Source organism: Anabrus simplex, chromosome 1 (genome assembly GCF_040414725.1).
Source record: "Anabrus simplex isolate iqAnaSimp1 chromosome 1, ASM4041472v1, whole genome shotgun sequence".
Taxonomy (NCBI): domain Eukaryota; kingdom Metazoa; phylum Arthropoda; class Insecta; order Orthoptera; family Tettigoniidae; genus Anabrus; species Anabrus simplex.
Genome location: NC_090265.1, coordinates 52,453,342 through 52,597,520, shown reverse-complemented (window position 1 = coordinate 52,597,520; position 144,179 = coordinate 52,453,342). Strand labels below are relative to the sequence as shown.

The 144,179-nt window shown below is 39.9% G+C and overlaps 1 protein-coding gene across 3 annotated transcripts; it reads left to right on the top strand.

The window, feature by feature from the left end:
- The first annotated feature begins 45,929 nt into the window (after positions 1 to 45,929).
- On the top strand, positions 45,930 to 126,148 carry bigmax (helix-loop-helix-leucine zipper transcription factor bigmax). 3 transcript variants are annotated; one of them, XM_067156046.2, is made up of 6 exons: positions 45,930 to 46,053; positions 50,325 to 50,462; positions 80,468 to 80,679; positions 90,799 to 90,966; positions 111,111 to 111,224; positions 119,098 to 126,148. In XM_067156046.2, the coding sequence occupies exons 2-6, from the start codon at positions 50,342 to 50,344 to the stop codon at positions 119,170 to 119,172; spliced, it is 690 nt and encodes a 229-aa protein (XP_067012147.1). In that variant the 5' UTR covers positions 45,930 to 46,053; positions 50,325 to 50,341; the 3' UTR covers positions 119,173 to 126,148. The 3 variants fall into 3 exon arrangements, with proteins under 3 accessions (XP_067012147.1, XP_067012142.1, XP_067012156.1); XM_067156041.2 differs by having other exon boundaries at positions 50,325 to 50,507; XM_067156055.2 differs by lacking the exon at positions 111,111 to 111,224 and having other exon boundaries at positions 50,325 to 50,507.
- Positions 126,149 to 144,179: the final 18,031 nt, after the last annotated feature.

Below are 144,179 nucleotides of genomic sequence, written 5' to 3'. Positions count from 1 at the left end.
GGAACTAAGGAAAGTTTTAACTGTGATTTTATTAAATTAAACGTGGGGTCATCTTCCTCAGTGATCAATTCACCCACTAGGCCTAGAATTGACTTATTCTTTGTATCTTTCTGCACACTGTTACACTCATTCCCTGTAATGTAGCCATGGAATTTTGTAACTAAAGAATGTACTTCATTTGTGTTGGTAATTTTGTCTACATTAGAAAATTTACACTGCAATAAAACCCCTTTAGAATACACTTTTGAGGTCATATCCTCTTCAATTATTATATATGCTATGTAATGTGGTTCCTTTAATGTATCCATGTACAGAAAAATTACTTGCATTTCCTTCACAACAGTACACCAACCATCAGGTAAAATCAACATGTTTATTTTAATTTTCAGTTGTGTTAGATTGTGGACTGAAATTCTGTCCGTGTATGAGGCATAACTGTTGATACTATCTTCAATTGCTCTGTTTATTGATTCCCTCTCTATTCTACTTCTCTTTTTGTCCAGTTCTTCTCTTGAACTGGCAGAATGTGAAGATAAATATGATGGACAGTTGGGAAAGATACAGGGGACTGCATTCTCTGACAGTCGTGGACTTGGAAGAGGAGCAAAGTTTCTCCTGTCTTTGAATCAGTAGCAGTTACTTCCCACGAAACATCACTGGCTTTGAAATGTCTGTGGCATAACTATAAAATAAGATACCACTGTGAGCCAACTTCATGCATTTACAGAATGAATAGGCCTACATATGTAGGCATGTAGTTTAATGTGTATAATAAATCTAATTCGGGTAGTAATAATAATAATGTATCCCTTGATTGTAAGCTAACATAACCTCATATCTTACGAGAGTAAACATACCTACATATCACCAGTTGCTGCGTGTAGTTTAATACCTAATAGGCCTATGTGCATTATGATTACATGAGAATGTAAAAGTAACAGTTACTCACCACCGAGTAATTAGTAACTCTGTAATCTTGTCTTGGAATTGCACGTAACCACCTCTGCTGCATAACATATTTCGGGAACTTAAACACATGGACTTTGTTATCATTATCGTAATTTCCCTTGCAGTTGGGCACACAACACTTTAGCACCATTGTACACAACGATTCGCAACTGGTACAATTAAAATAATTAAAACACTTCTACATAATTGCACCGACACGTGGCCACACTCATTGCTTTCTTAACACTGAGAAGGTTCAAGCTTGCCTCCCGGTAGTGACGTCACGGTAACAGTTGTGAGGCCTTATTATCTAGGAAGTGTTGGGCTGTACCTAAATTAAGGCCACGGCCGATTCCTTCCAATTCCCAGGCCTTTTGTATCCCATCTTCGCCATAAGACCTATCTCTGTCAGTGCGACGTAAAGCAAATAGAAAAAAAAATACACATTTCAAAAGCTGTTATTCTCTTTCTTTCTTTCAGAGGTTATTCCATTGAAGCTCAACTTGTAAGATTCCATCAACATATAGCAAACATCTTTGATGCAGGAGATCAAATAGACTGTATCGCGATTGACCTATCTAAGGCATTTGATAGGGTAGATCATGGGGGACTAGTGGCAAACATGAGGGCGATTGGACTAGACAAAAGTGCAAAAGTGTGACTGAATGGGTGGCTACATTTTTGGAAAACCGAACTCAGAGAATTAGAGTAGGTGAAGCTGTATTTGATACTGTAACCATTTAGAGGGGATTTTTAAGGCAGTATTATTGGACCTCTTTGTTTGTTATATATAATTATGAGTAAAGAAGTGAAATCAAAGATAAGGCTTTTTGTGGATGATATTATTAGGTATTACACCCTACCGGGCTTCGAATGGATGACCCACGCATAAGAATGCCTCCACGTAACGGGGTAAACACCCACGGATGAGATTGGATCGAAGAGCGGGTCGAATTGCTTAACGAGCTTCGGACCGCTCCCCTTCCTACTTTCTGTGCCGGCCCGGCAGCCTGAGCACTTGGGGAAGTGGTACGTTCAAATAAAAACAAAAACAACAAATACTTAAGATGGAGTCTTATGTCTATAATATGAAAGTAGGATCTCTGGGTTCAAATGCCTATTGGATACTGCTTAACACTGCTACAAATGACAAGAATCATAAATAGGGGTTACGAATATGAATTTATTCAAAACATGACAATTTAAAGAAGTTGATACAGCTCTCTATACAATGACTCTCCGCATATGGGAGGAAAAGAAAATAATGATCACTTTAAAAATACGAATCGCCCATGGGCGTCGCCTGCATAACGGCATGATTGAGGTTTTGCGACTTGCTACCGTTCATTTGTCCTCATTAATTCATACCGTTCATGAAATTTGTACATTATTCTGTCGACCACACCGTGAGATGATCTGATGGCCCTATACACAAATATTACTAGCTGTTCTAAGCACGAACATAACCGGGGCCTACACTACATAATATCATATTAAAAGACACATTTGCATAATGCACAAACAAACACAAATACCATTTTTGCTAAACCCCGGACTACTCATCTATCACCAAGACCACACAACGTGCACATAGGTTCTGTTTGAACTCAAAAATATGTGCACATAATTACGAAACATACACAGATATATGGATATATACACTTCATGCACACAGGAGGGCCAGTCCTAGAAAAGAGACAGCATGGTTATCACTGTCTCCGGCCCACAGCGCAAGCTTGGAGCAGCTCGCCCAAGGGCGCCACCATAATCCGGAGTCGAACTGGCAGACTCCCGACCGAGAGGTACTGTGGGTTTCTGTAGATCCCGAGAATAGCTACAATCTCATCTCGCCGGATATCTGGGGGGATCCCTACTCATTTATTAAATACCTTCCAAAGAAATCTCCGTGATATTATCATTATACAAGTATTCTTAGCTAGGCCATTTAAACCAACCGAGGGGAGCGCGAGGTTGACCCAGGGCTCCAAGTTAGTCTTAACACAATGATTTAAAGGGATCCCTCTGTCACGAGGGCGAGAGCCTGACATTCACAACAAGAAAAAAAACAAGGAAGGGAGGGCGGTCATTCACTTCGCACGGCCATTCAGATTCTTCTCTCCCTCAAACGTTCACCCTCTCGTCTCGGGGACACATCCTTGGCCCATTTCATTTGCTTATTTATATTATCATGGAATTCCCATAAAATACTCTTTTTATTCACTCCCTTCTCATTATTATCACTGAGACTGGGGCACGATCACTTCTCAATCATCTCATCGTAAATTCATATTCGGCCTTCTCACTACGTCTCATATCGCGTATCTTCTTCCCTTGGGCCTATGGCTCTCATGGCTCCTCGTTCATACCATATCAATACACTTATATCTGAACCTTCTGACCAAAGATTAAGGGACTCCTGCCCTGGGTCTCGCCCCGGCTATAGATAACAAAAAAAACACTCAAACCATTATGGCCAATTAATCAAAAATCACGGGAGACTTGCACATGGTTCCTCACACTTATCTAAATCACACAATATGTACCTCTCCCGGTCGGGATCTTCTTCTTTCTTGCAGTCCATGCACTGATTATATCTGTAAGCTAGGCATGCATTGTCTGACTGACCCATGAGTTTCCCTGGCATATTTGACAACCTCGTGGGACAGTGACTACCAATATTTCGACATGTTTCCCTGCTTGCCAGCACTATTTTTCCAACCGCCCCTACGGGAAACTCAAATATTCTCCTAACCTTGTTCCCATATTTGCTAGGACATTCTACATGTTACTAAAAATATAACCCTCACGATAAGCTAATCATTAAGAAAGAAATATGAGTCGTCCGGGAATTTAGCCCCCTTGAATTTACTTCAACATTATAAAAACCAATAAAATTTCCATATAGGACATGCATTAACTTACAACATTTTAATATTTACAAAAGAACGCTAATCCTATCCCCGGGTTATGTCATGCTTAGAAATTAAATTTGGACATCACTCATCTGTTTGGTGGCCGTTGTTTCTCCCCCACGGGAGACCCATGGTGAAGTTCTTAGTACTCCATGACCACTCGGTAGGTGGCGGGCGTGCAGTCCTTCATCCCTGGTCCATACAAGTCCGACATCCTGGGGAACTCGTCACAGCTGAAATCTTACAGTAATCCAAGTGGGTAACACTTTTACACTCGTCACACGTCCTCTATTTCAGAGTTTACACCCACGAATAAGACGGCCTTTCAAACCACGGCGAGCGCGTTCACAGTAAGAATCGGGTGGCTCACGAGACTCGAGCCCCTGATTCAAAGTAACACTTTGGTTGATACCTAATTATGAATTTCACTGACTCATTAAACCGGCAGTTTCTCAGCCGAATTCTAATACTTGTTCGAAAATTATGCTCGCGGTTTTTACTAGTTTGACACGCAGCACAGAAACAATACCTAGGCTCGTTTGGCCTCCCGTTCACTACCCAAAGGCTTTTGGACACAATAACACTTCTTTGTACGCGGTCAGGGGTTTCTGACTGTAAATGGAGCACCGCGGGACATAGTGTCCTTCTCAACGACCGTAAAAGAACAACTGTCTCTCCAATGGCCTGCTCGGCCTATATCATCTTGCCCGCCGGAAGCTTGGGGGCGTCAACGTTCACAGTTCATTAAGAACAAGAGCTCCTTTCGTACCAAGAATTGACGATATCTAAATATTGCATCTTGTAGCCCTCTGTCTCCTCTTTCATTTGAGCCAGGCGTGCTGGACCTACGATCAGCAGTTTTTATGTAATTTGCTTCCCGCCTTTGATTAATTCATTAGCGTCCCTCAGGAGGCGGAGTCAATTTTGAGCGCGACTCTTGGCTTGGGTGACGCCGCTGTATCCACATGTGTTAGCGATATGTTACATCTTGACAGCTGGTGGCCTCATTTCTTCCCCTGCATAAGTTATTACATATTTTTAGTCTGGGGAACGCAGAAAATTCCGCTCTATTCAATGGTGGGTCTCGCATAATTTTCCTATGTCTGGATTAAAATATCATTCCATTGTTTACGCGCCAAAGTCCGATGTTGGCACCCGTGACACGTGCATAAAAAACCGGAAGTTCCTTATGTTCGTTTGGAACTCTGGGAAGCTAAGCTCCACCTCGGGGCGTATCTGACTACTCCAGCATCGCGTCCCCTTCTATCTCTCTCTGCGAGTTGAGAGCGTATTTCCGCGGGGGCTTGGCTGTTGCTTTGTCTTTCCATTGTCTGGCAAGTGCTCTTTTCGCGGGTTCCATTCTGGCAGGACGCCGCTCGATCCCCTTCGCCCATACCGCTACCAATGACGCGACCTTTAGGGGTAATTTTAATGGAGTATAAAAGCCCATATCATTCCCATGAGCTGTACAGGACACTGTACGGTTTCATTCTCCTCCTACTTCATCAAAGAAAAATCACGAACTCGGGATTTTTCTTTCCCTTTTAACTGTCTCGGAAAGTAGTCATTGGTGATGGTCGCGTAACTGGTGAACCTTCTCGGTCAACTCTGTGTTCTCCAGTTCTATCTGGTAGCATAGATTAATTAAAGCGTTCCTAAGACTGGTCCTCTCAGAGCATTCTGGACAATCTTCACAGGCTGATGCCTCGGACTCGCTCCCTTCTTCCAAAACAATGTGATTCACGGCATCATCTTCTTCATCGGCTTCCATTTCTTCCATTGGATCCGGGTTGTCCTCGTCATCCTCGGCTTCTCCTGGTTCTTCTTCCTCCGGACCTTCTTCAGGGTGTTGTCCTGGTGCGTGGTACAGTTTGAGATTTGCAGCATTGTAAGTGGCCTCTGTTCTCCCATCCATTGACTGTACTTTGTAGGCATTATTCTCTAAGTTCTGGATTATCCTATACGGCCCGATGTAAAGTTCTGCAAACTTGTGGTAGCACTTCCTCGGAGGGTCGGACATGGCTGGTCGTTTGACTAAAACTAGTTCTCCCACACGAAGTGGCCGATGAAATCTCCGGTTTCGATGACGTCTGAGCCTCTTCTCTGCCTGGGCTTTGAGATGGTCCAAAGCTATCCTCACACGAAGTTCAGCCGAAGGCCTGGGATCTTCTGGGCACTGTAGCACGCGGTGCCACGGTCTCTCCGGTTTCCGATCAAAATGTACCGCTATCGGGATCTGCCCCGTAGATTCATGAATCGTCCCGTTGATGCACTCCATGATGATTGGAAGAACATCAACCCATCGCCAATGCTGTCTGGCGCAATAAACTCTGCAAAATTTTGCTATTTCGCGCATGATCCTTTCTGATGGATTGGACTCGGGATGCCTAATAGAACTGAAGACATGCTGGATTTGGAGTTGCTCGATCTCGCGTTTGAACATGGCGGACGTGAACTGAGACCCATGGTCACTCAATATCTTATCTGGCTTCCCCATAGATGGAATGATCTTATTTCGGATCTGTGTCAGTACCGACCTGGAGTTTGCCTTCTGTACTGGGCACAGCATCACATACTTCGAGAAAACATCTACGCAGACCAAAATGAATTGTAACCCTCTAATTGCCTTGGGTAAGGGCCCGTAAAAGTCTATCGCAAATAGCTCTCGTGGCTTCTCTGGCAACAGCGGCTTAGGTGGTTGCCGCAGGAGATAGGTATTTGGTTTGATTCGTTGACAAGTATCGCATGTTGTCAACACGGTCCTAATCATCCGCCTCATTCTCGACCAGACAAAGGTCTCCTGTAGTGTCGAGGTAACTTTATCGATTCCCGCATGACCGATGGAATGATGTGCGAGCCAAATCAGTTCCACTTGTAGCACGGGTGGAACAACAATACGGTACTTCGTATGATCTTCATCTATGAACTGGTGAAGGATCCCGTTGAAATAGTTATATTTTGTTGCCTGCCTCTCACTCTCCTGGTATTCAGGCGTTCCTGCTGGTATCCTCTTTCGGAAGAAATCGATCAATCGTCTGGTTGCGGGCCAATTCTCTTGCTCTTCTCCGATGCGTTGTAGCCTGTCCAACGTCTCACGGTCACCCCCGCTCAACTCTATGTGATGAAGAACTTGGGCTTCCGGTTCGGGGTTTCGGCTTAATGCGTCGGCAATCACGTTGTCCTTTCCTGCACAATGTTCGATCTCTAAGTCGAATTGTTGGATGAATAACGTCCAGCGGTTTACTCTCTCAGATGCCATCGTCGACTTCAAAGCGAAGGTCAAAGCTTTATGGTCTGTCCGCAGCACGACCGGGAATCCGTATATATACTTCCTCCAGTGACTGAGGGCTGTAACAATTGCCAACATCTCTAATTCCGTGACGGTATATTGGCACTCATGAGCCCGAAGTCTACGACTCATGAACGCGATGTAGTTTCTGCGTTTTTCCTGATCCGGCGTCTCCTGGTACAATACCGCCCCTACACCTATCATGGATGCATCGGTTTGGACTACGAATTTGCTCGAAAAGTCGGGATACCCAAGCTTGATGCTGTTGGCAAGTAATTCTTTTGTCCTTTGGAAAGCTTCGTCACAGTTTGAATCCCATTTCCATCTATTATTCTTCTTCAGGAGGTCCTGAAGAGGAGCTACCGCCTCCGTGTAACTAGGGCAATGATCGGCGAAAAACCCGCAGATTCCCAAAAACTGCCTGATGTGTTTGACTCGTGTTGGTTTGGGGAAATTTTGAATAGCTTGAATCTTAACGGGGTTCGGAGTAACACCCTCCGAATCTATGACGTGTCCCAGGAACAAAATGCTTTTCTGGCAAAAGTTCGACTTATCCAAATTAATTTTGAAGTTGTTTTTATTCAATTCTGCTAATAACAGGTTCAAGTGTTCGTCACGTCGATCCTATTGGTCACCCTAATCTCTACTTGCTTTAATTGTTGGATGACGTCCTCCAACTTCCCCTCTAACGCCTCGGTCATCTTTGCCTCCAATCTCGCGGCGTTTTCGTCGCTACGTTCACGACCTAGTCTCATATCCTCTGCGAGCTCGTCTAACGAAGCCTTATTCGTAGCCGCCTGAGCCTGGCAAAGCTCTGCCTGTGTGTCAAACTGCGCTTTAACATCCGCTGCCTGCTTGCCTAATTGTTCTTCGAAATGTTCTTTTAAAATTTCTCCCTGCTTCTCGAACTGCGCCTTAAAGTCTGCCGCCTGCTGATTTGCACGTTCCGTCATTCTGTCTAGCCGTTCTTTAACGCCTGTTGCCTGCTTGCCTAATTGTTCTGCCAATAACTGGCACATCATTTCCCTCATGACCTCCATGTCCATACTAAATTCAATCTTGGAGAAAGCGGATCTCCCGTGGGCAGGAAATTGACCACCGGTGATCGACAGAAAGCATAGATACATTCAAAAAAAATTTTTAAAAAAAAAAAATAGAAATTTCAGCGTGACCTAACTTTACTCGAAATTCCGACAAATCACTCCAAACTGGGCCTACAAACGGCCTGTGTCACGCCTCCTACCATATTAATGTCATAATTCATTGTATAGGAAATTCCGTCATATCATTTGACAATAATAATAACAATAAGAATGCTGATTCTACGTTAGCCCTTAACCTGGAATAAGTTTTCCAATCTCGCGCGCGGCCTACCGTGGGCTCGATTTTACGTATGCCGGAAACATGGCATACCCCAGTCACTAATGGATGTTATCACCTTGAGATTGGTAAGATGACGTTAGCAGACAATTACCCGTCTCAAACTGGCAACATCGCATCTGTCACTGCGCAAAAATTAAAGCCTGGGTTGAGGTACCCTGCTCTATCCGCGGCGTCTAAAGCCCTCTTGAAAAAATATTTATATCTGCCAAATGTTGTTACCTCAGCGCACAATCTTTGGCCGATACCCGTAACTGGCGAAATTTGAAGAATTTTGCCGGCCGTTTTAACCTCACACTGAGAGAACCATAACGTTGTCTCCCAAAGAAATGACAGCTTCATAGTCTGTCCCGGGTATCCATTTTAATTTTATGAGCGACACTCATGCGGATTTCCACTTAAACTGGACACATGATTTTTCTGTTCTTGTCATTTTCCTATCCTATTTATTATTCACGTCGCTCCCTTTCATGGCTGATCTTGTGTGAGTTATCATCACGAGTTGTGACTTACGCACACCCGTACGATGACCATGACAGTCCTGCTGAGTATCACACAATCTGAACAACCCTTGCAGTATCCAATCTATAATTATGAATCTTAGCACTTCGGACATGTGCTTAACGTCTCCATCCGTTCGGTTACGTGGCGGGTACTCCATTCCAAATAATTGCCAACCCGTTCGATACCAAATGTAATCAGATTGTGGCACGAACCTGGCAGTTTGACTCCATCATAGCACACTATCCTCCCTGTGGGCGGCCTATCTCTTACTCAAAATGCTCCAGCGTACACTATAAACAATGCCCGGCCACGAAGGGCGCCAAGTATACACCCTACCGGGCTTCGAATGGATGACCCACGCATAAGAATGCCTCCACGTAACGGGGTAAACACCCACGGATGAGATTGGATCGAAGAGCGGGTCGAATTGCTTAACGAGCTTCGGACCGCTCCCCTTCCTACTTTCTGTGCCGGCCCGGCAGCCTGAGCACTTGGGGAAGTGGTACGTTCAAATAAAAACAAAAACAACAAATACTTAAGATGGAGTCTTATGTCTATAATATGAAAGTAGGATCTCTGGGTTCAAATGCCTATTGGATACTGCTTAACACTGCTACAAATGACAAGAATCATAAATAGGGGTTACGAATATGAATTTATTCAAAACATGACAATTTAAAGAAGTTGATACAGCTCTCTATACAATGACTCTCCGCATATGGGAGGAAAAGAAAATAATGATCACTTTAAAAATACGAATCGCCCATGGGCGTCGCCTGCATAACGGCATGATTGAGGTTTTGCGACTTGCTACCGTTCATTTGTCCTCATTAATTCATACCGTTCATGAAATTTGTACATTATTCTGTCGACCACACCGTGAGATGATCTGATGTCCCTATACACAAATATTACTAGCTGTTCTAAGCACGAACATAACCGGGGCCTACACTACATAATATCATATTAAAAGACACATTTGCATAATGCACAAAAAAACACAAATACCATTTTTGCTAAACCCCGGACTACTCATCTATCACCAAGACCACACAACGTGCACATAGGTTCTGTTTGAACTCAAAAATATGTGCACATAATTACGAAACATACACAGATATATGGATATATACACTTCATGCACACAGGAGGGCCAGTCCTAGAAAAGAGACAGCATGGTTATCACTGTCTCCGGCCCACAGCGCAAGCTTGGAGCAGCTCGCCCAAGGGCGCCACCATAATCCGGAGTCGAACTGGCAGACTCCCGACCGAGAGGTACTGTGGGTTTCTGTAGATCCCGAGAATAGCTACAATCTCATCTCGCCGGATATCTGGGGGGATCCCTACTCATTTATTAAATACCTTCCAAAGAAATCTCCGTGATATTATCATTATACAAGTATTCTTAGCTAGGCCATTTAAACCAACCGAGGGGAGCGCGAGGTTGACCCAGGGCTCCAAGTTAGTCTTAACACAATGATTTAAAGGGATCCCTCTGTCACGAGGGCGAGAGCCTGACATTCACAACAAGAAAAAAAACAAGGAAGGGAGGGCGGTCATTCACTTCGCACGGCCATTCAGATTCTTCTCTCCCTCAAACGTTCACCCTCTCGTCTCGGGGACACATCCTTGGCCCATTTCATTTGCTTATTTATATTATCATGGAATTCCCATAAAATACTCTTTTTATTCACTCCCTTCTCATTATTATCACTGAGACTGGGGCACGATCACTTCTCAATCATCTCATCGTAAATTCATATTCGGCCTTCTCACTACGTCTCATATCGCGTATCTTCTTCCCTTGGGCCTATGGCTCTCATGGCTCCTCGTTCATACCATATCAATACACTTATATCTGAACCTTCTGACCAAAGATTAAGGGACTCCTGCCCTGGGTCTCGCCCCGGCTATAGATAACAAAAAAAACACTCAAACCATTATGGCCAATTAATCAAAAATCACGGGAGACTTGCACATGGTTCCTCACACTTATCTAAATCACACAATATGTACCTCTCCCGGTCGGGATCTTCTTCTTTCTTGCAGTCCATGCACTGATTATATCTGTAAGCTAGGCATGCATTGTCTGACTGACCCATGAGTTTCCCTGGCATATTTGACAACCTCGTGGGACAGTGACTACCAATATTTCGACATGTTTCCCTGCTTGCCAGCACTATTTTTCCAACCGCCCCTACGGGAAACTCAAATATTCTCCTAACCTTGTTCCCATATTTGCTAGGACATTCTACATGTTACTAAAAATATAACCCTCACGATAAGCTAATCATTAAGAAAGAAATATGAGTCGTCCGGGAATTTAGCCCCCTTGAATTTACTTCAACATTATAAAAACCAATAAAATTTCCATATAGGACATGCATTAACTTACAACATTTTAATATTTACAAAAGAACGCTAATCCTATCCCCGGGTTATGTCATGCTTAGAAATTAAATTTGGACATCACTCATCTGTTTGGTGGCCGTTGTTTCTCCCCCCACGGGAGACCCATGGTGAAGTTCTTAGTACTCCATGACCACTCGGTAGGTGGCGGGCGTGCAGTCCTTCATCCCTGGTCCATACAAGTCCGACATCCTGGGGAACTCGTCACAGCTGAAATCTTACAGTAATCCAAGTGGGTAACACTTTTACACTCGTCACACGTCCTCTATTTCAGAGTTTACACCCACGAATAAGACGGCCTTTCAAACCACGGCGAGCGCGTTCACAGTAAGAATCGGGTGGCTCACGAGACTCGAGCCCCTGATTCAAAGTAACACTTTGGTTGATACCTAATTATGAATTTCACTGACTCATTAAACCGGCAGTTTCTCAGCCGAATTCTAATACTTGTTCGAAAATTATGCTCGCGGTTTTTACTAGTTTGACACGCAGCACAGAAACAATACCTAGGCTCGTTTGGCCTCCCGTTCACTACCCAAAGGCTTTTGGACACAATAACACTTCTTTGTACGCGGTCAGGGGTTTCTGACTGTAAATGGAGCACCGCGGGACATAGTGTCCTTCTCAACGACCGTAAAAGAACAACTGTCTCTCCAATGGCCTGCTCGGCCTATATCATCTTGCCCGCCGGAAGCTTGGGGGCGTCAACGTTCACAGTTCATTAAGAACAAGAGCTCCTTTCGTACCAAGAATTGACGATATCTAAATATTGCATCTTGTAGCCCTCTGTCTCCTCTTTCATTTGAGCCAGGCGTGCTGGACCTACGATCAGCAGTTTTTATGTAATTTGCTTCCCGCCTTTGATTAATTCATTAGCGTCCCTCGGGAGGCGGAGTCAATTTTGAGCGCGACTCTTGGCTTGGGTGACGCCGCTGTATCCACATGTGTTAGCGATATGTTACATCTTGACAGCTGGTGGCCTCATTTCTTCCCCTGCATAAGTTATTACATATTTTTAGTCTGGGGAACGCAGAAAATTCCGCTCTATTCAATGGTGGGTCTCGCATAATTTTCCTATGTCTGGATTAAAATATCATTCCATTGTTTACGCGCCAAAGTCCGATGTTGGCACCCGTGACACGTGCATAAAAAACCGGAAGTTCCTTATGTTCGTTTGGAACTCTGGGAAGCTAAGCTCCACCTCGGGGCGTATCTGACTACTCCAGCATCGCGTCCCCTTCTATCTCTCTCTGCGAGTTGAGAGCGTATTTCCGCGGGGGCTTGGCTGTTGCTTTGTCTTTCCATTGTCTGGCAAGTGCTCTTTTCGCGGGTTCCATTCTGGCAGGACGCCGCTCGATCCCCTTCGCCCATACCGCTACCAATGACGCGACCTTTAGGGGTAATTTTAATGGAGTATAAAAGCCCATATCATTCCCATGAGCTGTACAGGACACTGTACGGTTTCATTCTCCTCCTACTTCATCAAAGAAAAATCACGAACTCGGGATTTTTCTTTCCCTTTTAACTGTCTCGGAAAGTAGTCATTGGTGATGGTCGCGTAACTGGTGAACCTTCTCGGTCAACTCTGTGTTCTCCAGTTCTATCTGGTAGCATAGATTAATTAAAGCGTTCCTAAGACTGGTCCTCTCAGAGCATTCTGGACAATCTTCACAGGCTGATGCCTCGGACTCGCTCCCTTCTTCCAAAACAATGTGATTCACGGCATCATCTTCTTCATCGGCTTCCATTTCTTCCATTGGATCCGGGTTGTCCTCGTCATCCTCGGCTTCTCCTGGTTCTTCTTCCTCCGGACCTTCTTCAGGGTGTTGTCCTGGTGCGTGGTACAGTTTGAGATTTGCAGCATTGTAAGTGGCCTCTGTTCTCCCATCCATTGACTGTACTTTGTAGGCATTATTCTCTAAGTTCTGGATTATCCTATACGGCCCGATGTAAAGTTCTGCAAACTTGTGGTAGCACTTCCTCGGAGGGTCGGACATGGCTGGTCGTTTGACTAAAACTAGTTCTCCCACACGAAGTGGCCGATGAAATCTCCGGTTTCGATGACGTCTGAGCCTCTTCTCTGCCTGGGCTTTGAGATGGTCCAAAGCTATCCTCACACGAAGTTCAGCCGAAGGCCTGGGATCTTCTGGGCACTGTAGCACGCGGTGCCACGGTCTCTCCGGTTTCCGATCAAAATGTACCGCTATCGGGATCTGCCCCGTAGATTCATGAATCGTCCCGTTGATGCACTCCATGATGATTGGAAGAACATCAACCCATCGCCAATGCTGTCTGGCGCAATAAACTCTGCAAAATTTTGCTATTTCGCGCATGATCCTTTCTGATGGATTGGACTCGGGATGCCTAATAGAACTGAAGACATGCTGGATTTGGAGTTGCTCGATCTCGCGTTTGAACATGGCGGACGTGAACTGAGACCCATGGTCACTCAATATCTTATCTGGCTTCCCCATAGATGGAATGATCTTATTTCGGATCTGTGTCAGTACCGACCTGGAGTTTGCCTTCTGTACTGGGCACAGCATCACATACTTCGAGAAAACATCTACGCAGACCAAAATGAATTGTAACCCTCTAATTGCCTTGGGTAAGGGCCCGTAAAAGTCTATCGCAAATAGCTCTCGTGGCTTCTCTGGCAACAGCGGCTTAGGTGGTTGCCGCAGGAGATAGGTATTTGGTTTGATTCGTTGACAAGTATCGCATGTTGTCAACACGGTCCTAATCATCCGCCTCATTCTCGACCAGACAAAGGTCTCCTGTAGTGTCGAGGTAACTTTATCGATTCCCGCATGACCGATGGAATGATGTGCGAGCCAAATCAGTTCCACTTGTAGCACGGGTGGAACAACAATACGGTACTTCGTATGATCTTCATCTATGAACTGGTGAAGGATCCCGTTGAAATAGTTATATTTTGTTGCCTGCCTCTCACTCTCCTGGTATTCAGGCGTTCCTGCTGGTATCCTCTTTCGGAAGAAATCGATCAATCGTCTGGTTGCGGGCCAATTCTCTTGCTCTTCTCCGATGCGTTGTAGCCTGTCCAACGTCTCACGGTCACCCCCGCTCAACTCTATGTGATGAAGAACTTGGGCTTCCGGTTCGGGGTTTCGGCTTAATGCGTCGGCAATCACGTTGTCCTTTCCTGCACAATGTTCGATCTCTAAGTCGAATTGTTGGATGAATAACGTCCAGCGGTTTACTCTCTCAGATGCCATCGTCGACTTCAAAGCGAAGGTCAAAGCTTTATGGTCTGTCCGCAGCACGACCGGGAATCCGTATATATACTTCCTCCAGTGACTGAGGGCTGTAACAATTGCCAACATCTCTAATTCCGTGACGGTATATTGGCACTCATGAGCCCGAAGTCTACGACTCATGAACGCGATGTAGTTTCTGCGTTTTTCCTGATCCGGCGTCTCCTGGTACAATACCGCCCCTACACCTATCATGGATGCATCGGTTTGGACTACGAATTTGCTCGAAAAGTCGGGATACCCAAGCTTGATGCTGTTGGCAAGTAATTCTTTTGTCCTTTGGAAAGCTTCGTCACAGTTTGAATCCCATTTCCATCTATTATTCTTCTTCAGGAGGTCCTGAAGAGGAGCTACCGCCTCCGTGTAACTAGGGCAATGATCGGCGAAAAACCCGCAGATTCCCAAAAACTGCCTGATGTGTTTGACTCGTGTTGGTTTGGGGAAATTTTGAATAGCTTGAATCTTAACGGGGTTCGGAGTAACACCCTCCGAATCTATGACGTGTCCCAGGAACAAAATGCTTTTCTGGCAAAAGTTCGACTTATCCAAATTAATTTTGAAGTTGTTTTTATTCAATTCTGCTAATAACAGGTTCAAGTGTTCGTCACGTCGATCCTATTGGTCACCCTAATCTCTACTTGCTTTAATTGTTGGATGACGTCCTCCAACTTCCCCTCTAACGCCTCGGTCATCTTTGCCTCCAATCTCGCGGCGTTTTCGTCGCTACGTTCACGACCTAGTCTCATATCCTCTGCGAGCTCGTCTAACGAAGCCTTATTCGTAGCCGCCTGAGCCTGGCAAAGCTCTGCCTGTGTGTCAAACTGCGCTTTAACATCCGCTGCCTGCTTGCCTAATTGTTCTTCGAAATGTTCTTTTAAAATTTCTCCCTGCTTCTCGAACTGCGCCTTAAAGTCTGCCGCCTGCTGATTTGCACGTTCCGTCATTCTGTCTAGCCGTTCTTTAACGTCTGTTGCCTGCTTGCCTAATTGTTCTGCCAATAACTGGCACATCATTTCCCTCATGACCTCCATGTCCATACTAAATTCAATCTTGGAGAAAGCGGATCTCCCGTGGGCAGGAAATTGACCACCGGTGATCGACAGAAAGCATAGATACATTCAAAAAAAAAATTTTTTTAAAAAAAATAGAAATTTCAGCGTGACCTAACTTTACTCGAAATTCCGACAAATCACTCCAAACTGGGCCTACAAACGGCCTGTGTCACGCCTCCTACCATATTAATGTCATAATTCATTGTATAGGAAATTCCGTCATATCATTTGACAATAATAATAACAATAAGAATGCTGATTCTACGTTAGCCCTTAACCTGGAATAAGTTTTCCAATCTCGCGCGCGGCCTACCGTGGGCTCGATTTTACGTATGCCGGAAACATGGCATACCCCAGTCACTAATGGATGTTATCACCTTGAGATTGGTAAGATGACGTTAGCAGACAATTACCCGTCTCAAACTGGCAACATCGCATCTGTCACTGCGCAAAAATTAAAGCCTGGGTTGAGGTACCCTGCTCTATCCGCGGCGTCTAAAGCCCTCTTGAAAAAATATTTATATCTGCCAAATGTTGTTACCTCAGCGCACAATCTTTGGCCGATACCCGTAACTGGCGAAATTTGAAGAATTTTGCCGGCCGTTTTAACCTCACACTGAGAGAACCATAACGTTGTCTCCCAAAGAAATGACAGCTTCATAGTCTGTCCCGGGTATCCATTTTAATTTTATGAGCGACACTCATGCGGATTTCCACTTAAACTGGACACATGATTTTTCTGTTCTTGTCATTTTCCTATCCTATTTATTATTCACGTCGCTCCCTTTCATGGCTGATCTTGTGTGAGTTATCATCACGAGTTGTGACTTACGCACACCCGTACGATGACCATGACAGTCCTGCTGAGTATCACACAATCTGAACAACCCTTGCAGTATCCAATCTATAATTATGAATCTTAGCACTTCGGACATGTGCTTAACGTCTCCATCCGTTCGGTTACGTGGCGGGTACTCCATTCCAAATAATTGCCAACCCGTTCGATACCAAATGTAATCAGATTGTGGCACGAACCTGGCAGTTTGACTCCATCATAGCACACTATCCTCCCTGTGGGCGGCCTATCTCTTACTCAAAATGCTCCAGCGTACACTATAAACAATGCCCGGCCACGAAGGGCGCCAAGTATACACCCTACCGGGCTTCGAATGGATGACCCACGCATAAGAATGCCTCCACGTAACGGGGTAAACACCCACGGATGAGATTGGATCGAAGAGCGGGTCGAATTGCTTAACGAGCTTCGGACCGCTCCCCTTCCTACTTTCTGTGCCGGCCCGGCAGCCTGAGCACTTGGGGAAGTGGTACGTTCAAATAAAAACAAAAACAACAAATACTTAAGATGGAGTCTTATGTCTATAATATGAAAGTAGGATCTCTGGGTTCAAATGCCTATTGGATACTGCTTAACACTGCTACAAATGACAAGAATCATAAATAGGGGTTACGAATATGAATTTATTCAAAACATGACAATTTAAAGAAGTTGATACAGCTCTCTATACAATGACTCTCCGCATATGGGAGGAAAAGAAAATAATGATCACTTTAAAAATACGAATCGCCATGGGCGTCGCCTGCATAACGGCATGATTGAGGTTTTGCGACTTGCTACCGTTCATTTGTCCTCATTAATTCATACCGTTCATGAAATTTGTACATTATTCTGTCGACCACACCGTGAGATGATCTGATGTCCCTATACACAAATATTACTAGCTGTTCTAAGCACGAACATAACCGGGGCCTACACTACATAATATCATATTAAAAGACACATTTGCATAATGCACAAACAAACACAAATACCATTTTTGCTAAACCCCAGACTACTCATCTATCACCAAGACCACACAACGTGCACATAGGTTCTGTTTGAACTCAAAAATATGTGCACATAATTACGAAACATACACAGATATATGGATATATACACTTCATGCACACAGGAGGGCCAGTCCTAGAAAAGAGACAGCATGGTTATCACTGTCTCCGGCCCACAGCGCAAGCTTGGAGCAGCTCGCCCAAGGGCGCCACCATAATCCGGAGTCGAACTGGCAGACTCCCGACCGAGAGGTACTGTGGGTTTCTGTAGATCCCGAGAATAGCTACAATCTCATCTCGCCGTATATCTGGGGGGATCCCTACTCATTTATTAAATACCTTCCAAAGAAATCTCCGTGATATTATCATTATACAAGTATTCTTAGCTAGGCCATTTAAACCAACCGAGGGGAGCGCGAGGTTGACCCAGGGCTCCAAGTTAGTCTTAACACAATGATTTAAAGGGATCCCTCTGTCACGAGGGCGAGAGCCTGACATTCACAACAAGAAAAAAAACAAGGAAGGGAGGGCGGTCATTCACTTCGCACGGCCATTCAGATTCTTCTCTCCCTCAAACGTTCACCCTCTCGTCTCGGGGACACATCCTTGGCCCATTTCATTTGCTTATTTATATTATCATGGAATTCCCATAAAATACTCTTTTTATTCACTCCCTTCTCATTATTATCACTGAGACTGGGGCACGATCACTTCTCAATCATCTCATCGTAAATTCATATTCGGCCTTCTCACTACGTCTCATATCGCGTATCTTCTTCCCTTGGGCCTATGGCTCTCATGGCTCCTCGTTCATACCATATCAATACACTTATATCTGAACCTTCTGACCAAAGATTAAGGGACTCCTGCCCTGGGTCTCGCCCCGGCTATAGATAACAAAAAAAACACTCAAACCATTATGGCCAATTAATCAAAAATCACGGGAGACTTGCACATGGTTCCTCACACTTATCTAAATCACACAATATGTACCTCTCCCGGTCGGGATCTTCTTCTTTCTTGCAGTCCATGCACTGATTATATCTGTAAGCTAGGCATGCATTGTCTGACTGACCCATGAGTTTCCCTGGCATATTTGACAACCTCGTGGGACAGTGACTACCAATATTTCGACATGTTTCCCTGCTTGCCAGCACTATTTTTCCAACCGCCCCTACGGGAAACTCAAATATTCTCCTAACCTTGTTCCCATATTTGCTAGGACATTCTACATGTTACTAAAAATATAACCCTCACGATAAGCTAATCATTAAGAAAGAAATATGAGTCGTCCGGGAATTTAGCCCCCTTGAATTTACTTCAACATTATAAAAACCAATAAAATTTCCATATAGGACATGCATTAACTTACAACATTTTAATATTTACAAAAGAACGCTAATCCTATCCCCGGGTTATGTCATGCTTAGAAATTAAATTTGGACATCACTCATCTGTTTGGTGGCCGTTGTTTCTCCCCCCACGGGAGACCCATGGTGAAGTTCTTAGTACTCCATGACCACTCGGTAGGTGGCGGGCGTGCAGTCCTTCATCCCTGGTCCATACAAGTCCGACATCCTGGGGAACTCGTCACAGCTGAAATCTTACAGTAATCCAAGTGGGTAACACTTTTACACTCGTCACACGTCCTCTATTTCAGAGTTTACACCCACGAATAAGACGGCCTTTCAAACCACGGCGAGCGCGTTCACAGTAAGAATCGGGTGGCTCACGAGACTCGAGCCCCTGATTCAAAGTAACACTTTGGTTGATACCTAATTATGAATTTCACTGACTCATTAAACCGGCAGTTTCTCAGCCGAATTCTAATACTTGTTCGAAAATTATGCTCGCGGTTTTTACTAGTTTGACACGCAGCACAGAAACAATACCTAGGCTCGTTTGGCCTCCCGTTCACTACCCAAAGGCTTTTGGACACAATAACACTTCTTTGTACGCGGTCAGGGGTTTCTGACTGTAAATGGAGCACCGCGGGACATAGTGTCCTTCTCAACGACCGTAAAAGAACAACTGTCTCTCCAATGGCCTGCTCGGCCTATATCATCTTGCCCGCCGGAAGCTTGGGGGCGTCAACGTTCACAGTTCATTAAGAACAAGAGCTCCTTTCGTACCAAGAATTGACGATATCTAAATATTGCATCTTGTAGCCCTCTGTCTCCTCTTTCATTTGAGCCAGGCGTGCTGGACCTACGATCAGCAGTTTTTATGTAATTTGCTTCCCGCCTTTGATTAATTCATTAGCGTCCCTCGGGAGGCGGAGTCAATTTTGAGCGCGACTCTTGGCTTGGGTGACGCCGCTGTATCCACATGTGTTAGCGATATGTTACATCTTGACAGCTGGTGACCTCATTTCTTCCCCTGCATAAGTTATTACATATTTTTAGTCTGGGGAACGCAGAAAATTCCGCTCTATTCAATGGTGGGTCTCGCATAATTTTCCTATGTCTGGATTAAAATATCATTCCATTGTTTACGCGCCAAAGTCCGATGTTGGCACCCGTGACACGTGCATAAAAAACCGGAAGTTCCTTATGTTCGTTTGGAACTCTGGGAAGCTAAGCTCCACCTCGGGGCGTATCTGACTACTCCAGCATCGCGTCCCCTTCTATCTCTCTCTGCGAGTTGAGAGCGTATTTCCGCGGGGGCTTGGCTGTTGCTTTGTCTTTCCATTGTCTGGCAAGTGCTCTTTTCGCGGGTTCCATTCTGGCAGGACGCCGCTCGATCCCCTTCGCCCATACCGCTACCAATGACGCGACCTTTAGGGGTAATTTTAATGGAGTATAAAAGCCCATATCATTCCCATGAGCTGTACAGGACACTGTACGGTTTCAGTATAGAGTAATAAATAAGTTACAATATTATGAGCAACTGCAAAAAGAACTCGATAATATCGTGAGATAGACAGCAGGCAACGGTGTTCACTGTAAGTACAGGTACCTAGGTGTTATCATAAGGAAAGATCTTCATTGGTGTAATTACATAAATAGGATTGTAAATAAAGGGCACATATCTCTGCACATGATTATGAGGGTATTTGGGAGTTGTAGTAAGAATGTAAAGGAAAGGGCATATCAGCCTCTGGTAAGGCCCCAACTAGAGTATGGTTCCAGTGTATGGGACCCTCACCAGGATTACTTGATTCTAGAACTGAAAAAATCCAAAGAGAAGCAGCTCGACTTGTTCTGGGTGATTTCCGACAAAAGAGTAGCTTTAAGAAACGCTTGCAAAGTTTGAGCTGGGAAGACTTGGGAGAAATGAGACGAGCTGCTCGACTAAGTGGCATGTTCCCGGCTTTCAGTGGAGAGATGGCGTGGAATGGCGTGGTAAGGAATGTTGACGAATAAGTTTGAGTGGCGTTTTCCAAAGTAGGTAATATCCTAATATGAAGATAAAGTTGGAATTCAAAGGAACACATTTGGGACAACATTCGTTTATAGGTAGGGAAATTAGGGATTTGGAATATATTACAGTGGTGGCGTTCACGAATTTTTCAAGTTCTTGGCAATCATTTACGAACAGGCTAAGAAGAAAACAGACAAGGAATCTGCCCAGTGGCGGTGGGCTCTCAGGAGCACATGAGCACCCAGTTGTAACCCATATTCATGCATTCATGGATACCGGTAGTTCAAAATTGTTTCCTTTTTCGACCTGATTTCGTCAATCGATCGAAAGCGTTCGGCTTATATCGGAGCTCCGTTACACTGACAACTGTTCGTTTCGACTGACAATGCCAGGGAGCACACTGGAGATTTTGATATGAACCTTAAGACTATACGCATGCGCATGGAGATGACGTCATGGTCTATGCACAGATATATCCATAAGCGAAGAGCACGGTAAGGAATGTGCCTTTTCGTCTACAACCACCCTCAAACCAGAGATAGTGTTACAGTTGACCACAAGGGTCCGCAACCTCCCCTGTTACTGTTGGCCACAGCTTTCAGAACTTAGCCTACTATTGCATTATATCGCCAGAAGATTTCGCTAGTAGCTAATTCTGAACAGGTTTTCGCAATCATGGGAACAGAAAGCCAGAGCATCAGCCAAAGCCTGAGCGACTCAGCCCGGCAGTCGTAATTATACTTTTCTTGTACACTCACAGATTGGTCTCGGTAAAATGCATCCTCGGTTATAAGGGTTCTACCATGTTATATGTAGAGAAGCAATCATACAAGGACCTTTTAGTGAAATTATTTAAGTAAGTGATTTTGTACTTATTTGCATTCTACTTTGGTATATTTCAGACGTGAACACAAGTATTGTTGTGAACCCCCTGAAAATTTGATCAGGAGCCGCCGCTGAATCTGCCACCGGCGCGACTGCCCTAAATGCAGATCAATATTGACTGATTGTTGACTGATTGATTGAGCTAGTTACCATTCACTTCCATACAGTGTCACGTTCCAGACGAAAGTCTTCAACAACATCTTTCTAATTCCTATATCAATGTACGTAGTGAGTAAATTTCTTTTCTTAAGAAAGTTCTTCCTTGCTTGTGCTAGTCTGCATTTGATGTACTCCTTACTTCTGCCATCGTTAGTTATGTTACTGCGCAAGTAATAGTATTCATCTACTTCATTTAAGACATTCTTTCCTAATATAATATTTTATGCATTACCTGACTTCGTTCCACTGCACTCTATTACTTTTGGTTTGGACATATTTATTTTCATCTTGTACTCCTTCCCCAAGAATCTGTTCATACTTGTACCGGGCGGTACACCTCCACGCCGTGAATTCAAATATTGCGCCAGTTGAAACTTCTCTACAGGAGAAAGCCTGAACTTTAACAAACACTATTAACTCAACGGTTTCTCGGAAGATGTCACTACTGTAAATTTGGTAATTTTGAAGTGTTCTGAACTGTGTCTATTTTGATTTGTGTTTGTTTGCTCCGTATCAAGAAGTTTGGACATTCTCTAACAGATGTCTCTACCAAAACTTTGATAACGTACTCTGGTGTAAAGGAATGAACTTTCTTGAAGAAATTTAGCATTCATAAGTTTTGTTTTTACTAAATTTTGTTCTGTGGTTTGGGGGTTGGCAACAGTTATGCTTTCTTTCCGCCTGTTTTGAATTTAACCAATAACTAATTTTTGTAATTAATTTCTGACCAGTAGTGTCTTTCTGTCTCGATGTTGATGTGTAACTTTTAGCGACCCAATAAAAGTGAGGGGGTGTGTCTACTCATTCTTGAAAGGTCTCGAATTGTCCACGAGGGTATAAAAACTGCTGATTTTCTTGTCTCGGGGCCACTTCAGTAACATCTCTCTTAGTGTGTGAATATGTAGCAGGGGGCGGGAAGCGCCTCTTTCTTCAAGCAGCAGTTCATCTACAAGGTAATGGCCTGTTAACATCTTCATTTCTTGCTAGCTCAGCAGTTTAACTCTCGGGGATGGTTCGAAACCTTTAGTATGTAACCTACCTTTTTAAAATGTAAATTCTTTTCTGTCTATCTATAAATTACAAATCTGTAAAGCGATGATAGAGTGCTTCACCCTCTCTAACTCCCCTTCATTTTTGAAAAAGGAGGAGACTACGTTTTCATAACCGTTCTTCTCTTCTTTAATATAGTAAAGTTTTCTCATACGTGTCACCTCCCTAGCTTGGGATTAGCCCCTGTATGATCGGCCTAGCGCCACATAGGTTTTAGAGAAAACTTGGTGTAGGAGTGCAAGTTATCGCCTCCATTCATTTGGTATTTTGGGCCATTTTCTTAACCTGTTTTGTTTTCTTCATGCGAAGGCCCCGTAGGTTTGGTATTAATTACTCCTGTTTCCTTGTGTGCCTTAAGGGCAGATAGAAATGAAGTTTGTTGTAGCCTTTGATAGGCTTGTAAAATTGAGAGCGGGTCTGCTCTTTTCCTTAACATTGTAATTAGGAGCAAGTGCTCCTTGTACTTAGGGGTTTTCTGCCCTTTAGCAATTGTGGTTGTGAGCTGTGAGCTAAGAAATTAGACTTGGGGCTCGAAGCCCAAATCTTGTAACAAACTGTACATTGTTAATTCGTTGATCTGCTACTTGGTACCTGTTATACTCTGTTAATTGTTGATTTTGTAAAGAAAATATAACCTTTGTTAAAGTTTTAAATTAACTTTAATTCTGTAGTTGAGACCTACTCCAGCCCGCACCTTCTTTCACCTCTAACTACCACGGATATCTCCGTAACAAGTGGTAGCAGAGCGTGGTTGAATGGGTCTCAATTTATCCCCTTTTGATGGCTAAATATTGTTTTCGATTCGAACTCTAACAATTTTCTCAGTTGCTGGAATTTTTTTAATTTTTATTTTTCTAAAAATTTTCTGTCATCATGTCCGGCCCTCGCGACGTCCTCCATCCCGGCTATTTGCGCAAGGAGGAATTGATCTATGAATTAACGATTAGGAATATTCAATCTGGAGGCACGGTTGCGATAGACACCATTAAGTTAAAAGATTCCCTTGATTTGCCTATTACCATCCCGACTTTGGGAGAAAAAGAGATTGACGACGCTCTCTCCACGATCACTGATAATGCTACTGAGCTAGCATCTGTAGTTAGTTTTTTGAGGTAAATGATCCTTCTCCAAATCAACTTAAACGTGTGCAAGCTAGATTGTTCCATTTTTACAATAGGGTCACTGATCTATTGTCTCTAAAGTTGAATGGCATTGAAAAGAAGGAAGCTAGTGTCGTTCTCGAAAATCTATCTGATTTGTCCAGTAAGGTTAGCCTTATGTTAACTGGGGCAGCCCCCCAAAACCGACCAACCCACTCTGGTAAACGTTGTCAGCGAGGAGCATTCTCCCGCGGGGGAAGAAAGTACAAAATCTGTAGAAGCCCAACAAACTTCTGTTCCATTAGGAACGGAGTCCGTTCATCGCACATCCATTCCACCCTTTGTGTTGACTAATGCACCCTCTGAAACAGCTTCTCTGCCCCCTAGAACCTTACCTACTATGTCACCCAGGTTCAGTAGTTTGCCTCATCCGCTAGCAATGTTGCTCAAGGGTATTTCTAAGTTTTCTGTTAATTCCACCAGTGAGGTTATTGCCTTTCTAAGATTTGTTGTTGAATTTCAGGATCATGCTCTCGTTTTTTCTCTTTATCCGAGTCAAATCCTTCAAATAGTTTACCCTTATTCCATCGGTGTTCTATCTGACAAAATAGTAAGAGCCATTGCTGACCAATCATCTATAGAAGACTTCCACGCCCATTTATTAGCAACATTCCGGCTAGGGCACGGTCATCTCTAATTCAAAAGTACTACTACCGAGTACAACGGTTGGATGAAAACTTGGCAGACTTCATCCAAGATATTAAATTCTATACCAGGGTGTTTGCCCTTCACTTCCCTTAAGATAAGATTGTACAGGCCATTGTGGAAGGCAATTCTCCATCATACCGATCATACTTGTGTTTTGCGTCGCGCCGCAAACGTTTGCCGAGTTAGAGGCTATGGCCTGTTAACATCTTCATTTCTTGCTAGCTCAGCAGTTTAACTCTCGGAGATGGTTCGAAACCTTTAGTATGTAACCTACCTTTTTAAAATGTAAATTATTTTCTGTCTATCTATAAATTACACACTACGTGTGGCGAGGGAGCCCACTCCTTCTTTTAGTAAACCTCGGCTTCCACCTCGCCGACCAGTCACTGCCCGTAAATGTTACGCTTGCGGGTCGCCTGACCGTCTTCCGAACAAGTGCCCCTTGATTAAACCCAATGGGACCAGGAATGGAACTGGGTCATCCCAAGGCTGTTTTAAATGCGGCGCCTTTTCTCATATTGCCAAGAACTGCCCTAATGCTAACAGCACTCCCTCCTGCTCAACGTCGGGCGCAATTTCCACCAACAATCAAAAATGACTAGTGGCTCCGGCTGAGCCGGTAGAGTCATCCTTTCAAGGCTCGGCACAAGTTAAATCTGACGAAAATGCAGGAAAAAGGCAGAACTATTCTACAGTCCCATCTGAATGTCCCAGAGAATGTCTTAGGATTGCGGCGGATTCAGCCGCACCTGTTCCCGTCCTCAAAATTGAATTAAATAATGAACCTGTAACAGCTCTATTAGATTCAGGCAGTGTTTGTTCCATTATTTCGGCTGAATGGTATTCCAAATTAAAATCCATTTGTAGACTTCCTGATTTTTGTTCGACTTCGGTTCAGTATGTTTCGGCAAATTCCTCTCCATTAGAAATTTTAGGTTTTCTGTATGCCAAACTTCGTATATCTAAATTTACTTGGATATTGAAACTGTTCGTGGCCAAGCACTTGTCTTGTCCCATTATATTGTGAGCTGATTTCATGTCTCACACCGGTCTAGTGCTCGACCATCAGAGCAAGTCGTGCACTTTCAAATTTGATAGTAATTCCAAAATCCCTTTGTTAAAATGTAGTTCTGTAACATGTTCATCTATTTCGCCTACCCAGGATGAGATGTTGTTAGATCTTAGACATCTACCTGAGGAGCAGGCTGATAGTATTCGTAAGTTGTGTCAGTCGTTTCCAGAGGTTTTCTCTGATACTCTTGGTGTCACTTACCTTATCGAATACAAGATTAAGGTTACGGATTCGATTCCTGTCCGTTTTCCACCTTATAGGCTATCTCCAGCTAAAATTAAGGCATTGAAAAAAATCATAGATCAGATGCTAAAAGATGGCATTATTCGCCCCTCTAAGTCGGCGTATTCTTCGCCTATTTTTCTAGTCCCGAAACCCCAAGGTGGCTTCAGACCTGTGATTGATTATAGGGCTCTCAATCGGAAGGTGGTGTTACAATCCGTGCCCCTTCCAGACCTTCACTCTTGTTTTTCGTGGCTTCGTAAAGCTAAGTTCTTCACCATCTTAGATCTTAATCAGGCGTATAATCAGATACCGCTTGCAGAGGAATCTAAACACCTGACAGCGTTTGCCACGGATTGGAACTTGTATGAGTACAACCGCGTGCCTTTCGGGCTCCCCACGGGGCAGCCGTGCTTACGAGACTGCTAGACGGGATCTTCTCCGACATCAAATTTGAATACTTGTATCATTACCTGGATGATGTCGTCGTATTTTCTGAGACCTTTGAAGAACACCTCGATCATCTGAAAGAGGTCTTAAGTCAACTTCGTAAGGCCGGGTTAACAGTGAAGTTATCATCTAGACTTTCACAGCCCGTGTAACTATTCATGAGTACTATGTTTGGGCTTATGCCGTGTAAATAATTATAAACACACTCAACGTTTCAAAAGGAGCCTTGCCTTTCTTCATCAGGAGACAAAAGAGAAGAGAAACGACGTATTGATGGTTGCTAGGAGAAAGCAACAAGGAAGCTTCAAATGGTGCCCAAAGATGTAAAGGAGCCCAATGCTAGAGACAATGAATAGTAACAGCAAAGCATTACTCTCCAATGGTTCTGATTATAGGTAGCCATGATTCACTGAGGTTGTAACCTGTATCGCGGTTGAAATTATCTGGATGTTTACGTATTTCAACCGCCTCCCTGATAATTCTTGGGCGATATTGCTTTATACGGGCAAGAACATCCACTTCTTGGAACAAGACATCATGGCCAGGTGTTAGGGCATGGTCAGCAACAGCTGATTTATCAGGTTGGTTGAGTCTGATACATCTGGTATGTTCTTTGATGTGAGTACACACCGGTCTCGAAGTCTGCCCAATATAAACCTTGCCACAAGTACAGGGAACTCTGTAGATACCAGGTTGTTGTAATTTAGGCAAACTATCCTTAGTTGGTCGCAGGAGTTGCCTAATCTTAACTGATGTTCCAAAAACAGTTCGTACATGGTACATACGTAAGATTTTAGCAATACGATCCGTCGTGTTATGTATGTAAGGTAGGTAAGCAGTTCCTTTTACATCTTTTTTCTTAAGAGACGTCCGATTATGTGCCGATTTCAGAACCCTTGAGATCAAAGCTCTGCTGTAACCGTTGCTCTCAAAGGTGGTTCTCAAGGTGTTAATTTCCTCTTGTAGATCTGACGCTTCACAAATCCTCCTGGCCCTGGTAGTCAGAGTTGTAAGGATACCATGTTTCTGGGCAGGGTGATAGTGAGAATCTGCGTGGAGATATCTATTGGTGTGTGTAGGCTTACGATACACGCTGTGTCCTAAAGATCCATCCTCTTTCTTGGTGACGAGAACATCTAAAAATGGTATCTTTCCGTCAGATTCCATTTCCAAGGTGAAACAAATGGAACGGTGCTCTTTCGGCTCAAGAAGCCAAGTATTCCATCTATGAACTAGAGGGTTTTGCTATCTTGTTTGCGCTAGAAAAGTTCCGCCTTTATCTGGAACATGTCAAGTTCGACTTGGAGACTGATAACCAAGCCTTAAGTTGGGTCTTAGGTAGGCCGCGTCGTACTGGTCGTATAGCCCGGTGGGCCATCCGAATTTCTGCCTTCCAATTTGACGTTAGGCATATAAGAGGTACTGAAAATGTTGTGGCAGACGGACTAAGGCGTATGTTTTCTCTTGAGGTAGAGACCCCTGAACAGGTTTATCGTTCTTCACCTCCCGAGTCCATACTACCTGAGGTTAATGCCATTCTAACAGATGCTCCCATGCTCTTTAGGGATCTTGAGAAAATTTAATTTGAGAATATTTGAGAATATTTAATATCAACGTGAAGTTCCGACGCTGGCCCCTATCATGGAAACCCTTTCTTCTAGGGAACATGTTGTCCCTTATGTATTGAGGAATGGTGTTTTATGTTGCCCGTCGAGGCATGATCAAAAGATGAAAGTCGTAGTTCCAGCTCTTCTCGTACCAATGATCTTCAAGTACTTCCATGAGACCCCACTAGGGGGGCATTTAGGCATCTTCAAAACTCGAGAGAAGATTCGTGAAATGTTCATATGGAAGGGTATGGACGGAGAAATCCGTGAATTGGTAAAATCTTGTAAATCATGTTGGCTTAGTAAACCCACCATGTCCACTAAGCAAGGGCTTTTGTCTTCTCATCAAGCGTCCCGCCACATGGAACGACTCTATATCGACTACGTCGGACCCTTTCCCCAGTCAAAGGGGAATGCCAATAAATTCATCCTTGTGTGTGTAAATGGCTTCACTAGATTTTCTTGGTTATTTCCGACTAAGCTGGCTACCGCTCAGTCCACCATTTCTTGTTTAAATTCCATCTTCGCTTCTTTTGGTCTGTGTCAATATATTGTTTCTGATAATGCTAAGGTTTTCACATCTAATCTCTTTCGTAAATTCTGTTTTGATCTGTCCATCTCTCATGTGACTACTTCTGCTTACTATCCTCAACCATCTCTAGCTGAACGGGTCAATCGTAACTTGAGGTCGGCTCTTATTGCCTATCATCATGAAGATCATTCTAGGTGGGACACGTCCCTGCATTGGTTAGCTTTTGCTTTGAATTCGGCGGTTCATGAATCTCATAAGTTTACTCCAGCTTCGTTGATGTTCAAGTTTGTTCCCAACATGCCGCTCTCTAACCTTTGGTCTCTTAATGATATTCTACCCGAGACAATAGATCCAGATAATATTAGAGATCTTTGGAAGAAGGCCACGGCCAATCTTAAAATTTCTCATGAAAAGGTTAGGGAAAGATATGATCGTGGACGGAGGCCCACCAACTTAAAGGTAGGAGACCAAGGTATAGTTAAGAATTTTGTTCCCGCGCCCAGATTTCATGGGCCGTGCATCATTTTAGATTTCCTTACCCCGGTGACGTTGGTACTAAGCAATCCAGCCACCGAGAGGATATTTAGGGTTCACCTGTCGCAGGTGAAACCTGTATAATTTCCGTGCTAACTTTGTCTTTATAATTTTGTAAGAATCCTGAAGGTTATATTTTTAGTTTCATTTTAACCCTCTACTGCATACTGTTGCCTTTAGACAACAAATAACTTTTCACATGTATAAATGGATAAACATTGTAGACAGAGGTAGTTTTACGGCACACCTTCAACTGTACAATCAATTAAACACATATCCCAGTGATGCCTTGTTTCTTTTACATAACATAAGTCAAAACAGCCCTACAACCAAAGGTACTCCTTCCACCCCGTCAACATCCACGCGAACCAACCATCGTTTATTTTACGTGGGCCCTCCCCATCACATTACCACAGGCTTCAGGAGTACCTCTGGCTAACCTCAAGGACATTACCGACCTACGGTTCTGCAAGTTGTACTTGCGCCTTGCAGTACGTACCCATGGCCAGTAGGTAGTAATGTTCGGTCTTTGAATGTTGAAAGCTTAGCGTAAAATCGTGAAAAATCGTATATATATATATATATATATTCAACTATGGCAATCCACATCACATATGAGTGTTAAGCTATTAGCCCCAGTTAAGAATTGCTGGTACATGTAATACATTGAACGTATGTTGAACATTAAAGCTTGAAATTTTCTTCACCAAACGAAAACGAAAAACAATTCATGCCGTAGAGGGTTAAGGCCTTCTGCCCCTTATAGTTTTACATTTGGTTGAATCTGCTTTGTATAAATTTTGTGAAACCTTCCTTGAAGTTACTCTGCTGTCCCCTCCATATGGCCATTACCACGCTCCCGTCTCCTGCTAAATCACACCAGTGACATTAAAATAAAAGTAATGAAATAAAAGTTTCCACGCCGCTGGCCCCTCAGCCTCAACCACAAAGACAGTACCCTAAAAACATTTCTGTTCAGCAAGAATTCTGCCACCGAGATCTTACTGTTTTAGTGCCCCCGCAGCCGTGCGGCGCCGTTCCGCCACTGAGGTGGGGTACGGGCCCACTCCACTCCAGCGACGTCAACCTGTGTACGGCGCGCCGGAGCCCTCCTTCCGGCCAAGGCTGATGTGCGGCGCACCACCCGCAAGCTACTTGTGGACTGTAAACTAACGTCTCATGTGCGGCGTGCAGCACGACTACCCCTCTCATAGTGCGGGAGAGCGGTATCTCAGGGTACTTAAGAGGTCCGAGCGGCCTCCTCTGGACACAGGCAGCGGTGGCAGGTCTTGTCGTCAAAGTTAAGCGACAGATAATGTTTTTCTTCAGCTACATGGACACTCTATTTCTGCTATTAATACGGCTTTGCTTCAAATCAACATTTGGTGGACTTAGAAATTTTTTTTCTTCCAAGAATTAAAGTTTTTTTTTTTTTTTGGAATTCAACTACTACAACCATAGAGACCTTTCATCAAAAGCTACTACAAAGAAATTCCAAAACTGGATTTTATTTAATCCCTCTTATATCAAACAACTTCTGAGACCTTCGACTATTGCAAAGTTATATTTCTCTCTTCTAAATTCTTCAACTCATCAGCAAAACTTGGACTTAAAAAAAAAAAATTGTTGTTTTCTTCTGTGTCACCCCTTGGAAGGACATTTGGGGGTGGGGGAGGTCTGTACCGGGCGGTACACCTCCACGCCGCGAATTCAAATATTGCGCCAGTTGAAACTTCTCTACAGGAGAAAGCCTGAACTTTAACAAACTCTATTAACTCAACGGTTTCTCGGAAGATGTCACTACTGTAAATTTGGTAATTTTGAAGTGTTCTGAACTGTGTCTATTTTGATTTGTGTTTGTTTGCTCCGTATAAAGAAGTTTGGACATTCTCTAACAGATGTCGCTACCAGAACTTTGATAACGCACTCTGGTGTAAAGGAATGAACTTTCTTGAAGAAATTTAGCATTCATAAGTTTTTTTTACTAAATTTTGTTCTGTGGTTTGGGGGTTGGCAACAGTTATGTTTTCTTTCCGCCTGTTTTGAATTTAACCAATAACTAATTTTTGTAATTAATTTCTGACCAGTAGTGTCTTTCTGTCTCGATGTTGATGTGTAACTTTTAGCGACCCAATAAAATTGAGGGGGTGTGTCTACTCATTCTTGAAAGGTCTCGAATTGTCCACGAGGGTATAAAAACTGCTGATTTTCTTGTCTCGGGGCCACTTCAGTAACATCTCTCTAGCCCTACACCACGGGGCCGGCATATCGGTAGATACCGTTGCGCTTTCTTGATGGATAGTGTACGGCTACGATGAAATAAACATAATACATTTGTATCAAAGTCACGAACAAAGCGTTAGGATAACTTAACTCCCACCCTCCATTCCCGTCCTGAAAATTGATTTAATACACTGCAAGACTCTCAGTTGCATGTAAGGATATTTTCTGTAGGCAAATGTCACAGCTAGTTTCTTCTGCTAATTGTACCAACTTCCTGTTTTTTTTCAGTTTCAGACTCACTTTAGTACTGCATAATTTCTTCGGTTCAATAGAAAATTGTGCGCCCGAGGTTACTGATTACAAATGGAGAGACATTCTCTTTATTTAATGAAAATATTTTTGTTTCCTTCAAGGGCGGTTCTAGAGATAGCGACACAGCAATATATATTTTCATAGATGCATAAACAGAAACGATAATAGTAATTTGTCAAACAGCGTACATCTCCTCAGTTACCCTCCGCAACAGCAAATATACTGTGGATAATACGCGCCACTTTGCGAGATATCACAAGACATTTATTACCAACGCACCTAGCGGTCAAGCCTTGCGTTAGGAAGAAGGAGTGTAGTAGCAAATACACTATAGACAATACTGGACACTTCCGCATTCTCCCATACTAAACTGCGAGACATGTTGACAGTGGCGCATCTGGTGGCCTTACCTTAAACGCAAGGTTGTAAGATTGAAACTACAGAAGTTGCATGCTAAAATTTATAGAAATAATGAAACTATATAATTATGTATACGTTGTTCTACTACGAATGATGAATGTTAATGCTGATAGAAATACTGAAACTCAATAATGATTTCGTTTTGTCCGAATTCTTGGCTTTATTGTCAGCGCTGAGGCCTACACTTCAGAAGGTCACGAATTCGATTCCCGGCGGGATCGGTGATTTTAATCGCGTCTAATTATTTCTTCTGGTTCGGGGAATGGATGTTTGTGTTTTTTCCAACACTTTCCCTTCCGTATTCTGACAACGCACTACACTTCCATCCGCCACAGAAACATGCAATAGTGATTACTATAGAGCGTTCCAACCTTAAATTGCAGTACAGTGTAGATGGAGCGCGCTGTTGCGAAATCGACTCGTGAAGATCACGCTCGAGTGTGACTCAAACAGGGAGTCACAGTTCCACATTTTTCGTTTGTAATTTTGTAATTTTAACTTCATTCATTCATAAATTAATATTTGTAGGATGGTAAAATAAATACAACGTACCTTAATCACTGGCGTTGTTCTCAGACATTGGACGTACACCTTCTATCCTTTCTGCAAGGCCTGATGTTCCCGCGTTGTATGAACCGGCTTCGGGAGATGAATTGAGGATGATACGGACGATGAAGAAAGTCGTATTAAAAAATTTTCATCGTCGACATCGTCCTGTAATTCGCCTGCTTTCCACAAATCTCTTTCATTTTTCTTTACTTCGTTCACGTAATTTGCCCAATTGTCTTATGTTTTTATGGCATAAAATGTTAGTTCAGCATTATGAACAAAACCATGTTCATTACCCGCGTGGACTAAGGCAAATCACGGTCCTCGGCTTTTCGGTGGCCTAAGTCCCGAACTCACCCCTTCAATGGCGACTTGCCGTGCACTTTTCACTGTCGTATCCTTCCATTCTTTTGTCACTGTCTGCCCAATATTTACCCACGATTCATCTGTGTAAATTATAGCTTTATTTTGTGCCCTCAAACATTTTATCTCCCTTGAGATATCTGTGCCTCCAATTAATAATTTCATCGGTTTCAATGAAAGCTGCTTTATTACCCCGTCTTAAATAACGGAAGCCTATAGCATGTAAGAAGCGATACAACGTAGTTTTGGAAAATCGTGGCAAAGAATCTTCTCCATTTACCCGACTCAATCACGTTCAATGTCGGTGGTATGTTAGCAAATAAAAGAGAGTGAACCACCCGACGCACTCCACTTTGCACAATTTCTGATCATATTTAATTTTCCTTGCATTTTTCTGCCGTCCTTCTCTTTTTTTGCTTTTTTTGCGGGAGTTCGCAAAGGACCATGTGTGTGTGTTCCTTCCTTATAGCATAGATTGTTCTTTCGGAACAACCTGTAGCTTTAGCTCTTTCACTGACTGCGCTGTTCATAGTCATAGTCTTTAAAAAATAATCCAGGATACTCATTATAATATTGCATTCTTTTCCCCTGAGTTTACCTACGGAACGTTTCTTTTTAATTTGACGATCCATTGTACATCCTTCTGCACTTTTTCTTCGAACTAAGAACCCCCGCAAGAGCACAAACTGACAACTACACAGACTACACAAACACAACAAACACAATCCACTTGTCCTCAAGAACTATACATTTATTACTGATCTTGTCCGGCCCCATGGCTTAAATGATTAACGTGCTGGCCTTTGGTCCAGAGGGCCCCGGGTTCGATTTTCGCCTGGGTCGGGGATTTTAACCTTCATTGGTTAATTCCAATGGCTCGGGGGCTGGGTGTGTGTGCCGTCTTCAGCATTAGAATTCATCACAGGTAGGGCCACATTCTTATAGACGCGCAGGTCGCCTATGTGGCGTCAACTCGAAAGACCTGCACTCGGCCTCCTCAGAGGCCACATGCCATCAAATATTATATATATCACTGATCTTTATATAATCAATCTTATAATACTGATAAAATGAACACCACTGCACACGGCTGTCAGTATATTTAAAAGCTCAGCCAGCCGAGTCACTCGTGAAACGTAAACAAACGAGACGTTCTCCCTGTCATAAATTAAGAGATAACGAGATAAAGACTTGAGGTATGATTTAAAAATAACTTACATATCCGAAGACCGTTTGCTTTGCTTTAACCACGCGATGATCCTTCTGCACTTTTTCTTAGAAATTAGATCACCACGCACGAGCACGAACTCACGAACCACACAAACGAAATACACTTGCCCTCAAGAATTGTACATATGTCACTGATATGTATTTAATCACTATTATACATACTACTGACGAAATGAGCACTGCACTGCATGCGACTGTCTGGAAATGTTAAAAGCGCACGTTTGGGAGATCATTACCGTACTTCAGCCAGCCAGACAGCCAGCCAGCCGAGTCACGCGCGAAACCAAAATTCAAGGATATATTCTTCCTGTCACAAATTAAGAACTAAGCAAGATAAGAACTTCGGGATTGTTTTAAAAATAACTTCCATATCTGAAGACTATTTGCCTCGCTTTGACCCCCCCATGTAAATTCAATAGGAAAGGCGCTGGCCAGCGACTGACTTTTTTGTGCCTGCACATAAAATTCCCGGAACATGACTGAAATAAACGCATATAACGGCATTTTGTTATTTTTTAAATTTAAAAATAAACTTATCTACATCGAGCTGAAATGTTTCTTTACCAGCAGTGAAAAAATTATGAAAATTATGAATATAAAATAGGAGTTATGACATGATAAGTTCTATGCAATGAAGATTTTGCATTTGGCGAAACTTTCCATTATATTGCCATTTTCACACTAAATTATTTTTTTACATTTTTTTTGTTAACGGCATCAAATGCGCCTTGAAATTCTGTACACAACACGATATTCACCCATTTTAAACGATAACATTCTGATTTACGGATATTTGGCAAACCCGCTGCATTAGAGTAGGACGGCGCTACCCGCAAAACACGGGAGAAGGAAAGAGACGGAATTATCCCATTACTGCTGTACTGCAATTTAAGGTTGGAACGCTCTATAGACCTTGGATTTTTAGGTGCTAAAATGTCAAATAGGTTCTATGATATTTTTAGGCAGCCTCAATTTTACGTATTTTAATATGCATCAGTTAAAATGACATGTTCAATCAATCAATACTGATCTGCAATTTGGGCAGTCGCTTAGGTGGCAGACTCCCTATCTGTTGTTTTCCTAGCCTTTTCTTAAATGGTTTTAATGACATAGAAAAATTATTGAACATCTCCCTAGGTAAGTTATTCCAATCCCTAACTCCCCTTCCTATAAATGAATATTTGCCCCAATTTGTCCTCTTGAATTCCAACTTTACCTTCATATTATGATCTTTTCTACTTTTAAAGACGCCACTCAATCTGATTCGTCTACTAATGTCATTCCACGCCATTTCTCCGCAGACAGCTCGGAACATACCACTTAGTCGAGCAATTCGTCTTCTTTCTCCCAGTTCTTCCCATCCCAAACTTTGCAACATTTTTGTAACGCTACTCTTTTGTCCGAAGTCACCCAGAACAAATCGAGCTGCTTTTATTTGGATTTTTAGTGAAAATATGTTTGTTTCCTTCGAGGGTGGTTCTAGAGATAGTGACACAGTAATATATCTTTATTTTTCTAAATTGATAATAACTCTTCAGGGGGAAATATAGAACAAGTTTCCCTCACCACTTTGCTGCAAACGTCACATAATATAATTTTATCATCCGATGTGGAATGGGGAAACTCCTGTAACTTTTAAATTAAAGGCGATTTGGAACCTGACACTTCCGGCATATTTCACATTCGTATCCGCTGCACCATAGATCTGGAAAAAGCGGTAGCAAATGAAGGATTTTCCTTTTATTTATTTTGTTTTAATTTTCTTCATGTAATTAATCTAAGAATACTTGACAACTAAATGCTAAACCTAATGTGATGTTTACACTAATATTTTACAATATTGGAATTTACTTACAATGTTTTGTCTCGAGGAAAGCGGAAGAGAGATTTCTATAGCTGAACAAGTTCAACGTTATTGCAGCCAAAAGCAGCACAAACGTTACCTAACCTGGTCCAGTGTTTGTATGATTATAATTCCAAAAACATTTGTCAGCGGATAAGTTTCATTTTCACGGAAATCTTCTTCTTAACGCAAATCCAAGATCAAAATTCACACTGCATAACCTGATCGCTATTTACTACTAATGTCAGTTTTAAGGTCGTTCCGCTAGGTGCGCTGGCAATCAATGTCTTACGATATCTCGCAAAGTGTCACATGTTCGCTATAGTGCATTTGTAAATTCCGTCTGGACCACAAGCCTTTTTGTCTTTCGTTGTGTTTATTACATGTTCTACTTCTTCTACCGTAAATGGATTTAAATTCATCTCTGGATACTCGTCTTCATTTAGCTCTTCTGGTCGAGTTTCTTTTGCTTGCAAGACTTTGCTAAAATGTTCTTTCCGTATTTTAATCGGGATGTTGCTCGGAAAATGTGCTTGTTTGGGCAGTACTGCTTTGTACCATTGTTGTTCTGCCTCTTCTATTTGTTTTTGCTCTTCTTTGTCTTGAAACATTTCTTTTACTTTTCTGTTTATTGTTTTATAATTCTTTCTTGCGTCATTATATTTTCATAGGGATGTTTCTGTTGGCGTTATTCTCGCGCATCTCAGTGCCTTCAGCGTGTCTTTCCTTGCTATATAGCAGTTGTGATTAAACCAGGGTTTCGCTCTTCGATTTTGTTGATTATTATATATGACAGTATATTTGATACATCTTTCTAAATTGGCAATGCCATTGTCTATATTGCCTTCATGAATGATTTCAGTTATTGCATCTGTGTCCATTTCAGCTAATCTAATTATGTCAACTCTTCTCCCCCCTCTTGGGTTTTCCTTTTTCATTCTCGGTCTTTTGCAACTCTTCCAGTTTTACGATAGTGTCCGCTGGTAGGTGCTTCCTTGCAACTATATTTAATAGTACCTTCTGTTGCGTTGACCTTACATTGCTGAAAACTAAATCAATTGTGTTACAACCATTTACACATATGTATGTTTTAAGAGTCTCTTTTATTTACCGTTATCAAGCCTTCGCTTTCTAAATACTCGACTAAGTTCTCAGATTTCTTTTGACTAATGTCAACTCTGCAGTTTAAATCTCCCATTAATATGGTTCTTTCGTTCCGATGAATCATATTTATTGCTCCGAAAACTGCAAGGAGAAAGTGAAGAAATATTTCCTGAATTATACGCTACAGATACTATGATCAACAGAGAATGGATAAAAGCCAATTATGCAATGAGACGACATTTTATGGCGCGTTTTGCTGTTCATGGTTTTCACCACTGTATCTGCACGAGAGACATCTATCACCAACCGAATGAACTATGCATATGCAAACTTTGTGATAACCCATTGTGACAGATATCACGCAATGACATATAAGCGCAGAGAAATATCTCTGACAAAATGCAGTGAAAATGCTTAAGAGTATGTCCTCTAATTATGCACATTGTGCGAAATTACATTAAATTATACTGTATTTGGTAGTAGTGATACCGGTGAACTGGTGTTATGCGACATTTTGTTGTTGGATTTGCGTTAAGATTAAGCTTTTCGTAAAAATGTAATTTATGCGAGGACAAAAAGTTCCTGAAGTTACAAACTGACAGGCACTGAACCATGTTTAGCAAGGTTTGTGCTGTTTTTGGCTGCAATAACTTCAAATTTGTGAGGCTATTAAATTTTTCCCCGCTTTTCTCCAGACAAAACAATGGAAGTGTTTGTGAATTCCGCTATTATAAAATATTAGCGTACATAACACATATTTAACATTTATAACTAGTGTATTTGACTGAACGGACACATTGACTGAGTGAGACTGCCAGAATGTCGTATACGCGCTGCAAATAGGTGACATTAACAAGAATATGCCCCTGCTACCCTTCGCCTCAGAACATGCTATAAGTACGCGAACCTTTTCTTGATACCCAGGCCCCGATTTCAAGTAGTTAGCGCCGTGGGCAAACAATCTTTAGCCGCCCCCCTCCCCCGCTCGTTTTTCTGTACCTCTAAAAAAAATTGTTTACAAATTAAATAATACAGTTTTCAAGATTATGAGTTTTTAAAGAATCTCGAAGGAAACGCTATGTAACTAACACTCGTACTTAGAATTATGAAACTTCGCACACTGATTTAAAATACATTGTTCTTAGCTATAAACATTATTCAGTTAATTTACATGAAATGTTTTTGAAAAAAATCCATACAGTATACGTTCCCAGTTGACTGTAAATACAATAACCAATCTCTTATAACAACGTCTCCATTAGGAAGAGTACTCTTAAACATGTTCTGAGACAATGTTCTTTTACCATCATTGTAAGTTCGCAGAGATTTCGAAAAATCCACCATTACGTTTTTGTTTTGGACAATGTTTAATAATATTCTCAACTACTGAATTTAACCTGACATTCCAAGTAGCAGGATCATCTATAGAAGATTAATTAGATAAGGTAACCTCAGGTTGTGATTGTGAAATAGTTCCAAAAACACAGGGCTGATCAGTCTGTATATCTAGGCCTTGTAAGTCTTCTTGTGTAAAGTTAAATGGGACCGATGACGAAGTTGAAGGTTTTGTTAGGTCATCTTGGCATTCCGAAGTTGGAGTTGAACGAGTCAAAGTAAGGAACTTTCCCATTTTATGCATTTTTTAAAAGTAGTTAAAGTTCGTCAATCTGCGTTTTACCAGGGCGTGTTTTTTGTTGTTGTTGAGGTTATCAGGTTGATGGTGAGCGGATGTAAACAACAATAAACACACGAACCGTCACGAGCCAATGACAGACAGGGCTGTCTAGGCTAACACGGTTGCCAAGCCACCAACTACAATTGCCCACCCAACACTCGCACGAGTTAAATAATACCTTTCTTATTGTCTGCGGTTATTAAATTTTATGAAGAAAATTTAAATATATAGATTAAATTCAGGTTTTTAAGTTAGAATAGTTTAAATTGTTTTGTATAGGCTAATAAAATAATTGGAATAATATGTGGAAAGTAAAAGTAATTTGAGTGTAATGAATTTAAGACGTAATTCACGCTGGCCATAATTACTCGATCCGCCGGCCGCCGCCCCTCAAAAATTGGCGCCCTGGGCAAATGCCCAGTCCGCCCATTTGTAAATCGGAGCCTCGTAGTCTCGTCCGCGACATCGTACTGTACGGTTCGTTGTGTTCGAGGTTTCGTGTTCGGTGTCTGACGTTTCTAGAACTTACTCCTGCGTTCGAGTGCTAGCTTGCGTGTGATTGTGAAGTGGTGGCATGAGTTCTGATAGTGGAGGTACTCGGGACTTTCATCCCGCGTCAAATAGTAATGTTGAACGGGAAGAAGTGAAAATGGATACAAACGTGAATGATAGTTCTACTCCTACCCCTTCGTTACAAACTTCGACCCAATGCAATACTAACCCTCCCCTTCCTGCTCAACCTCCTAATACTAGTGCATGTAATTTATACCCATTAAACTACCCAGGACCATATCTTGTTTTTGTTTCATCCGAACAAGGTAATAACATTGGCAACCTACACCCTATGGCTATAGGGCGTTTACTCCATGAAAGGAACTTTCCTGTTAAATCCATCCAGTATAAAGGCCGTAACAGGATTCAGGTAAACTTTCACTCTCCTAATCATGCTAATAACTTTTTGCAGAATAAGTTCCTTGATACACACAAGTTGCATGCCTTTATTCCTCACTCCAATATCTTCCGCGTAGGCATTATACGCGGTGTTGAGAAAGATCTAACTGAATCCGATATTCTTACTTTACTTCAGAGTGACGTCAAAGTTCATTCTGTTCATCGCCTACGCCGTAAATCCCTCCAAGATGGTCAGGCAGTATATCTACCTACCGGCTCCGTAAAGATTGTTTTTTGCTCCAAAACGTTGCCCAAATATGTTTCAATCTATCATGTAATGTTAGAAGTCAATCCCTTTATATTTTACCCCATTATTTGTTCCAAATGCCAGCGTTATGGACACACCATACGCAATTGCCAGTCCACTAACTTTCGCTGTCGCAACTGTGGTTTGAATCATCCTACCTCAGACTGCCTTGCTAATGTCAAATTATGTGTACATTGCAATCGGGAACACGAAACGGGTTCATCAGATTGTACTGTTCATCAGAAGCAAGTGGAAATCAAAAAACTCATGTGCACTGATAACATCTCCTTCTCAGAAGCTTCTGCTCGACTATTTCCACCTACTTATTCTGAGTATAATAACATTCAACAATTTCCTCCCCTACCCTCTCAACATCCTTCTCCAATACCAGACGCCCCTCGCAAACGCAAATTCACACAAGTGATTGTTAAGGATTTGCCACCTAAACCTTCTCCCGGATATGATAAAGCTGGGTATCTCCAGCTAGTGCAATCCACTACATCCTCTCGCCCCTATCAGAGTTATCAATACCCCATTCAACCCAGTCAGCCAACTCCCACAACATCGAGCCCGTCAATGCCTCTGCAACCCGCACATCATCCCCCAACAGGTACTACACTCCCACAGCGAGAACATGTTCAACAGTGTGTTCTCAATCTTCTCATGCAGCTTACTCAACTAATTGGAGATCACCCCAATATCTTACCAGTTATTAGTCAACTTCGCGAAAGTTTACACCTTATCTTTAATAATGGTAGTACGCATCCTTCAATGGAATGCTAGGAGCCTACAAAATAAACAATACGAATTCAAAATTCTCATGCACGAACATCTCCTCATATAGTCGCTTTGCAAGAAACTTGGTTTTCTCATACAACTAACTTTTATTTTCCAGGATATTCTATCGAACGCCATGACGGACCAGGATTTGATGGTGTCGCACTTATGATACATACTTCGTTATCGTACACTCCATTACATCTACAATACATAATACCAAATACCTATTCCCTAGGACTTATATATCAGAACACATATGTTATAAACTTGTATAATCCCCCTGATAACTACATCTCTTTTGCCCAATGGTTCAAATTTTATAATCAGTTTCCACCTGATACCCAACTGTTGTTTTTGGGAGATGTCAATATTCATCATACTCAGTGGGGAGCCCCGCTCAACACCTCCAAAGGCACACAGTTCTTACATGCAGTAACTCAACATAATCTCTTGCTTCTGAACGATGGTTCCCCTACCAGGCTCACTCCCCCTGGTTCGTTGCCTAGTGCAGTCGATCTATCACTTTGCCGCAACTCTATTGCCTCTGTAACCACGTGGCGGGTACTCAGTGACACTCATACAAGTGATCACTTTCCTATCCTCATTACTTATGGCCACGGGTATATTAGTAAAAACCCACTTAACGACCATTATATCGCTCCGCTACGTTCCATGAAACAGTTCAATGCTTCGTGCTTTAACTCCTACATGGTAACCCAATTGGAGACCTTCCCTGTAACAGAATTATCCTATCACTCACTGCTCAAAATAATAACACAGTATCTGGACCTATACCATCCTTTTACACCACCATCAAACTCCATGACAACTGGTGCCTCTAAATTAAAGTGGTGGGACAGTGAATGTCACCAATTAATCCTTAAACGCAAGAGACTCTTCAAAATTTATCGTAAAACTCTAACCCCTTCACACTACTTTCACCTCAAACATCATATTGCTCATATCAGACGTGTATTCAATCACAAACGCCGACAGGCCTGGAAAACTTTTATATCCTCTTTCCATAACCATATTTCTGCATCTCAATTATGGAATGCTATCCGTGCTCTCACCCGAGCTTCCACTCACGTCCCACGCCCTCAAATCCCGCCGACTATTCTGAATGACTTTCTAAGGTCCCTCACTCCAGATCATGCACTTCCACCTTATACTCCAGCTATCTCTGCTTCCACTCGTCCGTGTCCAGTCCTTTCTCGTCCCATCACTCTCCCTGAGCTCACGTCCGTTCTTAACTCCTGCAAATCATCCACTCCCGGTCCTGATTATATCTCTTATGCTATGTTGCAACAGTTGCCGACCAAAGCCCTACACGTGCTTGTTCAGTACTTTAATTTTATGTTACATACTACGACTTCTCCTCCCGAACACTTTTTTCCTAGTCTCGGTTCCAAAGCCTCGACGTCCAATGACCTCCCTTCACAATATTAGGGGAATAATTTTGCCATCTTGTATACGCAAACTATTTCTTAAACTCATGCTCCAAAGGTTTCTCTGGTACTTAGAATATTATTCCCTCCTTCCCAAGTATCAGTATGCTTACTGTAAAGGTCGAAATGCTCAGGATGCGATCAATATGCTTATAATAGACATCTTATTAGCTAAATCTCGAAAAGAACACACTATTGCTGTCTTCCTCGATATACGAGGTGCCTTTGATTCCGTCCCCCTGAATATGTTATGGGATGTGTTATCACAGAAAGGCATCCCAACCACTTTCATAACTCTTCTACGTCATCTGTTAACGTCTCGCACTCTAATCTTCAAACCTCCCCTCACTACGCCATCCCCTCGTCAAGCTACTGTCGGCGTCCCTCAAGGTGATATCTTCAGTGGAATACTGTTTGCTTTATATTTATCCGGCCTCGAGCAACTTGCCCTCCAATCTGCCCGAATTCTTATGTATGCCGACGACATAGTTCTCTACTTTTCCCATAAAGACGTAGATGTTGCTCGCAAATGCATAACACGACTGCTCATTCAAGTTCAGTCCTGGTTACACACTCATGGGTTCTCTTTATCACCCGATAAATGCTCTGCAGTAATCTTTACTACCAAGCGGGTTTACAACTCCGTGCCTTTACTGTTCGATACTTATGAAATTCCCATACGTTCGCACCATAAATATCTTGGCATTATCCTTGACCGTAAATTACAATTTTCCCAACATATACAACACCTACGCAACTGTACTGCCACGTATATTAACCTCCTAAAAGCCATTACACGTCGTTCCTGGGGAGCTGATCCTCTTACAGCAAAATTAGTCTACTGCTCCACCATCCGTGCTCGTTTCGACTACTGTGCACATATAATTGATCTTGCACCACCATCTGCCCTTCAATCCCTCAACACAATTCAAAATCAAGCACTACGAGTTTGTTTTGGTGCGTTGTCTACCACACCTACTAATGCCTTATTAGTTGAAACTGGTGACCCTCCTCTTCTCCTTCGACGCAGATTTTTAGCATCTAAGTATCTCCTCAAACGACTTCTAGTGCTCTCCAATAACCTTCTACCCAAAATACAATTACTCGCTCAATCATTCTCAACACCCATCACACATCCTTGCCGAGCCCCTGCCTTAATTTGGGCATTTGAGTCTGTCTCCCCTTTTAAATCTACTATTATTCGTAGTCATGTGCTACCATACTATTCTGTGGCATACGACGTGATTCAATATACTCCTACTATTATTCATTCTAAAGAATCTTCTTTTGCTATGCTCCCTTACCGGCTTTCATTTTTTCCTCTACATTCTAAAAAAGTTCGCATTTCATCCGCTAATGCCTGTCCCAAATTTTATACTGATGGATCCAAAAATTCTTGTGGTGTCGGCGCTGCTTTTTATTACGAACAGACTCAGTATGCTGAATTGTTTCACTTATCGTCCCACTTTTCTATTTTTTCGGCTGAACTCCTTGCCATACGACAAACATTACTGTACATCAAACATTCATCCATACAATCTGCTAATATATTCACTGACTCTCTCTCCGTGCTCCAAACACTAAAATCTAACAAGTTTACGCTGAACTGGTATGTTTATAATGTCAAACACATCCTCTTCAATTTACACCTCATTTGGATACCTGCACATAAGAACATACCAGGCAATGAACGAGCCGATCGCTTAGCGAAAGAGGCTTCCCTCTTATCTACAACCCCAGCTACATTTTCTGTTCCAGCCACAGATTTCATATCTCTCCTCAAATCACAACAACGACAAATATGGCAAAGCACATGGACAACCTGTGCATGTCAGAAGGGCAAATTCTATCATAGTCTCCAACCCATACTACCTACTACTTTCTGGTATCAACACGCCACCTACACTCGTCGTCATATCATCAATATCATACGTCTTCGCTTTAATCATTCTCTTACACCTCTGTATAAATTTCGATTTCGCTTACAACCACATCCCCTATGTCATTGTGGATCTGTAGATGCTGATATCAATCATCTCTTTTTTCAATGCCCATTGTACAACTCTCCTCGCCGATGCCTGTACTCCAGCTTAATACAATACAATTATCCACTCCCCTCGTCAATTGCATGTCTCGTATACAAGCCCTCTCCTACAATCATACGTATCTTAAATCAGTTCTTAGATCACTCTAATTTACAACTCTAACCCCACTTTCCCACAATACATTGACACTACTTACATATTTCATCATATTCTCATTTGCCTCCCGCCCTCCCTAACGCCTCCTCTTCAACCAAGACACATAGCTACCGTTTATTCACATCTCCCCCTCCACCGATCGCGTGTACATTTTCATTGATGTTCATATCAACACACTGTCGCCCCTCTTCATCCTTTGTTTACGATTTCACGGACACTTTGCGCTCTCTACATCCCCCATATACGTTGCTCAGATATTTCTTTCCATCTGTCCAAAGTCCTACACTCTCACATATATCCACCCCTCCGTCGTTCCACTGCCCTCTCCTGCTTATTCCTTATATGTTGGCCCGGTGTGTATGTTTTGTAGAAGTCGCTGAGACGGCCACTCTAGCGTGAAGATTAGTATACCTTGTGTCCCTGTCCTTTTCCTATATCTCCTAGTCTTGTATACGTATTTCCTCACTCTCAGTTGTCTAGGTGATACGTCTTTTCCTGAACTACTTCAAGTCCTTTGAACCCATTTTTTGAGTCCGCTGCATGGTCTACTTCCCTCAATCTTCAAGTACTTCGTACTCAGAAAACATTGTAAACTGCATTGGTGTACTACTTTATTGAAATTGTGTGCGCGTGTAGAACTAGTACAAATATAATACAGTATTGTGTCTGGGTGAAATAACGAGCCCAAATCAACTTCACGAACAGAACAGTAAATCGGAGCCTGTTGATACCTGAGCTCCCTAGTGCTGAATCGGAACTTGGTATCAAGAATAGGTTCGCGTAGGTGCTTGCTGTGGCGCTGTACAATTCGGTTAGCCGGGACGTACGGCATTTTATGCGTATTTCCGCGAAATTTTGTTCTTGGATAATTCTTAATAATTAAAGAAATTAAAGGAAAAAATCCACGAAAAGACAACAGGGTTTTAATTTTTTAAAAATAATTATAATTCCTAGTTTCGCGCGGCTAAAATGAAATAAAATGTATTGTTTTCTACCCCTAATCGCCGCCTCTGAGTGACAATGAAAAAATATGTTGATAGCGGAAGGAAATGAACGTACCCGACCCTTGAAAAAAATAATTCATCACAATCTGTTGGAAGTACGGTAGCTTTTTAATAAGGTGACCAGGAAATGACACGCTACTGATCTAGAAATTGAGGAAAGTAAGCAGTCTGAGTCAAATCCTATTTTAAATTTTTTCTTTATTACGGGCGGAGCAGACGTCTATAATGAAGAAATGTAATGTTGGCGAAGCTGGATGATGTCGAAATCGAATCGATTAGTAATCAGCTGTTGCATATGGCGTTTGTTTCTATAATTTTTACTTGTCGGTGATAGGAGAATTGGAATACTGACCAATCCAGTTCTTGACGAAGGGGATCCAATGTGCTACGTCTTCAGATAAGTTTCGGTACTAACTGAGGTTTAAATTTTTTGGAACTATTTGCTCGCTATCCTGTGAATCCGTGCCGTTTTTAGTTAAACCTAACCTGCACATTGTAAACTGAAACTGTAACATAATATGAGAATGTTACATGTTTAAGTTTTGAGTGTTCTTTATTTTATTTACCCTGGATGCTATTTATCGAGATAGTTCCTTGTACTACTCCTTTTGTATATTTTTAAATGTCTTTTGTTTCGTTCATGATCTTTCTTTTTATTATGATGAGTGCAAATTCTTTATGAGAGTAAAGGTTTCAGATGTTTTTTAATACAATCATTCAATACAAGAGTATTCGCGATATTTTAGCGATTTTTACAGTAGAGAATTTTACTTTATGCCGAATGGCACGGAGACATGCTTTGTGGCAGAAATTTAAAGTCGAATTTGAACGGGCCGTTCTCGGCCATAGTGGCTTTGGGTGATAATCGTGTGAATTGTCTCCACCCTCTCACTACACACACTCGCAGTAAGCAAGTGTTCCGAGCTTATCTTTCCCCAATCCTAGACAAAATCGCCAACTACAAACTTGCATGGTCACTGACGCTAATTTAAACTTAGGTCTTAGGCATACATAAAACAGGAAGTGATTGTTGCAAGAGACCATTTTCTGTATTATGAAGTAGCGTTCTTTTGAAAACAAAGAACACTAGAGGTTTTTGAAATAGAAAGCCCTGTTTCTCCCAGTATTTTAATGTCCTGTAAATGAAGTCTGTCTACTGACCACCTTCAGTTGAAAGTTTAGCAATTGTTGCTTGCAGTTCTCTTTATTGTTTTTATCCATTTGTACATTGGAAATTTTACACATTAATCTTTGTCAATGAAAACTTTGTTTTGGTTGCATGGAATGACATATACCTATCCTTTTACGTTCTCCACCACGTCGAAGACCTGTCATTGTTTGAGTCATCAGTCCATAGAGTGGTTTGATACAGCTCTCCATACCACCCTATCCTGTACTAACCTTTTCATTTCTACGTAACTACTACATCCTACATCTGCTCTAATCTGTTTGTCATATAATACCCCTACTGTTCATACCACCTAACTTGTCATATAATACCCCTACTGTTCATACCACCTAAACTTCCCTCAAAAACCAACTGTACAAGTCCTGGGTGTCTTAAGATGTGCCCTATCTTTCTATCTCTTCTTGTTAAATTGAGCAAAATTGACCTCCTCTCATCAGTTCGATTCATTATCTCCTCATTCGTGATTCTATCTATCCATCTCACCTTCAGCATTTTTCTGTAACACTACATTTCAAAAGCTTCTATTCTCTTTCTTTCTGAGCTAGTTATTGTCCATGTTTTGCTTCCATACAGTGCCTTGCTCCAGAGGAAAGTCTTCAAAAACATCTTTCCTATATCAGTGTTCGAGGTGAACAAATTTCTTTTCCTAAGAAAGGCCTTCCTTGCTTCTGCTAGGTCTGCATGTTATGTCCTTACTTCTACCATCATTAGTTATTTTACTACCCAAGTAACAGTATTCATCTACTTTAAGACCTAATTTCCTTATATTTCCTGCATCACCTGACTTTACAAACCATTATTCTCGTCATTATTCCGTATTGAAAATAGCTAATCACAAAGTTTACACTAGGAGTAATTTTAATACCACCTGTTCAATACAATTTATTCCACTATTGTGTGGTCAAATACACATGGAAATTACCAGAATTTTAAAGGTACATGTTTCGCCCACTATTTATTGGGCATCATCAGCCTCGTTCAATCTTAAAACACACACTGGTCTGAGGAATCTTAACAAATTACATAAAACGTACCGTATTGATGAACACTTAATGGTGTTAATACTGTGGTTGCGTAATGATTACAGTACAAAAAATATTGAATAAAATAAGTGCATATATTAAAATCACTTTGAAACATTAAAATGTTCGTCTAAAAGTAATTGTGTCACATTGTATTTTAAAAAATAATCCATGTCTGACACTGAAATGGATCTTTTTGATAAAAAGCTTGAACAATATATTTCACGCCTGGGGAACAGATTATCAAAATCAAGGCTTCATAGGATAAGAATAGTACAATTAAAAAATACAGTATTTGATGAAGTTGAAATCTAATATTTAAAATTAGGATGAAAATATGTAGCCGATTTGGAGGCGGTATAGATTAAGACATCTTGGAATGTTGGATAAAAATCGTAGTATGTTGAGAAGCGCTAAAAAACATTGAAGAATATGTCTAAAGCGCTGCTAAAATTATCCAATAAAAGAGGGTAAGTCAAATGACAATTTCCTGTAACCAGAAAATGCCTCATGTAGACTAACGCTGCAGATACATTAGGACATACATTACATCTTCAGAATGATATGACAACATTGTTTACTACAGACATCCACGTCTACATCCGCACCTTTATCCGTGGATGCGGAGCGGGCTGTATATGTATAGATAGATGGCTTTTTACATGATCATTAACATTTTGCATAGTTTACAGCCACGGGGCTGGTCTGTTTGGAACTCAGGCCTCTCCATCTTCTCTCATCTTCCCTCAGTCTCTGTCATCACCCTGGACCAGTCCAGTCCTCTCCTCTCTCTTCTCTTCTGAGCCCTCTCCTCTATTCCTTGGCCTTCCTCTGATACTTCACCTTCTTCTTCTTCTCTCGGTGCCTATCCGTTTCGGATGTTGACGATCATGATGGCTATTTTCGTCCTGTTTGTGGCAGCGCGGAACAGTTCAACTGATGACATATTGCACCAGCCTGTAAGATTGTCAAGCCAAGATATTCATCTTCTTCCAGGACCTCTTTTGCTGTTGATTTTCCCCTGGAGTATTTTTTGGAGTAGGTTGTATCTATCTGTGTTGCGCATTATATGTCACCTTCACCATGTCAAAATGTTGGCACCACATTTGAAAATGTGCACTCTACAACACTCCTTCAGTGTTAAAAAAGCAACTTTGTAACACCACCTCAGTACTCATTAAAGCTCAGAATACATAGACATTCTTTCATGTGCCTCTTATTGTTATTATAACTTACAAGGTTTTCCAGTCAATCAGAATACAAAATTTAACACCTATAGAACATTATAACATCCCAGAAGAAAAAACCTATTTAGTTGTTTTCTCTATGAGCATCCTCAATTTCTATCAAATCACTTTTACCCGTGTGTATATAAGTACTTTGTAAATTGGCGGTGGCCAGGCTGAGTGGCTCAGACGGTTGAGGTGCTGGCCTTCTGACCCCAACTTGACAGGTTCAATCCTGGCTCAGTCCAGTGGTATTTGCAGGTGCTCAAATAAGCCAGCCTCGTGTCAATAGATTGGCAGGCATGTAAAAGAATTCCTGCAGGGATAAATCCCGGCACCTCAGCGTCTTTGAAAACTGTAAAAGTAGTTAATGGGACGTAAAGCCAGTAACATGATTATTATGAATTGTTGATATTATGAACAAGTGTGATAAATGATATGAATGTAGAAGTCTGTGAACTTATTGACACTTTACTAACTGTGAGAAAGTTTTCTATCTTAAAACCAGCATTGGCTTCACGTCCGTTATTTCCAGCACCCTAGACGGACTGATGTCATGTCACTGGCCTCAACTGTGGCCAGTGCATTTGAGAATATCTAAAACCGAGCTCGATAGCTGCAGTCGCTTAAGTGCGGTCAGTATCCAGTATTCGGGAGATAGTGGGTTTGAGCCCCACTGATGGCCCCGAAGATGGTTTTCCGTGGTTTCCCATTTTCACACCAGGCAAATGCTGGGGCTGTACCTTAAATAAGGCCACAGCCGCTTCCTTCCCATTCCTATACCTTTCCTATCCCATCGTTGCCATAAGACCTATCTCTGTCGGTGCGACGTAAAAAAACAAATAGAAAAAAAAATCTTCAAATACCACCAGACTTATCCGGGGTTGAACCCACCAACTTGAGCTCAGGTCACCACTCTACAGTCAGTTGCTCAAGAGTTCTGAATGTGGCTGCCAGTGAACAACTATGTATGCAATAGAAATGGCTCTAGTTCCGTTTTAAAGAAGCAACTTGGATTGTTGTCTTGGTGCTTGTTAAAGCACTGCGAACCCACTGTGCCTTCTCTCATGTGTCCCTTGTTACACACCTAGATGAAAATTGCCTATTGCTATCTTCAACTGTTGGAAGATATTTTAACTGAAGAAGTTGGGGGGTCATTTTATATTGGCAACTGTATCGTTGTATATTTTAAAAAATTTCTTTTTCAAATTCTAATGTCATCTGTGGTCTTTGCTCAACAGTGTGTTCAAGTGGCAGCATGGATAGTAACGAGATGAAGCTGGAACCATCAAGTCCGACAGACAGGGATCGCTACCCATTTTCACGGAGCAGTAGCACAGGTTCCATCCACACCCTGTCATCGTCGGCCCACAACACAGGTGAGGCTGGGAGGAGCGGCAACATGAGTAGCAGCAGTGGTCATGGTAAACATCTCCCTTCTCTCTTGTCTTCTGCTCGTCTGTCCGTCCTGCTTGTGTGTCGTCCCCTGCCAGCTGACACTTACACCATGTGATTGAGGAATGAAATGCTTGGCTGCAAGAGAGAATTATCCAGAAACTAACCGACTCCATTTTTATATACCTAGATCAACTAATTATTTCATATAAAATATGTAGGGGCATTTCTTTCATCTAAGACAATAACTACTTTCTTCAGCTAATTGTAGTTATTCTTAGAGCTGCTGGAGCCACCCTGCGTTGTTTCATGCTTAGCCAGGGCTTTAAGGCCATATGCCGTTCCTGATGCCAGATGAATATTCCAATCTGGAATCCATCAGGGTTCGAACCTCAATTGCCTAGATGGAAGGCCAGAAGTTTAGCCACACTGCTGATTTTACCCCAGAAGAACTATGTGTTGAAAACATTTTATTTCTTCCATCAGTTACAAATAAATCACAGTATTAATTTTTTTGCTTTCGGCCAATTCCAGGCGTTACATTTGTACATTTCTTTTTAACATATATATGAAACTTGCCACCTAAACAAATTGAGATTTATGCATAATAACGTCTAGATGATACTTAATTACCCCCACAAATTTTGTTGTTATTAACCTGATGTATGCGATTTTATAAACTTTTAAACGTAACAATTGGTGTTTACATGGGACGGACTTGTAATTTCGCATGCCTTTACGTTTTTTCTAAATTATGCGAATTGTGGTAACTTTTATCAGTAATGTTAATATATTGTTTAAAAGGACAAATGTACATTTTGTGAAAAAAACAAATGTGTAAGTTGCGTAATGTCTGTGTAATATATTTATAAGCGATCGTTGCGTGTTTTCTTGACAGCGTCGTGGGATTACACACGCGAATCTGCGCTATGGTGACATGGCATGAGGGGCTAATAAATCTTTAACTCCGCATCAAATACGATCACTGAATGTTAAAATGTATATTTAATATCACAGCAAGTAATAATAAATAAGGGGCGTGATGGCACAGCAGTCAAACTGCTTGCAACCATCAAGACGGACTGGGTTCGAGTCCCGATTAATTCATCTGTGATTTTCGACGTGAAAGTCACGTCCGGTGGTTCGGATTTGACGTAAAATATGAGGTTCCGTCTCTTATGATAGTGTGATTATTGTTTACGTAGAACTACAAGCTTCCTTCCTCCCAATAATAATAATAATAATAATAATAATAATAATAAGATACTACAGATACTGGTACGGAAATGTGGCCTAAGTAAAGTGCTTTTATGAATTGTCACACTTTTATTTAACACTAATAACAATGAATGTAAAATTAACTAAAATATTTAAAAATATTTGGACATTCAACGCTTACCGGTACGTAGCCTGCAGTTTGAATGAAAGCTTGATCAGAAAAAAATATAAAATGATAAAACTACATTTATGTTCATTCTGCTTTTGGTATAGACTCATCAAAATACCATTTCCCACGAGTAAAAAGTGGCACCGGTAATTTTCTTTCGATTTCACTTTCATTTATAAAGCACTCGTCTTTCGTTGGTGGTTCACAAAACAGTTTAGCTTCATCGTTGCACTTGCGAAAATTGGTTATAAAATAAACATCACCATCACTTTCAGTTATGCTACAAATATAATTTTTTTGCTAGTTGTTTTATGTCGTACCGACACAGATAGGTCTTACGGCGACGATGGGACAGGAAAGGGCTAGGAGTGGGAAGGAAGCGGCCGTGGCCTTAATTAAGGTACAGCCCCAGCATTTGCCTGGTGTGAAAATGGGAAACCATGGAAAACCATTTTCAGGGCTGCCGACAGTGGGGATCGAACCTACTATCTCCCGAATACTGGATACTGGCCGCACTTAAGCGACTGTAGGTATCGAGCTCGGTTACAAATATAATACTTGGAATGTTTCTTTCCTCTGTATTTTCCAAGGACGAAGTCTCCCACTTCAAAAGTCATATCACGGGGTGGATTTTTGTCATATGCTTCGATATTGAAGACTGGATGTAGAGAGTGTGTGGTAGTTGTTTTTTAATAATAATATTTTCTTGCCTGAACTATGTATTTTTTTTTTTTTTAATGGCTCCACATAGTGAATATCATGTGTTCCTGGTACTGCACAGACATCGGCAAAGTGGCTTTTCAGAAGGGGTTTACTCCTTTCAACATCTTCAGAAGGAACAAATATAACATTTGTGTTTGCTGAATTTATTTTCGCTACTTCCACGACATCGTGCACATTTATAAGGTCTCTTTTCGCACGTAGAGTAACAGTCAGATTACGTTTTAGTGTTCCGCCAACACCGTCAACATCACCTTTTCCGTGACCAGACGCAAAAAATTTCAAGTTACATTCATTCCAAAAGTTTCCTTAAAAAACGTTAGGTTTGCGAACATGAATCTGCTTGAACTGGCTTGTTGCCCCGTCCGAGAAGATAAACTCTCTTGTGATTTCTGGTCGTTTTTCTTTGATTTCTGTTAATACTCTGCTTAAAAATGAGTGCGTGGCATATTTGTCATGCTCCATATGGTCAGACATAATCACATATGAAGCATGATTTCCTCCCGCAAACCACGCAACAACAGTAAAATACTTGCGTACAGCAGTAAATATCGTAATTTGTCGGTGATGCCAATAACAACTCTTGAATTTCATTTTGTGGAAGAACAGTGAAATTCTCCACAAAATTCACTTGCTAAACTTGTTTTTTCTACACTTCGAACATTTTGTTTTGCATTCTTTTAATAAATGTGTGTTTCATAAACAAGGGACATGATTTTACTAGTTTATCAAAACACTCTTGAAGTGTGCCAGATTCTTTAATTCGAGATAAGTGATTTTCATCATCACTTTGCCACTGGTACCACTCAATTTCGTCTCCAGCATGGCTCCATGCAACGGGGAACTCCCTGGCTGCCCGCTCGCGAGAACATCATAAACACGCGAAGTATTTTACTATCAGCTTCGTATGAATCCATTTGGAATTTTAAACGAATGATATAGCAGTTTGAAAGGGTGTACAGTATTGGCTTTGCATACAAAATTTTATTCAAATTGAGCCCCGCACTTTCGTCTACAGAAACTTTTATACCTTTTTCGTCGCGTGTTTACACGGCCTGCAGCAATAAATTTGTCGCCTTATTATACCTTGTATAAACTGTTAATAACCTAAATAAGTACTTTACTACAAAGAGAAAGAGCATTAGAATTAACATTTACCATAATTATTTTGATACCTTTTCATCATAATGAACAGTAATTCCTAAAACATTGAGAAATATCAAATTAATTTAGATTGCACATAAAGGTTCAATGAACCACACAATTAAAAATTGAAAGACATCAATAAATGAATACGTATCATAAAATTAATAAAATTTAATGTTTTATCTATCATAAAAACCAATTGTTGCGTTTTATTTTAAACTTTACTTTTTTCCTTCTTGGGTTGACAATTCTGTGGAATCAGCCTTTCATTGCTGCAAGCTAATCTGTGGTATCCTTAAAGTTGATTTTTCACTAAGGCCTTAGAAGGCAAGATTACATGATTTGTCTTCCTCTGTACTCAAAGCTGGCATTGAAAACTGGATTGTATTTATTATATTGTTTGTCTCCTAAGGAGCAGATTTTCAAACACTCCATCTCCAAATTCCACAATGAAATGAAAAGTCCTTTCAGGCCTTCAATGTTTATTAGCTGTGAGTCAAAAGCAACATATTACAGACCAAAATTTCTTCACAGAACCATTGGCCATCAGTATCTTGGTTGCTGCTATTGCCCAATTTTCTGCAGTTGTTTTTTTAAGTTGCTCTTTCCAATTACAGAACAGTGTGTTTTGACAACTAGAAGGAATATTTTTGAATTGCTATCTTGCAACAGTTTTAACCTTTTTTCTATTTTCTTGTGAATTCTCCCAAGTAAATTTTTCATGACTTTCTTCCATTTCTTGAGTAGCAGTTACACTGGCATTTCTGCAGTTCATGCTGAGCTCATTTTCTTTCATCTTCGACATATCTCATCTTTGACAGGGTCTGATGTCCTCAATCATCATCAATCACTCACTACTGATCTGCATTTAGGGCAGTTGCCCAGGTGACAGATTCCCTGTCTGTTATTTACCTAATCTTTTCTTAAATAATTGCAAAGAATTTGGAAATTTATTGTTTATCTCCCTTGGTAAATTATTCTAAACCGTAACTCCCCTTCCTATAAAATATTTGCCCCAATTTGTCCTCTTGAATTCCAACTTTTTCATATTTTGATCTTTCCTACTTTTAAAAACACCAGTCAAACTTATTCGTCTAGTAATGCCCTTCTACGGCATCTCTCGTCGCGTAATAGACCCTCTCCCTCCCGGCTTTTCAAGACGAAAATGAAAAAAATAAATCTTGCATACAAGACCACTCCTACTGTAATTCGTCAGAGAAGAACAACGATTCCGCTTCAAATCGGGTACAAGTCTTACTGCAGTTCTGATGATATAACACAAATTTGTGAATAGTTTCGTCCGTACGACCCACGCAATGAAAAGTCGTCAAAGTCATGCGGTACAGGTACATCTGTGTTTTGTACTTAAATGTCCGCCTCCATAATGTAGGCCTACCGCAGCTCTGATGACGTCGCACAAATAGGGAATAGTTTTGTGTCCGACCCGCGCATTGCAAGAATGCATCAGTTGTGCTATGTCTGTATTTTGTAGTTAAGAAAATCTGCCAGTGTAATGGTTAGCACAATTAGCTGCTGTTTTCGGGAGTCTGAGTTTGATTGCCGGTAGCGTACTGCCAGAGATTTATGAACGGCAGGAAGTTCGGTATGTGGTAAAAATTGTACATATAACTCCCCTCCACTGGGGGCGTGTCTAAAAAGAGCTGCAGCACCTCGGGATGAGGAAACTAGTTTTATTTTGAGAAATATTCACGCTTGTTGCTATTAATATAGCAGGCAAGATCATTAACAAAGTGATTGTTTAATATCTCGAAACTTGGGCTGATATATGTAGAACTGGGTGAGTTGGCCGTATGCTTTGGGGCGCACAGCTGTGAGCTTGCATCCGGGAGATAGTGGGTTCAAGCCCCACTGTCGACACCCCTGAAAATGGTTTTCCGTGGTTTCCCACTTTCACACCAGGCAAATGCTGGGGCTATACCTTAAGGCCACGGCCGATTCCTTCCAATTCCTGGGTCTTTCCTATCCTGTCGTCGCCATAAGACCTACCTGTGTAGGTGCGACGTAAAGCAACTTGTAAAATATATATATATATATATATATATAGGTAATTTTTGGAGAGATGTTTAAAATGTGATAAAAACTATACAATCATAATGATTGTTTTACTTGCTAATGTACCTAACAACAAATAATAATAATAATAATAATAATAATAATAATAATAATAATAATATTGATTTTATGTCCTTACTTTTAACAATTTTCGGAGGCACCAAACAAAACATACTAGGGTATGCGTTAACAAAAAAAAAATTGAAACAACGAACGTACAAAATTAAACATTATGATAAAACGCATTACCACCACACTTGTAGATATCCATAAATGTGGCAAACTTTCCAGTTATTTATTTTTATTCTTTCTGTCGTGGAACTTTTGGCACTATCCGGGCAATAGCATACCTAACCTAAACAATGCGGTCTCTCTTATCTCATTTACAGCTGCTTAGGTAAATCCTGATGTGATAAATGTAGAGAACAAGCATGCACTATACCGGTACTTAAAAATAAGGGTCTGGCTTTCAACATCCGCACTTATCAAAAGAATGCTTCCAGTCACTATGTATTACATTTGGAAGTACAACTCGTAACATACGCTAGTTATCAGGTGGTGATTTGGCATGCTTTGTATAGCGTGGCTTTATTTGGAAGGAGTGGCTTCTACTACACATACACCACCTGGGAATATCAGAGACCATCTTCAGAAATCATTTGGGAGTAGATTCACACAGTTTGGACTCTAGTCGGGAACAAAATTATTTTTAAAAGGTTCGAAGAGCCAGGACCTTGATGCTCTAAATTGCAGTGCATGGCTGACGAGATGGCAGTGAAGATGTCACTTGGAATCACGACACGCTGGTAACAGGAAAGTTGGCGCCGCAAGACGATTATTCAAATGAAAGCAGTGATATGGTTTACTCAGGTTTGCTGTGCGGTAGGCCTACTGCTCAACTGAAAGAGACAAATGACTAGTCATTAAGTTATTTTGTATCAGTATTGCATAATATGATAATACGATACCCTTATTCCTTTTCTTTATGGGGTCGAGTATGAAGTGAGTCGAATCTTCGAAGCAAGTTTTCATAACTGTATGCCCTTCCTGATGTCAACCTCATTGGAGGAATTAGAGATGAAACGAATGACGTGATATGAGTAACTAAAACTGATTATATTTACTTTATATGTAGGCCTAAAAGTAGTGTTCACCATTTATTGTCTTTTTACATTTAGAAAGCATACTGCCTTCCAACAAACATAGCCGGTAGAACTCGAGTACATTCATGAATTTGTTAAAGAATTGTGTAGAATGTTTACATGTACAATTTATAGGCTAGAAGTTGTGTGTTCACTGTACAGAATTTGAGATTATCACATATTGGACCCCCCTTTACTTTTTTTTTGGCTGTAAAAATGGGAAGAAAGGGGTCTAATAGCGAGTAAATACTGTATATATAAGAAAACATGAAGTTCCAATAGTACTGCCTTGAGGAATTTCCCTCTTAATGATTACGGGATCAGATAATGCTTCACCTATTCCAATTCTCTGAGTTCTCTTTTCAAGAAATGTAGCCAGCCATTAGATGTTTGGCCCCTTTAAACAACAAGCATAATGATCATCATCATCCTTGATATTCAGTTTGGCAGTGAATCCTTTAATCTTCTCGGGTACTTTTAAAGATTTAAAATATGTTGAGGTCCTAAAATTAGTGTATAAAACATATCTTCACTTAAACTAACATATATATATGTACAGGATAAAATACAATATATAAAAAACATTTTGTGCACATGAACATTCGTATCTTGCTTGTTGGTCAATTCATCAACTCTCGTATTTAAGTCCCATTTACAGTTGTATTTTAGACATACAGTTGCAATATTGTACATACTGACGTATATGCCAATTCACGTTAAGACATGCCCCATTTGTATGTGACTAAATGCACATCATCATATGACATTCCTTTGACAATGCAATTTAATCAAAGCTTCATCATATAAATATGTATTCATGGTTCAGCTGAAGATGACCTTTTATATATATAAGCAATAAACAAGTATTGATTAGTGGAAATTCTTTCCTATTTTTAATTGGCTCTTACCAGAGTTGGAAATCACATTTCTTTCTGAAAGGATGACAAATAGTGACATTTTCAGGTCTAGGAAAAATGTGATTATACTGAGTGGCAATACCGAAAATTCGTAACGCGGTAAGTGAGGTATTTTTTTAAATATAGATTTAATATGTTGAGAATCGGGACTTTGAATTTATGACATGTTAAGCAGGAAAACATGTTAATGAGGAATGCACTAAGGAAGTTTCACTGTATTAAGCTTTGAGCAGACCTCTTGTTGTTAGGGTATTTGACAGGAGTAGGATTTGCACCGACACCAGGTTTTACCCACTCCCTACCTCATCATTAGGGCCTGGATTTGTATGTAATATCAAAATGCAAAATGTGTACATTAAAATATAGCAAATAATATCAGTGAAATATGCAGTAGTATTAATGCATTAAATTTAGAAAAGTGTTCATGTATTTCTGTTATGCTTTATGGTTATGATATAAGGCAATGAATTTGTTCATTTTATGACAAAGTTATCTTTGTTGCTTTACATAGTCTGATGTTTTTTAATTTTTACAGTAAGTATGGTTACTAATTAAATCATCATCATCATCATCAGTTCCCATTATCCACTTGTAGCTGGGTAGGGGCACATATGGTTCCTCTCCACTTTCTCCGGGCTTTCCACCAGTCCTCCAACACTGTCTCCCAGTCCAGGTTTCTTTCTCTAATACTGCATTGGATTGTGTCCTTCCATCTCAATCGTGGTCGTCTGCGGCCTCTCCTTCCTTGCATTTGAATTTCCATCACCTTTTTTAGTATTCTTTCATCACTCATTTGCTTTATGTGCCCAAACCATCTTAGTCAGCTCTTCTTTATTCTATCATTCATTTTTTCCACTCCAGTTTCTGCCTGGATTTTCTCATTTCTTATTTTGTCTCTTCTGTATCATACTCAAGAACTTCATTTTGGCTGCCTGTATTTGACTCCTCGTCCTTCTTTGTCTTTGTCCAAGTTTCTGCTTCGTAAGTTGTTATGGATACGTAATACATCTGGTACATATTATCCTTTGCTTCCATCGGCACATCCTTGTCCCCTAACATGTTTCTTACACTATGATAGAAACAGCTTCCAGCTTCAATCCTCTTACTAATTTCAGCATCCAGTCGAGCTTCTCCATTAATTCACACCCCCTGTGGGTGGGGGACGCAGATGAAGAATACACCCACGGTATACCCTGCCTATCGTAAGAGGCGACTAAAAGGGGACCAAGGGGCTCTCAACTTGGGAGTGTGGGTTAGCAACCACGGGACCCTTAGCTGAGTCCTGGCATTGCTTCCACTTACTTGTGCCAGGCTCCTCACTTTAGTCTATCCTGTCCGACCAGCCATGGTCAACTCTTGTTCTTTTCCGACCCTGACGGTATTAGAGTATTCGAGGTCCAGGGAGTCTTTCATTTTCACGCCCTTCATGGCCCTTGCCTTTCTTCGTTTGTTACTTCATTTTTCAAAGGGACGGACCCCTTTCTCTTTCTCCTTTTGCTCTCCGTCTACCCCCTGTGGGTGGGGGATGCAGACGAAAAATACACCCATGGTATCCCCTGCCTGTCGTGAGAGGCAACTGAAAGGGGAAACCAAGGGATGATTGTATAAGAACCATGAAACTACTTTCGATTTGTACCATCTCGCGGGGAACACCAAGGGTCGCCTTTACTTGCGGGTAGTATCACTATATTAGGTACACCAGAGGTTTGTGGTTAGTAGTAGCAGAGAGTGGTTCACTGTGGGTTTCCAGTACCCGTGATTAGTAGGCCTATCATTGTGAGAAACACGACGGGTCTGGGCATTGTGTCTGTGATTAGTACCACTATATGAACTACACCGTGGGTCTGCGTTGCCTCTGATTAGTACCCACTATATGCGGAACATCACGGGAATACCGGCGTCCGTGATTAGTACATGTAGGTGAGGAATACCATCAGTTTGCGTTGCCTATGAGTGGCGCCATTATGTGAGAAACACCATAGCTCTACATTATTTGTGCGATGTACAATACGTGTGAGTTGTACCACCATGTGTGGAATACCGTGAGTCTACGCCACTTTTGATTAGTACCCCAACATGAGAAATACCATGGTTCTACTTTACTAGCGATGAGTACTATTATGAGGGGCCGTTGACCTGGATTTTGGACCCCTATAGCCAACAAGCCTCCTTGATTCAGGATTGTGCATTAGAAGTTGTCCCTTGGTCAGTAATACTATTTTTTATGTTAGTTTTTGGGTCGTATCCACTGATCGTTTTAAATTTGTATCCCTCCATTCATTCTTCATGACATTTTTTTATTTTAGTCAGTGGATGATTTTGAACTTTTAATTTGTCATTACATTTCATACCATTAGGGGCCGATGACCTAGATGTTAGGCCCCTTTAAACAACAAGCATCATCATCATCACCACTAATTCACTCCCCAGGTATTTGAATGTTTCCACTACTTCCAGGAGCTTGTCTGCAAGTCTAATCTGACCTTTCCCTTCTTTCTCTCCTCTAGTCATAACAAGAGTTTTACTCTTCTCTACACTGTTTTCACTCCACATTCTTCGATCTTCCCATTCACCACATCCAACTGTTCAACTACTTACTAAATAATCAAATTAAAGGCATAATTAAAATATTTCATATAGTTAAAAAGAATATTACACTCTATAAATTGTAAAGTATATTACAGTATTACACAATTTATTGTTGTAGCTAATTTCCTGCCACCCTCATGCACTTAACACTTTCACTCCTGTGTAGCGAGTGTGGTGGCACGACCCTTTGGACGTGAGCTTCGGGTGGCTCACCGAGCCCGCTGTACGGCATACTTGTCTTGCTCCGCTCTGCTGTCCGCAGTCGGCTCGCGACACGACGAGAGGAAAGACAGAGTTTAAAAGTATTTTATTTTTAATGCATATTCAGTAAAATGCTCGTGATCATATTTTTTTGGCACTTTTTTATTGAGGCAAAGCTCCTCATCCTTCTTTTAGATCCCTGCCCTTGGACACAGCATTGGTGGAATTAAGATTGTTCTGTTTCTATTGTAAATTTTATCTTTAGTTCCCTGTATTTCAATTTTATTAATTGCATATTATATTTTTACATAAACATTAACTTTCAATTACAATTTTTTTTACCTACATTGATTTGCATACATCATTTTAATAATGTTTTTAGAAGTTCTGGAGGAGTTAAAAACCTGTGCTGTTTTTTTTACTGTAAATTTTATCTTCAGTTACCTGTATTTCAGTTTTATTAATTACATATCATAATTTTACATAGATATTAATTTCAGATTACAAATTGTTTACCTACATTAATTTGCATGTGATAAGTTAACAATGTTTTTAGAAGTCCTTCTGCGTGTGGCAAGTTTTGAAGCATGGAAAGGCGCATAATGTTACATTGCATTCCTTGCAACACATTTTCACCTGCTTCCTCTTCTTAGCTTTGCAGACAATATAAGTTTTGTATGTACTCAACTCGTCAGGAAGACAAGGTCCTACTGTCAGTCTCAAGGGTAGAGCAGATCTTTCCTCCACCGCATTGTTGTTTTTCAGCACTATTTTTCAAGTATTTCCTGAATGATTCCCACTTGGAACTTGGAACATAAGTTATTTTCTTCGAAAGTCTGTTGTAGAGGCAATAGGAGTTGAAGTGTCATACCTATTATATGAATAAATTGCTTGCAGTACCACTTACAAAATTTCCTTATGCTTTCCACAGTCTTCATTACCATATTACATCTAATCACAGGTCCCATTGTTTTGTTGTAATCTACAACTTAAGAGGTTTCAATTGTTTCTTGGCAGTTTTATAATATACCTTTGAGGTTTCCACCATTTCTGCATGGTGAAATGTCGAGAGCATCCAAACTTCTTTCTTGTAGCAACGTTTTAGTGCCAACAGTAGTCCTGATGCATAGAGGAAAGTGAGCTCGCCTTTCTTCAGCTTTTTTGCCATTATAGGCATACCTTTTCTACTGTGCTTTGCTGTGCCACAAGCATTGGTTGCCCTGTCATACAGCCAACAAAAAACAAGGTGGGGCTTGAGCACCAATTGTCGCAATAGAGGCTGTGACCTTTCTGTAAATATGACTTCATCAATGTAGCAACAGTGTCTCCGGACATACCCATGTCATATTTCTTTATATCTGTAGCTGAGCCGCAATAAACAGTGAAATCTAATATGTAATTGGTCACGTCACAAATAACAAATATCTTTATTCCGAAGTGGCTTCCTTTAGCAGGAACATTTCTTGATTTTTGGTCTGCCTTTGAATAAAAGAAGACTTTCATCGATGCACAGGTTTTCATAGGGATAGAAATGCTCCTTATATTGCTCTCTAAAATGTTTCATCATTATGATTATTACTTGAGTACAAATTGAATGGGTGCTCGCAAAAATGGGCTAACCAACAAATTTGTAAAAATGAGTTATGTGCTGCCATCCATTGCGGAAGGTTCAAAGTATCTTTTGTGAATTGGGCTAACATGAGGTAATCCTGTGTGATGAGATAAAACGCTTTGAATTTTATGCCATTTTATTTAGAATAATTTTGTTATTGCAAAATCGGGCTAACAGACGTTTACGGAGGAGGCCGTAAAGATGACGCTGTATATATAGGTTAGCAAACCTTATTCCCATGTATACTAGAGGCTGTGGGTGTTTCTTGTGTTTTTGTGCCAGATGAATGGATGGATTTAGTAAAAGGAGCTAGAGTAAGAAAGCCATTTCAAGAAGTAAAAATGACAAGTGATAAGTTTGTGAGCACTCAACCTTTGCTAGAAAAAGTAACCAAGAGAATGATATCAGTAAATAAGCAAAGAGTACTAATTAGTAAAGTTTCAGGCATACTATTTAAGAGAGATGTACCATTTAAAATTTTTTAAATATGTATATGGTATTGTTGAGGAGTATGACTGTGTTGACCTTCACAAAAGGAACAGTAATGGTGGTTGGCCATCACTTGCTAGTGTTCAGCTTTCACCAAATTGCAGTGTTACAATGCCAATACAGCTAGCAAAGCTTAAGGACTTGCTTGAGCTACTTGAATATGTCCCTGCAAGATATCACCAGTATTACAGAGAACTAACAGCTGGCAATTGGCCAGGAAGTGACTGAGGAATCATTTTCCAATGCATTAGAATATGACCCATATGACTGATAATTGTCCCATGAGGGAAAGTTATTTCAAAATAAGTCTGAAGCGTCTTTATGTCTTAGAAAAAAACCCATGGCACTTACGCCCTTGAAAGGGCTGTAGCCTGCCCAGTGACCGCTACTCAGCCCGCAAGCCTGCAGATTACGAGGGTGGTCAGTACGACGCATCCTCGGCCGTTATTCTGGGCTTTCTAGACCGGGGCCACTATCTCACCGTCAGATAGCTCCTCAATTCTAATCACGTAGGCTGAGTGGACCTCGAACCAGCCCTCAGGTCGAGAGAAAAATCCCTGACCTGGCCGGTAATTGAACCCGGGGGCTCCGGGCGAGAAGCAGGTACTCTACCCCTACACCACGGGGGCCGGCATTTTTGCCTAGTTTACTGTATAAAACACCTTTTTTGTATTGTATGATCATAAAATAAAGTTTGGTTACGAATCTAAGGTAAACTATTAACTATAGCTAGGTCAGTGCAGAAGTCAATTTTCTTCCATTTTTTTATATTCCTTTTTTTCCAATCGCTTTTCATTTTTAATACAGTTCCAATATATGGTATTGATAATTTAAAGGTACTACATCAAGATAAAATAATGAAACAAATATTATTTTTATGGTATAATTTTTGTTTTTTGACATTTGCAAAAGTTGATTTATCTCTGTTCTGACAAAATGTTGGTTAGCCCGTTTTTGCGAGCACCCATTCACTTGTTTACCTACATTAATTTGCATGTCATAAGTTAACAATTAATTGTTGTAATGAGGCTCTTCATTATCGGAAATAAGGAGAAATCTCAAGATGTTCTGAAAACTGTTTCAGGGTAGCAACCTAGAAAAAATAGTTGTTTGAAGAATTGGGTTTTCAGTCCAATATTCAGACATGCTCAGTTTTTTTTTAACTCTTGACATAATAGACAATGCAGCAGTAAAAATGTCACTCACACTCGCATCCCTCCATTCTTTCTGGACCCTCTCTGGAACTCTACATGCAGCTGCCTTCTGAGAAAAGTATCTGTTAGTGTCCTCGCACACGAGTTGATACTTGTGTTAAAAAGCAGCTGAAACAAATTTAATATGCATTGTCCACTAAACTTTTCAGTTCGGAATTAGATGCGTCAAACGTGTGTTTCTTTGGATTCAGGTCGTTCTTTTTCCAATTAGGTTTTTACTCGGTGGTTGAGACACCTGATCTTCATCCTCGCTATCTTCATCTTTAGTCAAATCGTCGAAGTAGATCGACCTTCTAGACAACGAAGTGGTAACTGGAGTAGAAAATGTCTGAAGTAGAAAGTGTGATTGAAGTCGTTCCATCGCCAGAATCAGATGATAAATCACTATCATTGTTATCTTCTTCAAAGTCACTACCCAATATGAGGACAAAAGCTTCCTCCGCAGTATATCTTTCCTCCGTCATTAGGCCTTTCACAGTTTCAATGCGACTGAAAGGTAAGTCGAGAAGCACAAGCACGTCAGCACTGTGGGGGGGGGAACAACTAGGCGCGAAGTGAGTAGCATACCGGACACATTACTTTTGTCTTGAACTGGTTACTCCTGTCATCTGGTGATCATAGCTGTAACTATAGACTCCCAAGGCAGCCTCGAGAGACCTCCAACGCCAAACTTCCCCAGCAGTCTATCCTAGTGAAATGGAAAACTGCCAAAAGACACAAGACTTCTACAGCATGATATTTATCACATGTAATACTTCTACAGCAGTCGACTGGCTATGAGGTACAGCTCCCTCCCAACTTCTACAGTAGTCAACCGGAGTGAAAAGGTTAAAATTAACAAAAAAAAAGAAAGAAAGAAGTTACTTGTTTGTTTATATCTAGATAAGTTGTAATTAAGAGGATGACATTAGATATTAAACCTTTTTATTGTTCCACGTTAGCCTACACATGCCACAAAGGACAATAACTGACTAACAAGAACACAATCTATGAAAAAAGAACAATAAAAAACATGATGCCAACTTTGACCCATAAGGTAGTATAACAATAGCCTAAAAACTTGTACACAAAAAGTTTATCAAATCAACCTTGATGCCAACACTGTCCCCCTTTTGGTATGCTTCAATCAATTATAATCCAAGGTCCTTTTGGAATTTCTCAGTCCCCCTTTTGGTATGCTTCAAACAATTATAATCCAAGGTCCTTTTGGAATTTCTCAGTCTTTACCCTTGACAAATCTGCTACATTCTCAGAAGAAGGAATATATTTAAACTTCACAAAATTCCTTTTTTTTTTTTGAACAAATTCTTTGCAGTCATGAAAGATAATATCTATATGCTTGACTTGTCACCCACATCGTTATTTAAACTCAACTTTATAGCTGAAGCGTTAACAGAATAAATCTCACATAGGGTAGCAATCCTATTCTCTTTTCCTGGTGCTGTGAGAGTATCGTTAAGCCATAGAAATTCCCTAGTGAGTTCTGCCATACTCAAATATTGTCTCCTTTTTTGAATGAGCAACACAAGGTTGTTTCTTGCTGTGCCATTTTATGGCACCCTCTGAAAGTATAAGTAGATTCTTTGTCTCCTACCCACCATCAGCATCACAATACATTTGGACAGTTTCTTTACTAAAACAGAAATGCAATTTTACATCTCTCAATAGCATACAGATACCTAAGCATAATATGTTTTAGTTTCTCCCAATTTTGTTTAATGTGATTTCATATTTTTAACATAAAATACTGACAGAATTATTTGAAAGATAAAAAAATATTTCTACAGCACTTTCATACAAGCTAGAATCAAAACTTTCATAATCATTTGATGGCAAGTACACCCTTTGGTTCCCCAGGCAACACTGTATATACAGGTCTAGCGTAATATTCCATTAAACACTCACTCAACACTCTGTCAATATAACACAACTGAGACAATGCCACAATACCATCAGACTGTTCTGTTCTTACAGACAATATGTTAGTTGCTTCACCAAGATCACAAATGTGCAGTTCTTTGGTCAACTCAAATTTGGCATGAACTACAGATTCTGATTCTCCAGTCACTATAGCATCAACATACAACCCAATTATAACACTCTCCCGTACATATACACATGGTTCTTTCTTACAGTGTACAAATCCTAGTTTCTGCATAATTTTATCAGCACACACATTTCAATCCTTACTTGAATTTGGGAGTCCATAAATACTTTACTTTAATTTACAGAATTTGTGATAGGATCTCCAACTTCAGACAATTCAGGCTGCTTTATGTACACATCTAGACTATTAAGATAAGCACTGGTAAAATTTAAGTCAGGGATGGCAAACCTATGACATGCGTGCTGCTAGTTGACTCACTAACACAACTTACGTGGCATGCCACGCAATATACTCGCATATTTTAATGAACATGTAATAAAAAGGTCTAAAATATACCAACATAGCATATTTTAATATTATGCTTTAATAAAGAAGTATGACAAAATGTTGTGAGATGGACAGCAGGCAATGGTATGTTGATAAACGGGGTTAAAAGTCAGGTTGTGAGTTTCACAAATAGGAAAAGTCCTCTCAGTTTTAATTACTGCGTTGATGGGGTGAAAGTTCCTATTGGGGATCATTGTAAGTATCTAGGTGTTAATATAAGGAAAGATCTTCATTGGGGTAATCACATATATGGGATTGTAAATAAGGGGTACAGATCTCTGCACATGATTATGAGGGTGTTTAGGGGTTGTAGTAAGGATGTAAAGGAGAGTGCATATAAGTCTCTGGTAAGAGCCCAACTAGAGTATGGTTTCCAGTGTATGGGACCCTCACCAGGATTACCTGATTCAAGAACTGGAAAAAATCCAAAGAAAAGCAGCTCGATTTGTTCTGGGTGATTTCCGGCAAAAGAGTAGCGTTACAAAAATGTTGCAATGTTTGCGTTGGGAAGAATTGAGAGAAAGAAGAAGAGCTGCTCGACTAAGTGGTATGTTACAAGTAATAAATCTCATTGTAGACCGTATTGGACATCAGATATGAACATTAAAACAAGAATAATAGTTAACACCACCTTTCCAATACTTATTTTTCCTATATTTAGGAAATAAACATTACAACAGGCGTTGTAAGATGGGACATGTTTCGCTTAACAGTCGTAAGCATCATCAGCCAAAAATAAATCTTAGCTTAAAGTTAGGTCAGGGCCCTGAACCTAGGTCCTTAACATATATGGCACCCTAAGAATCAACATTTATATTTATAAAATGAAAATAGGCTTAAAACTAGTGTGAAAAAACATGGAATGTTACAACATGGCTAAGAGAAAAAACACAATCGAGTTGAGGCAGAGGATAAGAACAGAAAGTAGGCTACAATACGAAGCTGGTAGTGAAATAATTAAAATCATTAGGATATCATTGTTACCAGTCAGTCAATCAGAATGTTCAAACATAAAAACAAGAGTGAAAATATATAAGAGTGTTCATCACGGCTGAGTTAGAAAAAACACGTAATCGTGTTGCCAGAGGTTAAAAACATAAGGTACAACACAGAGCTGGCAGTGTAATATCAAACTCATGGCTGCCAGTCAGTTAATAAGAATGTTCATATATAACAAAATATGACGGTTATATTCTTTTAAGTGAAGAAATAATTAAATCCCACTCTTGTATAGATACGTGAGAACGGGCAAGAGAAGTCATATCTTGTAGCAGACATGGAGTAGTAACACTTCAAACAGGATTGATCACGCCTGAAGCTGCTTCATTTTTGCTGGGAGTTCAAGACCAAAACGGAAAAAATAAGATGCCAAGTGCGTGCACTGAAATCTCTTATGTTGGATGAGCGTTGAGCGGAGACATTAGCCGTTCAAGGGGGTGTGTTAAATTTATGCCCGTTGCTGCGTGTGTTGTATCTGTGTGCCTGCCTAGGCAAAGAGTAAGTTGGGACGGGAGGGGGTAGGCGCAACAATGAGAGTGCTGGAAGATGGCGGCGGAGCTGTATCATCATCAATGATTCTTGTAGAACTTCTTCTTGCTTTCGAATATAGTGTTCCTCTTTTCCTTCATTTTTATAAATTTGAATTTTTTCGCTTTGCTGTTCAGCCTCACGTTCGTAAGGAGAAGGTAACCCTCTCGGGGCGAGCCTCCTTTTATAGGCTTTGGAGGCTCGCGTGTACTGTGGAAAGCATTTCCCGAGAGGGTGCGTCCGCCGGATTATCGGCGTAAGCGATGGAGCACCACGACAGGCGGGTGCCTGTCTGTGCAGCTTTATTGATAACATCAAGATACAGATCCAATACAAATGAATTATCATGTAAGACCACTCCACGGCCCGACTGCAGAGTGTATCGGGCCACCGAGCTGTCTGTGAACAATTGAACATGGTCAAAGAACTCTGCTTCCGGTTCTTGTAGGAGGTGATGAACAGCAACCACCGCTGCCGCAGTCTCCGCTATGTGGATCGAGTGAGGTCGTTCGAACGCCTGTGCCCAGGCAAGGTGAAGCTGTGGGCAGACGGCGGCAGTCGACTGGGGGGTAGCATCTGCGTAGATCCAGCGAGGCGTGGTAAGCAGGTCGGGGGTGAGCATTCGTCGAACCCAGAAGAATTCGCCTGCTAGGATGTGCTTGGCAGGAAAGACCGGCCACCCCATGACCCAAGTGATCCATGAAAGGTAGCCATCCGCCTGCTTCACTGAAGAGGGGTGTAGGTATGGAGATCGTGCACAATGAGGTGGGCGCGTCGTTGCGTCTGATAGTGAAGAGTGATCTCCTGGCTAGGAATGTCAATGGTCACGCCTAAATACGTGAGGATGGGAGTCGGGTGCAGCACCGACTTGGAATAGTTAAGCATGATTCCCAGAATGTGTCAAGAAGACCTCAATCTGGTGCATCAGCTCAGAAGTGAGATCGGGGGAGTGGATGAGCCAGTCGTCCAGATAAGGGACCATCTGGACGCCGAACTCCTGAAGAAGAAACTGCTGCACTGCTATGGCCCAACGTTGCATGACGGATGGGGCCAGGCTATGCCCCATCGACAGGCGAGTCCAACGATACCGACGCCCATGGTATAAGATTCCGTAGGGGTGTCGGGTATTGCGGGAGATGGGGATCTGGTAGAAGCCTGACTTAAGATCAAGCTTGCAGGCCAGATGATCTGGCGGAATGGAGGCGAGCGCCTGTGCTGGGCCGTGGAGAGAGAAAGGGGGGTGCTGAATGAAGGGAGTCCAGGCGCTAAGGTCATAAATGACCCGCGCCGCCACGGATTCCTTGGGCACTAGGAATAGGGGAAAGGCAGACGAACACTCACCCTATTCGATGATATGATGGTCTAGGAGGTCTGCGACGACCTCGTCCAACAGAGGTGACGGCTTGGTAGGTCGAAACAGAGTTGGAACGTCTACTGGCTTGGGCAAGTAGACACCTCGGTCCAGGATCCGGTTAGCGTAGCGGCCCACTGGAGTGTCGGGGTATGGCACGGCGGCGGCAGTTGGCACTGCGACGGAGATGTAGCGGTCCACCCGAGTTCGAGTAGGCGACGGCGGCTGGATAGTATATAGTAATAACCAAGACCTTAATTGACACCCTAGTCGGAAAAGGTTTGTCGTCTCTGATCTAGGTGTTCAGCTCTCCAATTTTTTTGCACTGTAATGGCAACAAGTTATCTCGTAGTTTTTCTTTTCACAACGGGACTAAATGTTTCCTCATAACTCATGTTCATTTTCCCCTTGAATTCTTGTGCCACTAGTCCTGCTTTATACCATTCAAATTTTCTCTCAGCATTGTATTTAACCGCAAACACCCATCTGGAACCTATAACCATCTCGCTTTCTGGCCTTGCCACTAGTGATGGGCACTGCTCCCGCTCGAGACTCTCAAGACTGACGTCGCAGATCTCAAGACTCTTACACGAATCTCGAAACTGATCCTCCTGTATGACGTACCGGTAACTACGAGCATAAGCCTGATAGTGTATCATCACCAGTTATTGCGTAAAATAACGTTCTCATATGGGTACGTGTGTGTCTATAAATTTTGTCAAAAGACTGGAAAAGTGCCACTGAAAATGCAGGTTCAATATTGAGCCCCTTATTAATACCATTAACGAAAGTGAAAACAGTATTTCTGTATCTTAAATGGTTCACGAAAGTTATTTGAGGTGGATATCTTAACTGACAAACCAACTATAATTTGTTAATAACTGTAGATAGGATGTACACCTACCTGGATACCTCATAATAGTTTTCAACAGATAGTTTTGTGATGCAGACCCGGCTGGAGGTGTACTGTGTGACTATTCCTCTTCAGTAATGTGTGTGTTAAAGAGCCAGATCATCCCAGAAGTATTTCTGCTGAAGTATTTTACTTCTTTTGAACAAACAACACAGTGGACTGTGGTAAGTGGCATCTTTTCAAAATAATGCCACATCTATGGCTTACATTGCATTGTTCATTGGGCCAAACAGATGGAAGTCAGAAGGTGCAAGATCTGGGCTGTAGGATGGATGAGGAAGAGCAGTCCAGTGAAGTTTAGTGAGCTCCTGTCTCAGACTTGTCAGACTTGTGTGAGGTGTTAGGTGTCGTGGAGAAATAGTTCATTTGCATTTTTATGACTACAGACATGCTGAAGTTGTTTCTTCAGTTTCCTTAGAGTAGCACAACACACTTAAGAGTTGATCGTTTCACCACGAGGGAGGACATCAAACAGAATAACCCCTTCAGAGTTCCTTCAGAGTGATGATGAAACACGCCACACCCAACGACTCACCATGCTTTTGTCCACTGCCAGGCCTCCATAGACGTTCTGCAAGTGCCTATGAATATGTGTGAGTGTGATGCCCTGTTTTTCCACCAAAAGAAACTCTATAACTGCTCTCTGTTTGGCATGCACCTGTTACAGATGCCATTTGGAAGGCTAGTTATAGCGCTGCCACCTATTGGAAATTAATGAAACTCTATGAGACAAAGCAGGAATATTCAAAGATGTCCCAAAGAAAATTCCAGTTTTAAAAATCGAAATTGGCCTAGAAATAAAATGTTTTGCGTTATATATTGAACGCCCGTCGTAGAATATTTATCAGTTTTATCAACACAAACTGTGACCCACCTCAATACGAGGTACAGTACGAGTCATATGTAGCCTTTTCTTCTTGACCTTCTGGCTACTACCTCCTGGCAGTGCCACATATGTGAACATACTCAACACTTCTTTTTGCCAGTGGCACATGTCTGACTGGAAATAATTGTATCACTGGATATGGCTGCCTACAGTAAACTATTTATGTGACAGAAATGGGTATAGTTCTATTTAAGGAAAGCAACTTGGTACCGCTATTTATTAGATCAGGGAACACACATTGTGGGCTCTTTCATGTGCCCCTTATTGTTATTCACCTACATGAAAAACTCCTATCACTATCTTTGCGTATGGACAATATAGATTCAGTAAGTCAGTTGTAAATTTCTCAGAGTAAATTAGAATATTCTATTAGGGGTGGATTTTCTGACAGGCTTTTCTCCCTCATAGCTCTAGGGAACGTTCAAGGACAGATGGAAGTATCCGTAACATTTATCTGATGAAAACTCTGGATTGGAAGATTTTAGCAAGTTTTAAGAGACGCTAAATGGCGCATGGCTTTTAGTGCCATCAGTGCCCGAGGACATGTTCGGCTCGCCAGATGCAAGTCTTTTGACACCCGTAGGCGACCTGCGTATTGTGATGAGGATGAAATAATGATGATGATACACCCAGCCCCCGTGCCGGCGAAATTAACCATTGCCGGGAATCGAACCCGGGACCCCTGTGACCAAACACTAACCATTTAGCCATGGAGCCGGACAAGAGACGCTAATTTTAATAAATTGATTATATTTGTAGGTAAGACAAGGCAGACATTTTAATAAGATAATAAGTAGAATAGTAGTTTAGTGTTCATTTATGACATTTATGGCATACTTTATTTAACTTAAAAATGAGTACAATTTTATTGTTCCACCTTCTCAATACTTAAAATCATTTAACGTTTGTTAAAACAAGGACAGATGGAAGTATCCGTAACATTTATCTGAAGAAAACTCTGGATTGGAAGATTTTAGCAAGTTTTAAGAGATGCTAAATGGCGCATGGCTTTTAGTGCCATCAGTGCCCGAGGATATGTTCGTTTTAACAAACGTTAAATGATTTTAAGTATTGAGAAGGTGGAACAATAAAATTGTACTCATTTTTAAGTTAAGTCTTAACTCAATACGGAGCCCTACCATGAAGTTTATTACTTAAAAAAAAAAAACAACTTTATTTATGACACACACATTGAACAAGCAACTAAGAGATGTTTAGAACTAAATATGTGGTAAAGGTTGCAAGAGGATTTGTTAAAAAAACTAGTGTTTATTAATTAGTGAATAGGTCCAAGAGATATTTGATAATGTGTGAAAAACTGCTGAGAAAGAAGACAATAAGGTCCTTGGAACATGTACAGTTTGTTAGGTGAAAATAAATAATTAAATAACTCTTAACTATTGATAAGGCTGATTTTAATTATCAAATACGTATTTGGTGGAGTAGATCTTCAACCATTCGTAAGATATGAGGTGAGAAGATTGGTTGGAGTACCCTGCATAAAACCTACCTGAATGTCAGCTACATGCTTATTGGATTTTCTCTTCTCTTACATGCTAGTGAAGTTGTGGATTGATGTGGAATTGGCTGCTCCTAAACTGGTAACTAATTAAAATTCTTCCCAGATGTAACCTTGATAGTGTTGCTATACCAACCACAAGGAAGTTGAGTTACTCATAATATGAAAAGCTCTATGTCAACAAATGATATCTCTATATGGACATTTATCAGATAGGGACTCTGTTTCCTCTTTGCACTGATTTGTTAGAGAGCAGTTGATACATAAGATTCTCACTGATAGTCTTACTTCCATCACTAAGACAGTGAATGTGTAGCTCTGTCAGAAGTATTACTATGTTATATACACTAGATCATGGCTGAAGAGAGCACAAATAACTACCACGGAGATGTTCTTGAAACACACTCTCTAGGAATCCATGTTGTGGACTTGCAGAATGGGAATGACTGGTTCAAATGGAACAAAGTGCTTGAAAGATGCAGGCAGTTTTCTGAAGATGAACAGAGTGTCTCAGGACCAGGTATGAGGTGCAGAGTTCCACCATCCAGTCCTGGTAACAAAGTGTAGGGATAGTTTGAGGACACCAGAAAAAATATTTGTTATTATTACTTTAAGTATAATTAACAGATGTTATTTAACTTGCTTTTTTTTTTTTACACTAATTTACATGTGTGTGTGTGTGTGTGTGTGTGTGTGTGTGTGTGTGTGTATATATATTTGATAATTTAAAAAAAATATATCATTGAGAGGCTGAGGTTTAGAACTTAAAAGATTACCATTAAGGGACTGAAGTTTAAAAGTTATAAGTTTAATGACTGTCTGAAGTTTAGAAATTGAGATCATCATTGAAAGACAGAGGTTTAAAAGTTACTAGATTGACTGACTAAAGTTTAAATTTACAAGATTATCATTGATTCATATTGTGAGGTTTAAAAATTATGTGATTATCATTGAGGGACTGAGGTTCAAGAATTGCGAATTTTCATTTATTGACATTAATGTTGGCTGGCAGGTTAGGGGAGATGGTGGTATACAATTTGTAATCACTACATTGGGTGCCAAAATCCTGGATAAAATTCTAAACCTCTCCACAGCGCTCATATGGAGTGAGAACATACGACGCTGTTGATGTTGATTCGTCCGTCTGATGGGGACGGTAAGCCTTGAGCAGTCGCCTTGGTGCTGTGCGACAGGAGTAGGCTATGTGCCAGCACTGAGTTTCACCCTCTCCTTTTCTGCTATCATATATCACTTAATTCATTTCATCTCAATAACTCATCTGATGAAGTTGACATCAGGGAAGGCATCCGGTCGTAAAAAAACTGCCACGACAGATTCATCTCACCTTATACCCGTTCCCATAGAGAAACTGGACAAGGGTTGGATGAACAATTTATTGACTAAGTTTCAAAATTTCTAGATCTTCCAGGAACTCTGAGAATGACAGTACAGTATGTTTGAAGGAATGAGGTTTAAAAAAAGTTGAGATTATCTTTGAGGGACAGATGTTTAAAAATTAGTGTTATGTTTTTGAGGGGACTTCTTCTTAGTGTACTTTGCCCTAGGGTCTACTGTTTTGCATACCACTCGCTATTTCTGTCAGTCAAGAACATCATGGGGGTTTCTTACTACGGTAGTAAGAGTAGGCTGTACAGCCAGTGACTTGATGCCGAGGGTTGGGCAGCGGTAAATGACCTAACAGAGATTGACTGCTGCAGACTCGGTTGTGCTGACCACACATTACACTTTCCGCAATTAATAGTGTGTGTAGTATTTATTGGCAATGATAAAAAATGAAGAACAGAGTAGTCACATTCAAATTCAAGGTTTAAACCAACAAGAGTGAAAATTCTACTCGGGATTGGTTCCTTTTAACATTAATGTGAATGGGTGACTGATGATTGTGATGCTGAAACTTAACAGCGAATGAGGTCAAGTCTCCATAGCAATAAAATGTCAGCATTGTTTTTTTGTACCAATATTTTCTGCTGTGCCTTATTTCCAGTAAGTTATAGTTTGCTGTATGCTACCTGTGTTTCATTACAAGGCAACACAGCTGATGCTAGTTATCAATCTTCAACTTACTGTGTATGTAGCAAGACCATCAATACATCATTTGTAGTTGCTTCTGGTTTGCTATATCATTATTGATGCTATTGATTATTTTACATTTGAGATATCATGTGTTTTAATGAGTTAACTTCTTTGTTACTTTTCTTGCGTAAAATATGCACTGTAGATTTTTGTTGTAAAAACTGGAAAAAAAAGTTTCCACATTATGTGGATAAATGTACTACCTGATATACATAGTTCCTTTTGTTTTCATTGGCACTTCATCTCATTATAGGTTTCCTATGTTGTGATAGAAAGACCCTCCTGCTTGAATCCTTTTGCTAAGCTCAGCATCCAGTCGTGCATTAGTTCACTTCCCAAGTACTTTAAAATCTCCAATAATTCCAGATCTTCATCCACAAGTTTAATATGATCTTCCCTTCTTCCTTTCCTTGTGTCATCACCTGTGTTTTGTTCTTTTCCACACTGATCTTCATTCTATATTCTTCAATCTTTCCATTCGTTATTGCTACCTGTTCTTGGAACGTCTTCGACATCTTTGCCTCAAATCACATTATCATTAAATAGCATTGTTCTTTTGTTTTCCTCCGTTTGATACTTTTGCTGCTCTCGTGATGTCATCCTTGATTATTATTATTATAATTTTTTTTAATTTGCGAATTGACCATTTAGGATCACGTTACAGTTTCATTTTTTTCTTTTAAGTTTTCTCTTCCTTCAGTACTCCTTCATATGCTGTTTCTTGTGTTCATCCATCCAGGCTCTTTCCATCTTTGCAGTTCTTTCGACTTGAAACCCTTCCATACTTTGAATCATGGTCTGAAATGTTTTCTTGTCTAACGTCTGAACTTCCTGGATGTTGGACTTCTCTAGATCTTCACGAACTTCCTTAATCCATGCCGTCATTGTCTTCTTGTTCCCCAGGTAGTTAAATAATTTTTTGGTTAGTCTGGATTTGTTCATTCTGTACAAATGTCTGAGAAATTATAACCTCTTTTTCGTGGTTTCTGAAATTTTCTCCACATTTTTGTAGACTTCATTGTTGTTCCAAAGTTGCCAGCCAGTTTCAGTCTAGATTGCACCCAAGATGATGATTATTATTATTAGTATTATTATTATTATTATTATTAACAAAACCAGTGACAACACTTCTTTGTCTCAGTCCAGTATCAGTCTCAAATCGCCAAGGAACTCTCTCGAGGAACTCAAACAAGAAATTCACTTACAACAGTTGAGGCTTCCATGGCCGGTGCTACAAATCATGTCAATGTTTTCTGGCCTACAAGCCCGGAAAACACTAACAAGAAATTCACTTTTCGAATCTTTCACTTTGTAAATCAACTTCCTGAACTCAAACAAGAAATTTACATTTCAGCCTTTATCAGTGCAGGGTCTACTTATGTCATAATAGTTACTTGTATTTAAGTTGTATTTTGAGTTTTCTTGAAGTTTACTACAAGAATAGCTTAATAGTGCCGGACATTGCAATTAGCAATTATCAAGTTGTGGTGAGTGTGTGATTGTCTGACACGTGATTCTTATGGCTCGTTCTCACCAAAGTTAATAAATACTGTTAATGAAAACGTTTCTGAACATAATTAATAAACTTTTCTTAACAAAGTTCTTCAACATTATGTCCACACCAGAAAAGCTGTTTGTGAGATTACGATGCATAAGGTCATAAGGTTATGATGCAGCAGGCTTTCAAAATGTTCTTGAAAATGCTTCCATAGGACTTTCAGTTCTTGTTGACAGTAATTGGGACTGAAATTGCAAGAAGTGATACAGATTATCGGAAACCTGGCTCCACTAATGGCAGGCTATTTTCTTTTTATTGTAAGATTCCTAGCAACTGGTGACTTGGGACCTTTCACTTATATATTTGTCTAGAGCAGGGATGGCGAACCTGTGCCACGCGTGTCATTAGGTGACACGCGAACGCGATTTCGGTGGCACACCACATGCACATATTAACATCTAAATTCCAGTTCCATTCGAACGTGTATTATGGCAACACCCATAGGTCCGGAAGTCAAGTTAAATAAATGTCAGATGCAGCCGACGAGCCATTCGCTCACCCATATCAGTGAATTAGTGAAGTTTGGCTTGTGTGTGGTTGCCAGCATCGCGTAATTATGCTTAGTGAGTAACTGTTTATTGTTGTGAATTTTGTAAGACAAATAGTTGCCAAGAAATTATGCCAGTTCCGAGATATGGAGAAAGTATCGCACTTTATTTCAAAACCTCATATTGCACAAATGAGTCTTTTATTTTTGAGTGGTTAGATATTGACAGTTTAGAAATGGAGTTGACTGAATTTTAAGAAAGCATGTATGGGTGGAAAAGTTCGTACAACTTGATGAAGTCATTGGTGAAAATCGAGTGTGCTGTGGATGGTGAATACTCTCTCTCCAGAACCCGGAGAACTTATTACTTGAACAGTGGAACTGTCTCCCAGAAAAGGTTTTGGTCATGAAGGAACTTGTTACAGCGCTACTTATTTTGCTTGAGTCATCGTACGCCTACAAGCAGATATTTTCTACAGTGAACGTTGTGAACAGAAGTTATGAACCTAACATAAATTACAAAGCTACGAAGTATTTTTGCGGTATTCGCAAAATACGACCATGAAACATGCAATCACATGTATTTTGTATTTTACAAAATAAATATATGTAATATCATATTATGAAACACAATTTGGGATTAGGGATGGAAGTCAGTGGTGGCGGTGGTGAGTAGGGGCGGGGGTTGTATCATTACAAACGAAAATAACAAGTGGCACAGTAAACAGGTGAGAATAATAATCCAGACCTAAAATGGCACACTAGTTGGAAAAGGTTCGCCATCCCTGGTCTAGAGTATCAAAACAAGCAATTTCAGCTATTGTGTCTGAGGTGTTTGAAGCTTTATACAACGATCTCAATGAATTGGTAAAGGTATGAAATAAAGAACATCTTCATTTAACCTAGTTACGATAGTATTATTTTTGTTATAGAAGTGATAATTTAACTACATTAGAGCACATCTAAAAAATGTTACCAGGTGAGTTGGCTGTGTGGTTTGGGGTGCACAGCTGTGAGCTTGCATCTGGGAGATAGTGGGTTCGAGTCCCACTGTCGGCAGGCCTGAAGATGGTTTTCCGTGGTTTCCCATTTTCACATCAGATAAATACTGGGGCTGTACTTAATAAAGGCCACGGCTGTTTCCTTCCCATTCCTAGGCCTTTCCTATCCCACCATCGCCATAATACCTATCTGTGTCGGTGTGGCGTAAAGCCAATTAAAAAAAAAATCATAGTGAATAATAATAATAATAATAATAATAATAATAATAATAATAATAATAATAATTTTGTGTGGCTATTTTAGCCGAGTGCAGCCCTTGTAAGGCAGACCCTCCGATGAGGGTGGGTAGCATCTGCCATGTGTATGTAACTGTGTGTTATTGTGGTGGAGGATAGTGTTGTGTGTGGTGTGTGACTTGCAGGGATGTTGGGTACAGCACAAACACCTAGCCCCCAGGCCATTGGAATTAACCAATGAAGGTTAAAATCCCCGATCCGGCCGGGAATCGAACCCAGGACCCTCTGAATCGAAGGCCAGTACGCTGACCATTCAGCCAACGAGTTGGGCATCATACAGAATTAAAAATGCTGTGTATAAGAACTTTTGCTTGCTATTTGATAGCAAATTTTTAGAAGAAATAAGAAAGCATTGTACTCTGCGCTATGAATTTGCATGCTCTAATAGCGTCCCTGCGCTGTGCGAACAGAAATGTTACGAGAAGCACGAAAAGTTAATGAAAAGTTGCATTCACAAAAGTTAAAGATATTTTGTTTATCCACATGCTTGAAAAGTTAACGAACACGCTATCTTGTTTATTAACAGTCAAAAATGTTCGTGAACATTGTTGGTTAAGTGTTTGTTAACAAAGTTAATGAAAAACCTTTTGGTGTGGACACATCTTTAAGTTGTGTGGGTTTGACCTCTGCCAAGGCAATGTATTTTTCAAGGACAAGCAAACATTTTACTCTTGAGGTAATAATAGTTGGCATGGTAAAACTCTCTGGTAAAGCACCAAAATCCACAAGGTAAAATTAATTTTATGTATATAGAGTCCTTAGCTCAAAGGCTGGTTGCATCCTTAGCAGATTCACTTGCAGCTGTCATACGCTGTCTAGGTATTATTGAAAGAGAAGTACTTGGGAAATGAGGAGTGTAGTAGTTTTCGAGTTACTTTCTTCACCGAGCCAGAAGATGCTGTTACATATCAGTCTGCCAAGCCAACACTTTCATACTGTTCATCTCAGGGGCTGGCCACGTAAGAAATTGTGTTACTAGTAATGCTCATGCCTCAGTCCCTTTCATATTGTCCAAACCAGCTATGGAGACTGAGGCAGAAATACCGAAACAGCAAACTTTATCTAGCCATACTAAGGGGACACAATGCACTGTATCTCACCAGAGATGAATCTGGGCAATAAAATTAATTACTCAGCCTTAGCTTCCACTATTAGATGGCAAAGCAATAATTGGAAGGACAACATTTGGTTTGCAGGCAACCTAAATGTCTGCAACCTGGTAACTGAGACCACCATCATCATCATCATCATCATATTGTGCAATATGGTGAAAATAAGTTTTGTAACTAAGGTTCATTCTTTGCTAATTTAAAATTCGCCAAGCTGAGTGGCTCAAACTTTTGAGGTGCTGGCTTTCTGACCAGAACTTGGCATGTTCGATCCTGGCTCAATCCAGTGGTATTTGAAGGTGCTCAAATATATCAGCCTTGTGTCAATAAATTTACTGGCACGTAAAAGAACTCTTGGGGGACTAAAGTCCTGAATCCCAGCATCCCAGAGAACTGTAAAATGAGTTAGTGGAGCATAAAGCAAATAGCATTATTATTATGAATTTAAAATTCTGTGTATTTCATTCTTTTTTAAAAGGAACCTATTCTTTTTTTCAGTTGCTGTAACCATTCAGCAATGAAGAGATGCTAATTCTGTTTTTCCTGATTTTGTTGTTGTTGTGAAATAAGACATACTTAGAACTACAGTGAAATTTAAATTGTCATGATATAAACTGAAAACTAAGCATCTTTTCATAAAAGTTTTTAATCCAACCCTTGTCCTGTTTCTGTACAGGGTTGGGTGTGAGGTGAGATGAATCTGTCTTGGCAGGTTTTTATGACTGGATGCCTTTCCTGATGTCAACCTCATCAGAGGAGTTAATGAGATGAAATGAATGACCTGATATATGATAGTAGGAAGGGAGAGGGTGAAACTTGGTGCTGGCACACACAGCCTGCTCCTGTTGAATAGCACAAAGGGGTCTGCTCAAGGCTTAATTCCCAAATCCGACGGGCGAATCACCATCAACAGCGTCATATGCCCTCACTCCATATGAGCACTGTGGAGAGGTTTGGAATTCAATCCATGCTTTTGGCACACAATCTAGTGATTAGAAATTGTATACCACCACCTCCCCTACCCTGCTGGCCAACATTCTGATGGTGAAATTTTTTCGACCAACGTGACTCGAACCGGCTGACTATGGTGTCAGACCATTAAGACTTCAATGCCTTTACGATCATGGCCACAAGCCGGGCTCATCTTGTCATAAAAATATTGGGGGTATATATCATTCTTATTGTTTGTTTTATAGGATATTTTTCTAATTTCCATTGTGTGATCTATGCTTATAAATTTTCATTTTCTCTAAATTTACAATGTAGCAGACCTCTGAGCTCTTGTTTTATTCTGAAATAGTCTTCATTTATTGTTTGATTCAGATGATGAGGACAGTGATAACAAAAGTTCAGCCATTAGTTACAAGGAGCGTCGACGTGAAGCTCACACCCAGGCTGAACAGAAACGGCGTGATGCTATCAAGAAGGGCTACGACTCTCTACAGGACCTAGTACCTACGTGCCAACAGACAGACAGCTCAGGTTACAAGCTGAGTAAAGCTACAGTACTGCAGAAGTCAATAGAGTACATTGAGGTATGTAAATCAGATGAAAGCATGGCTTAAAAGGTAATGAAACACTGGTCTGTGACCAAGATCATGAATTTGTGTGTATTCTTTTTGTTAAAAGTTCACGAATCTCTTTATTTGTTGCCCTCTGTGTCGATGTACTGTATTTGTTGGAGTTTTTATGTGCTTGTGTGAAACTTTAAGAACCAAATCCTTAAATCAGTTAGCCTACCAGGTGTCATTAGGATTTTTTTGTATATTTTCTCTTCGAGGTATGTGATCAATCTGTCCTCCACAGTGGTGTTACAATTTCCTCTTGTCTGTATCTAGTCTCAGAAAAACAGCCTTCAAGGTTCTCAGTGATAATGGGGTGATTTTAGTTTAGGGTGACCAGATGTCTTGAAATTTATTGGATCGTTCATTATTTCCCTTAAGTGTCCCGTTGTCCCAACAAGATGTGTACGGGATGCAAATTGTCCTATTTTTTATTAATGCTCCCGTATATTTTGAGATAGCGTGTTTTTAAGTAACATGTAGCACAACCAGGCAACTGTGGTCATATCCAAAGAGTAAAGAAACTACACGCTTTGATAAAAATAAACCGAACAAGATTCTAATTTTGAACTTCTGTGGTTGGTAGTACATATGTTTTCACATGACGTGCAGTTCATTGCTTCTGGTCTCTTTGTGTATCTCCTGTTGTTTGTGCTCTGTACAAGTATGGTTAGTCACCAGTTACTTGATAGTTTTATAAACATTTCAAAATGAAAGAATGTTTTTACTTTCAAAATTGAAGCCGAATTTCCATTTCTGCAATTAGAAAAGCAAAGCAAGAAATTATTTTGCACGTTGTGTAAAAGTACTTTTTCAATCTACCATGGTGGTGATCTGATTTTGTGTAACACACAAATTGAAGAAACAAATGAAACAAATGTAATTATGTTTACATGTAATAACAATAAAATATTTACTCATTTAATAATGCAAGGGAAAATATGTTGTTAAAACAATAACCGGACAAATTGGCCGTGCGGTTAGCGGCATGCAGCTGTGAGCTTGCATCCAGGATGTAGTGGGTTCGAATCCCACTCTCGGCAGCCCTGAAGATGGTTTTCTGTGGTTTCCCATTTCCACACCAGGCAAATGCTGGGGCTCACTGCATTAGCCTTACTTGATTCAATCTCACTATATTACCATCCTGGGTGAACACACAACCTAAATACTTAATATTATCTACCTCTCCTAGCTTTGTATTACCAATCTGACATTCAATTCTGTTGAATTTTTTACCTACTGACATCAGTTTAGTCTTCGAATGGCTAATTTTCATACCATACTCGTTGCACCTATTTTGAAGTTCCAAGATATTAGATTGCAGGCTTTCGGCACAGTCTGCCATTAAGACCAAGTCATCAGCATAGGCCAGACTGCTTACTACATTTCCACCTAACTGAATCCCTCCCTGCCACTTTATACCTTTCAACAGATGATCCATGTAAACTACAAACAGCAAAAGTGAAAAATTACAGCATTGTCTAACCCTTGTAAGTACCCTGAACCAAGAACTCATTCTATCATCAATTCTCACTGCAGGCCAATTGTCAACATAAATGCCTTTGATTGATTTTAATAGTCTACCCTTAATTCTATAGTCCCCAGTATGGTCAAAATCTTTTCCCTCGCTACCCTGTCTATTCTATGCTGTCTATTCTTCTCGTAACATATTTCACCTGGTGCATACTGAAAATCTGATCCTGACAACTCCTCTGTGGGCTGAAACCCTACTGGTTTTCATCCAACTTCCTCTCAACGACTGATCGCACCCTTCCCTACCGGGCGAGTTGGCCATGCGGTTTGGGGCCACATAGCTGTGAGCTCGCATCCGGGAGATAGTGGGTTTGAACCCAACTGTCGGCAGCCCTGAAGACGGTTTTCCGTGGTTTCCCATTTTCACACCAGGCAAATGCTGGGGCTGTACCTTAATTAACCTTTTCATTGCTGAGATAAATTCTTTTGTAAAAGCCCTGTGCTGAATTATTTTTAATAATTAACTTCAATACATAAAAGTCGGAAATAAGATGGGAAAAACCAGAGGGTTCTTGCCTGCTTGTCATATATTTTTATACTAAATATGGAAGATCCTAAACTGATTATTCTAACACAAAATTAGCTATATGTTGCGCAGGAAATTCAAGGTTGTCCAACATAAAAGGCCAACAATTGAACAAAAATCGAACTAATAATTAAATAACAGTAAAAAGCTCAACTTACATGTTTCAGTGGCTACAGGTGGTCCTAGCTGTCCACTTCCAAGCACCGATATATAACTAAACTGAAGACAAATAATTTCAGGGGTATCTAAACTGAGTAAAAATGTATCTAAATTTTACGGTCAAATATTACTCAAGGTAAAACACTGAGAATGCATTAAAAATTCCTATACATCTTGGTTTGATATTATAATCACAGGAATAGAACCAGCTTTTGGGTGGTTAGGCCGTGTGCATTATGCAGAGTTTCATCCAGACGTGCCATTTGGACTCATCAGCTGGAATGGCATGCCCCTCCAGGACTCTGCTTAGCAGTGGCAGACCAAACTGTGTGGCCCCGCCGTGTTAGCAAATCAAGTTTGCTAACCTGCTAAAGGAGAAATGATTTCTCCGTTTAAAAAATGCTCCCCCATTGGAGATACAATATCAAAAAAGGCTTTCATGGCCGCAGATCTTATAATCACAGGAATAGAACCAGCTTTTGGGTGGTTAGGCCGTGTGCATTATGCAGAGTTTCGTCCAGACGTGCCATTTGGACTCATCAGCTGGAATGGCACGCCCCTCCAGGACTCTGCTTAGCAGTGGCAGACCAAAGTGTGTGGCCCCGCTGTGTTAGCAAATCAAGTTTGCTAACCTGCTAAAGGAGAAATGATTTCTCCGTTTAAAAAATGCTCCCCCATTGGAGATACAATATCAAAAAAGGCTTTCATGGCCGCAGATCTTATAATCACAGGAATAGAACCAGCTTTTGGATGGTTAGGCCGTGTGCATTATGCAGAGTTTCGTCCAGACGTGTTATCCAGAAAGGTTTCCCTGCTGCCTGACTTAGCCTTTCCAGGTTATTTACAACTTCTTTTTGGATTCAAGAACTATTTGTTTCGCTCTGTTTCTTTCATCTGTGTATAATTCCCTGTCTGCATTGGTCCTTGTTTGAAGCCATTTCTGATAAGCCTTCTTTTTTACGTTGACAAGCTGCTCTCACTTCATCATTCCACCAAGATGTCACTTTTTCCCATCTTTACACACAGTTATTCCTAGGCATTCCCTTGTTGTTTCTACTACAGCATCCCGGTATGCCACCCATTCTCTTTCTATATACCGAGCTTGCTTCGAAACTTCTCATTAGTCATATCCGTGTACTTCTGTCTAATTTTCTCATCCTGGAGATTTTCTACCCTTATTCGTTTGCAGGCAGATGTCACTTTCTCTATCCTAGGCCTACAGATACTTAGTTCACTACAGATCAGATAGTGGTCTGTGTCATTGAAAAATCCCCCCACCCGTACATTCCTAACAGACTTCCTGAATTCGAAGTCGGTTAAGATATATTCTATTATAGATCTGGTGCCCCTACCCTCCCATGTTTAGCGGTGAATAGCCTTATGCTTGAAGAGTGTATTCATAACTGCTAAACCCATACTAGCGTGGAAGTCCAACAAACTTCCATATCTTCCCCACATTTACCAATCACCCTTTCGTATCCTTCAGTTCTATTTCTAACTGTTGCATTGAAATAGCCCATTAGGACTATCCTATCCTTGCTGTTTACCCTGACTGCGATGTCACTCAATGCTTCATAAAAATAAAATAATTAAATTACATGTTGAGATTGTGACTGTGTGTACTAAATTGACCTCCATCTACCCTCCATCCCCTGCCAGATTAAAATTCCCAATTTTGGAATTGGAGCCAACGCTCTACCACCGATCCTCATAGGAAGCTACAAACGTGTAAAATCTGACCTGAATGGCAGAGATATTTGATGTCAGAAATCACCCTTAACTCTGCAACCTATTGATTTTGTTAATGGGGGATTTAGTTTAATGATGAGTACTTCGGGAATCCACTGTATTTGAGATTTCTCCTAGATGTAGAAGTGGCACAAGAAAATCTTGCCAAGGAAAGCTGCCCTCAGTTGTTGTATGATCAGTGTGTTAGCTGGACTCATGACAGAACTTTAGTATGCAGCACCTGCATAATCATGAAGACTTCAAATTCACCTGTCTCGGTTAGGTCATCAGCCCAAAGGCTGGTTGGATCCTCAAATAACATCTCCAGAATTTATGTGGTTATAGGGAAACTGCAAAAAACCTATGGCAGGGCCAAAATGAGGCGTATTAAGTAAGGTGAGGAGTGAGATAGTTTGCCATTGCTTTTCTCAGCATGCCAGAAAGTGTTACTGCAACACGACCGGCCTTTGACCTTTCACAACATACAGATGCACTAGTCGTGTTCTGAATGTCAATACTCAGCAGCACCCAAACCCCAGCAGTTTCCATATTGTTACAGCCATAGATGAGACTGGGACTTTTGTGGAAGCTGCATTTTGCTCTGACCTGTGCTTAGAGGTCGATGCAAAAGTACTGCATCCATCAGGAAATGCCTACAGCTGGATAATATTTGCCAGATGATTTTAAATATGTAATATATATAAAATACAGTAGAAGTCCATTACAGAGAGAATTCATAATGGTGAAAAATTTACTCACTATAGCGGATTGTTGTTATATCAGAGTTTTCATAAAAGTTGGGAAAGCCCCTGCACAAATTACAATCCATATTAACTGTAATCAATTTGTTCAAAACTTGCATTTTTGCAGATTTCCATACTCGGCTTACTCGTAAGTTATTTTTCTAATTCCGAAACGTGAACGCAGATGTTCTGTGTTATTTTGAAGAATTGGAGTAGTGTCACTCCAGTGGCTTCTGTGGCAAACTTTTCAGTTTTCTTATTCGGTCGCCTAACCTAACTACGTAAGAATTAGGAACATGACAGTGTGATGTTGACTAGCATGGTGCATATTAGTCTTGTTTTAGATACTGGAAAAGTCGTGAAATCTTTTATTAATGAGGACAAATCCAGGAAGTGGACAGACATCCACATTTTTCAACATTGGCGCGTATGTTGAAACTCACACCGTCGAGTTTTGATTCGAGTCAGTCGAAGTGTTGTTGCATTCAAGTCAGTCAGTCAGTCAGTCATTCTCTCACACATGGCCGAGTTTAACCTGCAAATAATTCATGGTCGAAGAGTGTGATCTGCAATAATGCACTGATACTTTCATGGGGCCCCACTGCAAATGTTTTTATATTTGTTGTCAGGTATTTCACACACCTTTTAATACACTTCTTAAATTTAATAAGCCACAGTGGAAAAGGATTTCATATTTGTTCTCTAGTCTTTTTCACGCCTTTCTATACTCTCATCACATCTATAGATACGGTAGATAGCCTATAGGCACCGTGCGTGTCGCTCTAGCGGCCGGGCGGAGAACAACACGTGAGACAGACTCCAGACTCGCGGTAGCTGATCTGTTGTGACTGAGCGTGTAGCTACTTCGATGATAATGGCAGAGAAAAGGAGATCAAGTAAACGCAATTGTTGTGTTATCGGATGTTCCAATACAATACTTACGGAAATACGGGAAGTGAAGTACAATTTTATTGTTTTCCAAAACGAGCGATAGAACTGGACCGAAGGAGGCGATGGCTACAAGCAGTTAACTGAACGAAGTAAGTAGGTCTACACATACGTACTGCACATGTTTGCAATAAGTTCAATTGATCCGATTTAATTTAATTTCGGTTTTAATTTTTAGCACTGATGGATCACTTTGGCAACCTACGACTTACTCAAGAATATGTAGTGCACATTTCATCGGAAACAGAAGATCTGGACACCCACTAAGTCCAGCCAATGTTCCGACAATATTTCCGGATGAATACAAGAAGAGGAATGTGCCGCCGGGACCCAGCTGACAGCACTTTCGCAGACAACTCAAGCGATTAAAAAAGGAAGAATCAGACGGAAAATTTTCAAGTACAGTTTGCCCAAGTAACATAACCAAGGATGCATCCGTGGGAACAGATGCATCTGATTTTCATTGTTCAGACTTCATGTTTTCTTGTTCAATAAATGAAAACAACGTAAATACACAAGCATGTTTTCCACTTAATTTCTGTCTGGGAGGGAACATTACGAAACATGATAAATGTGTGGAACGGAAGACGATCATGCAGACATCAAGGGTCCAGGTTTCCAAGGCAACAGGTCCCTAAGGAACAATACACAAATGCGTGATTGAACAGGTGTGAACTTCAACGTCTTTGCCTTGCTGCTTGCGTTATTAACAAACTGGAACGTTTCTAAATTATGTAAAGAAACCAGATTATCGATTTTCCTAGTGAAAATGAAAACCATACTGTCCTATTCTGCTTTGAGAGTGCTATTCGGAGTTCACAGGACAATAATTTCACGTATTTTTACAACCGTGCTTATGCAACTGGCACTGCGTACGAAACATTTCATGTTCTGGCCTAGTAAGGAAAGTGTTCAAGAAACAATGCCTCCAGTATTTAAGAGAAATTACGGTAACTGTCGAGTCATTATTAACTGCACGGAATTTAGGGTTGAACAGCCCCCCAAGTAGATCAGAGAATGTATTTCTATTCTCATTCTCAATACAAGGGTTGCCACTCTGCAGAAGTTTTAATTGCAATCACGCGTAGAGGTGTGATCGCCTTTAAACTTAAATGTTACGGTGGAAGAGCTAGCGACCTATTCATAACAACCGACAGGGGTTTATTAACTTTCCTTCCACCTGGCGACGAGGTCATGGCTGATGAAGGATTTCCTGGCATCAGAACTAACTTATCTGGCCGCGGTGTCATAATCGTTCTTACATGACAAGAGATTAACAGCTGAAGAAGTTGAGAGTAGGACAATATTGCGAGTGTTAGAATTCACGTAGAAAGGTGTATTCAAAGAATCAAAATATACAATATATTACAGAAATTGCCAACAGAACTTTTTCCACACATGGATGACATCGTGCATATGTGTTGCGTGTTACGAATTTGCAACCTGCAATAATTAAAGAATAGTTTCAGAATTATTCTACCATCACTTTGTTTTATATATTCTTTGTTTACATTTGGATCTGTTCAACGTTCAACAAGCAAGAATTGACAAATAAATAATAATTATTATTAGGAATACCGCTAATTTTTGGCAAGTAATTACTGAAACGGAACTTAAAGTCGTTTTGGTGAGACATTCCTCGACATACTTATTGTCCTGATAAATATGTATTGTCTACTGTTGTGCTTTACCATATACATATAGATCACATTTTCTCAAGCCAGTTACGTACATCAGTATTTGTATTTAATACATATGACTTGTCCTTAACTGTGTATTATTTTGCTCGTCAAAGTAAAGATAACGTACTCGCACATTTCCTGACTCATCTACTATTGGTTTATCTTTACAGGAAGATGGACATTTAACTTCTAACACGCTGTCAGCTACATTTCCTTCGAGAACTATGCCATCTGGAGATCCACAAATCCAAGGTTGTTTCTTGTGGATTATTAACTCACATCGAATAACACGAACACCAAATGAACTTCCATAACATTCTATTGCTTCACTTTCCATTTTACTTCCGTAAGAAAGATTGTTCAAAGCAGCTCCCCCAATTGGAGATTCAGTTACAAATGCGAGAGCTATCAAGGTTATGTCGCCTAGTTTTGATCCGATATGCTTTCGTGCTAACAGATATTCTTCTTTCTGGAAACCATCGAAGGCTTCCTGATTCATATAGTGTGTCCAAGGAAATTTTAATTATATAATCTGTACCAACCTGCATTTTGCTGATAAAAAACATTTCGTCATTCACAGTGCAAAAGGTGTGTATGTCTGGCAGGTGCACGTCGTTAGAGATTTGCAAATGTACGAGTAATAGCTGTGTCACAATTTCCTCACAGTCTTCTCTCTCGACATCATTCTCTACCCTATCTATCGATGAGGCCACTACGGCCCTGCACGATTGTTCGATTTCAGTACTTGCTTCTGCTCGAAGCGTTGTACGAAGACTGCAAGGGATGTGTTTAAAATATCCTCAGTTAATTCGAAGGGGGGAAGAGATGTCTCCAAAGTCTTTTTACCGAACAGTTCTACGAGTTTGCCTTTTCTACATTTTTCTGTTGACATTATTTTTGGGCTCAGTTTTCCCCATTGTTGCGGACAGTCTGTTTTGGAGGCAACACTTTCATTATTTATATAATACACTACCGCAGCTAAGTGTTTGCAAGATCCTCTGGCGCCGGCAGGACAGAAACATTTGCTGGTAGAGACATTACGATTCTAATCAACCTGAACACAAAATATAAATGCGTAAAACTTAGCAAACATGCATTAAGCAATCCTTACTAAATAAATTTTATAAACTGTTACCTAACTACACCTTGCCTACCTCAAGTTTCACGATATAAGGCGGCAAAGTGACAGACGTTTGTCGGGTGACTTTTCCTGTGAAGTATCCGAAACCATTCAAAATTAACTCTTCAACGCCGTTCACGTGGCCAATGACAACAAGGTTTCTTACTTTATTGCATGATGATTCACTTAGATCCCCGAATTGAATCGCTTTAAACCAGCAACTTCTTCGAATGTCACACATGTTGTACTGAGACTCTCGTGCTACGCCTCACCTCTTGTTTCAGAACGGGCCACTATGTAGCGCTAGTAGTAGCATTTCGATCTATCTGCACGGTGCCTATATCTTTCACTGTACCCGTACATACACGACTTAAAATGCACGCATGTTGGAGAAAACCATATGAAGTGTTTATATATTCCTGTTGGATAGTTTTTATTCGTGTATTCAATAGTACGTTTTCTCACTTAACACATATTTCCTTGTCCCCTGCAGAAACGCTTAATGAGGTTTTACTGAATAAACTAACCTCTGAAATCGGTCATCCACTCTGTGCTGTATCTTGAGGTGTATTACATTTTTGCTTAATTTCAGTACATAGTTTTAAAATTAAACTATCGTTTACTTCAGCCTATGTTTCTAATGAGTTAACTACTCCTATCGGGCATATTATTCACGCTTTTATTATGAAAGTCCTCTTTCATTTTGAATTGTGCTTATAGAACACCAGTCGACGAGTGTTACTAATCGTCTCCAATATCGCCTTCAAGTTCAAATATCGACGAGAGAGCTCGCTAGTGCACATAGCGAAAAATCTATACTGAAGATGATTCATCACATTCAGTATAATCGCTCGAGTGCATGAACAGTAGCAGAGACAAAATAAGGAATGAGAAAATCCAGGAAGAAATTGGAGTGGAAAAAATGAATGATGGAATAAGAGCCTACTAATATGGTTTGGGCACATAAAGTGAATGAGTGATGAAAGAATGCCAAAAAAGGTGATGGAAATGCAAATGCAAGGGAGGAGAGGCTGCAGACGACCACAGTTGAGATGGAAGGTCACTCCAACGCAGTATTAGAGAAAGAAACCTGGACTGGGACACAGTGTTGGATGAGGAGTGGTGGAAAGACCGAAGAAAGTGGAGAGGAACCATATTTGCCCCTACCTGGCTACAGCTGGATAATGGGAAATGATGATGGATGATGATGATGATGATGATGATGATGATGGTGATGATAAGTTGGTGTTTTCTTTCTTCCATTTGTGATTATCTTCGTGATTGAGTTAGTTGCCAGAGATTTGGTTCTCATGTAGGTACTGGTGTTTTTTTTCTTTCTAGTTTATCCGCCAGTTCATTGCCTGTTAGTAAATGTTAAATGTTTGACTGAGTTTTGAGTTCTGCATTGCTTAAATGGGTCTTAGTTCATAAAAACTAACTTTGATATTTGTGTATTTGTGAAAGTGGGAAGATTTTATGCTACCACCTCGAGATGAACTTGGTATGAGTAAAGTTTGATGGAGAGACTTAATTGGTTCAAAGAGTGGAAGATCAAACTTTGAGGAACAGTCTGTAATGCAAATGTACTCATATGCACATTGATATTCATTGTTTCCTTTATTAAAACAAGTTTTTTCTTTACTCTCCCTACAGTTTCTGCAGCAGCAAAAGAAGAAGCAAGAAGAAGAAAGAAATTCCTTGAGAAAAGAGGTGGTGGCTTTGCGCATCATGCAGACTAACTATGAGCAGATTGTGAAGGCTCATCAAAACCAGCCTGGTCAGACAGAGATGCGAGTGTCGGATGACACTAAATTTCGTGTGGTAAGCTCATATTGTTCAAGCTGTAATATGCTGGGTGGAAATAGTGCAGAATTTTGTTGTAATGTCTTTGCCATGTTACAGTAACTATTGACTTTGTGTTGGTTTATATAGATTTGTCTGCCTTTTAATGGGAGCATGACCGAGCAAGTGGCCGCGCAGCTTGGGTTACGTAACTATCAGCTTGCATTCGGGAGATTGTGGGTTCAAACCCCACTGTCGGCAGCCCTGAAGATGGTTTTTCATTGTTTTCCATTTTCACACCAGGCAAATGCTGGGCCTGTACCTTAACGACACGGTCACTTACTTCCTACTCCCAGGCCTCTCCTATCCCACTGTTGCCATAAGACCTATCTGTGTTGGTGCGACGTAAAGCAAATCCTAAAAAAATAAAGAAAAAAATAGGAGCATACAGTAAAAGTCTATTATAGCAAGAATTTGTAACTGAAATATTTACTCGCTTTTCATGCCCAGACGCACAAAAACAGGGCACTAAATGCACAGTGAACACAATCCCTTTTGCTCCCTATATTGGAGAAAACTTTGTTTTAATACATGACACCATCCATCCTCATGTTGCTGGGTGTGTGTGTCAACATTCATACAGCAGACAGCAATCAATCTTGTGTTCCGGTAATTAGGTATCTAATGACGAGATGGTGATCCCGGTCCAGAGAGCCAGGAATAACAGCAGATATGATTCGTTGCACTGACCGTGCATCACCTCGTAATCTGCAGGCCTTCGGGTTGTGCAGTGGTCGCTTGGTAGGCGAAGGACCATTGGGGCTGTAGTTTGGTTTGGTTTGGTTTAGGAGTGTTTGTAAGATTATAATTATACATACAGTACATCATTTTTGTGATGTTTAGCCTAATTGTTGATGGTTTTCATTCATTCCTGGATTTTCTGTTTTCCCGTGTTGTACTTTTTTTTTTTTTTTTTTCCCCGTGGTCCCTCCAAAAACGGAGAATTGAGGTTCCAATGTATACCCTTCCCATTTCATAAGGGTGCAACATTCAAGATGATTGACAGCTGAGGATAGAATTCTGTGGGCGAGCTCCTATAACACCATTATCAGGACCCAAACTATTGCGTTTGTACTCTGGTGTGCTGAGGCCAAATTTACAAATGAAGAAATGTTCAATATCCACTGTGCCCATTACGGGGCTCCTGCCAAACCTCATGTCCAACGTGAAAGGATCTTTCAGCATCGCTGGTCAGTAAATGTGTGGGCTGGAATTTTAGAAAGACGCATCATAGGACTGTACATACTACCTGACGGATTTGCGACACGCTTACCTTACCCACCTGTGGAATGCCCTTCTGGAACTAATAGATGACTTAAATTTGTTTTCAAAGAATATAGTTCAATGAAGATGGAACACAGGCACATGAAGGTAGGACTGGGCAGCAGTTTTTAAGCACAACTTGACCAGACCATTGGAGTGGTCCTTATGGTTCCATACAATGTCATGCCAGGTCTCCTTATTTAAATTCCTTAATGTTTTTCTGTGGTGTCATCTGGAGTCTGTTCTGTATGCAAGTTGTTTGTTAATACAGACTGATTTGATTCGATACCTTGAGGTGTGTATTGCTGCTTCAAAATTTGAACAGTTGCTATGGATTAGCCAATGACGTGTGTTACTTTACTGGCTTGTGAATGTTATATTTTATGTTTCATGGATCTTAAGAGCACTGCTCGTTAATGGCATAGTAATTAGAACATACAGTACTTCGTAATACAATGCTACAAATGACTACCAGCTTACCTGCTTCATAAGGAACCTCCTTGAAAATAGAAGATTTTTTGTTGAATTTCAGGGGAAAAGAAGCAGGTGGAGATCACAGAGGAATGGATTACCTCAGCGAAGTGTGCTCTCTCCGTCATTGTTCAACATTTACACCAGTGACCAGCCGCTACCCGAAGGAACACAGAGCTTTATCTATGCAGATGACTGTGCCATTACCACTCAAGACACCTGCTTTGACGCTATTGAGCAGAAATGATCTGCTGTCTGCTTACTACAAGGAGAATCAGCTGAGACCGAACCCCAGTAAAATCCAGGCTTGTGCCTTCCACCTCAAAAATAAAATGGCAACAGAACTCTCAAAATCACTTGGGAAGGAACCACACTAGAACATTGCATCACACCAATATATCTTGGAGTTACCCTTGATCATGCTCTCGCTTACCAGAAACACTGTTCGAACACCAAGCAAAAAGTGGCAGCCAGAAATAATATTATAAGGAAGATAATGGGTACTACCTGGGGGGCACATTCCAATACCATTGCTCTATGTTACTCTGCAACGGAATATGCATCCCCAGTATGGTACAAGTCAAGTCACGCCAGGAAGGTAGATGTTGTTCTAAACGATACCTGTTGCATCATTACCGGCTGTCTAAAACCTACTCCTTTGGACAAATTGTACAGTCTTGCTGGTATTGCCCCTCCTGATATCCGTCGAGAGGTTGCAGCAAAAAACGAGAGGAAGAAGCGGAAACATCTGAAGCTCACCCTCTGTATGGATACAGGCCAGTTACTCCAAGACTCAAATCAAGAAAAAGCTTCCTCAGAACAACAGAGGCTCTTAACGGGACACCTCAGCAACCCCGAATTGATATGTGGTGCGCAAGCTGCACACGCTCCGAAGAATGGCTGATACCAAGTGAAGAACTACCACCTGGTCACATGGAGAAATGGAGTACTTGGAGATCACTGAACAGATTACGGGCAGGTGTGACAAGATGTAAAAGCAACCTGCAGAAGTGAGGTTTCAACATCGAGTCCTCACTGTGTGAGTGCGGTGCAATCCAGACAACGTCTCATTTGTTGCAGTGTAGTAGGTGCCCTAAAACATGCACAGTACAAGATCTACTTCAGGCAACAGAAGAAAATGCACTGGATGTCGCCAATTTCTGGGCAAAAGTAGTATAGACCTTTTTTTTGATAAGTGTGAATTTGTCTATAATGTATATAATTCACTGAGAGTATATATGTACAGTTGAACCTGCTTTATACGTAACTCTGTTCTTCATAATTCGTATTTGTACGTAATTTCCTTTAGGCCCCGGCAAAATATAATTTAAAAGCGTGTTAATTAAACCTTATTTATACGTAATCCGTTTATACGTAATTCGCTGTTACACGTATTAAGTGTCAGTGAAATATAACTGAGTTTTGCGTAATGGCAATGAGAATGTACTTCTTAAAAGGAAACTACTGTACTTACGAAGTTTCCTCTTTGTCGGCGTAGGAGGAAGTAGAGCGATCGGGTTTCGGTGCTGAAACAGAACACAGAGTTTCGCCGAGTGACATTGTTGACCCTTACTTATTGGCAGCTTACCTTTGTCGTTTTTGACACGCCGCCAAAGATTAAGATACATTATAAGCAAAGTGGGCAGTTTTGGTGCGGAAACAAATGAAAATACAGTAAATTTGTTTGAATATGAGAATGTCTTTCGTGGGAACAACGGAGAAGTAAAATGTCTACGATGCCGGGATCTGGTGTTTACTGTTGAACAGTAGTTTGTCATTCATTGCTTTTGATTAGCCATGGTGAACAGAAAAAGGAAAAGTTATACGAGAAGTGGATGGTAAGTGATTATCAGTCTCCAAACATCTACAATTGTGATGAGACCAGCCTATTCTACAATCTCTTTCAAAATAAAACATTAGCTGAAAAACTGCTTCAGACTTAGGGATTGCTTATACAACGTTATGTATAGTCATCAGTAAAAGAAACACTATTTTGGATGAGTTCTTAAAACTGGGTTCAAAATCAGCAAAGTACAGCCGTCAGCAAGAAGGAAGGTACGTAGATTTGGAGAAAGCATTTTTACACATGGTTCCAGCAAAAGTGGGCTGCAGCTCTACCAATTAGTGGAGACATGCTGAAGGCAAAGGCGATAGATTTAACTAAAATGATGAGTATCACTGCTTTTTTCAAGGCTTCATGAGGATGGTTGCAAGAATTTAAAGATCGTTATGGAATCACAGGGAGAACAATTTGCGGTGAAAATCTGTGGACGACGTCATGGTGCAACACTGGAAAGAAGAGGTTCTGCCGGGTATCGTAAGTGATTATCATTCTCCAAACATCTACAGTTGTGATGAGACCGGCCTATTCTACAATCTCTTTCAAAATAAAACATTAGCTGAAAAAGGTGACTCATGCCATGGAGGGAAGAAAAGTGAAATTTGTGTAACTCTACTTCTCGCCACCAATGCAGATGGATCTGACAAACTTCCTCCACTCGTGATAGGAAAATCGAAGAATCCGAGGTGTTTTAAGGATCTGAAAACAAAACCTGCGGAATAAGAATAGAATGGAACAGTGGTTGAAAAACTGGACATTAAAATGAAAAAGAAACAGAAGAATATCCTTCTTCTTATGGATCGATGTGCAGCACATCCACCTCAAATCCTTCTGGGTAATGTCCGAGTGGAATTTTTCCCTCGTACAGTACCAGTATTCTACAACAGCTCGATTTGGGCATCATTGCAAATTTCAAAGTGCATTATAGAAAATTGCTGGTTCAACATTTAATAACACTGAGTGATGCAGGAAATGAACCTCTCTCCATTAATTTGCTACAAGCCATGGATTTTGTTTCGGCTGCCTGGAAGCAGGTGTCATCCTCCACTATCAGCAACTGTTTCCGCAAAGCTGGTCTCTTACTAGAAGAGGCTGCCTCTAATGATGATTATGGGGACGAAGTTTTGTCTGGTAATGAGCTAACGCTACCGGAGGGTGTAGAATTCGATACTTTTGTGCTTTTCGATGATAATCTGGCTGTATGTGGAGAACTACCGGATGAGGAGATTATTGCTGATCTATGCCAACAACGCGGCGGTTATGGTGATGGACCAGCTACAAGCGATAGTGACATTGGAGATGGAGATAATGACTTGAATCTTGACACCTGAACTGAGTCAAGTGTTACATGCAATCGAAGTGTGTAGGCATTACATCAGTGCGAAAAGTTGTAGTGAAAATGCTTTGAATTCATTACTAAGTTTGCTAAAGGAGATTTATGCTCTTAATACAAGAAAAGTGAAACAAGCCAGACTATCAGATTTCTTTAAGGCTGGACCAAGTTCAAAATAATATTTTCTGTCTTAATGTATTTATTATTTGCAAGGATTTACACATGTAGGCCTTTTCCATTGGTTTTTCGGTAAATATGTGAAGTATTGTCTGATTTCTAAGTAATTCTGAGTTACAAGTACTTTTTTCCCTTCCCCTTGATATACGTATAAGTAAGGTTCAACTGTATATGTATTTATAGTATTAATGCTTCTGATATAAATAAATAAATAAATAAATAAATAAATAAATTTGTAAGACAACAGAAACACTACCAAGGGATTGGACTTCAGCTATCATCCACCCGCTGCACAAGAAAGAAGACAAGTTAGACCCTAACAACTATAGAGGGGTCTCTCTCCTATCAGTGACTTACAAAATCTTCTCCAAAGCATTGCTTAAAAGAGTGGAGGCACAATTAGATTCCTGCATAGGAGAGTACCAAGCTGGATTTAGGAAGTCAAGATCATGCACAGAGCACATTCTGAACCTCAAAACTATCTTTACCTACAAAAACCTCAGCACCTCACTCTATGTAGCAATTTTCGTTGACTTCCAGAAGGTTTACGACTCGGTAGACAGACAGAGTCCCTCTTTGAGATGTTGACTGAAATGGTACTGGATAAGAAGACTTTGAATCTTGTGAAGGCTACTCTAACGAACACCATGTCCAAAGTCAAATTCAGAGGGGTATTATCAAAAAGCTTTGAGATCAAAACAAGTGTTAGACAAGGAGATGGTTTGTCCCCTATCCTGTTTAACTGTATGCTGGAGAAGGTCATTCGGGAATGGACGAACACACTAGCTGACAACTCTGGATTAAAAATCAGCTACAAAAGAGACAAGTTAACAGTTACTTGCTTAGCCTTCGCAGATGACCTCACACTCTTAGCTTCAAGTATGGAAGAAGCTTTGTACCAGCTATCCTCTCTAGAACGCATAGCAGCTAAAGAAGGGCTAAATATCGCTGTCAATAAAACAGAATTTCTGACCAACATCAGAGAAGCACCCAACTTCATTTCTTTGGGGGACAAAATAATACACAAGGCCAACTCATTCAAATATCTTGGAGAATGGATAACCCCAAATGTTAATGAGGACCTTGCAATGAAGAGTAGATGCACTAAATTAGAAAGAGCTTATCATCTTTATAAGAACATATACCAGTCTAAATCCCTCTCCTTGAATCTTAGACACTACAACACCGTAGTAAGACCATCTGTACTGTACGCCTCAGAATGCCTAAACATGACCCGGAAAGGACAACTCAGAAAACTGGAACTGAAAGAGCGAATGATCCTCAGAAGGATTATGGGTCGCATTGAAGAAGGAGATGGCTACAGAATCAGGCACAACAAGGAACTGTACAGTAAAATTGAGAGCATTACAACAGCTATGAGGAAGAGAAGACTAATGTTCTATGGTCACGTAGTCAGGATGGACAGCCAGAGACTCACTTCAAGAATCTTCAACACTGTATCTAGAGGGGAAAGCAACAAATGCCAAATGGACGAATTTAGTGCGGAAAGACCTACAGTACCTAAACATTGATCACATTGACATTTACAACCGAGATACATTCAGAAACTTAGTCAAGACATCTGACTCTCTCCAGTCACTAACTACTAAATCACTGCGTCCAGGAGTAGGAGTGAAATGGACTCAAGAAAGAAAAGACATCCATAGCGCTAGAATGAAGGAATACTGGACTAACAGGAAGAGCTCACCAGAGTTAAGAACCATGTGGTCCATCGTAGGCCTAAACGAAGAAGAAGAAGAAGAAATTTGTAATCCATTTCGAAGTCACTATTTACTTTTGTACAATAAATTTGACTTGTATTCGGTACTCTTGGTCATGGCAATGTGTAAATGCTGCAGGAAGATTCTGAAATAAAATAATAATAATAATAATAATCGTTGTCGTCGGCCACTACTTGTTTCTGAGAATACGTTTTTCTCCTGCAATTTTTCTTAGTCTGTTGGTTCTGTCGAGATGTCGGTGATGACTGATCAAGCCAATCTTCACATGAAACGTGTGGCCACACAAGTCACATCTAAAGGTGGATGGAGGACGCTGTCGTGATCCGACGTCGTTTTTGCTATTCATGGTTTTCAATTTCTTGTCTGTGATTTGCCTGCTCAAACAGTGAGACACCTTCTTTTGTGCAGTTGTTGCCCAGGTGTTAGCATATATGTTGGTGTTATTCATAGTCTTCTTAAGCTGGTCCTTATAATGTTTCAAAGGAGCACCTTGTGACCGTTTGCCATGACCATTCTCACTGTAGAGAAGTTGTTTAGGCAGTCTGCTATCATTCATACTTCAAGACACACGCGCGCGCACACACACACACACACACACACACACACACACACACACACACACACACACACACACACACACACACACACACACACACACACACACCAGGCTACAGACCAAGATTAATAAAAGGTCTTATTGAAGGGTGTTTTCACTTCAAGAAAGGAAGGCAGCATCTCTCAGAATGAATAAATATTGGGCTGATAGAAAAGCAACAATTCCTCTGTATAATTTGCTAGTGTGGTCCAGTGTAATCCATAAAATGTAAAATAAATAAATAATAATAATCACTCCGTAGGCTTCTGAGGGACGTGAAGTTCCTGTGCCGATCTTGCAATCCTCTTCCATCCTTTTCGATCTTGAGCCCGCTCTTCCCAGTTATCAATTTGGAGGGTCTGGCATACCTTGTTGATCTCCTTCTTCCAGGTGCTTCGGGGTCTTCCTGAAGGTCTATTCCCATTAAGAGATCCCTTGTATCAATCTACTAGTGCTCTGTTACCCTGCATCCTCAGTACATGTCGAGTCCAGCGCAGTCTGTTGGATTCTATCACATTCATTAGTATGCTGTTGAGAGAGGGTGTAAATCTCATAATTAGATCTTTTCTGCCAGCTTTGAGAGATAGGATCGAACCATTGACCAAATATTTTTCTATAAACTTTATTCTCAAAGACTTGCAACTGCAGCCGCTCTTTCTTGGTTATACTCCATGTCTCGGAACCATACAGAAGTACTGGTTGAATGATTGTATTGTATTGTATTGTATTGTGTTGTATTGTAATCATTTTTGCATTCCTTGTTTAAAACTGAGCGGCCAATAAGAGCATAACTGCCTCATTTCTAATTCATTGCGGGCAATAAGAGCAATGTCATCCAGATTTGCAAGGACTTTTTGTTGTCTCCCAAATATGATGCCAGCAGGTACAAGAGCTAATTTCCTGATAATCTTCTCTAGTGCAATGTTGTTTAGAAGAGGAGAGAGTGTATCTATCCCCTTTTCTCAGTCCAGTTTTATTCTGGAAGGAACTTGATTTTCTGCCCTTGAGCAAAACACAGCTAACATCATCCATTCACAGTTTGTGCATGTTAATTTTATGGGAAAGCCAAACTCCTTCATGATGTTCCACAGCCCTTCTCTATGGATTGAATTGTATGCCTTGAAGAAATATATAAAGAGACAATGAACCGACTCCTTGTGTTCCCACACCTTATTATTAATAGTCTTAATTGCAAATATGTTGTCTGTAGTGGATCTGTTACTACGAAAACCGTTCTGATAGTCTCCAATAACATTTTCAGCAAATGGTTTTAAACGCTGTTAAAGAATAAAAGACAGAATTTTGTAGGCCATGTTTACAAGAGATATACCGTGATAATTTTGAAATTCTTCCTTATCCTCTCCTGTATGAATTGGGGTAATAAGTGATTCCTGCCATTCTTTTGGAATAACTTCATCGTGCCATATCCTTAGAATGATCTTATATACCGGTATGTATTTATGTAATCTTTCTCCATCATATTTAATAAGCTCAGCAGGAATGTTATCACTACCTGAAGCTTTATTGCTTTTAAAACGTATAATACTTTGTAATACCTCTTGATATGATGGCTCTGGTATTTGTTCTTCTGATGGAGAACTAGATGGTTTACCAATACAGATTTCTGGATCAGCACAATTCAACAAGGAATCGACGTATTGCTTACAGTAATTTAATAATTTGTCCTGATCAGCAATTAAATTTCCAGACTAATCCCTCATAATACTCGATCTTGGTTGAAATCCTTTTTTAATTCTGTTGACAGTTCCATACATTTTGCGGATGTTCCTGTTTCTGTAGTCATCGTAGATTGATTCTATTTACAGTGGAACCTCGATTATCCGTTCCCGGAAACTATGTTTTCCTGGATTACGCGTTGACATTATGTGGTCCCGTGAGCATTGTAATTAAATCATGTTGTAAAAATCCTGCGTTATCTGTTACTCAAAGAAATGATTTCCCGGATCAAGCGCCCAGAAATTTCAGTCCCATCAACGCTAAATCCTCGATCAAGCGTTTTTCAATAAACTGTATCTCACAAAAGGACGACTATGGCATACTTGTGGATCTTGGTGTTAACGCCCCATCATTGCGATAATTAGAGCAAGTACTGTACTGGAAAAGCGATCGGCGGTGAACTTGCATAAGGGACCATCTTAGCATCGCGTTCGGGTGGAATTGTTTAGAGAATCTTGGAAATCATAAAACGGAGAGTGGCCACAACAATTGTAAGGAGACACGGCGCATTTTGACAGCTCTACTTGAAGAAGGAACAAGTTTTGTCAGATGTTCGCACTTTACTTTTTTCAATTGTATTGCCGAACAGGTTTTCGGCACTTTCTTCAGGGCACTGTATAGTAACTGGGCTTTCAGGCAGGAATCAAAACTGCTCCTTCTTAACACAGATCTAGAATTTTAATAATATCGTACTATGTTATAGAGACCAGAACAGATGATGCACCTTACATACAAAATGTCACGGTAGGTCTTGGGATTGCCTATTACTGTTTTGGCCCTAATATATTACTGGGAATTTTACGTTTTTGTATTAAAATGTAAAAAACCAGTCGTTTTATTTGCGCATGTTACATGTAAATGGTTTGTATCATTTCCAACTCGTACCGACATGTGCAGCGAGCGCGCTTTCCGGCTGAGCTCAAGGTCACGACTAATCGTAATTTCTAAAGTTTTAATGAATTTTTTTTTTTCCTCTTTCCAATTTGAGTAGATTAGTGTCTGGCAGAATTGAATATAATGCATTCGAGAACTTTTGAGAATCGATACTTACATTCAAAACCATGTTCTCGTGTTCAACATAACCTTTAATAAAAGTCGATGTAGGCCTAATTTACGTGGTACAAGATTTCCAGAAACTGACTATGAACAGCATATCAGAGACCAAATTACAGTGGAAGATTAAGAAACGAAGGGATGTTGCCATTATGTTGGGCGCTTTTGTATCTAATGTGCTTTATTTTATTAGATTAGAGAATTAAAAACTACTTGTGGTCGATTGTCATTTGGCTTGGCATTATTTAATTTTTTGAAGAGTTTGACTAATCAAAGTTGCTGAATTGAAAGAAGTTTTCATGGAAAACTGACAAAGTTCCCCCTATAAAATTGAATATTAAATATCGAGATTTTGAACTTGCGTACTGGTAATTAATGTCTGATGCCGGTTTCGTGGTGTAACTTGCCTGCCTCTCATTCGGAGGGCCCAGGTTCGATTCCCGGCCAGGTCAGGCATTTTTAGCTGGATATAAGGCCTACCTACCAACCCTTCCGATTTAACCGGGAAGTTTCAGTTTTTTAACTAGTCTTCCAATTTTTTGATTTATTTTTACTTCTTCCTATTTTTGAATAATATGACCTCCAGTACGGTCAAAACTCTTCCCTTAGTATAAATTATTGTGTGATTGTGTAATTTACGCAACCTCATTTTTAAGCATACTTATACGATGCTTTATTTGGCGAATGTATCGTCTGTCACCTTCGTGCATCGTTTTTCCCACTCGCTACAGCATTGTGTGTGTCTTAGAGGCGGGAATTTGGGATGGCAATCGTCCTGCAAGCGAGAGAGGCCAGCGTGCGCTAGCGACTCCATTGTCATAAAAGGAAAAAGCGACCACAAAAAAGCAACTCTGTTAATCGAGATAAAAGATTGAGTTTTTTATTGTGTGGTTCCCGCGCTGTTAAAATTGTTTCTGTGCATAGTTTTGTTGGAGTTGTAGGCCACATGTGTCTTTCTCCTTTTTTTGAGGTTCTGTGCTTTTCCCCCTGTCAAAGTCGCTTGTTAATAATGTACGAGATATATTGATCTGTTTTTTATGTGGTAGTTTCATGGATTTCAGTGCATTTGTGTTCATTCGTAGTTCATAATCTTAATGAGTTGAATGTATTTCAGAGAGTTATGTTGGTGACAGTTTCTGATATTTTCTCTTCATATTTTGGCCACAAAACATAACACACATTATCTCCATGTGTTCAGAGATACCTATAAAATTGAATTTTGAATTTTCATGTTACAAATAAAGGGAACTAATATCCGTTTTGTTTCGCGTTTGTTACATTTTCTTGTAACCATTTTTTCTTAGTATAAGATTTTAAATTTAATGGTCAATTTGCCTTATAACTGTAGATATGGATGCCTTTTGTGTTGTCCTTTTTTCCATCCAGACCGCGGCAGAACATATGCGTTGAACTTCAAGAATTAAGAAGCTTCCTATTTTTGATTTTTTAAAGTTGGCAGGTATAATATAAGGGCTGATTCCAGGTCCACTCAGGCTACGTGATTACCTTTAATTGAGGAGCTATCTAATGGCGATATGGCGACCACGGTCTAGAGAGCCAGGAATAACGGCCGAGAGGGTTCGTCACACTGACCATGCGTTACCTCGTAATCTGCAGGCCTTTGGGCTGAGCAGCGGTCGCTTGGCAATCAAAGGCCCATTGGGGCCGTAGTTTGGTTTGGTTTGGTTTAGGAGTGTTTGTAAGATTATTATACATATTTCATTTTTGTGATGTTTAGCCAAATTGTTGATGGTTTTAATTCATTCCCGGATTTTCTGTTTTCCCGTGTTGTACATTTTATTTTCATGGTCCCTCCAGAAACAGAGAATTGAGGTGTCACTGTATTGTCTCAGGTAGACTTTTTTCTTACTACGAATTAATTTACTACATTCTTTGTTTTTCTGTGTGTAGTTCTTCAACATCTACATTCTTATTAGACTGCAGCCACTTCATTAACTGCATCTTGACATGCCTCATCGAACCATTCGTTTCTCTTATGAACACCTTTTGGTATCACTTTCATTGCTACTGTTGTCATGATTTGTTTCACGTTATTCCACATTCGTTCACAAACTTCGTCATTTGTTTCATCAATGTCTTCTATAGGATCTTCTCCCAGAATATCAAATCAGTTTGTAATTTCCACATTATACTTTAATCTTTCATCCTCCTGGTTCAGTTTCTCAGTGTCAACTTTGCATCTTTCCTCAGTCTGTGACTTACAGGAGGTTTCCAATTTAATTTTAACAGAAGCAATTATCATATTGTGATCAGATCCTATCTCAGCTCCTATGTAAGCTCTGATATCAGTTATGGAGCTTCTATGCCTGTTGTCAATTAGTACCATGATCTATCTGATTGGCAGTCTTACCATCACACAAATACCGTGTTTCCTTATATATTTATGTGGGAAGGTGGTACTCTGCACATTTGTGTTTGTGGATGTAGCAAAATTGATTAGTCTAATGGCAATATCATTGCTTTCGTCATGCAGACTTTCCCTTCCTGTTGTTGGCACAAAAATTTCTTCCTTTCCAACTTTTGCAGTGAAATCACCAAAAATCATTTTGACATCATGTTTGGGTAATTTATTCCACAGTTCTAACAAATCCTTATAAAAAGTCTTTAACATGATCATCCTTGTCGTTTGTGGGGGCATGGCAGTTCACCTTACACAGTGATTAGTACTATCATGTGGGGAACATCATGGGTCGCCTTTACTTGCGAGTAGTATCACTATGTTAGGTACACAATAGGTTTGTGATTAGTAGCAGCAGAGAGTGGTTCACTGTGGGTTTACAATACCTGTGATTAGTACCACTATATGCGGAATACCATGTGTTTACGTTGCCTGTGATTAGTACCCACTCGATGAGGAACCCCATGGGTTTGCGTTGCTTACGAGTGGCGCCGTTATGTGAGAAACATCACAGGTCTGCGTTGCCTGTGTGATGTACATTACTTGTGAGTAGTACCGTAATGTGTGGAACACCGTGAGTCTAAGTTACTTTTGATTAGTACCTCTAGATGAAAACTACCATGATTCTACTTTGCTAGTGATAAGTGCCATTATGAGGGGCCACTGATTTGGATTTTGGACCCCTTTAGACAACAAGCATCATCGATTCAGGATTGTGCTTTGGAAGCAGTCTCTTGGTCATTAATACCTCTTCTTCTTCTTGATACGTTTCTATGCTGATCGTTCAGGTCAGTAATACTATTGTCTTAAGATAGTTTCTGGGAAGGTGGGGCATTGCAGGTCAGATCCACTGATTGTTTTAAGTTCTTAATTATTGTTTTTCGTCGTCTTTCTGAATTCTAGTCAGTGGATCGATTTTGGAATTATTTTTAACCTGTAATATTGTGAGTTGGATCTGCTGATCATTTTAAATTCATATTCATCTGTTCATTCTTCATCACGTTTTGAATTCTGGTCAGCTGATGAATTTTGGACTTTTAATTGTCGTTATATTTTGTCTCATTTTGTACTATTAGGGGCTGTTGACCTCTATGTTAGGCCCCTTTAAACATCATCATCATCATCATCATCATCATGTGGTGTTGTAAGTGAAGATTGCCCCTTGTCACTCTGCCTTTGTACCGTATATGTCCTCCTCTGGCACAGTTCAGGGCTGGAATAAAGCTATGGCATGCTTGCAATCAGTACATTGATGTGATCTTGAGGAAGGAAATCTCATTCTCTCCGGGAAACTCTAATGAATTCCGAGAACGTCTGTGGAGATTGTGGAGTGTTAAACACAGCCATTTTCATCCTGTCCCATGCATGCTCAGTGCAGTTCATATCCGGTGAATTAGGTTAGCCGATTCATATTTTTGATATCCGCCTCTCTCTTGTAGTTTCTCACTGATGTGTCTCAATATCATTGACAAAAATGAGTTCATTACATTATTCATCCCCAAAGGGTTGTACAAATGGTTGAAGAATTTCATCGGTGTACCACTAGGCAATTAAATTCCCTCTGAATTGTATCAAAAGTGTATGACGGTCATGCACAGTCCCACCCTGAAACATTACACCGCCACTTCTAAATGCATTCACCTCTTGGACATGGTGGTGCTTTCCACTGCATTCTTAATGCCTGCATATAATCAATTTTGTGGTTCCGTATTGAGAATTTGCAATGGTATAGAAAAATGATAATGTAATTGTCCGCCTACTCAATACAAATACATTTATTTACAATTTTTAAATTGTAAAACGTTACATAATTAGGATATGTTTCGGCCTCCTTGGGCCATCTCGAGCTATATTAGATAATATAAAGGGATGGAACACGCATATTATCTAAACAATCAGAATGTTACATCATACTTCTTACATTTGTAAGTGATAAAAAGTTCATGTGTTAAAATGTCTCTCTTAAAAACGTAATGAGAAAAAATGAGTCAGAATGTTGTGAACAAAAGGTCCGTAAAATCTTGTAGAAATGTATTAAAAAGTTCACTCTATTTGGAGTTACATATGCTTCGCTTTTTAAACGTTGTCAAACCTCTTGTTAAAAATTAGCTCTCAAACATTTTTTTTTTTTTTAAATACAATTTTGCTTTACGTCGCACATACATAGGCAGGTCGTATGGTGGCGATGGGATAGGAAAGGGCTAGGAGTGGGAAGGAAGTGGCCTTGGCCTTAATTAAGGTACAGCCCCAGCATTTGTCTGGTGTGAAAGTGGGAAACCATGGAAAACCATCTTCAGGGCTGCCGACAGTGAAATTCGAACCCACTATCTCCCACATGCAAGCTCACAGCTGCGCGCACCTAACCACATGGCCAACTCGTCTGGTTCAGCTTGTTAAGTTCTATATTGTGAACATCAGCTTTTTAGCTCATTGCCAAAAGAAGTGGAAAAATGTTGAAATTTGAAATTATCGGACACAGAAGCATGGTCTTATAAAGGTGTGAAAATATCTAGGAAAATAATAGAGATGTCTCCACACCCTTTCTTGCCGTGTATCTGGTCTAAGTGATGCCTGCGTGTCATTTTCAAACATAACATTATGTTATTGAACCAATCCTCAATTAATTAGATGTTGGACAGCCTATCTTCTCCTCTCAGCATAATTCTCTAGTGGGAATGCATTTAATCTGTCTAAATTACCATAATTTGTGTTGCATTCTCATTTAATTTCAGTGTAGAGTATTAAAATTAAGCGATCGTTTACTTAGCATTTATTTCTAATGAGTTCACAACTGCTGTCGACCACGTTATTTACGTATTTGTTACGAAAACATGTTCTTTTCTTTCTTTCTTTCGTTACGGAACAGCAGTCGAATCAGACATCACCTTCGAATGTTGACAGAGAGCTCGCAAGTGCACATAACGAGAAAACGATACCAGAGGTCATATTTTGTGGCAAACTCTTCAGCTTACTTATTCAAATAGCATCATCTAACCTAACTTAACCGCGAATGTACCTGAAAACATACATCAAGTGCCAGTAGAAAAGTGAAAACATTCTCGCTAAATATTTACATGGGAATAGCCTTACTGAAATTTAACCACACGCGAGAAAATACAATCTAACCTCTGAAATCAGTGATGCGCTCTGCTATATCTTGAAGAGTATTGTATTCTTAATTACAGTGTAGAGTATTGAAATTAAGCGATCGTTTACTTAGCCTTTATTTCTGCTATCGATCACGTTATTTACATATTTATTACGAAAACACATTGTCCTCTTTCATTTCCGATGTTCTTTATGGAACGGCAGTTGACGGATTTTACTAATGAACTCTAACATCACCTTCAAATGTTGATGCAAGAGCTTGCAGTAGAAAACTATACCGAAGGTCGCATTTTACGGCAAACGTTTCAGCTCTCTTATTCAAACAGCATCAGCTAACCTAACTTAACTGCGTATGTATCATGAAAACATATGTTAAGTGCCAGTAGAAAAGTGATAACCTTCTCGCTATAAATTCACATGATAATAGCCTTTCCGAAATTTAACCCGGAAATCAACCTCTGAAATCAATGGTGCACTTCGCCATATCTTGAGGTGTACCCCATTCTTACTTAACTGCAGTATTTAGCATTAAAGTCAAGCAATCACTTACTTCAGCCTTTATTTTTAATGAGTTAACAACTGCCGTCGGACATGTTATTTATGCACTTATTACGAAAACATGTTCTCCTCTTTCATTTTCACTTTTCTTTACAGAACAGCAGTCGGCAGGTATTGCTAATCGACTCGGACGTTGCCTTCGAATGCCAACGAGAGAGCTTGCTAGTGGACATAGCAAGGAAATAATACCGAAGATTATCAATCAGATGCAATATAATGGCTGGGTGCATAAATATCGGTACCAGAAAAAATCGTGCATGCTTAATCGCTCGTAAGAACGAATGTGTCAGTGTTGAGGCTCTTGCTGTAACCGAAGGATAATACACAGTTTAATATAGGAATTTTGAAGGGACAGAAAAAATCTGATGTTATGATGGGGTTCTGATTATAAGCCGTACGTGCTGTAGTGAACTTCTACTGTATTTGACTTTAATCTTTCAGGTTTAGGTGAACTGACAGAAAAGTGTTTATCCTACTTAGCCAGTGTTTGAGAATATCCTGATTTTTCATGTTCTGAAGTTCGCATGTTTGAGTGCCTCTTAACACTCTCTAGAGAATTACAGCTCTCTGCACTGACTTTGTTCTGGAAAGGCAGGTTCTTTGAGGTAAAACTGGAATTTCACAGTTGAATTGTAGAAAACTTGGTGTATCGGAGTACCTTATTAGGAAGAACCAAATGTTATATACTAATTGCAAAAGCTATGTCCATATTGGAGAAGGTCACTCTGAATGGTTCAATACAACCAAAGAAATACAACAGGGAAGTGCCTTATCACCTTTTCATAGCAGTTACAGATACCATTTTAAAGGAACTAAAAGGAGAAGGTAATAAAGATCTTCAGGCTCCGGTGTTTGCAGACGATGTGGCAATATGGGATGAAACGAAGGAGGGAGTGCAAAATAGTCTGATTGCATGGTGTAATAAGCTTGATGATTATGGAATGAAGTTCAACCCATCAAAAACAGTAGCATTAAAAATCAGCAGACATAATGCAGAACGCAACACAAAACTACAGGACCCCCAAGTTGAAGTAGTACACAAATTCAGATATTTAGGAAGCGTAATGGCTAGTAATAATAGAGCTGAGATAGAAATAACAGAGTAACCAAAGGCTCTAACTTTTACAGTATCGTTAGACACCTACTATGGGATGAGAAGGTCCCACAAAGAACAAAAATGATCCTGTACAAGTCGTATTTAATTCCCATCCTTACATATTCTCTAGAAACCTGCACACTAACATCAAAGGATTGTAGTAGGATTGAAGCCTCTGAAATGAAATTTCTTAGAACTGCCCTTCAAAAGACACGACTTGATCACGTGAAAAATGATGAAATCCGATCTAACCTAGGTGGAAATGAATCTATAGAGGAAAGACTTAGGTCATGCAGACTTAAATGGTTTGGGCATGTTAAACGAATGAATAACACAAGGTTACCATGTGCTTTTTTGGAAAAGAGAATAACAAGTAGAAGACCAGCTGGAAGAAGAAGAATAAGGAGAAGGAGAAGATGATGGATGGACCAACTGAGGGAAGACTTGGAGAGAAGTTGGGAATCTGTCGTGGACAAAAAAATCTTTTTGAATAGGCAACTTTGGAAGATGCTAGTTTTCAAACACCCTATCCGGCTTGCTGGAAGGGCAAACCGATGATGATGATGATGATGATGATGATGATGATGAATAATGTTCGTTTTTTTTATTTTTTATTTTAATAATGCTATTTGTTCGGGGTGTCGACCCATGTGCATCTTTTGCCCCTACTGGCACCATATTGTATGAACCTGCATGTAATTGGAGTGGCAGTAGTGTGGAATGTGTGTGTGTGTGTGTGTGTGTGTGAGAGAGAGAGTGAGGAAAGGAAGATTAAGGACGTCACAAACACCCAGTCCCCAAGCCAGGGATATTAATCATTACAATTAAAAACCCCTGACCCGGCCGGGAATCAAACCCGGGGCCGCCGGGTGACAGGCGGATGCGTTGCCCCCTACACCACGGGGCCAGACAATGTTCAGTTATAAGCCACAAACTATTAAAAATGCATAACAGGCATTCGCTCAGTCGTAAGAATGTGAATGAAGGCGGTAATATTTGAATCACTACGTGCTATAAAATCACCCTCAGAAATCATTGCATGGTTTTGGGGATTCAGGAAGTCATGACAGATAGGAGCTGACTACTGACATGGCAACTGTATTCTGATCTCTAAAGAAGTGTGAAATTCATAACTGAATAAAGAAGGTGAATTGCTAAAAAGTTGTTTTGATTAGCCCGAATGCTTTAGACATACCTGTTATAACAAATGCCTGATTTCCCATCTTTCATACAGTGCTCTTGTTCATGAGAATCGGGGGTGATGTAATTGTGGTCCAACCTGCAGCCTCATCTGCAAGTCCTTAACTACTGCATACAAGACATAAGTGAAACAAAGGTAAACTCAAAACATCATAATAGCAAGGATCTTCAAGGTTTTGCTATCATGAAGATGATTATTATGAATTTGGACAAAGAGGAATGAAGTGCATCTGCAGCAAGGTCATATTTAGGCTTGAAAACGTCATAATGGCTGTTTGATGCTGCATAATTTAATTCTGTTACTTCTGTATCAATTCTTACAGGAATATATTGAATTTCTGTCTACGCAGTTTTGTAGTTCTTCTAGCTGCCTCTGTGGATCAGTGGTAGTGTCGGCCTCCGAATCCTAAGATAGCAGGTTCAAACCAGGCAGAGGTAGTTGGATTTTTGAAGGGCGGAAGAAGGTCCATTCGACACTCCATGTCGTACGATGACGGCATGTAAAAGATCTCGGTGACACTTCTGACGTTTTACCTGACAAAATTAATTAAAACTCAGCCATAGACGCCCAAGAGAGATTCGGTTTACTCTGCCGTCTAGTAGGCCTAAAGGAACGGCAAAATTGACTAGCAGACAGCCTGGTGGCATCTAATTAAAATGTCTGCACGTGGCAGCTGAGGCCATACAATTATTATTATTATTATTATTATTATTATTATTATTATTATTATTATTATTATTATTATTATTTTGTAGTTTTTCTGGATTTACCTTGATGGACCTGTATATTATCAGGGCAGTTATTTGCAAAGTTTTCGGAGATTTTTGACTACCTATTCAATGATTCTTATAAATCAAATGTCACTTACCTTTTCAGTCTGTCAAACACACAATTTGAATATAAAATATAATATATACATACATGTAAAAAATACACAATAGTGTTATATTTTATATTGAAATTGTGTTTGATAGACTGAAAAGCTTTTAAAAGCTTGTAAGTTACATTTAACTAAGTCATCACTGGAAAATATGGCTTCCCTCTTAACAAAATAACATCTTATAAATCATGTGAGGATTATCTTGAAAAGATTTCACCTACTGAGTCAAGATGAGGAATACGTTGTAGTTCCATAAAGTGACATCATGCTGTCAAATATTATAGCTACTATAGCTATTATAGCTACAGCTGAATAAAGGAAAATGATGATGATGAGAAATGACTTTAGTGAATCTAGAATTTGGAGAATAAACAAATATAGTGGCATTTTTCTATAATATATTATTTTTGAAATGTTGATGTGATTTATGGCAAATTGCTTCACTCCTCATCTTGCCTAGTATGGATCATTTTAGCATTACCATGGGATATTGCAGTTTCCCTTAACCGCATAACCTCTAGTTGTGCCATTTGAGGATCCAGCTAGCCACTATGTTGATAAGCTAACAGAGAGACTAATATGACTGACTAAACTCTCGTTAAATATTTTCTGACCTTTTTTTTTTCTTTTTCTCTTTTGTGTTTTTCCAGTTCCAGGCTGTAATGGATCAGTTATTCCAGAGTTTCAGTAATGTGTCTGTAGCCAACTTTGCTGAATTATCAGGGTGCATATTTAGTTGGCTTGAAGAGCATTGTAAACCACAGGTATGTGTTTAGTAATTTAGATCAGCTTCCTTCAGGTAATGATGAGAAAATTCTTTTAATTTTCTTCTGTCTGTTTTGGTCCTAACTTTCTTCTATCCTATCTGACCCCTCTCGGTTAAATCTTGTCCTTTTCCAATCCGATGGTATTAGGTTTGTGAATCATAGGCAGTCTTTAATTTTCATGCCCTTCTTTCTTTGTCTTTCTGTCTTTCTTTGCCCGATACCTTAATTTTTCGAAGTATTGGACCTCTTCCATTTTTTCCCTCTGATTAGTGTTAATTGAGGATGGTTGCCCAGTTGTACTTTATCTTACAAGGGTGCATGGGTGTCCAATTCAATCCACCTTTGGTACACTTCTAGGGCGTGACCAGGAGTATATCAGGTGTAAGTAGTAAGGCGCAATTGTTAGCCGTTTCCAAGAAATTAATTATTGAAATATTCCGTTGCACTTATGTGCAAGTTATGTTTGCAAAAAAGGCAATGAGCTTGTGGTGAAGCGGCAAGAGCTGCGCTTCGTAAGCGTGGGATTGCTGGATCGAATCTCGCCGATGGACGATCTTTTTTAATTTTTTCAAATATTTCATAACTCTCTCAAATTATAGTGTCTCCAATTATGTTCATTTTCCAATCAATTCCAATAAATAATTTTTTTGAATGAGAAAAGGGTTCTGAAAAAATTGTACAGGAGCTGTTTGAAAAATTAATACTTTCATTTCCAGTATTTTCTAAACTTATTCTACTTTTTTTAAAATTCACTATCGTGCTGTTCGCACGATGAATTACTGCACGAACTAGGATTATATTGGTCATAAACTATAATTATTGCAGCATCTTGTGCAAGTTATAAATGCCGTATTTTTGCATTCTCAGGGTTTTTTAATACACCTATCGCAAAACAAACGTCGTCGGCGTTTTTGAACAATGTTCTATTATCCTCCTTCACGGCTTCATCACATTGATCAGAAAATCTTTGTACAATGCTGTTGTCAGCGTCCTGGACTTTGAGGATGCAATGGCAAAGTTTGTATATATTTTCGCATATGCGTCTACTGATTTTTGCAACATTGGTTCAAATTTACCAGTCGCCTCTTTCCGACAGGCAAAAACCATTGGAAGTAGTGTTCCAGATAGGGTCATGGTATATTGTGCGGTATATGAATGTGTGACTGTATTCGTATCCTTCTGCTTAACAAGCACAACCTTCGATTCTTGTTCGGCGAGGGTTTGGTTGTATGTCGACTGGTATGGGCACCCTGGAAAAAGAGTTGAATGTAAGTACTTTATTGTCCACGTGATATTTTACTTTGATATAAAACACAACTTTTTCTTTTCCATATACCTGTTTGGTCAGTGTTGATGACAAAATCCTTGTAGGGTGGGATGAGTGCTTATGTTTGCATTCTAAACTTTTCTGCTGCAGCAAGGGTCTCCTCCACTGTCATGGTTTCTCTCTCCGACAAATGTTACTTTTCTTCGTTTGAAGACCTTGACCCATGCCTGTGAAGCTTTAAATTCCAATTCCAGAAATTGGCTGGTAGCAGCCAGAGCCCATTGGTGCAAGTTCCTCGTCGAGACTTGCTGGTTGGATTGGCGAGCTTCTACAAACCGATCATTTCATGTATCAGTTGTTTTGTATTTATCTGTCATGGATTTGTTCCTCCCATATCTTGAATTGATCCATTCTCTTCAGACAGGAAACTCCCTCTCTTTGCAGAGTTTTCAGAGCCCATTTTGGGTGCTCTTCTGCCAAATTGACCACCTTTATTATATTCATATTGGTCTTCAACCTTTTCTTATCTGGATGCTACTAGTTGTCCGATTGAAAGGTAGAATCTTCAGCTTTTGTGAAAAGGCCTTCTTTGTCGGACTCTTCAAATATAATAAGATATTCTTCTGTAACAATTATACTTTCCACCATAGCTTCCATTATTTGCTGTACAATTTTGCTCTGATTTTCATGTGTTCTTCTTTAATCACTGCAGAAGGTTCAATCACCATGTTATTTTTTTCCCAGAAGGGCTGCTCGAAAAACACTAGCACAGTTTTTAATTGTATTTTCTACTCTTCACTAGTCTGCAAATTTGAATCGGCTTCACTTTCTTCGGCCTTCGAAGGCCCAGGTACATCACTGTCATGTAAAATCGGACATCTCATAATATAAAGTATTATAATGCTACTACCTCAAAAGCCAACAAAGAAATGTGGCTTCTAATGGTTGCATGGACACAGTTTACCCGCTTGCTAACCAAAATCTTTTGTTTATGTGCAGCTGTCCTCGCCAGGTCAAAATGTGTCCCAACGGATACCTATAGAATGAGTCGCTGCTTGTGGGATACGAGGAAGTCCGATATTTCACAGAAATGATGAAAGGATGAAATAGTGCTCTATACTTATAAAAGTATACATATAATAAAATAGGCACAGTTGTATACTAATAATTTATTTGCAATGTAAATAACGTAGAACATATGTGATTGAAAGAAAATTATACTCCTGTACGATTTTTTCACAACCCTTTGCCCACTAAAAAAATGTATTGTAATTGATTTGTAAATGAACTTTATTGAAAACATCTTAATTTGTGAGAGTTGTGAAATATTTGAAAAAATCGTCCATCGGCAGGATTTGATCCAGCGATCCCGCGCTTATGAAGCAGAGCTCTTGCCGCTGTGCTACGAGCTCATTGTGTTTTTCACAAACATAGCTTGTACATAAGCGCACTGCAATTTTTCATGAATTAATTTCTCGGAAATGGCTGAGAATTGCGCCTTACTATTTGCACCTGTTATACTCGTTGCCATGCTCTACTCGTGTACCAGAAATGGATCAAATCGGTCACCCATGCGCCATAGCCTCGCTTTGTTAATCCGCCTGTGGGTGGGGGCCTTAGAATAACACCCACGGTATCCCCTGCCTGTCGTAAGAGGCGACTAAAAGGGGCACCAGGGGCTCTGAACTTTGGAGCGTGGGTTGGCGACCATGGGGCCCTTAGTTGATTCCTGGCATTGCTTCCACTTGTGCCAGGCTCCTCACTTTCACCTATCCTATCCGACCTCCCTTGGTCAACACTTGTTCTTTTCCGACCCCGACGCTATTAGATTTGCGAGGGCTAGGGAGTCTTTCATTTTCACGCCCTTCGTGGCCCTTGTCTTCCATTGGCCGATACCTTCATTTTTCAAAGTGTCGGACCCCTTCCATTTTTTTCTTTCTGATTAGTGTTATATAGAGGATGGTTGCCTAGTTGTACTTCCTCTTAAAACAATAATCACCACCATCACTTTGTTAAAACAAATACTTTAGTCATTCTTCTCATATTCTTCAAGATTTCTGCATTATCACAATTTGATAACTGCCATTGATATTTCCCCTTTCCATGGAGACTACTCATATTTTTATGCCACAAACCTACTACGTTGTCGTAGCAGGAGGAGAGGTGATACTCCCACGTGGCGTGTCCCAGGTGGCGGGTAGGCGGGTCCTAGTCGGCTTGCCGGCGGACTTGAACGAAATAAAATAGCTCTTACGGACCAAACACACAACCCCTGTGGGTGGGGGATGTAGACGAAGACTACACCCACGGTATTCCCTGCCTATTGTAAGAGGCGACTAAAAGGGGCAACCAAGGGATGTTGAATTTTGAAGCATGAGATTTCCTGTGATTTGTACAATCATGCGAGGAACACCATGAGTAGACTTTTCTTGTGTTTAGTACCACTACGTGAGGAATACCATGAGCCTGTCGGTGGATCACTAAGGGATTTACAAGGGGTTTACAGTACCTGTGTATAGTATCCACCAGTATGACAGTCTCTTCTGTGTTCAGGTTCGGTTGGAACACCCTAAGGAGAAAGAGGCTATACTTACTGGGGTGTTTCAGCATCAGGTTGTGGACATCTCGAGTCTGCGTTTCGAGGAATACCACGGGTCTGGGCGTTGCCTGTGATTAATACAACTATATGAGTGACACCGTGGGTCTGCATTGCCTGTGATTAGTACCCACTATGTGAGAGATACCATGGGTTTGTGTTGCCTATGAGTTATGCCATTATATGAGAAACACCATAGGTATGCATTATCTGTGTGTGGTACACTACCTGTGAGTAGTACCACAATGGGAGGAATACCATGAGTCTACGTTTCTTGTGATTAGTAGTACCGCTACATGAGAAATACCATCGTTCTACTTTACTAGCGATAAGTACCATTATGAGGGGCCGTTGACTTGGATTTTGGACCCGTTTAGACAACAGGCATCATTGATTCACGATTGTGCTTTGGAACCAGCCCCTTGGTCAGTATATACCATTGTTTTAAGTTAGTTTCTGGGAAGGTGGGGTATTGTGGGTCGGATCCACTGATTGTTTTAAGTTCATTATCTTGTTCGTCGTCTTTTTGAATTCTAGTCAGTGGATTGATTTTGGAATAATTTTTAACATTACGATTGTATCAGCTGATTATTTTACATTCATATTTATCCATTCATTCTTAGAGCCTCCATGGCTCAGGCAGCAGCATGCCGGCTTCTCACCCTTCCTGACACGTACCCTACGTGGAGGGATGTTATCACTATTGCGTATTACTGTGGTGGTTGTTAGTATGGTGTGTTGTCTGAATATGAAGGGGAGAGTGTTGGGGCAAACACTAACACTCAGTCCCTGAGCTAGAAGAATTAATCACACGAGACTATAATCCCCGTCCCAGCCAGAGAATCGAACCCAAGATCCTCTGAACCAAAGGCCTCAATGCTGACCATTCAGCCAATGAGTTGGAAAATGTGTATAAATAAGAGTTTTGTGTGTCCATTGCTCAGAATGAAAAAAAACGTACTTGTGTATCAGTCATGTCCACAGCAGCAAGGAAATGTACTTTTTACTTTTCCGTAATTTCTGTCTGTCTGTACGTGCATACATGCGCGTATCACGGAAAAACTGCTGAAGAGATTTTAATGAAAATCTGTATGTTAAGTCGGGAAATGAGCCACTACAATCAATCATTTGATACAGGTTCAGTGAAATGGTAGTTAAGGGGAAGGCCTAAAATTTAGTTCTCAAATATTTGTTATTAGTGGTCCTATCGATAAGTAATACATAACTAAAGTTATATAGAATTAAATTTCTGATCATTTATGTATTATGCATTTTCAACATACCAGCTATGATAAGAGATATTCACGAATTTGTATTTTTGTTGCTAAGTCCATATCAATGCCGAATCACGAGAAAATGGGTAAACGGTATTAAATAAAAATCGGTATATAGAGTCGGGGAATAAGAAACAACAGTCTAAGCTATAAACATTTTTATTCACAGTGGATGAAATGGTAGTTTAGGAGAAGGTGCCTAAAATTGAACTTTTAAATTCCTATGTTATTGGTTCTATCAAAACGTACTACATAGAAAAAGTTATAGAGAATACAATTTCCAATCATTTATGTTTTATTCAGGTTTACCGTACCGACTATGATAAGAGTGGTATTTCAGAGTCGGAAGGAAAGTAAATGTGAAGGCCATCGAAAGCTCATAAAATTGATAAACATTAACTTTAAATTGACCATTGTTTGTTGTGATATTCTTTGTCTCTTATGCTGCCACTCATCTCTGACAGATGGGATTACTGCTGCATACAGAGTATAACAGCCTGCCTGAATATTGGCAAGCAACAGCTGGGGAGTTAGATAAATTTCTTCTTTAGCATGCTATTCCTCTGGTTTGTACATTTTCTGATACTGCTGGTACGTAACACACAGGTTCATCATAGTATTCCAGTTATTCGATCGCTACTCTGAGGCGCTGATTGGAATGAGCAGCGTCCGAACTTAACGGAATAATAGCAGAGGAGTGCTCATGGCTCACGGCTGTCTGCGGCCTGGTCAACTAGCTCTGGAACTTCAGACTGTTAGATCGGCAGCATAGTACTGTTCGTTAAAAGTGAGAAAATGTGTGGTTTCTCATTTGATCAAGTATTTCATATGATAGCATTGCTTTTAATTGTGACATTCCTACTGGCATCATTGTAATGACCTATGTTGATTTCAGTTGGGAAAACCAGTAAGACAGTCTTTCTGAGGATGTAAAAAGGCAGGTGGAGAGTTAGTGTCTGTCATTATAATGAAAAATCCCTAACTTGATCATGACTGATAGTACTGTAGGCAAGAGGGCCTACAATTACAGTGAAAATTCCCTCAGTCTTCACATAAGAAAAGACGTTTGGTGACTTCCCCGTCGCATTTCCAGGGCAACATTTAGAGCTATGCAATTTAATACAATCTTACTCACATGTACACTACCTAACCTAAATTTCTGTATACAATGTAGAATTCCGTAGCGAAGCACGGGTACATCAGCTAGTATTAAACATAAATTAAGAAACATAACAATTATGTTAAAAAACTTCACATTTCAGAAAGTTTGTCCAGTGTTTAAAAAAATGTTTATTTATATTTATATGCACACTAGCAAAACCCGTATAGCTTATATAAATGTATTAGGTTAGTCTTTTGTGTATTTTCTTTTCATTTATCGTAACAACACAGGTGTTCAAAATCAGCTGTTCTTGTATCTTGAATAGAAAACAACTCCTTGAACTGAGATCAAAGATTTTAATCGGAGAAATTCCTCCATTCACGTTTATACAACAAAAAATCTGAGTTTGGCATGAACAGAGATGAATTTAGTTTCTAAGATCAAAGGATTTATGCAATTGGCCCTAGTATCAACAGATCTCACACACACTTTCCCACATACTCATTCCATAGTCTTGTTTTAATTCCCAATCACCCTCCAGTCAGTGTACAGATTTTTATTGCAACTACTTGCAGACAGAAAAAGCAAGCAAGATATTGTCTAATAAGAATAGTTATGCTACAATTATAAACTGCAGTTAAACTTATCAAACACTTGATTCTACTTACGGTGCTAATACTACATTCAATTGCTCACACACATTGACCCGTACACAACAAAGCATTCTTCAAGGAGTGCAAGATGCGCACTCGTCATGGCCTCTAGGGACATAGGCCCTACCTAGGTGATTACTCTTAGAATGGAGTTTCATAACTGATTTGGGAGCCATTTTTGCACTCACGTTATTCATCTCAGCGACCCCGAAAACTATGGATTCTACATTAATATTTCACTCCCCTTTCAACCCAACCCCTAGGGGTGCTATTCGGGATGAACTTGACTTAAACAGCATTTTGAGTGTCATAGTTCATCTCAGTGATCCTGAAAACTGTGGATACGACACTAATATTGGTCGTTTTTGATTACTTTTACATTTCATCCTCTCCCCTTGGGCTGGGAGGGGTGTCCTGCCCCCACATTATTTGATGAAAGCAGAAATAAGTTTTAAGAAACACATCATAATCTTCACATACTGTTGGATAGGCAACCCGCTGATCGGACTTATCTTGCGGTTTGCTTATCTTCCCCTATTTTATTTTTGACCCCTTAGTGCCAACGACCAATCAGATCTCGTTCAAACCACTTCATAATCCCTCTCAGATGTAATAAGAACAAACTGAAAATTTCAGCAAAATCGATCCAGTAGTTTTTGAGTCTATTAGCTTCAAACATACCAGCATCCAATTTTATATATATAGATTAGTTCATAATAATAATAATAATAATAATAATAATAATAATAATCTATTGAATCTGTATTTATGAAACAAATCTTAGCTTATTTCTGTTGATTTATAGGCTGAAAATGACTTTGAATAACGTTGACACTAGAGTCCCTAAACTGGAGTAATTTTGTGGTAAAAACTACATCTAAAATGCATCATTCTTGTTGTTCTGGTATTATGTGTAACTTGCTTACTACTGCTTTTACAATTATTACCATAGATAATGTATGTGTTACCTTGTTTCAGACACTGCATGATCTCGTGCTGAATGTGTTACAACAGCTTAATGCACAAGTGATTCAGAATGGTACAAGGCCCTGATAGCACAGAGCTTCCACAGAAACTGTTCAAGTGGCCTTAAGTTTATCTATCCTCAACTTTGCTACTACTATACAACATTTTATCACAACGTTGTCCTTGATATGCAGCAGTTATAGACTTTTATATTGGTAATAATCATATAATGGTATTCTTATTCCTATTCTATATGGTTAATGTAACACACGGGCTGAATGGAGGCGTGGTAGAGAGTTTTGAGATTTTGATATTGCTTTCGAACTTCTGTCCGTAACACTGAAATGGATTAAGGCACTTCTGTGGGAATGAATTATTTGAGGAAGAACTTGATGTTAAAAATAACATTTTCACTGAAATTCCTATCCAAAACATTAATGAATTGATATTTTAAAATAGAGTTTCTAGAAACTGAAGGCTTGCCACTTTAGACTGGCAGTTATTTACCCAGGAGTTCAAGCATTTTCTCTTGTTTTCAAACAGGAACAGCACATACTTTATTAATATATTAGAATATACATGGTTAATGTTCATTATGGATCACACACTTTAAGGATAAAAGTAACATTGATTTTTGTTGATGCTCGGACTTTGAGTCTGAGTCACTCGCATGGCTTCAACATTGCTGGGGTGCCAACAGTAAAATTGTGTGACCATTTCTTCTTCAACAGAGGTCTTATCACACTCAAATTAGCAAGACAATTTGCATATTATCTGGGGCAGGCGGCCCGTAGTTTACCGAAGTGTTCACGTAAACATCTGTGGATAGCTGTAACAGTAGCTCAACCTATGCTTTCTGTGCAGCTGTGTACTTTCCTTTGGCTGCCATTCACACAAACTGAGTGTGACTTACAGTGCTACCTGGCATAATTTTGATGAACTGAAGAGTTTAGGATCATAAGTTGAAATCTGGGAGCCCAGTAGTATAGCATTAAGAACTAAATTAAATGGGGTGATAATTTGTTCACTACCATGAATTTTGGAAGGAAGAGGAGGGGAGGTTGTTGGTTGTTCAGAACAAGATAAGGAAAGTTTTTATAATAGACAAGGCTCTCAGGATTACTTCACTGAATTTCTTTGTGTTTGTTATATATTTAACATAAAGTATAGCTGCTGTGCAGTTAAGTTAGTGACGCACATGACTCCAATCGCAAATGTTGAGAGTCCTGGTGTTTCGGGATATCATTAAGAATAGTTAATTGGATTAATTACTAGAATATTAAAGAAATAAAAAGGAGCAGTTCTGACACCTCGGCATCTCTTGTAAGACCATTAGAAGTTAAGTGGGACGTTACACAGGTAAAATTATTTGAAAAAATATTGGATGCCTCTTGCTACCTAATTATTTAGCATTATTAAAGTAAGAGATGCATCATTGGGGTTGCATACTTACATTTGACCAATGAGTTAATTTTAGTGTCGTGTGAAATTCTGCCTTGAGTAGACTGTATGTTCTCTATGCTTCTCAACTCGAATGTTATTTTCAACTTCACTTACCTTGGAGAGCTAACATCTTGATTCGTTTATAACGATACTATAATAATAGCGATGGAAGGGGGTCACTTAGAGGTACGAAAATATGGATGTGTATTCGTTAAAATACAAAGCCAAACTAAGCAATTATCATCATTAATCCAGAACGCACCTGGGAATAATAGTACAAATTTTCTGACTGCTTGGTGTGTGCTTGCTCTAATCTTCATCACCTATTCCGTACACTCATCTTGTTCGTCATCCTCCGACTTTAAACCATCCAGGGCTCTGTGAACTTTTACAGTATTAACTGTCTAGCTGGTATGTAATCTGAGTTACAACCTTCTTGTTTGAACTTTTATTTTGTTTTGTTTATGGGATCCTTAATGACCCCTCCTTTTTTTATGAAAACATTTTGCTGTTAGTTTTATCCAGTGATGACTTGCGTATGCAAGTTGATCCATTATTCTCTAAAATAGGGTAGAACTTTCTTCAGCTTGTCGCATTTACTTCTGGGGTTGCTGGAGCCACTCAGGGTTATTTTGGTTCTCATCTCGGGTTTAAGGCGGGATGCCCTTCCTGGTGCCACATGACTTTTGAGATGAACGGGATTCGAACATCAACCTTCCGGATGGAAAAATAGCAGCTAAGACACAGAGCTTATCATGCTCAGTATTCTCTAAAACAGGTAACCAAATGAAATGTGAAAAGCTGGTAATTTTTTCTCAAAGTATAGTTTTTTTTATTTATTTATGAAAAGGACGGAGTAATATGCCAGCATAACATATTTCCCGTATTGAGTGTATGAAGTTTAATTGCCAGTTTTTGTATTAAATCTATTTCTTGGAAAACTGTTTATAATATAACGGAAGGGGTAAAAAAAATAATGCTTTAACACATTGGTGGCAGACTCTGAACGGAGGCTGCTACTCCGTGTTGACTGGATAGTTCAAGCCTGCAAGAACAAAAATTATACTGCTGAACTTAAACTACTGTAACTCAAAACGTATTCAAGATATTGACCTCAAACTTGGAACATATGCTTGCCAGGTTGCTTAGTGGTTCTAATGGTGCAATACCTTTCATAACACTACCCTTTATTCAGAGGGACCTTACTTTACCTATGTTTACATCTTCATCAGCTGCATCTGAGTCACAGCTGTATTATAGCACATAAGATTGTTGTCCACTTTGCGATCCACTCACATCATTAGAAAATATCAAATTTACTGTCACTCAATACATCTGATAATGGGTCTGCACATAATTCATCACAAGTATGGTTATCTCTTAGCAACTGCATGCGCCGCGCCATGTTGACAGCTCCACTGAAGCTCCAAGGAATAGCTTTCTTTCTTCTGCCACTGTTCTAACAGCTGTGGGGTCGCAGGTGCGAACTGTGTCACACGTGAATTTGGCCCTGCTTTACGGCCGGATGCCCTTTATGATGCCAACCTTATCTGCATGGATGTATACACTCTTATGTGTTTTTGTGGTGGCTGGTAATGTGGTGTGTTATTTGAGTATGAAGAGGAGACTGTTGGAACAAATGCAAACACCCAGTCCCTGAGCCAGAAGAATTAATCAGAGGGGATTAAAATCCCTTGCCTGGCCGGGAATCTAACCTGGGACCTTCTGAACTGAAGGTCTCAATGCTGACCATTCAGCCAAGGAATCGGACCTCCAAGGAATAGCTGTACATTTCTGATATTATTTTGTTAACTACATGAAGGATAAAGAAAGAACAAAAGAAGCAGCAATAGCTGCGTTAGACTGTATTCATAACTACCCTATTTGAAACGTATAATCTCGCCACCAGATCGTAGCAACAATTAAGGAAACTTGCAATGTATAAAATAGAGAATTCTCATAGCCTGTCACCTACTGTCGGCTGAGAAACTACGAGAACTCTTGGGGCCCATCACTCATGTTAAGAAAACTGCATGAATTAGTAATTGTGCTGCATGTGATGGCAAACCTGAGGATGATCATGGCTGATATGATAAAAACAACCCTCACCAGGATTACTTGATTCAAGAACTGGAAAAATATCCAAAGGAAAGCAGCTCAATTTGTTCTGGATGATTTCCGACAAAAGAGTAGCATTGCAAAGGTGTTGCAAAGTTTGGGCTGGGAAAACTTGAGAGAAAGGAGACAACCTGCTTGACTAAGTGGTATGTTCCGAGCTGTCAGTAGAGAGATGGCGTGGAATGACATTAGTAGATGAATAAGTTTGAGTGGTGTCTTTAAAAGTAGGAAAGATCACAATATGAAGATAAAGTTGGAATTTAAGAGGACAAATTGAGGAAAATATTTGTTTAAAGGAAGGGGAGTTAGGGATCGGAATAACACCAATGGAGATGTTCAATACATTTCCAATTTCTTTGCAATCATTTAAGAAAAGGCTAGGAAAACAACAGATAGGGAATCTTCCACCTGGCGACTGCCCTAAATGCAGATCAATGGTGATTGATTAATCCAGTTCTTCTTTCATAAAATCACTATTCATTCCACTAGATTCACAGCCTGTGAAATATGTATTGCAGCCATGAAGTTCCAGTTTATTCTGATGTTGGTTCCACTTGTGTCAGACTCATCTCCCTGATCATCTCTTGTTCTTCTGTCTCTCTGAGAAGTCTTATTTTCTTGCCTTTCACTGTCTCTTCTTTCTTTAGCCGGTCTGCTTATTCTTTAACCTTCAACAGCCAAATAAGTTGACTGGTTACGTAACTCTACTGTTCTGAAAAAGTATAGTTGTATCACTATCTATTATCAAGGCTAATTTTTAAAATAGTGTTCTCAAACTGAAATGAAATGCATCGTATGATTACATAAATGCTAGAAATGCAGAATTTGTAGGTATGGTTCTCACTTGGCTTTACTCTTTATATAGCACATCTTAAAGTAAACACCTTGATCAATGCCTAGTTTCAATGAAAAGGTTTTAGAGATGAAGTGTGTTTCTCTTAGTCTTCCTTCTGTCAGTTACGTACACTTGGCACAGTCCATTTAAATCGTGTGTGTGTGTGTGTGTGTGTGGATGGATGGAATGTGACTTTACGTTCAGTTGTATTGACAGGGACAGGAACTAAGGACTCCCAGTAGGATGATTGGTTTCCCGAGCAGTTTTAAACATGGTGGTGAGGAAGCTCCAACATGGCATGGCTTAAAAAGTTGATCTCATTGCTGCCGGGCTGAGTGGCTCAGACGGTTAAGGCGCTGGCCTTCTAACCCCAACTTGGCAGGTTTGATCCTGGCTCAGTCCGGTGGTATTTGAAGGTGCTCAAATACGACAGCCTCGTGTTGGTAGATTTACTGGCACGTAAAAGAACTCCTGCGGGACTAAATTCTGGCACCTCGGCGTCTCCGAAGACCGTAAAAGTAGTTAGTGGGACGTAAAGCAAATATTATTATTATTATTATTATTATTATTATTATTATTATTATTATTATTATTATTATTATGATCTCGTTGCTTTTCTCCAATTTTTTAATGTAAGTTGAAGGTACGGTATGTACAACCATCTATAATTCTATATAGGTAGTCGATAAAGGCTTGTTTAACAGATATGGCGCAGTCAATGAGGAAATCTCCAGTTTTCAGCGACTAACTTTAGTATCTCAACTTCAAGGGTACTTATGGTGGTTGTTATTTAGATTACGTAGTTCCCTCTCAGACTGATAAGATATTCGTCTAGCAAAAGGTCTGATGACTCCTGACGAAAAGGCCGTGAGGTACTCCCCAAGGACTTACATAGGCATTCCGGTTCCACCCAAAATTCTAGAATCTCGTAGAAATTCTCCAGTGTATTCAGTCATATGGAATGTTCTAAATACTTTTGATCAGCCAATCAAATGGCTAGAAACCAGTGTTCTTCCAGTACATCAAGACGGATTTCCATGTCTGAACTTATGTCCCATTATGTTTTCACAGTTATCTAAACTGAGTTGCAAGACATGCTATGTAACTGCTTCCTTGTTGACTGGTACTGTTTCTCGACCAAGGCAAATGTTCAGCTTGTAAACTACAAGAATACAGTATTGACTTTTGCTCTTATCTAAATTCCTTATTTTATTGTTATTCTCTCTCACATCTTTGAATTAGAATCCAGTTTCATCACTCCTCGTACATTCCTAGTTGTAGGATCAATTCGTGGAGGTAAATGACTGTCCTGTATTCAGGTTTGGGAATGGGCATAATTCAACGACTGCTGGAATATATGAGAAAATTATATTCTGAAGACCCTGAACTACTACTTTATAGATGTGATATTGTCCAAGAGTTGCTTATAGCTAAAGTGCTGTTGGTGACATGTGCTGTTCGTAGAATAATCGTATATCACAAGGGTTATGATGTCATGACTGCAACAGGAGATTATTGCATAAAATAAATTTCATGTTTGAAAGCCTATATTAATGATGAATATTTATATCATAGTTTTTGAAAGACTTCCACCTTTTTTTCAATACTAAGCTTAGTATTAAAGTGGACTTCTCTCATAAACTATATGATATAAATACAGAAGATACTGTCAGAATATAGCCTATCTGACATTTGAGTAAAAACTGGTGGGTTTTTTTTTTTTTTTTCCTTTTGATCTCCTATCAGTTAATGTTGTAAGGGGTGATATTTTATTTTGCTCACCACTGATTTATCACAGTTGTGTAGATATATTGTGTTTTACCATTTAATTCAGAATAATGTGTCTTAGAAACGGAAGGTATCATTTTGAATCTTATGGTTATGTTGAAGAGTAAAGTAGATCAAAATGGAAGTTTTTGTGAATGTGTGTAGTTAGCATAATAAATTTCATCTCATCACATTGTCATGAATTCTGTGCCCATGTACCAAATTTGTGTTTTTTTGCTAGTATATTTTGATTAGTTGCCTGTGTTTTATGGGTACCAGTTTACTACAGAAGTGTTAAAAAGAAAATAAGAAGGTTTCTCTCTAGATTGTGGATAATGCACATGGAGGTGATTTATGTTCCTAGTAAACTATATAAATAGTGGGTAAGAAACAATCTTCTCAAAGCTATATATTTTATAATTCATTAAGTTACTGGTGGGTTCTAGTCTTAATTGGGAGCTCATCAGTATTCAGACATCACAAGACATTTTTACTGAACCTTAATATTGCCCTGTTTCTTACTCACTTCGATCAAGGCTTTGTGTTTCTTTTTCTAAATTACAAATGTTTTTTTCAGGATAATATTGCATCAAAAGATTTTTCATCCGTTATGTGACTTTTATATTCATGTTGTTCTTTGGTATTTTTTTTATTAAGAGTAATTTGAATGAAGCAGACAATGGTGGTACTTATTTACTTGTGAGGCACTGTGCAGGTAACAGTGTAATAATTAGCATGAATCGACAGGATTGCAGTATGTCTTTTGTGAAGAATTCATCCCTGTGTGTTCAAGGCAGCCATATATTACATAGTTACTGGTTGGCAAATTCTCTTGTATATCATGTATATAGATCCTTTATGATTGATAAATACAGTCATTGAATGTTTGGTCATGTAGAATTGCATTTTTATTTCTTCCTGGATGTGTTTATTAGATTAGTCGATAGTTCACTTCTCTCTTGTTCCTTCATTTCGAACAGAGAGTTGTCTTTTTCCTCCCATCCAGATCTTTTTCCTCTTCCACAGATATGGTCTACATCCTTGTTAGTCTCGCACATATTTCAGTTCTGGTTTTGCTGTTGTGTGTCTAATCCTCTGAACAAAGTATTTGGCCTTTCTATGTTCAAAATGCAGTGCTTACAAGAAGTCACAAAGACTTGCAGCCATTTGTTACTTTGATTTGTTACTTAATATTCTACTTTAGTGTTGAGTAACTAAGGTTAAGTTATAAGGAGATTCCCACCTTCCAATACTTGTCAATTTTTTATAATAATTTTATTGATTACATGACACAATTCAGCCTAATCTCTAGGTATATATTAAATAGGACATGTTTTGTTCCAATATGGAATATCTTCAGCTAAAAGATTGAATAAAAATGGCAAGACAGTTAAAACACATGCAATGATTATGGTGACAAAATAAAATGTTCATTCATGTTGGGTTAAAATTTCCAACAAGTCAGTGTCCAAATGACGAGGTAAAATCGGCGTAAGGGGTCTTCTTATGCTGGAGGCGTGTATGTTTGTTGATCTTGAAGGTAAAACTAGTAATATAAAAGATTTTCTTACAATATGGATGTTGGGGAACTAAAAAAAAAAAAAAAAAAAAAAAAAAAAAAAACCACCCATAGTTGACGTTGAGTTGAAGTTAGACTACTAAAATGAGTCTGAAACAAGAAGAAAATTATGTAAGGCAGAAGATATTTTAAAGGAGAAAACCTTGTAAAAATGTGTGTTAATGAGGATATATGGATAATGAAACTATTTACCTCATAGTCGGTCGTGTTGTATTTAATGTCCTCTCCTTCCGCTGTGTCATCAACTGACTGAGTTCTGTGTGTGAGGCGCTAGTGGGCCAGAAGAAGCAGAAGGGGAAGTGAGGGAAGCAGGGGAAATATGCGGGGTGGAGCTAACTGAGAAGTGGTGTTGTGATAGGCGAGGGGAAACAGAAGGATAAGTAGGGGGAATGTTATTTAGGGTTTAGCTAGCTGAGAGGAGATGTGTTGGATGTTTTTCGGGATCCTTTTTGATGGCATTTCTAAATGAGTCTCATTTGGTAGCCTCTTCTAACAATATATTGATATTCTCCGTTATTTTGTAAATGTTCTGGCTGGGGTTTTGTTTCTGATCAATTTCAATGTAGATATTTTCATAAATATTCATTAATTTACCTTTGTTTAATGTTCACAGAATGTTGAAGTCCCTTTCTATTGTCGTGAAATTGTGTTTTTATTCAGTCATATGAAGACTCATGGCCGAGTACTTCCTATGATTTTCAGCATTAATATGTTCTTGATATCTTACTAAGAAATTACGTCCTGTTTGCCCAATGTATGAATTGGCACAATTTGAACATTTAAGCATATATATCCCCGAATTTAAATATCTGTTATTGTTTGCAATGCTTTGGTGATTGAAAATTAAACGTTGATTGTTGTTATTGGTGCAAAAAGCAATTTTAAAATTAAGTTTCTAAAAAATATTAGTGATCTGGTAAATGTTCCCATTATTAGAAGTAAAAGTGGCAAAGTTTTTCTGTTTATGTTCTTTTATGAGTTGTATTTGAGGTTTAATCTTCTTTTTATTTATTAATTTATCTATTTAGTGTTTTGTGTATCCGTAGCTTGTCGCTATTTTGTAAACGAGATTAATTTGTTTTTGGAGATCGTTTTTGGACAAGGGAATATTAAAGGAACTCCTTTTGTGTGCCTCAGGATGGTATGAATTTTTTCGTATAGTATTAATAGTTTGAGTCGGTTTTCTAAAGATTGAAAAGGATACATTTTCCTCTTTTCTTTCGACTGTTAAATCAAGGAAATTTAGTTTTTTTTATTGTTCTCCGTTTCTAATGTAAATTTTACGAAAGGGTCTAAACTGTTAATTTGGTGTATTAAATTAGCGCTACTATTGATTTTTTGATCTATAATTGCAAAAATGTCATCAACAGACCTTAGCCAGATGATAATTCCTTTTTCGTCATTTAACATTTTATTTTTTAATAAATGATCCATATATATTTCAGCAAGGATACCTGATGCTGGGGATCCCATTGGGAGACCTCTTTGTTGATATGCTGTGTTATTGAAAGAAAAGTAATTATTGTTAAGGGTAAATTCTAGGAGTAGCATAAATTCTTCTATTTCATGGTTACTGAGTTTCTTATGTGTCCTTAAGTTGTTCTTAATTATATCTAGAGTTTCTTTTGTGGGGATGGTAGAATACATATTAGTGACGTCAATTGAGTTCAAATTGAAAGATGGTTTTATTTTAGTGTTCTTAATAATTTTAAAAAATTCTGTTGAATTACTGATTGTGGTTCCACTTTGGAAAGTATAACTTTTATTAGAAAACTATTGATAAATTTGGAGGTTTTATAGGTGGGGCTGTTTTTGAAATTGATTGATCTTATGGGTGTGTCAGGTTTGTGTATCTTAGGCATAACTCTTGCTGTCGGTAATCTTGGATTCATGTTAATTAAGCTTGATATTTCATTCTCATTAAGGATGAAATTTATGTTCTTAAGTATTTGTTTTTATTTTAGTTTTCTTTGGACAGAGTTAGTTGGGTCTTTTTTAATTTTTGTGAAAGTATTATCTGAGAAAAATGCTTAGATTTTTTTATTGTATTCTTTTTTGTGCATGATAACTGATGCATTACCTTTATCTGCCTTTGTGATTATAAGGTCATTATCTTTTAATTTTTGTTTTAAGACTTTAATGTCTTTAGATGTAAATGGGGCGTGTTATCTTTCTGATCTTTAAATAATTCTTGAAGTTTATTTTTGACTTAGAATTTAGTTTCAAGTTGCTGATTTATTGGAAGCTGAATTATGACTTGTTCCACTTCGGCAATAGTTGTTATATATTGCTTTTGGTTGTATGGACTAGACCAATTATGTTTCAGTCCTTTGTTAATGATCTGTAACTCTTTGTCCTTTGTTTGTGTTGAGTAGTCATGACAAATACAGTGTAGTACAACTGATCATAGAAGGCAAGATTAAAGAGAAATGTGGACATGGGCAGAGATGATTATCCTGGACACAGTACCTTTGACAGTGGTTCAACATCCATGATATGACAACTCTATTGTGGGAAATACAAAATAAGAAAAATTACTCCACAGTGGCCATGACCGAGTGGAGTGGCCGCATGTGTTAACACGTTATGGTGTTATGGAGCAGAGCTCTGCATTTGGGAGACATGTGGGTTCAATGAAGTCAAATAAATATTAAAATTTATTTATTCTACCTATTCAATACATAAATAGAGATTTTAATTAAGAAATTAAATCTTGAATAAAATTATAGGGACATGTTTCGCCCTTTAATTTGACTTCATTGTACATTTCAATACGGACCAAAACATGAGAATTATAACATGTAATGTGGGTTCAAACTGCACTGTTGGCTGTCCTGAGAATGGTTTTCTGTGGTTTCCCTTTTTTTATTTCCAGGCAAATGCTGGGATTATTCCTATTCATAGGCCACAGCCGAATCCTCCCACCTCCTTACCCAATTTCATTCACCATCATCCATTTCATCTTCATTAGCTCCTCTACCGAGGTTTTTTAAAAAAATTTCTGCCATAACTAGTTTTGAGTAATAGATTTATAAACTGTCTGAAAAGGAAACCATTTGGTAACAGTATTATACTTGAAAAAGAAACAACTTAATTGAAATAGAATGACATGTTTTTGTTCTTAAAAGAACTTGATCAGATTCTCTGAAATAACTCTCAAATATTTATAAATGTATAAATATTTGTTTATTTCTGTTTACCTTAATGAAGTCCTGCTTTGTCTCCTCCAATCCAACATAGAATGTGCAGTGTTTGAAAAACCTTTGCTCTGTCGTTGGCGCAAGTCCAATAGGCTGCCAATTGGTGACGTGGCAGTAGGTCACTAAGTGAAATCGAATCAAGGTGCTGCAAAGGTGACGCAGTGTGCTTGCAGTTGTGATTTTTGTATGAACCGGCTTTGGTGGTGTGATTGTGCGAGACAAATGGAGGAGGATAGGTCACCTAGGAGAAGAATGGGTTCGAGCATGGCGACTAAGATGAGCAAACAGAGACCAAGGCGATGGCGATTAGACTCCATCTAAAATCTCTATTCTGTCTTATGTTTTTCAGTGATATTGAGAAAATGAGGTTTCAACAGCTGGAATTGTCACCATAAATAGGTTACCTCCACTTTACAAGACATATATCATGAACCTCTCATTACCAAGAGTTTTGTACATTTTAAAGAGAAATAAGTTTCTTTTGCTGAAGCGATGGTGGTATGTTCGCCATTTTGGCACGTACAACTCAGTTTTCCAGCAACGGGACTCGAACCGGCTGACCACGGTGTCAAACCATATAGACTTGATGCCTTAATGACCATGGTTATCGGTATGAGTTCGAACTACATCATCCTGTGTTTTCTCATGTGTTTGTAACAAGACCGAGGATTTGACATTCAGACGTTACAGGACCGATGCAGTCATGACCATCACATGTCCTCGGACACTCCCAGTACTAAAAGCTATAACACTAACTTACCGGTACATACTTTTGAACGATTTAGTGAAAACCCCTTCTTTCAGTAAATTGAATTACTCCTATTTATATTTGTGGCGTATGCAGCGATACCACCTCCATGTATATGAGATGAAACCCTTACAACTGAGACTTGAGAGTGACATCCACCAGATTTTCATGGGATGCTTCATTGTAGTTATTTCCATGGTAGAGATATGATTCCGGCAAGGTGCAATTTCGTAAGCTTGGTTCTTTCTCAATAAAATTATTTTCATTTGGTTATAATGTAATGGCGTGTGGTGCAGGTCTTCTGAGCTGATGTCGTATAGGCGACCTGCGCGTCTATGAGGATGTGTTGGGTGGTAATGTAAGGAAAGATATTCATTGGGGTAATCACATAAATATGATTACAAATAAAGAGTACAGATCTCTGCACATGGTTATGAGGGTATTTAGGGGTTGTAGTAAGGATGTAAAGGAGAGGGCATGGGACCCTCACCAGGATTACTTGATTTAAGAACTGGAGAAAATTCAAAGAAAGGCAGCTTTATTTGTTGTGGGTGATTTCTGACAAATGAGTAGAGTTACAAGAATGTTGCAAAGTTTGGGCTGGAAAGAACTGGGAGAAAGGAGACGAGCTGCTCGACTATGGGGTATGTTCCGAGCTGTCAGTGGAGAGATGGCGTGGAATGACATCAGTAGACGAATAAGTTTGAATGGTGTTTTTAAAAGTAGGAAAGATCACAATATTGTGCCCTATAATGCCCATGGTCGCTGTCAAGCAAATGCTGAGATCCGACCAAGTTCGTTATAGTGGACAATACACTCACCAAGTGGTAAGTGCCCTTTGGCACATAGCCTACCTGTCCGTTAATATCCTCTTCTTCACCTCGGCGTAACACAGTCGTCAATAGGGAAAGGTGGGTGAATATGGGTCAGCGTAACGAAAAATGAAGAGGAATATACGCCCAAAATATAAGCTAACTCAAGGCAAATAAGAAATTATAGATGAGCTGCAAGTTCGCTTAAATAATGCTATTTTATTACAATAATAGTTGAAAATCAGATATAAAAACAAAATTTATATGTGAAATTTACATAATTGGCTAGGTTGTCATATAAAAATTTGAGAAGTAAAGAGGCACATCGCCTGGAGTTCGCGGCATGTTGTAGGAGATTCCTAGCATCGTATCCCCTCGATACTGCAACAGCCAGCATAATGGCTCCCTCAAAAAGAAAAATCAAACTGTAAGTTTGCGCATAGCCAAACCATATCTACAAACATAACATAACATATTCCTAAAACGAATCTATGCCACAGGAGTCGTGATTAATGTAGGCTCTAAACTAAACATGCCATACACAATCTGCCGTCTGGGAATCGAACTGGAGACTATACCGAATCCTGCGACAACACAACTTATAGTATGATAAGGAACACATTATTTACATGGTGCAGACACATTATGAATAGTTACGTACACCTTTAAATGATACATGAAGTCGTGTATAAATTTATCTTCCAAACAGCAGTACAAATAGGTCAGCGTACTTTTCTTCCCTTGACAGAAACCGTATTGTTCCACAAGCGCAGACTTACCTGTCGTGACGTCAGAACGACCTACCTTTTTTTCTTTTAACACGTTTCGGCTTTGTATAAACTGAGCAGCCATGTTTTTGCAGCCATAAATTTCGCTCGGCTGACAACTGGTAAACAGACGCAAGTGAAGACTCACTCGCATTCTAGCCCATTGATGTACACTCCGTGGTGCCCTCTTAATTATATAATTCCCATGTAATTACCACATGTCTATTCATTCCATATAGTGCAATGTTCAGCACTTTATTCTACTTATAACTCAAATACAACTGGCACATTTATTCAAATCCACACTGGTGCTCTTACTGGCACACAGAACTAATAGATTACAACTTAGGCCTTCATTCGCCATGCTATTACGGGCATTATCTCTTGACTCTTGGTCTATCAAACATATTCCTCATTTCCTAAGGGCTTCAAGGTAGTGATGGGCAACGCTCTCGCTCGAGACTCTCGAGACTGACGTCGCAGATCTCGCGACTCTCGCGAGAATCTCGAGACCGATCCTCCTGTAGTGCAAGCGTGCGACGTACCAGTAACTACGACTGTTAACTTATCGTTCTCATATGAAAACGTGTGAGCCAATACACTTTGTCAAAAGCCTGGAAAAGTACTGCATGTTTAACTATGAACCCTTTAATACCATTAACGAAGGTGATAACGGAATGACCGAGCTCGATAGCTGCAGTCGTTTAAGTGCGGCCAGTATCCAGTAATCGGGAGATAGTGGGTTCGAGCCCCACTGTCAGCAGCCCTGAAGATGGTTTTCCGTGGTTTCCCATTTTCACACCAGGCAAATGCCGGGGCTGTACCTTAATTAAGGCCACGGCCACTTCCAAGGCCTTTCCTACCCCATCGTCGCCATAAGACATATGTGTCGGTGCGACGGAAAACAAATAGCAAAAAAGAGATAACGGAATATCAGTATCTTAAACTGATCACGGCTCATTTGAGGTGGACATCTTATCTGAATAACCCTGCATAATTTGTGAATAACTGTAGATAGGATGTACACCTACTTGGATACTAGAGGAGTGCATTATTCGAACTTGAGACAGGGAAGATGTGCTTTGCTACATATGCAACCCCCATTACATATGAGTGGAACGTATAATATAAAATGCCCGACTTTGCTCCAATTCTTTCAGCCGGGATGATGGGCAACGCTCTCGAGACAGATTCTCGTGTGCTGCGAGCGTTGCGACGCGACGTTCCAGTAACTACGAGTGTAAGCTTGGTAGTTATCATCAGCAGTTCTCATATGGAAACGTGTGTGACGATAAATTTTGTCAAAAGCCTAGGAAAGCTCTGAATGTTGAACTATGAGCTCCTTAATACCATTTACGAAAGTGAAGACAGAATGCCAGTATCTTAAACTGTTCACAAGTTATTTTAGGTGGAATTCTTAGCTGAATAACCCGTATAATTTGTTAATAACTGTTATTAGGATGTAAACCTGCCTGGATGCCTCACAATCGTTGTTGGCAGGGAAGCTTCTTGTGATTCAGACCGGGCCGGAGGTGTTCTGTGACTATTCCTCTTCATTTATATTATGTGTTTTTAAGTGTTGGATCACCCGAGAAGTATTTCTGCCGATGTGCCGGTATTTTACTTCTTTTGAATAAACAACACAGCGGGCCGTTCTATGTGGCATCTCTTCAAAATAACCGACATCCACGACTTACGTTGCGTTTCGGACATCGTCTTCAAGTTGTTGCGTACACCCAGTACAATTTCACATTGCACCGTCATATATCGAAGCACCTAATTATGCCGGGAATACTCTATAACATTGTGAGGAATTACACCCTTCGTCACCAAAATATCGGTAAACACAAGCAGTGGTCATTTATGTTATTGAATGTGGGGTATGATATCGATGTCGAAATAATTGGAACAAACTGAAGCACTTTAGATTACACATTCCACTCATGCGTAATGGTGGTTGCATACACATCAAGGCGCATCTTGCCTCGTCTCGAGTTCGAATAATGCACGCCTCTAGTATCCAGGTAGTTGTATCTACAGTAGCCGTCAGTTTCTGTATTTGGCCTATTCATTCGTGTACTTACCACTGCGTACAATGCCCGAAAATGTGTATCCTTTATAATTATGTTATACTGTGTCAAAATAGAACTCACTAAAAACGAACGCCATAGTCGCTTGTTGACACGTATTTACGAAATGGAGAAGGCATACTCTGCACAAACAACGTTCAGCTCCGACTACCTGTACAGTAGGCCTACGACACTCTGCTCGCCGAACAATGCGGGGACAACGCTCTCGAGATCTCTTGAAATTTCTCGGGAGAAATAGTACCTGCGCTAGTCTCGAGAAATCTCGAGACCTAGCCTCAGACTGCCCATCACTACTTCTAAGTTCATGACCAGCTCAATTTAGTACGTTATTCCGAGTGCATTAAAGAAATATCGAAGATCTTATGCCTTTCCTCGTCTCACAATAAACACTGCAGTCTACCATGATTCATGCATCTAGCTAGTCTCTAAACATCTTGTCCTGCCTATAACCATTCGAGACTGTATAAGTCTTGGATAGATGAAAATACACGATCCTAATTTCCATAGATTGAAACATTATGTATATCAAGTTTTGACACTAACGAAATAAAATGAGAAACAACAGCATGCAAACATTAACTATCCTACAAGCATTGAGTCCTGGGCATAAATTCTCTATACATGGGTCTTCGGACACCTTTTCTATTTACATACAGGCGAAAGGCCTGCGTTCCTTTATTACGATTCTTCCATTATGCTATCTGCTGCATGCTAAGAAATAGAGTGGTCTGACCTGTGTCTTGTGATAGCATCTGAACAGTTCTCCTACGGACATGCTAATTTAAGCCATGTTAACGTTATGGGCAGGCAACAGCAGGCGTGGTTTGGCAACTGGTGACATCATGGGCTGCTACGACGTTCAACTGCAACTCGTTCAGGTGAGTGGATTGCCGCCTCCTCGATGTGGTCGGTGTGTTGACTGGACGTTGCTGGTGGTCCACGCTCGTACCTCAATGCCGTGAAGGATGTTCTGTTGCTCCCCTCGAACTTACTGCCTCAGCGTGGTGGATGGGCAGCGTCTGGTACACACGTCACGTAAGAGAACTGGAAGGAAAAACCATATTACGATGTGTAGGTCTCCCTTCTTGCCTTTATTTTAATCGTGTAATATCTTGACTCACTCCTAGCCCTTTCTTTATGAAACGGTCACACAATTCTCAGAAGCAATTTAATTTGTTCTTGACCTATATTGATTCTGACCGAATTGAATTAACAGCGATTTTCCGAGCCTACACTAGCATGTAACATTAGTATAGAACAATATTAGCATCAGGTCATGCTATGCGACTTTGCGTGAACAAATTACTAGCACGGAAATGTTCTCATAGAATATTAGTTCAATATTTGCTGTACAAAGTTCTTATATTATATCACAAATGATTGTTACTTACAAATTACTAGGACAATGTAGACCCTAACTGCGACGCTCGTAGACAAAGGTAATCTTCCCTTCGCTGAGTCGCCGTGCGACAGACACCTTCCTGACAGCGATACACACAGAGAATGACGCTCGCGCACCCGCCGGCTGTATATGTGAACGATCGTGAACCCACGCTAAAGAGCTCGTCGTGTGTGGGCCCTTGTAAGCGTGCCCGCGGTGATGAAAATTCTCCGACGGTACTTAGAATAATTATTCATTTCTTCATTGTGATTACAACTAGTGTGATGTAGCATATCAAAATTTGCAGAAAAATATGCTCATTGCAATTATTACATCCAATGTTCTATATTCCTCTTGTGGGCGGAGATATCGAATAAATTCATTTCCCTCCAATATAAACTTCCCCGCGGTTTCTCATGAAGTTGCTCGCGTCCCACGCTGTAAGTTAACTGGTTCGCTTGGGATAATAAATTTTAATGATCATCCTGGGAACTTCAGCACGCTTCTGACGCTAAGTTCTCTTGAAAAGCGCGCAATGTTAGGTTCTATTGCACAATAAAATGGCATCTAACGTCCTTTCTTTGTGGTCTCATATGATTACCATAATTATCAGTATACCAATATTCTTCGACCATGAACAGAATGTTTCAATATGAAGATAAAGCTGGAATTCAAGAGGACAAATTGGGGCAAATATTCGTGTATAGGAAGGGGAGTTAGGGATTGGAATAACGTACGAAGGGAGATGTTCAATAAATTTCCAATTTCTTTGCAGTCATTTAAGAAAAGGCTAGAAAGACAACATATAGGGAATGTGCCACCTGGGCGACTGCCCTAAATGCAGATGATGAATTACAATGAGCAATTGGCCACCGTCCTAATCCTCCTGTTAACACTCAAGAACTGACTGGAACTTCTATCCAAGAAAGGGACAATCTGCTCCCATCCACTCCAAAAGTTGGATTGATTGGTACCAAGTATGTCTCATCGTGTTCAAGCATGCCTCAGGACCTTAGGTGGTTATACGCGGGATTGATCTGCTACACATTGAGTGGCAGTTTGTGTTCAAAATCCCACATCATCAATTTTGTGCTTTTGTTGCGTCTCTGGTACTTTACCAGAACTACCTGAATTTTGTTTTTCTTTGTGTATATTTTCGTAATGCATAATGTACGTATGTGCACATAGCAAAATATGTAGTGCAGTAAACCGGAATATGCAACATTTTTTGGAGCACTGCAAAAACATTGATGTATTCAGAGATTTTGCCAGTTTGGAATAAAAATAAAAGTATCATTTTAATGATAATTTCAATAATATTGTAAACAACCCACGTGATTTACATATCATTAAACAGACAATATTATTTGTGAAAAAATGGTAAGTCATCCAGTTGTCAGTATCTACGGACCTTTATTTTTATTTGTATTAGTGATATGAGTAAACAACTGGAATAACAGGTAAGGCTATTTGCCATACTGTAAAGAGTAGTAAATGAGTTGCAGGATTGTGAGTGACTGCAGACGGACCTTGACAATGTTTGAAGATGGGAAGCGGACAATGGTATGATGGTGAACGGGATAAAATGTCAAGTTGTAAGTTTAACCAAGAGGAAACGTCCTCTCAGTTTTAATTACTGTGCTGATGGGGGGGATATCTCGTGGAGAATTCTGAAGCTGATGGACCACAGAAGGTCTTTTAATAACAAAGATCCTGTAAGGTACAAAAGTTTGCTGAAGGTAATACGACAACAAAATAAGGAATGCAAAATAACTCTTTGAGGAATGCACCGAAATAGAGTTACTGAGTTCAAAACATGATTTTTTCAACATGTACAAGAAAGTGAAACAAGTAACCGGTGCATACAACAAGAAGGGTAGTGGAGTCCTCCTTAATAATAATGGTAACATCTTAGGAAGCATAGAAAGGAACTGTCGGAATGGATGGAATATGTACAAAATCTCTTCTTGGATCGCAGAAATGAGGACCATGGTGCTTGGGCAGACGATGGTGTGGGTATCACACGTGAAGAAGTAGAGTATGTCATAAGAACAGCTAAGAATGGGAAGGCTCCAGGCCCTGATGAGATGTATGCTGAGACACTGGAACTGTTTGAGAAAGAAAACTCCCTTTTTCATTAGTTGACCTATTCAACAGTATTCACTGCAGTGGAATCATTCCTCGAGAATGGCTCAAATCAACTTTCGTAACATTGCCTAAGTATGCCAATGCAACATTCTGCAATGAATATAGAACAATTAGTTTGATGAGCCACGTTCTGAAGAATTTATTATAAATGTTAGGAGAATATCGGAACCTCACAGTTTGGCGTCAGACATGGTTTTAGTACTAGAGAGGCATTATTCAGTCTGCAGACATCAGTCCAACGGTGCCGAGATGTCAATGTCGATGTTTTTGCTTGTGTCGTCCATTACGAAAAGCCTTCGACACAGTCCGTCATGATGAACTTATGAACATTCTTAGAGAATTAGGACTTGAGGGGGGACATCCGTATTATTGGTAGTCTCTACTGGAACCTGAGTGCTGGCATAAGAGTTGATGGTTTTGTCCCGGAAGAAGTCTGTCATGAAAGGAGTTCGCCAAGGCTGTATTCTTTCACCCATGCATTTCATTATCTATTCAGAAAAGACTTTTCGAGATGCTCTTTACGGAAAGACTCAAAGAGTTGTGGTTAAATGGTTTCATAATAAATAATGTCAGGTATGCCGATGACACTACTTGCAACCAGTCTCCAGGATCTACAGGAACTATTTAATGCTGTCACTGAAGCCAGCAGCGCCATGGGCTTGAGGCTTAGTATAAAGAAGACCAAGTGGATGGTTATAAGTAGGGAAGAAGATGGCATTCGAGATAATCTCACAGCAGCAAAGGACCAGATCGCAAGAGTGGCAACATTTAAATACCTGGGATGTCACATCAATGGTGACTGGGACCTTACTCACGAGAATCGATGCAGAATAGAGCAGGCCAGAACTTCTTTTCAGAGACTTAGAAAACTTTTGACATGCCGTGACCTTTCCATTACACTACGAGCACGACTACTCCGGTGCTACGTTTTCAGCACTCCGTTTTACGGCGTTGAGGTATGGACACTAGCTGAGACCATGTGCAAGAAGTTACAAGCATTTGAAATGTGGACGTACCGAAGGATGCTGAATATATCGTGGACAGCTAAAATGACCAATATAGACGTTTTGCACCGTATGAAAAAAAAAATTCTCATTACCATCAAGGGAAGGAAGCTAGAATACTTTGGTCATATGATGCGGAATAGTTAATACCACCTTTTGCAAGTAATACTCCAAGGGAAAATTAATGGAAAACGTTGTCCGGGGAGAAGTAGAACATCGATGCTCGGCAGCTTGAGCCAGTGGTTTGGGGTGACAAAGCTTACTCTGTTCAGAATAGCTATGAACAAACAACAGATCATGCTACTGATCGGCAACGTTCTGCGAGGACATGACACATGAAGAAGAAGAATTATTCTGTAAGCACCTAGGTGTTAATGAAAGGAATGATCTTCATTGGGGTAATCATATTTACGAGGTTGTATAGAACGGTTACATATCTCTTAACGTGGTTATGAGAGTATTTAGGAGTTGTAGACAGGATGTAAAGGAGAGGGTGTATACATTTCTGGTAAGACCCAATTAGAGTATGGTTCCAATGTAGGGACCCACACCAGGATTACTTGGTATGGGAACTGGAAAATATACAAAGGGAAGCAGCACGATTTGTTCTAGGTGATTTCCGATAAAGGAGTAGTGTTACGAACATGTGGCAAAGTTTGGACTGGAGACGATATGCTTGACTGAGTGGTATGTTTCGAGCTGTCAGTGGAGAGAAGGCGTGGAATGACATTAGTAAACGAGTGAGCTTGAGTGCAGGTTTTAAAAGTAGATAAGATCATGATATGAGGATAAACTTGGATTCAAGAGGACAAATTTGGGCAAATTCGTTTATAGGACGAGGAGTAAGGGTTGGGATTAAATTATCGAGGGAAAAATTCGATAACATTCTAAGTTCTTTAACAATATTTAAGAAAATGTAGGTAAATATTTGATAAGGAATCTGCCACCTGGGCGACAGCACTAAATACAGATCATTGACGATTGCTTGATAACTGACATATGAGCCTCGGAAGTTACGAGAAATAATATTCGATAATTTCAACGACTTTTTCTCTGAGCGCTATTATAATTTGAAAAATACGAGGGTGGAGGTATAAGTCATGGCAACTATTTCTTTCGCACGACTGCGGGATCTACCAGACAAATGAAAATATACAGGTGGGAGCGGAGAGCATGAGGTGCTGGGGAATGTACAGATAATGTCGAGCAAATACTGTGGAGACAATACGTGACACTTCCGGATTTAGCCTTGTTAAAATGGGAGACAAATCGCAGTGGCGCTCCTAGTGTGGTGACCTAGAAATTCGCGCTAAATTCAAATATCAATGGAAATACATATACGGAAATGACTAAACAAATTACGCCTAGAAAGAACGTGTTATTAAGATATTCACTTCAACGTTCGTAAAGCAATTCTGGATGAACGAATGAAGAGTTATTTAATACTTTATTATTTAAAGACTGAAATTAGAGATATAATCAAGATGTGAAATGGACTGCTGTGATAGGGCTTAATTTTTCATTTATGTATTACTTTTTTAGTTTTAGCATTCCTGCCTGAACTTTCACGGCTAGATTTGTCTTTTTTATCATTAAAAAAAAACATTGTATCATCACATTAAGACACTCGTCAAAAAATATCGGCACATTTCTTACACACATGATTCAATTAATTAACATTTAAGAGCTGGACAATTTTCCTCTTGACTTGAAGCCTACTAACAGAAAGACAGTCTATAAATTTAGCTTCAAAAATATTCAAAATTTATCTATAAGCAATGCATGCCATTACATTAGAGTAAAGCAGATTTGCATCATCACTTTGTTTCAACAAAATGTGTACATTTCTTAAGTCGCCCATATTTTCTTCAGTGCTTGACAACGCATTACGGCGTTCCAAACGGGATAACTTGGAACACAAGCAGCCACACACATATGCATTTGCATTTCCCTGAACTAAATCAAAACCTACAGATCGCACCTAAGACACATTGGTATTGAACGTTAACTGCTTCACTATACAATAAAAATAAGCTTAATATATTTTCAGCCAGTTAAAATATGGATCGCGCAGGTCAGAAGTTTAGGAAGTACTATAAAAATCTCGTGTCACTTGAAGAATATATATGCAAACACAATATTTACTTACATTTTCTTGTCACGAGGGAAACGGAAGAAATACCGTGAATCCTTCTGAACTTCATAATTATTGCAGCCAAACACAGCACATACCTTTTGACTCATGTTGAGATGTAAAGGAATAACACACGCCACTATTTACTTACCCGTACGTAAACTTACTGCAAAAGCATAAATATCGCCCAAAACTTCACAAACAAATACACATGCTCTTATGACAGAATCATTAACTCCACGTCACTCCGCTAGACAGAGCTCTAATCGCTGTCCCTCGATATCTCGCAGAGTGTAGGATATAAAGCGAGGAAATTGTCAACCATGAAATCCTTGAGTTACGACAATGTTTATTCTCAGAGAGCACAGTAACCTTTGCAATAAACCCTCAAAGTAGTCCTCCAGACTGTCCACAACACGTTACCAACGATGCAGGATTCGTGGGATACATGTGTGAATGTTTCACGGTGTTTGCAATGTCCTCTCGTGTTCCAAACCGTCTCCCACGCAATGGTTCTATCACTTCGAGGATGCTGATGTGGATAAGACAGGTCCGGTGAGTATGGCGAGTGTTCCCACCCCACAGCGCCGAAGTACCTCCTACAGCCTCCGCTGCATGCCGTCTGGCGTTGTCATGGAGAAGGATCACATTGTTTCGGGTTGTAACTCAAATAGTGTGTATCTTCTGTCCACGTCCACGCACTGGGTAAATACTGCGCGTGATACATCAGTCTGGACATTAACAGGTCTGCCAGACCTTTGCATGTTGCTGCTTGTTTCATATCCATGCTGAAATGCAGCTGCCCATCTCACAACGGTTCGCTACAGAAAGGGCATTATTCTCCACAGATTGCACAAGTTCTCTATGACATTCTTTGGCATTTCAACCGCGGCGAACGGCCAGTTTGATGTACCCATGCTGTTCTTGCCTCGTCACATCCATTCTGCATGGAGCCTGACTCACTACTGCAGTGTGCACTCCCATCGCCCCGTGCGTGGTACCTATATGGTATCGCCATCTCGTATTGTGTACATGCACTATGAGTGTCATGCCTTCCAGGACATACGGCCATTGCACTGTGCAGATAAAGTATAAGGAAAAGATTAGTTTCATTTCTTATGCCCCAACACTCGTACTTTTTACATAATTTTGATTTTGACACTTTTCTATATCTCTTTGAAAATTTTCTAATTTAAAAAAATACCCAGGTTCAAATTTTGCATTTTTCTTGTCCGACTTGACGTGGGAAGTCCGACACATAATGATCATAAAATTTTCTTTGTTAATGTTGAGACATCTATATATATAAAATAGCTTGTCCTGACTGACTGACTGACTGACTGACTGACTGACTGATTCATCATCGCCGAGCCAAAACTACTGGACATAAAGAAATGAAATTTTGGGGATATATTCACATTATGATGTAGGTGCTCGCTAAGAGAGGATTTTTGTATATTCCTTCGGTAAGGGGGTGAAAAGGGGGGGGTGAAATTTTAAAATGAGTGTATCTATATCTCAAAACTTTAAACGTTTATAGATGTGAAAATTGGTATTTAGAATCTTCATTAAAAATAAGGAAACACGTATTTTTTTGTATTCAGAAAATCCCAATAGGAGGGGTGAAAAACAGTGAAAATGGGGGGAAAATGGGTTGAATGCCTTTAATCAGGATACCGGTACTTATATATCAGAAACTGAAGATATTACAGACCTCAAAATTGGTACTTTTGATCTCTTTTAAAAATCAAGAAACACGTATTTTTTGGTTTTTGGAAAATCCAATTAATGGGAGGGTGAAAAGGGGGTGAATTTTTAAAATGAGTGAATCTATATCTCGAAACTTTTAAAGTTTGCTGATGTAAAAATTGGTATTTAGAATCTTCATTAAAAATAAAGAAACACGTATTTTTTTGTTTTCGGAAAATCGCAATAGGAGGAGTGAAAAAGGGGGAAAATGGGTTGAATGCCTTTAATGAGGCTACTCATATTTCAGAACCTGAAGATATTACAGACCTGAAAATTGGTGTTTGGGATCTCCTTTAAAAATAAAGAAACACGTATTATTTTGTTTGTGGAAAATCCAATTAATGGGGGGGGGGGGGGTGAAAAGGGGGTGATTTTTAAAATGAGTGTATCTATATCTCAAAACTTTTAAAGGTTATAGATGTGAAAATTGGTATTTAGAATCTCCTTTAAAAATAAAGAAACACGTATATTTTGTTTTCGGAGAATCCTAATAGGAAGGGTGGAAAAGGTTGAAGGAGGGGTCGAATGCCTTTCATGAGTCTACTTATATTTCAGAACCTGAAGATATTACAGACCTGAAAATTGGTGTTTGGGATCTCCTTTAAACAAGAAACACGTATTTTTTTGTTTTGGAAAATCCAGTTAATGGGGGGGGGGTTGAAAAGGGGGTGATTTTTTAAAATTAGTGTATCCATATCTCAAAACTTTTAAAGTTTATAGATGTAAAAATTGGTATTTAGAATCTCCTTTAAAAATAAAGAAACACGTATTCTTTTGTTTTCGGAAAATACCAATAGGAAGGATGGAAAAGGGTGAATAATGGGTTGAATGCCTTTAACGAGGCTACTTATATTTCAGAACCTGAAGATATTACAGACCTGAAAATTGGTATTTGGGATCTACTTTAAAAGTAAAGAAAAACGTATTTTTTCGTTTTTGGAAAATCCAAATATTGGGGGGGGGGTGAAAAGGGGGGTGAATTTTTTAGAATGAGTGTGTCTACATCTTAAAACTATAAAATTTACAGATGTAAAAATTGGTAGTTAGAATCTCCTCTAAAAATAAAGGAACACGTATTTTTGTTTCCTGTAAATCCCAATAGGAGGGGTGTAAAAGGGTGAAAAATGGGTGAATGCCTTTAATGAGGATACATATATCTCAGAAACGAAAGATATTACAGAACTGAAAATTTGTACATGGGATCTCCTTTAAAAATAAAGAAACACGTATTTTTTAATTTTCGGAAAATCCAATAATTGGCGGTTAAACAGGAGTGACAAATTAGGGTGAATTTTTTGAAAGACTATATCTACAGAATA

Bases quoted from the DNA above. Each gene is read 5' to 3' on its own strand.
- bigmax (XM_067156041.2), top strand. From the start codon at position 50,342: ATGGATAGTAACGAGATGAAGCTGGAACCATCAAGTCCGACAGACAGG. The intron at 50,508-80,467 runs GTAAACATCTCC...TGTTTGATTCAG, and splicing joins GAGTAGCAGCAGTGGTCATG to ATGATGAGGACAGTGATAAC. The intron at 111,225-119,097 runs GTATGTGTTTAG...ACCTTGTTTCAG, and splicing joins AAGAGCATTGTAAACCACAG to ACACTGCATGATCTCGTGCT.